Source organism: Manihot esculenta, chromosome 16, assembly GCF_001659605.2.
Source record: "Manihot esculenta cultivar AM560-2 chromosome 16, M.esculenta_v8, whole genome shotgun sequence".
NCBI classification, from domain to species: Eukaryota; Viridiplantae; Streptophyta; class Magnoliopsida; order Malpighiales; family Euphorbiaceae; genus Manihot; species Manihot esculenta.
In genome coordinates, this window is record NC_035176.2 from 30,995,150 (window position 1) to 31,122,256 (window position 127,107).

A 127,107-nucleotide genomic window follows, 5' to 3' on the forward strand; every position below is an offset into this window, starting at 1 on the left:
TTCGGCCGCCGAAAGGAGTTTCGGCCGCCGAACCTGCATGGGAGGCAGTCTTTAGGCTGCCGAATGTGCCCCCGAAGGAGGGACTTTCGTTTCTGTCCTAGGGTTTCGGCCGCCGAACCTGCCGCCGAACCTACCCGAGTTTCGTCTCTGGAAGGGACTTTCGGCCGCCGAAGGTGCCGCCGAAAGTGCCCTGTCCAGCCGTTTCTTGGGCGTTTTCCATGCATGTTTAAGTGATGTTTAGAGGGGTTTTTGGGGAGTTGTTTATGAGTTGTTAGAATGTGTTTGGCACCTCATTCGAGTCCACCTGTGTAGGATCGGACCCGAGAGACCGAGGAGGCCATCAGTGTTAGCAGTTGCAGAGTCAGTCAGCGTCTGCTAGGAGGTGAGTAGAACTAAACTTAATCTTTTATGCACAAAATCTAATGCCTAAAGCATGTTCATGCATCATGATTATATGTAGTAGGTTGATTGCACTAGTTTCACGAATATGACGCATTGCATTAGTTGATGTTGATGGAGGAAGGGTGGACCGAGGCGACTTCAATAGCCCATATCTGTCACGAGTCTTGTCTTAGTCCTTTGAGAGCCGGACAAGTACATGTAGGAAAGTCCATGTGAGCTCTCTGTGGACCAGACACCATGTCATGTATGTTACAGGCCTTGTGAGCTCCTATGGGGGAGCCGGGCACCGACAGAGGGATTTTTGATGTCATGTCCATCCTCTGAGAGAAAAGATGCATGCAAAAAGGACAGACTCTCAGAAACCAGGGTCCGTGGGGAATAAATATTGCATAAGCCCCGAGGCGGACAAGATTATGTGATTTCTCTGTGTTATGATGCATTTCATGAAAGCATGTAATTAATGAACTGTTTTCTATGTTTCTACTCACTGGGCTTTTTAGCTCACCCCTCTCCCCTAACCCCAGTGTTGCAGGTTTAAGTCAGAGCTCAGAAGTCAGCAGGGTAAAGATAAAGTGACGTGTGTTTGTAATGTGGTAGTTTATGTTTATGTTTCAGTTTAGTAGTTTTAGAAGTGGACATGTAATATAAGTTGATGTAATGTAAATTGAGATAATGTATGTAACAGCCAGTAGAGTTATGTTTATTGGATTAGTACTGTGCTTGGCCCTGAGACTTGGTTAGTCCCTGTTTAATACATGATGTATGTTATGCTAAATGTTGAGTTATGTTTGAACTAATCTTGTGGCATGTGTTGTTTACCACGTTATGTAATGGATGAGGACCCTAGAGGAGGTCTGATGTTTGTGGTTTGAGGCATGCACAGGTTAGGTTCTAGTTCTTTGGATGTAATCCCAGCTTGATGTATGTTATGTTGACCCAGCTAGAGTTTTGATGAGGGCTCTAGTAGGGGGGTCCTTTTATGTTTCAGTTATGTTGCATACAGGTCGAGCTCGGTAATTACATCAGATGTTTCAGTTTTTATGTTTAAGTTGCGATCATGTATGGGATTTGACCAGGTGATAGGAGGTATGTTTGGCTTGCTACGGGTCCCGGCGGCCTTAAACCGATCTGGATCCTAGCGCCGGTGGCGGTTCGGGCCGTTACAGAGGGGTATCGATTTTCGGGCTGTTACAGAATGGTATCAGAGCTTTGGGCCTCAAGAGTACGGTGTGTTGCACATCGGAAAGAGGTTGGTTTAGAGGTCATAAAAGGGCAAGCACAATAGGAAGAATCATGTCCACTAGGATAGGATGTTGAGTCCTGTCTTGTATGATGATGTGAAATGCCATGATTTTATGCATGTGCATTAATGTTATGTATGTATGATATGTATGCAGGTTCATGTGTTTCCATATGAACCGTATGATGCTAATGATTGATTGTATGCTTGTGTGTTGTTCTTCAGAGGAGCCAGAATGCGAGGTGCTCGTCGATCTGTGGAATCGACTGGAGTTCCATCTGAGAGGGAAGGTTTGGACACCTTTCCCCTTACTCTGCCAAGAGCGCAGTCGTGGGGAGTCAGCAGATGGGGAACATCAAGGGACCCTGGAAGGTCTTTTGATGCAAGCAGATAAGGAATGGCTCCAAGAAGGATGTCAGCTAGTATGAGAGAAGTAGAGTCGGATGTTCAGAGAAGAGACTTCAGTATGGGAGTCAGAGTACCTAAAGAAGGTATGGGAGATTCTCAGGAGGATGCTCAGACTCAGGATTCCAGGATCTCAGGTTCAGGAGGGATTGATCCCTCCACTCTGAGTACAGCCTCCACGAAAAGTAAGAAGTGGGGCAGAGGCCTCAGAAGGTCGAAGAAGAAGTTTTGGCAGAATCTGAAGGCTAGTTTGGGTTTTGGTGGTTCGAGCTCTGGCTCAGGCAGTTCAAGATGCTTGAGGTGCGGAAGGCCGCACAAGGGAGTCTGTCTCGCGGGGACGACAGCATGTTTCAGGTGCAGACAGGAGGGGCACATAGCACGTGAGTGTCCTACTGCGCCCTGGTTGGCTCAGCCCAGCGGACCGATGCAGGTAGAGCGTCTCAGCCAGCAGCTTCAGCCATGTTTCTGATTAGTGGTCGAGGCAGAGGAAGAGGTTCAGTCCCTCATTCTTCAGGTTCCCGTGGAGAAGGTCCGTCAACTTCAGCTCGGATCTTCACCCAAGCTCAGCAAGAGGCAGACACATCGAACATGGTGGTGCCAGGTACGCTCACCTTTGAATGTTCTGATGAGTATGTTTTGTGAACCCTAGTGTTTTTCTCTTTCTTTAGTTGCTCTAGGAGCCGTCGAGAGGTTGAGTTGATAGCTTCTGGGCTAGAGTATTCTCTTTGGTCAGTGGACTCATGTGTGATCCATCTGTGGCAGAGTCAGTCTGCCGGTCCAGTTCTGTGTCAGCTGAGGGTAGATGCCTTCCACCCGACATTGAGGTCCTAGACTTGACTGTCTGGACGTCAGTTTAGGGTTGGACTGGTTTTTCTACTCGTGGTGCTATCTTGGTCTGCAAAGACAAGGTAGTCAGGTTCAGAGGACAGGATGGGTCAAAGATTTTCTTCGGAGGGGACACAGTAGGGATGCCTAGAGGTTTGATGTCAGCCTGTAAGGTTCGTAGGGTACGTAGGAGGAATTGTCAGAGGGTTCTAGCTCTTGTTTGAGAGTTCAGCAGTCAGGTCGGGGAACCAGCCTCAGAGCCAGTTGTTAGAGAGAATTCTTAGATGTCTTCCCAGGCGAGTTGTCAGGTTTACCATCTGTCAGGGAGTTAGAGTTTGGTATAGGAGTGGTGTCTGGACGCAGAACCATTTCTACCCTTCCCTATAGGATGGCGCCTGCATAGAGAGAGGTAGCAGTAGAGTAGAGGCGAGACTTGGTAGACAAGGGGTTTTGTCCGACCTAGTACCTCACTCTGGATTGCTCCAGTATGGTTGTGGGAAACGAAGGATGAATCCTTGAGACTTTGTAACGACTGTAAGCGGTTAAACAAGGTCACTACCAAGGGCAGGTATTCCCATGTAGGATGGATGATCTATTGGGACAGCTAGTAGGAGCTGTTTGTTTTCCCAGAAAGAACGGAAATTCGGGTACTACCTGTGAGAGTTAGAGTTAGTTTTGGGTTAGTAGTGAGAAGAAGCCAGTTAGTAAAGATGAGAAGAGAAGAGTAAGAGCAGAGAAGGAGGAAGATAGAGAAGGATCAGAGTAGCGCAGCAGAAGCTCGTGGAGTTTAGGAACCTGGGAGTTCTTACTCCAGCGTTTGGTGTCTCTCTTTGGAGAGAAGCTTTAGGATTTGCTTGCTTGCTTGCATGCTTGTGTTTGTTGTTTTAACATTCGGGGACGAATGTTTTTGTAAGGGGGGTAGAATGTAATACCCGGCTAGAATCCGGCATCGGGATTCCTGCCTTCCGGCGGAATCTAGGGTGTTGGATCTCTCTAGAAGGGGTAAAATGTGTTTTCTAAAATGTTTTTCACATGATTTCATGGTTTTAAAGGGAAATGAATTGAGTTTTGAAAAGGAAAAGACCAAGGAGGCGTTTGCCAGGTTCGGCCGCCGAAAGTGAAGTTCGGCCGCCGAACATGGGAAGGCTTCGGGAGCGCCTTTGGCCTCCGAAATTCTTGTTTAAACGAGCCAAGGTTCGGCCGCCGAAAGTCAAGTTCGGCCGCCGAACATGCATGAGTTTAGGGGGCACGTTAGGCTGCCGAAGGTCTTTGACCAGGCCACCTATAAAGGGCCCTCAGATCGGAAATGGGTGAGTTTTCTCCCCATTCTCAAGCTCAGGAGAGTTTATGCCTTCCTTTGGTCGTTTTCGTGTTTTCTCTACCCATCTCTCAAGTTTTTCATGATTTCTACCCTTGTGTTTGAAGATTTAAAGCTTAAAAGGAGTTTTGGGAGCTTGGAGCTTTTGGAGCTTGGATTCTCCACACCTCCGAGTTAGGGGTCACACCACCCTCGATCTTCAAGAGGTAAGTGTAGATCCTTGTTTCCCTAGTGTTTTCATGAAGTTTTATGAAGTTTTTGATGGTTGAGTATGGGTAGATATGCATGTTTAGGTTTATGTGGGTTTTATACCCAATGTAGGTTATGTGATGTTTGTGTTGAGGAGTTTATGTTAGTTTATGCTCCTTTATGCTTGTGGGAGTGAGTATGCATGATTGGGAGAGAGTATGTGAGGATTTGGGTATATTTGAGTTTGGTTTTTGGCTTGGCAGAATCGGACCTGTCGTCCAGAGGGGACCAGGTTCGGCCGCCGAAAGGAGTTTCGGCCGCCGAACCTGCATGGGAGGCAGTCTTTAGGCTGCCGAATGTGCCCCCGAAGGAGGGACTTTCGTTTCTGTCCTAGGGTTTCGGCCGCCGAACCTGCCGCCGAACCTACCCGAGTTTCGTCTCTGGAAGGGACTTTCGGCCGCCGAAGGTGCCGCCGAAAGTGCCCTGTCCAGCCGTTTCTTGGGCGTTTTCCATGCATGTTTAAGTGATGTTTAGAGGGGTTTTTGGGGAGTTGTTTATGAGTTGTTAGAATGTGTTTGGCACCTCATTCGAGTCCACCTGTGTAGGATCGGACCCGAGAGACCGAGGAGGCCATCAGTGTTAGCAGTTGCAGAGTCAGTCAGCGTCTGCTAGGAGGTGAGTAGAACTAAACTTAATCTTTTATGCACAAAATCTAATGCCTAAAGCATGTTCATGCATCATGATTATATGTAGTAGGTTGATTGCACTAGTTTCACGAATATGACGCATTGCATTAGTTGATGTTGATGGAGGAAGGGTGGACCGAGGCGACTTCAATAGCCCATATCTGTCACGAGTCTTGTCTTAGTCCTTTGAGAGCCGGACAAGTACATGTAGGAAAGTCCATGTGAGCTCTCTGTGGACCAGACACCATGTCATGTATGTTACAGGCCTTGTGAGCTCCTATGGGGGAGCCGGGCACCGACAGAGGGATTTTTGATGTCATGTCCATCCTCTGAGAGGAAAGATGCATGCAAAAAGGACAGACTCTCAGAAACCAGGGTCCGTGGGGAATAAATATTGCATAAGCCCCGAGGCGGACAAGATTATGTGATTTCTCTGTGTTATGATGCATTTCATGAAAGCATGTAATTAATGAACTGTTTTCTATGTTTCTACTCACTGGGCTTTTTAGCTCACCCCTCTCCCCTAACCCCAGTGTTGCAGGTTTAAGTCAGAGCTCAGAAGTCAGCAGGGTAAAGATAAAGTGACGTGTGTTTGTAATGTGGTAGTTTATGTTTATGTTTCAGTTTAGTAGTTTTAGAAGTGGACATGTAATATAAGTTGATGTAATGTAAATTGAGATAATGTATGTAACAGCTAGTAGAGTTATGTTTATTGGATTAGTACTGTGCTTGGCCCTGAGACTTGGTTAGTCCCTGTTTAATACATGATGTATGTTATGCTAAATGTTGAGTTATGTTTGAACTAATCTTGTGGCATGTGTTGTTTACCACGTTATGTAATGGATGAGGACCCTAGAGGAGGTCTGATGTTTGTGGTTTGAGGCATGCACAGGTTAGGTTCTAGTTCTTTGGATGTAATCCCAGCTTGATGTATGTTATGTTGACCCAGCTAGAGTTTTGATGAGGGCTCTAGTAGGGGGGTCCTTTTATGTTTCAGTTATGTTGCATACAGGTCGAGCTCGGTAATTACATCAGATGTTTCAGTTTTTATGTTTAAGTTGCGATCATGTATGGGATTTGACCAGGTGATAGGAGGTATGTTTGGCTTGCTACGGGTCCCGGCGGCCTTAAGCCGATCTGGATCCTAGCGCCGGTGGCGGTTCGGGCCGTTACAGAGGGGTATCGGTTTCCGGGCTGTTACAATATTCAATTTTAAAGATTTTAGAAAAATCATGTAACTTTAAAACAGGAGCAGTAGTAAGTTTTTCTTTTAATGTGTTAAATGCAAGTTCCTGTTCTTTACCCTATTTAAACTCAACAACCTTTTTAATGATTTCATTTAGAGGTGCAGCAATAGTGCTGAAATCTCTAACAAATCTTCTATAGAAGCTTGCCAATCCATGAAAGGATCTCACCTCATTAACATTCTTAGGAGTAGGCCATTCTTGGATAACCTTAACCTTTTCAGTATCTACCTCAACTCCATCTGAACTAACAACAAATCCTAGAAATATGATACTACTAGTATAAAATGTGCATTTCTTAAGATTAACATAGAATTCATGTTCATGCAACTTCTATAGAATAACTTCAATATGCCTTATATGATCATCCAAGTTTTGGCTATAAATCAATATATCATCAAAATACATAACCATAAACTTACCTAGGTAATCGCACAAAACATGGTTCATTAATCTCATAAATATGATAGGTGCATTAGTTAAGCCAAAATACATTACTAACCATTCATATAACCATATTTAGTTTTAAAGGCAATTTTCCACTCATCATCTAACTTCATCCTAATTTGATGATAACAACTTTTCAAATCAATTTTGGTAAAGAAAATAACACCATATAATTATTCAAGCATATCATTTAATCTAGGAATAGGATGACGATACTTTACAGTGATTTTATTGATCGCACGATAACAAACATACATACACATTGTTCCATCTTTCTTTGAAACCAACAAAACAAGTACTGTGTATGGATTGAGGCTCTCATTGATATGTCTCTTAGCTAGCAACTCATCAAATTGCCTTTTGGGATTCCTTTGTCTCCTCAAGATTACTCCAGTAAGCTGGACGGTTTGGAATATGAGCTCCAGAAATAAAATCAATCTAATGTTCTATTTCCCTATTGGGCGGCAACCAAGATGGCACCTCCTCAGGAAATAAATCCACAAAATCTTGCAACAACTTAGAAAAAGAACTAGCAATTCATCAGTAAGGTTAGTCTCAATTACAAAATTGAAACTAAAACGCAACATAATCAAAACTCTCTTCCCTAAATATACTTTCTTCAACTATCTTATTTACGATAAAAGGAAGATTTGCTGAATTTTTCATTCTTCTCACTCAGCTTTCCTTTTACCTCCACACTCACTAACGTTTTCTCTCATGCATATATCTCATTTTTACCCTTACTCGTGCTGTAATACCCGGCTAGACTCCGGTATCGGAATTCCTACCGTCCGATGGAATCTCGGATGTCGAAAACCTTTAGAAGGGTAAAATGATGTATTTATGAAATGTTTTGATGTATTTTATGATTTTAAGTAAAAAGGAAGTTAAGTTTTGAATGAAAATAGTATTGAGAGGAAGACTCAGGTTCGGCCGCCGAATCCCAAGTTCGGCCGCCGAACGTGCATGCGTTTCGGGAGTGCTTTGGGCCACCGAAAGCATAAGTGAGGGAAGTCCAGGTTCGGCCGCCGAACCTTAAGTTCGGCCGCGGAACATGGCATGCATGCGGAGGCACGTTAGGCCCCCGAAAGTGGCCTGGCCAACCACCTATAAAGGGGTCCCCATGTCCGAACGGGAGAGCTTTTCTCCCCGTTTTCGGCCAAGGTGAGCTCTCCGCCGTCCCTCATCGATTTTGAGCTTCTTCCTTCGAATCTTCATGTTTTTCTTATGAGTTTTCACTTGGTTTGAAGATTTTTGAGCAAAAGAGCAAGTTTGGAAGCTTGGAGAACAAAGAGTGGATTTCTCCCTACCTCCAAGCTAGGATCGTGTTTCCTCTCGATCTTCAAGAGGTAAGTTTAGATCCAACCTTTCTTGCATGTTTTAAACAAGTTTTATGAAGATCTATGGGGTAGAAATGCATGTTAGGTTTTTATTATGTTTATGGGTTTATGTATGTTTTTGAGCAATGTGGGTTGTTTGATGTGTTGTAGTTGGGGTTTTGTTGGTTTAAAGCCCCTAGGAGCTTGTATGCTTGAGTATGCATGTTGTAGGATAGGAAAATGCATGTTTGTATGAGTTGGGAGGCGTTTGTGCATGTTGGAACCAAGTTTCTGCCCTTTGGGAGAAACCAGGTTCGGTAGCCGAAGGCTCTTTCGGCCGCCGAACCTGTCTGTGGTAGCATGTATCGGCTGCCGAACCCTGCCCCCGAAAGTGGACTTTCGACTCTGGAAGGGAGTTTTGGCCGCCGAAGGTGCCGCCGAACATGCATGAGTTTCGTCTCTGGAGGGAACCTTCGGCCGCCGAAAGTGCCGCTGAAGGTGCATGACTTTCTGCTCTTGAGGGACTTTCGGCCGCCGAACCTGCCGCCGAAAGTGCCCTGTTCAGCCCTCCTTTGCATGAATTCTTTGATTTTTTTTAGGTGTTTTAGGGGGTTTTTTTGGGGGATGTTTTAGAGTCATGTTTTTGTATGTTAGGTCCCTCATTGTGTCCACCTGTGTAGGTTCGGACCAGAGGAACCAGAGAGTTCAACAGTGAGCACTGCTTCAGAGTTTGCAGAGTCAGCCAGAGGTGAGTGGAACTAAACTTAATCTTCTAAAATGAGAAATTAAATGTTTTATCATGTTTCATGCATCATGATTATGCAATAGGATGATTGCATTAGATTTCACGAATATGTTGCATCGCATTCTTTGTTGTTGATGTGGGTGAATGTTGGATGACCCAATTAGTCCCTGAGGAAAGACCAGGACCCCATTCTACGGCCTGGCACGGAAATGAAAGACCAGGACCCCATTCTACGGCCTGGCACGGATATGGGACTCGAAGACCAGGTACCCAGAGGAGACCCTGGGGAAATGGTAAGTAATGTATGATATGACAGGAAGACCAGGACCCCATGCTACGGCCTGGCACAAAATGATGCTGGGACTATTTGGTGACAAGTTCACCCAACCCTTGATGTGAATTGTCTGAGTTATGATGCATTTCATATGAGCATGTTTGTTAATATGTTTTTATGGTTCTACTCACTGGGCTTGTTAGCTCACCCCTCTCCCTTAACCCCCAGGTTTGCAGGTACAGAATAGAGCAGGAGATCAGATAGAGTAAAGTCTTGGTCATGTAATAGCTAGTAGTGGACTGATGGATATTGTAATGTAATGTTGAGTTATGTAATGTAATGATGATATTGAGGTTTAGAAGTGTGCTTGACCATAGTATGTTGTAAATCCCTTTTTAGATACATGATCTTAAATGTTTATGGATGATTATGTTTAACCAAACTTAATGCATGATTATGCCACCCCATTGGAGCATTGATGAGGACTCCAAGGTGGGGTTAATGTTAATGTCTATGTTAATGCATGCACAGGTTGAGTTTGGTTCATGAATGAAAAAGAAAAGTTCAAATTCTTATGTATGATGTTGATCATGTATGGGATTAAACAGGTTCACAGGATGTATGTTAGGCTTGCTACGGGTCCCGGCGGCCTTAAACCGATCTGGATTCTAGCGTCGGTAGCGGTCCGGATTTTCGGGTCGTTACAGTGCAGTCACTCTTCTTTAGGCTATTCAAAACCTTCTTTTTACTACTGACCTCTTTTTCCTCATTTTTTTACACCTGTCTCACCTCACTTACCCAATTTAGCAAATTGTTGTAATTTTGCTTGATCTGCATATACATCTTTAGGAGATAATGGTACAAGCATACGTTTTACACTAAGGAAAGTAAAACAAAACCTATTGCTATAGCAATCATGAATGACACACCTATTAAATTATCATGGTCTACCTAATAAAATATGTCCAGCTTGCATGGGTACAATACCACAAATAACCTTATCTATACATTTACTAATAGAAAATGACACTTTACATTACTTGGTTACTTTTGCCTCACCACTATCATTCAACCACTGAAGTCTGTAAGAATTAGGGTGTTTAATAGTTTCTTGTCCTAATTTATCAACTAAAATAATACTAACACAATTAACTTGACTACCCGAATCTATTATCATGCAACAGACTTTATCATTTATTAAACAATGAGTGAAAAAGTGTTTTCATGTTGTTCAAGCCCTTTTTCTTTAATAGAAACATTTAAAGTATGCAATATCACTAAGGACTCTCCTTGAACAAGATACTCTTCTATCTCTATACCAGAATAATCTTCTAAAGATAGCATTTCATCAGAATCAAAATCAGTTTTGGAGACTATCTCATCTCCCCTCATTATTATGGCACATTTATTAACACACTCATTGGCATAATACCCATACTCTTTACATTTAAAACACTGAATATCTCTAACCCTATTAGATTTAGGGGTTGATTCATTTTTACCATGAGAGTTGAATGTTTCTTTGGAAGGTAATGTGTCTTTTTGAATTGAAGACTGATCAAACTATTATTGTATTTACCCTAGACCATTATCTTGGATCTTTTGTATGTCATTTTATTTATTAATAAAAGAGATTTTATTATCATTATTATTTGTTTGCATATTACATAATAATGATTAACATCACTGATTACTTATTATTATAATTTATAATGATAATAATAAAATATGACTAGTATGATTATTGATTGATAATCATGAGATGATTACGTGTATGTTGATATAAATCAATAATCATAGATACTTGTTAGATAACAAAATTGGATGGACCCATACTGAGACCGCTACATGGATTTTTGTCATAAGTGAATCTCAAGATAGTTATGTTTTAATCCTTTGACTTGAGATTGTCATAGTTTTCAATATAATATGTTTTGACATAACCAAACATTATCTTTAATCGGATAATCATAAAGGTTATGATTGAGCATAATAGAAATTATGTAGAGGATATTAAACAATCATGATGGAAATTGTCCCTCTCTTTGAGAGAGATATCTTCTTCTAGGCCCCTCGATAAGTCAGACTGAGAAATGTATAGCTGTGCTCAAATGAATGATAATGTGATCAATATCATTTGGTTTTATCAATCTGCTTAGAGATCGAGAAATCATAAGTTTGAATATTATAAGTTTGAATATTATAAGTTTGACATTGACCATGACTTATATTCAAACTAGATATCGTGTGACGGATGGATTAATACATGTTCTGTTTATTAGGTTTTATCAGACTATCGATCCTCACATGAATTAGGTAGTCATAACGTATTGCTAGAGGCCGCTTATGATTTGTGGGCCTTGTTGGACTGGGCATATTGCCAATTAATGTGAGCCTATTGGGTCACATATAATAGAAAGGCATTGATGTGCTATGTCATATTAATGGGCTAAGAGCCCGTTAATATAATTAATAATAATAATAATAATAAAGATGTCATTATTATTAGTATTAATTATTTGTAATTATTATAAGATAATAATATCTGCAGCCTATCTGCAACGGTTACAGATAAAAGGTTTTTTCATTTTCTTTTGAAAAGGATTTATCGCATAGATATATTGATATCTGCGATTGTGTACCTGTTACAATTACCACAACTATTTTATGAAAAGAAAAATATGAAAACGAAAAGTTTTTGAGAGAAAACACCTTCTTTGAGATTTTTACAAAAAGCGTGAGGAGAGTTTTTGTGATCATTTTCTGTGTTGTAGATTTGGAGCACATAGCTAATCCATCCGTTCAGAGAGCTAGCACTCCAGACGAAAACGTTCGTATGGATACTATTGAGAGTGTTCATTTTAGAAGCAGCACCATCAGTCCTGATAGGATTTTCAAAATCTAAAAGGTTAGTTTCTTTATCCTTCCTTTTGAATTAAACGAAGCACTCGGATCCTGAAAGGGGAAACGGATATCTTTTATTTTGGGGTTATGCCTTGGAGACAACTGCATTCATTTTAAACCGAGTACCATCGAAAGCAGTTAAAAAGACAACATATGAGTTATGAACTAGCAAAACGCCTAGTTTGTCTTTTCTTAAGATTTGGGGTTGTGAGACTTATATGAACGCCCAATTTTAGATAAATTAGCTCCAAAATCTATCGAGTGCAATTTTGTGGGGTATCCTAAGGAAACTAAAGAATACTATTTCTATACTCCCTAAGTGTTTATTACTCGAAATGGTACCTGTTTAGAAAAGAAATTTATATTTCAGAGAATCAGTGGGAGTACAGTGCAACTTAAGGAATTTCAAGCACCACAAGAGAGTATTGAACTGCTAGTAGAGCCACTTCTAAAACCACAAACAGCTGTAGAAGCTAAAAGGATGACACAAGTCCCACGCAGATCTAATAGGACGCGCCATCAGTCTGAGAGGTATGGATTTCTCATGACTGATAGTCGTGAAGTTTTTCTCATTGATCAAGATGAGCCTACTACCTATCAAGAAATTATGTCAAGTCCAGATTCAGAGAAATGGCTTTGTGCCATGAAATCTGAAATGCAATCAATATATAACAATCAAATTTGGTCATTAATTGATCCCCCTGAGGGTGTTAAGACCATTGGTTGCAAATGGATTTTCAAGAAGAAAACTGATAGGGATGGAAATGTGCATACCTACAAATCAAGGCTTATTGCAAAAGATTTCAAACAAACTCATAGTATAGACTATGATGAGACCTTTCCACTAGTTGCAATGCTTAGATTGGTTAGAATTCTCATTACCATTGCTGCATGCTATGATTACGAGATATGACAAATGGATGTCAAAACAGCTTTCTTTATTGGAAACTTGCTCGAGGATGTGTACATGCCACAACCTGAGAGTTTTGTAATCCCTGAGAATTCAGAAAAGATTTGAAAGCTTCAATGATCCATTTATGGATTGAAGTAAGCATCTCGGAGCTGGAATCTTCATTTTGATGAGACAGTTAGAGACTTTGGATTCATAAAAAATGAAGATGAACCTTGTGTTTACAAGATGGTTAGTGGGAGTGCAGTTGTGTTTCCAGTCATATATGTGGACGACATATTACTCATTGAAAATGATATCCCTACCTTGCAAAAGGTTACTTAGTTAAGGAATTCTTTTTTCAATGAAGGACTTAGGTGAGGCTGCATATATCCTTGGTATTAAGATCTATAGGGATAGATCTAAGAGGATAATCGGAGTCAAAGTACTTATATTGACAAATTGCTGAAAAGGTTCATCATGCAAGATTTCAAAAGAGGATTCTTGTCCATGTCTCATGGTATTCTTCTCAGCAAGAATCAATGTCCTATGACATCTGATGAGCGAGAACGGATGAATAAGATTCCTTATGCTTCTGCTATTGTATCTATCATGTATGCCATGTTATGTACTAGATCAGATGTCTCATATGCATTAAGCACAACAAGCAGTGAAAGTCGCTGGACAACTGTTAAAAATATCCTAAATTACCTTAGAAGGACTAAGGATGCATTATTAGTTTATGGAGGTTTGGAAGACGAGCTAGTTGTAAAATGTTACACATATACTAGTTTCCAAATCAACATAGATGACTTCAGATCTCTGTTAGGATTTGTATTCACTTTAAATGGTGGAGCTGGTAGTTGAAAAAGTTCCAAGCAGAGCATTGTAGCAAATTCTATAATAAAAGCTAAGTATATAGCAGCATTAGATGCAACTACGGAGGCAGTCTGGTTGAAGAAATTCATCACAGAGTTGAGAGTGGTTCCTAGCATTGCAAATCCTATTGACCTTTATTGTGATAACAATGGTGCCATAGCACAGGCAAAGGAGCCTAAATATCATCAGAGATCTAAGCACATACTCAGGCGATTTCACCATATTCGAGAGATCATTGATAGAGGAGATATCAAAATATGCAAGGTAGACACAAATGACAACATTGCAAATCCACTGACCAAGTCTCTCTCACGGGTCAAGCATGATCAACACACTAGGTCTATGGGTATTAGATATTTGTATGATTAGGCATTGTGCAAGTGGGAGATTGTTAGTGTATTTGCCTTAGGCCATTATCTTGGACCTTTTGTATGTCATTTTAGTTATTAATAATAGAGGTTTTATTATTATTATTATTTGTTTTCATATTATATAATAATTATTAATATCCCTGATTACTTATTATTATAATTTATAATGATAATAATAAAATATGACTAGTATGATTATTGATTAATAATCATGAGATGATTATGTGTATGTTGATATAAATTAATAATCATAGATACTTATTAGAGAACAAAGTATTGGATGGACTTACACTAAGATCACTACATTGATTTTTGTCATAAGTGAATATTAAGATAGTTATGTTTTAATCCTTTGACTTGAGATTGTCATAGTATCCAACATAAGGACTGTTATGTTTTGACATAACCAAATATTGTCTTTAATCGGATAATCATAAAGGTTATGATTGAGCACAATAGAAATTGTAGACATTCATGACTTTGCTATCAGCAAGAAGTATGCTATATTTGTAGACATTCGGATTAGGATGAACCCCATGGAAATGATCTTCGGGGGAGGCTCTCCGGTGGGTTCAAACCCAACAAATTTTGTCAATCCAAGCCAAGAAATGAAATTCATAGAGCCCCCAAGCGTTTTTGTCGTGGATCGCCGAGCGTTTTTGCCATGGATCGCCAGCTCCATGCCAACATGCTACTGCCATTTAGGTAACGCGGGGGGACGGGTATGAGTTTGTCATCCGAGCAACTAACCTGGTAGGTTGGCCGGGTTGATTCTCTCTATCTATGAAATCGCATTTGACTTGGTTTCAGTGCGGAAAATCCCGCAGCAATTTCACTAATTGATTTGATTGACCACCCAGTAGAGGTAGTAGCAAAGTCAGTGGTTTCCTCCGATTCGGAATTTGATTCGGGACCAACATTCTCACCTATTGGAGAAATCAATTTGTAATCCGCAGGATTACCTCTGGGGGTAAGAATTGGAGTCATCTCTCGATATGCAATTGACGAAACAGAAATGAGATGGTTCGATGTGCATGGATTCAACGTAATACACGCCATCAATGCATGGGATGAAGAAGACGCCTTAGTGATTTTGGCACACAACATTTTATCAGTTGAACATACTCTTGAGAGAATGGAACTTGTCCATGCGTAGGTGAAAAATGTAAGAATAGACTTAAAAACAAGCATAGTTATAAGAGAAGAAAGATGAAAAAAAAAAAAAAAAAAGAGAATTAAAGGGTTTTAACAAGTTCATTAAGGACATTTTTGAAAAAAATTATAGTTTCTCACCTTTGATTGTTTGACCAAACGGTTATTTTGAACAGAAAGACTATGAAGTTGAATGGAAAAGAAAATGAAGGACTTAAATATTGGATCGCCAAAATAGAGGGACTGAAGTATTAATTACGTTAAACCTCATAAACTAAAAAATAATTTTATCTAAAAAATAATTATTCTACCAATCACAACATATTAATGTTTTAATTCAATAAAAATACTAAATATTATTTTTAAAATTATTCCGAGCACAGCTGATATTTCATCCGTTTAAGGCTTCCTACAAATAGAAAACTTGATCTGCATTTTTTTTTTCTTTCAAATGATTCCCATACAATATAAATCACATCAATATGGATTCTGTAATATAAATTTTGCACAAATATGGATCCAGTACTAATTCTGAGAATATGAGATATCGCAGAAGCTACATATTCCTGAGCAACACACAAAGTCCAACTAATAATTAAACCTTGAAGCTGATCTCTGCTGTCCTGCTTCTCCAATCAGGATGTTCCGAGATCTATGAGAAAGCAAGTTGATGCAATAACAAAGCAGAGATGAAGATCCTAAAGGGATCAGTTTCCTGCTGCGCGGGGTTCCAGAGTTGCAGGACATGTGTTTGATCAATTTACGAGGTGGAGTCATTTAAACATGCAATCAAATTTCAAATAGGCATATATAAAAATGGAGTGTTTTCAAGAGTTCCAACGTAGACTAATGCATATGGACGATCCTGCCATGCGTGTGCTTAGCCTGGTTGGCAAGCAGCTGGGATCGACCTATGTGACCTATCCCATATTCAAAGTTACGAAAAAAAATATATATAAAAAAAAAAAAGTTGAGAGTTTTTTTATTTTAGAATTCAAATATAAGCTTTATAGATTACATTTTTAGTACAACCAACCTACCACTATATTATAATATAAATTATTTATTATTATTATTAAAAGTTAATTAGAGATCATTTCAATCATACTGTGTTATTGATTTGTCAAGGAAAATATAGATAAAGGAAAGATGAGAGATGAGAAATTTTCCACGAAAATGCTGTTCTTGGCACAGGTATGGAATCTTTTTATCTTTATTTATTTTCTTATTATTCATTCTTGTATAATTAAAATAATCTGTTTTATTGAATCCCTTCACACCTAATAGGCCTATTGCAATTAATATATAAATAAATATATATTTACATGTTTTTAGTGATTTAATTTTTTTAAAATCTTGATAAATAATTCAAATTTTCAAAATTCATTGAAACTTTATTTAAAAATATTATATTATATCTCTAAAAATATATAATTTAATCAGTATATTATGAGTGTTTAAATTTTTTAAAAGTTCACTTTTTTTAAGGATATTTCTTTTGTTATATTTTATCCCATCAAACTGAATAATCTTCCATCTAATTATCCATTAATGATATGAGAAATTACTAAAATAATATTGAAAATATATTATTTTTAATTCTTGAAATATATCAAAATTGAATTTTTCAAAATAAATAATTGACTCATGTATTTAACTTTATACAATAAATAAATTTATTTTTATTTTTTTAAGATTTGTTTTCACTACGTAGTAAGAAAAAAAAAAAATCAGTTTTGTATCTTGAATTTGGATTGCATGTCTAGTCAAGTTGCATCATTATCCTTTTCATGTCATTTCAATTTCATTTAGTTGATCAATCAATTTACCAATTGATGCTTTGTTATGACAGATTTCTATGCTTTTAGCTCAATCTTATCAATTCAATGCAATTTAGGTCTTCAATTTGGAATTTCTTTTGTGTCAGTATTAATTGACGATAATTAAGTACAATTATCTTTCACAAAATAGATGGCCTCATTAATCATAGTTCCGTTTCAACTTCAAATCTCCTAACCGATTAAAATTGAAATTAAATTCAATTAATAATTTCTATTATTAAATTAGATCGAAATTATTATAATATAAGTCGATTTTAGCTAACGAAGTATTTTAATTTTTAAATAAAATTAAATTCACCTATTTAATTCAACGCTCTGATTTAATTTTAATTTAAAAAAATTACTCATAAAAATCGAGCAAAATATTAATAAACTATAATATAATATAATTTAATCTAATTTAACAATTGATGATCTGAGATTCAGAAAGATAGAATTTTACAAGGGTTTGATGAATTTTAGAACAACTTAGCCCTAGAGGAGGGCATCTCCGCCCTTTTATACTCTTTCCTCTCCTCACGCGAGATGACCATCCCGCTATAAGACCACTTACCCCTTGTTGTAGGTTTGTACGTATAGATGACCTCAGGACCATCCCTTTGTCAGGCTAGCATTTAATTCCCTTCGGCGCGTGAGTGGACAGAGCTGCGAAATGACTGGACCGGCAATCATTTTTTTCCGTGTCCAGGTTTGAGAAAAAAGGACCGGAACCCAGAATTGTCTGGCTTTAAAGCTGAACTGGACTGGACCGGTCTGATCAAATGACTTAAATAGATATTCAGTCTGCAGGGTGAACGGATTGGGCCCAACTTATTCGAAGGCTTAAGAGCCTTCGGGATGTGAGCTGCTACTATCAGTCCGGCCTCATGATAGAATGGAGAAACTCAGCAGTCATCAGCAATAATAATAATAATATAATACATAGTTAGAAAGAAGAGGTGAGTTTTAACATTACAGTTAAACAATTTTTTTAAAAATATTTTAAAAGCTAAGTTAGAGGGAAAATTGTTGAAATTTTTATATTTAATAATAAATCAATAATTCAAAAGAATAGAATTTATAAAATTTAATTTAAAAAGGGAACCGAAATCTGCCTGGGGCTATGTCTAGTATTAATCCAGGACGCGTTATATCATAAATTTAGAAAATGACAAATATGGTTGGATTTAAAGAGGAAAAATGAGAAAAGGGGAAAAGGTGGCGGTGGAGAATCAGGGATGGAGAAATTCAAGTACAAAAAATATATATGAAAGCGATAATTCATTAATATTTGATGAATTATTATTTTTGGATTTATTATTTGTGGTCAAAACAAATGGCCAACTCTTTATGATGTTTTACCAACTTAAGCAACATAATTAACAATAAAACCACATCATAATTATTTTTAAAAATTTTATTAAATAATTTATAGAGAAAGTGAAATAAATCCAAGTGGGAGATGAGATTAAGATAGATGATTATAAGAGAAAATAGATAGATAGAAATGTTGATTCAATGATTAAGTTGTTAGTAATAATAATAATCAATGATTAGATTTCTCATGTCTAAGCTCCACTAGAATGATTAGAAATAAATATGGACCCATTTTCAATCATAGTAAAGACCACACATTTATTCACTTTAATTATGAAATAAATCAATTAAGGAGAAAGGCATGGATGACGGGACTCTTTTTTTTTTTTTTTTTTTTTTTTTTAAAAGGCAGTTTTTGGCACATATGTAATCTCACTTATTAGTGAATTTTAACATATACTTAAAACAATTTTTTTTATTAATTTGCTTCTTCAACAAATAATCTATAAAATTACGGTTTTTTCATGCGAGTAATATTATATTCATATAAAAATTTATTTCTTTATTTTATATAATAATATTAAAAATCACATATTTTTATGTATTTTTTATCAACATATAATAAATTGCATTTTCACAAATCTCATAAAACTAAGAGGTTATAAATGAACTAAAGGTCCAAACTTATAGCGGACAAAGACAAGCCAAAAATAAATTGACTGAGTATTAAAGGTTTCAGTTAATAAATCAATTCAAAAATAAAAAATCAAACTAAAATAACCACATAAACTAAATCCAAATAAAATAAAAGAATTGCACAAAAGAAAAACAGAACAGACGGACAACAAGCGCATGTACCAATCCAATTGCAACGGTTTTAATCTCACTAATAAAACACCACAGAAGACAAGCACAAAATACTAAGCACAGTAAAAAAGAGACACAATAGCAATAAGAACAAAAAAGAAAAAAATAGAAAAAAACCACACCAACATGCAATATCAACAAAACACACCGCAAGCCTTAAGTCCAACATCGAGCATCTAAACAGTACTGGAGGAGAGAACATAACAGAGTTCAGCCGATCTATGGCATGCAGAAGTGGTTATTGTCAGATGTAGCGGCATAGTCCCAAAATGCTAAAGTTGCTGAAATCAAAACCCTTCACAAACGTCAATCGACGCACTCCAATACTTACAGGTTCAACAGAACATATCCCTCAACAGAACCTGTATTATATTAAAAGAAAAGTAAAACCAAATAAAAGAAATTCAAACCCAAATTCAGCCACTCTCTCTGCAAAGAAACAGACGATCAAAAGTTTTTTTCTTATCCAAAAATCGAAGAAAAAAAAATCAAGAAAAGACTATCAAAACAAGACGTCAATATGATAACAAGACGTAGAATTCAAACTCACACACTCATCGCACGTTTTCTGTTGAGCATTGTACTCTCTCCTTATCCCTTTTTTTAAAATTCTCGTCGTATTGCTCTCACGTTTTCTCTCTTTTACGACGCACAGAAATTAAAAATATCAATTTATCATATTTTTACATGATGTTAGACTCTTTTTTATATATTTTTATATAATTTTTCTTAAATATAAGATTAAAGACAAATATATATTAAATGTGATATTAAAAAAATATTATTTTCACATATCTTTTAAAAAAATTAAATTGCCACATCTCGTGGAATAATTATTCAATTTTTTTATCATTGTACGTGTCGTGAGATAATGTTTATATATATATATTATTAAAAAATAAAAAAACTTAATAAATTAAATCCAAACGGATTCGATACCAATAAATCTTTTCATATGTATAATTTAAAATCTAAAATATTAAGCGAAGAAAACATAAATCAACTTCAACGGACATATACTGAATGTATTTGATAATTGTGTATAAATGTGGAATGGGATGAATTAATTAATTAAAATTGAAATTAATCAAAACTTAAATTTGAAATCAACTTTAAATTAGAATAAATCCATTTGATTAACCTAAGAAATTATTATTAAATTTAATTAAAATCAAAATCAAAGTGAATGATGAAATTATAATTAAAATTACGCTAGATAAAATTCTAAAGAATAAATTTCAATCTTCCTAAACCTTAATTAAATCCAATAATATAAACTCAAAAATCTATCGAATATTTATTTTATAATATGTATAAAATAAAAAGTTTAAAATTTCAGATAATTTAATAATTTTAGCATAATAAAAAAAATAAAATTGGGCGGTGAGATAAAGAAAAAAAAAAGAACAATATTGAAAGATATTTGATTTAGCATTGATAGTCAAAGCAAATGTGGGGAATGTTTCATGCTTTACAACTATAAGGTTAAGAATCAAAAACAAAAAAACAAATTCTATATTTATTGCTCAACCTTCACGAAATTTCCAATTTTTGATAAAATTTTGCCATATTTTTTTATTTTAAAATAAATAAATAAATATTAATAGACCATATCCAAAGTGTACTATATTACATACGTCATAGATTCATATGGGGTTCACAAAACGTGTTGTTTAGGAATCATAATTATATATTTATGAATTTAAAAAGAGAAAAATAGAAAATAAAAGAAGGAAAATAATATAAAAGGAAGAGAAGGTATAGGAGAAAAAAAATAATTAAGGTCAATTAAGAATAATTAGAGTCCTTAATACCAAAGTTAGTATTAAAATCTGACCTACTAAATATTCTATTATTTTCTGTGTTTTGACATAATCTCTTTTATGATTGGTTCATGCCAACGTGGCAGTTTGCTATTGGAATTATATCTTCTAAGAAGATTCATGCCCAAACATGCTAAAATCTAAATACATACCTTTTTTTTCCTTATATGATCCTATTCTCAAAATCTCTTATCCTTTTATTTTTTTTTATTAATAAAAACCTCATTATTGATTTTATCTCACTTGCAAATTCTAGTAAAATACTTTTTTTATTAACTATTTTTTATTAATTTTTCTGTCTAAATCGAATTAATTATAAACAATAATTACAAAAAATAATTCAGAAATCGAATTAATATATGATAAATTACTGTGATTACGTGAATGGTGTGTCGGTTATTACCATTAAAAAAAAAAAAACTAAGAATCTTAATTCTGAGCAAAGAATCCTCTCCTCTGAGTCAAAGAAGGCAATGGCAAGAACAGACACGTCCTGTAGCTTTCACATGTTGTCCAAATCCACAGCATAAATGTGACAAACACTGCTTCTATGACGCATTAAGCTCTCCATAATCATTAAAAAAAACACCATCTTACAAATATAATCCAAAACTAATCACTTTTAAATTAATTAATTAAGAAACTTTGTTCAAGCACTGTCCACTTGTAAGCTCATTAGCTCTAGTCTTCTGCATATAAATCCCTTTGACCTGTCCTTTTCCTGTGGTAATTGAAGTCCTAGCTTCTATGGTGCTTCCCCGTGATGTGCTGCTGCTCAGTTGGAATCCACTTTCGAAACTTGCTTGATTACGACATTTGTTATGGTTTATGTATTAAAGTAAATTAAATTAACTAGCAGTGAGTGCATAAAAAAATAATAATAATAATAATCCACAATATCTGTGGAAGAGAATTGGTTGTGGTTGGTATTTGTCTGTCTGTTACAGACCAAAGCTGTCACGTTCTCAATTTTGCTTTAAAATGCAATCTAATCTATCTAACGTTCTATTAATATTACAAAATCTGAGGTTCTGTTGAGTTTTGATGACGAGTTTCTTGCACATGGATTTTTTATCGAGCCCCACGTCGACGATTTATACTTATAAACAAGCATATATTCTCCTAATTAATAAACTCTTTTTATAATTTCTTATTGATTATTTTCTTCGGTTCTGTTTTCTCTTGGATGTTTTTTATTCTATAGGTTTGTTAGTTGAAATCCCTAGACAAAACAACATAATCTCGACAGTATCTTAATTCTTACATGTAGGCATGCTCATTGTCAACCAAAACTACCAATTTTAGATATGCATATTTGTTTATGCATGCATTTCTTAATATATAATCCCTCAAGTGTTTAAGCCACTAATCCTGCGATTAAGGATTCTTGCTCCAATTTCAAATCGCACTGCGTTACGTGCGATTACATATTAAAAGTTTAAAATTTAGAGTTTAGAGACGTTCAAAGTTTAAAATAACTACGTATAAACTAATATTTGGGATATTAACTAGGATGTTTAAGGATTAATACAATAATAGCTGTTAGGTTTTTTTCCAGCCATTTAGATTTGCTTTGAGACCATTTAGGAACTAATTATGTTATAAATTCTGTTGCTTGGAGTTAATGTATGAAGTGGGGCCATAAGATCTTCTGAAAGCTTCTATTTTGTCTTAATTCTGTTCCCAAATCAGAATCTTAATCTTGTGTAAATTGGTATCTTTGTCAGATCATCAAAGCTTAACAACTCCTAGATCTCTTGAAATATTTTGCATGCTAGAGACTCATGCATGATTTTGGTTTCAGTAAGGAAAATTTACAGCTTAAATTAAGAAGAGTTTTGTTTCAGGAAAAGGATTTGATTAGTCATAGGTTTTTGGGAAGTGGGGACTTGAAGAGACAACACACCCACCAATTGATTAATTGAAACAAGAATTAATTAAAAAAAATTAAATTAAGCAAAAGTTAAGAGAGTTATTATGAAAGGATCAGAATTGAGGAAGAAGAAAATTAAGTAATAAAAAATAAAATAAAATACCCACCTTGGCCCCTATCAACCACCATATTCTTTTGTAGATTTTATGAAGATTGAGATAAAGAAAGATGACAGAAAGATTGAGATAAAGAAAGCTTTGAGACAGAAAACAACAGTTGGCAAGTGGAGAGATTAAAATTTCTTCTGTAAAAGGTGAGATTTTTGATACTGCTTACATTACAGAGAATCAATTATTGATATTTTCTATTAATTTTTCATACTTCCCAATACCAGGCAACTTTTGGGTCCCCCTTTTTTAATGTCAAAGCTCTCAGTCTTGGTGCTGTATATAAAGGGGTTCTCCGCATAGGTTTCATTCATCAGTTTCTCAAACTCAAACAGCTTATCCTCTCTCTGTCTCTCTGTCTCTCTCTCTCTCGCCTTCCATACACCAGAGCTTGAGCTCGCTTTCCGTTATAACAAAGGCCTTCTTAATATTTGCGAGAAAAGCTTAACGCTAAAATGGCCATTGAGATTATTGAGCAACCCACTGTTGAGCTATCAAAAGTTGCAGTTTCTAAAACTCATGGAGAGGATTCTCCATACTTTGCTGGCTGGAAAGCATACGATGAAAATCCTTATGATGAAATTGAAAACCCCACAGGAGTCATACAGATGGGACTTGCTGAAAATCAAGTAAGTCTCACAAGCTTAAATCTTCATTTACACCTTCTGCGGCCGTTTGATCATATGGAACTATATAATAATCTTTCTTCTCTTGTTACTTTTATTATCAGGTTTCATTTGATTTGCTAGAAGATTACTTGGAGAAGCATTCCGAAGCATCTACCTGGGAAAAAGGAGCACCTGGCTTCAGAGAGAACGCTTTGTTTCAAGATTACCATGGACTGAAATCTTTCAGACAGGTACTTAATTAATCTTCTACCCACCTATATATATAAGTTGCTATATAAGAATTACGTGAAGCAACATTCTGACAGATTATTTGCATTGATTTGTGCACAGGCAATGGCGAGTTTCATGGGACAAATTAGAGGGGGAAGAGCAAAATTTGACCCCGATAGAGTCGTCCTAACTGCTGGCGCAACTGCAGCTAACGAGTTGTTGACCTTCATTCTAGCTGATCCCGGTGACGCTTTGCTAGTTCCAACTCCATATTATCCTGGGTAAGTAAAGCTCGGCCGGGCTTCATCAATAGAAGCTTGATTCTTTTATTTTAAGTGCAGTATTATTTTCATACCCACAATACTAGCTGAACTCCAAACTTTCTGGTTTTACAGATTTGACAGAGATTTAAGGTGGAGGACTGGTGTAAACATATTACCAATTCATTGCGACAGCTCAAACAATTTCCAGGTCACTCCTCAGGCCTTGGAAGCTGCTTATAAAAATGCAGAAGCCATGAAAATCAAAGTGAGAGGTGTACTCATAACCAATCCTTCGAACCCATTAGGTGCTACAATTCAACGCAAAGTCCTGGAAGAGATTCTTGATTTTGCCACGCGAAAAAACATCCATCTAGTGTCTGATGAAATCTATTCAGGATCCGCCTTCTCATCATCTGAATTCGTGAGCATTGCAGAAATTCTTGAAGCTCGTGGATACAAAGATTCAGAAAGAGTTCACATTGTTTACAGTCTCTCAAAAGACCTTGGTCTCCCAGGTTTTCGAGTTGGAACCATATATTCCTACAACGACAAGGTTGTTACAACAGCAAGAAGGATGTCTAGCTTCACCTTAATTTCCTCGCAAACACAACATCTGTTGGCTTCCATGTTGTCCGACAAGAAATTCACCAAGAACTACATCAAAATAAACAGAGAGAGACTGAGGAGAAGGTACGAAATGATCATTGAAGGGCTGAGAAATTCTGGGATTGAGTGTTTGAAAGGCAATGCTGGGTTATTTTGCTGGATGAATTTAAGTCCATTGTTGAAGACACCCACGAGAGAAGGTGAACTGAGTCTCTGGAAATCAATCATTCGTGATCTGAAGCTGAATATATCACCTGGATCTTCTTGCCATTGCTCTGAACCAGGCTGGTTTAGGGTGTGTTTCGCCAACATGAGCGAGCAGACGCTAGAAGTTGCACTGAAGAGGATACATAACTTCATGGATCAGAGGAAAAAAGAAACAAACTAAATCTCTGTTTTTACAATAAGGTGCAATCTTTTTTTTTAATGGCTTTTTTGCCATTTTGATTCTTTAATTAGATGACAAAAACCCAAACTTCATGGCTTTCTCTGGTATTATTATTATCTATATACTGTATACGAAGATTGAAATATCTATTATACATTTTTGTTTTCTTGCTTTTGCTAAGCAAGTTTCCTAGAAATTCCAATTCGTCTCATTAAATTGTAATACGCTTGACTTTCTCACCATTTAATTCATTAAAATAATCAAGGAATCTCATTCTGGGTTCTTCTTCTTAGCGCACTAACCTTTAAAAAATTATTTAATACGACATAATCCACTGCTACTTGAAGAAATTGGTCTACGCCCAAGGAAATGTAGTTGATTCGCCTAATTAAACTAAAATATTATATGAATTTTATAATTCATGAAAATTAATTTTAGTTATAATTAACTTTTATGAAATTTAATTCCTTTATTTAGATTTTTTTTTCTAAATTAATTTAATCATTTTACTTTTTCAATTTTACAGTCATCTTATTTTCCTTTCAGTATCAAAAACAACTAAAAGTTTGTATTAAAAAAAATAAAAAAGAAAGAGAGAGAATTTCAATTAACAATAAACTAATCCTTAAGTAATGCAGATGCTGCATGCAGCACATGCTACTCTATTAGAGTTAGTCTCCATAATGAATGATTAGATACAAATTACGATGATTAGACTCTAATTAACATTCTTTTGACTCTATTAATTACTAATTAACAAATGTGGGTTTCAAAGATTACCATCCTTAAGCAGCAGCTGCGCACCAACCCCCATGCCTGGGTTGGAAAGTTTAACGCTTTGACCTTTTTTATTTTATATAAATTTCTCCATGCCATATATTGTACAGCCTTCATTTAATTATGATATCAAAATTAAATATTAGATATGAAATATTTTTAAAATTTAAAAGGTAAAATTTTACTTTTTTAATAAATTTTATTTTTTTAATAAATTTGATCGGACGGAAATCTGATAATTTATAAAAAGAAAAATTATGTAATCATTTAGAAAACTAAATAAGGATGGTGTGATCATTGCTCATTATCAAATTTATTGATGCATTAAATTTGATATGAAGAAGCAGCGGCTGATTATTAGAATCTCAATCACGTACTAACTGCGGAAATTAATTAAATAATTATATATTTTTTTTCATTTTCTTTCTGTATTCATATATTTAATTTAATGATGAGTACAGTTTAATAAATTTAAAAAATTTAAAATTTTACTGTTTTGATTCACAATTTTTATTAAAAAAATAAATTTTATTTTTAAATTAAAATAAAATAATAAAAAATAATTATCTTATTAAAAAATATTTTTTAAAAAATACTTTTTCATATTAATTATTTTTTATAAATAAATGAAATTTTTAAAAATAAATATTTATTTCTGAACTAAATAAAATTTAAATTTGAAAACGGATACATTTAAATTTTTTATTGACAATGGTTGGGGCGGTGTTGCTGGTGCCAATAGCGGTAGTAGAGGAGACTGATGTTGCTAATGCTCGTTGTACTGGCGGCGGATGTACTGGCGGCGGATTATTCTGAAGTATGGATTTTGGTTGTTAAATAAGTGAAAATACCATTTTAGCATCATACTTTACGGCGACAATGGATCTTGCTGATTAAATATCTTTTGTTAATTAGACTCTAAAATTTAATTATATATGCATCTTCGTGATTATAATCAAAGGTTTCAATATTGAACTTCTGTTTTATATCATTTATTTAATGAAAAAATAATTTAAGTAAATTTTTATAAAATCATTCATAATTTTTTTAAAATAAAATTTTTATAAATTAAAAAAAATGAATTTTTTAAATTTAAATAAAAATAATTATAAAAAAATTAAATTAAATTCTTATGAAATTTTTTATTTCAAATAAAATGTAAATGATAAGATTCAAACATTTGAAATTAAATGTGAAAATAAATTTTAAAAAAGTAACAATATATTATAGCTTAGTATTTAAACTTTAATAAAACTTGCAACTTAATTTTTATATTTTTAAAATTAAATAATTTATTCCTTTATTCTTATTAAATATACAGATTAGTTCCTTTATCTAATTTTCTTACTATTACTTTTAGTAAAATAGATAGAATATAATTTAATATATTTTCTGTATAAAGCAATTAAATCTCTAAAGTTTTGTTTTATCAACAAAATAATTCCTTTATTTAATTTTATTTTAAAAATGAAATATATTTTATATTTATTATATATAAAAGCTTCAATTATAAATTTGAAATTTTTAAGTTGCGAATTTCTTTTTAAATTTCATCATGAATGTCTAGTCATACAATAAAAATCCGAGATAAATTTTTTGTCTTTTGCTCAGATTGTGGAATCAAAAGGTAGCGTGTAAATATCATGAGCAGTCAAAAATTAGTAAACTTAGTAATTTTTCAAGAAAAGTTAAAAAATGATCATCCATTCAACATGATAATTTAATGAATTTTTTTAATAAAATTTCATCAAATAAAAAATAATATCATTTTAAATAAATTATCTAGTCAAAATATGAGCAACTAAAATAGCATTACGACGAATCTATCAAACAGAAATATTAATTTTAGAGTCTAATAAAAATTTATAATTATTTAAAATCAAACTCCGTATAAGATAGTTGGACAAACATGTTTCTTAAATGTGTGTTTAAACCCTGTATAAAATAATTTGACAAATATACTCCTCGTTCTTTCTCATCTCTCAAGTATAAATCATTAAAATCTCTTGAATAAAACCATGGAAGAGAGCTTCTACGAGATAAAATTCGAATAAGATTTTAAGAATAATATTATCGTTGCGATTCCATAAACCCATAATAACTAGTAAATCTCTATTAACTATTATTTTTTAAAATAACTAAATTAATAAAATTTAAAGAAAAATTAATTATAGAAACAGACACATGACTTTTTCATATAAACGAAATGTCTCCTTTCAATCCTTATTTATTGATCGAGAAGTAACCATTAAAATGTAAAAAATATAATAATTTAATAATTTAAAACTCAAAAAAATTTATATATATTAATAAAGTTCAGAATTATATTATAATTTTTAAAATTCAATTTTCCAATTAACTATAATTGCACATAATTTCAAACATTTTTATTTTATTTTATTTTCTAAGATTAAAATGTTCGCCTATAAACGCGTAAACATTCAAACTTTGCTGTCGGTCGGCCTCCTTGACAGCCGCAATGGAACTTTCCATGGGCTCAAATTACACGCTTTCGAATTGATTCTCGCCATTTCCTGCATTTTCCGGGATTCTTCTCTTACATTCTATCCTGTTCCCGTTTTTTTTTTCCTCTGTGTAAGCTCTCGCTTGTGTTACACTTCCTTCATGATGCTCCTGAAGAAGTCCTTCCATTCCCTTTTCTTCCTTTCCTTGCCATGGAGTTCAACGTCTGAGGAAGTGGATGTAGCTGCGGGGTAGGGACTGTAGATGGAAGCAGAGGGAAGATTTTTTTTTTTTTTTTTTGAAAAAAAATGAAGATGAAAGAATATACTAATTAATATGTTTAGGTAAAATTATATCCAAAACTTCCAATTAATTTAATGAAATGTTCAATTTCGTTTTTTCCATTAATCAAAATATTTTATTTTATTTTATTCAGATTAATTCAAAACTTATTAAATTAAACTTAATTTAGTTTGAAAACCAAAACGTCAAAATATAAATTTCTTGATTTAAATATAAAATTAATATGATTAATTTCTTGATTTTTAAATTAATTTTTTTCTTTTTTTTATTGTTATTTGTTCTAAAAATTAAGAAGTTAATACCTGGTTTTCTTAACTTTCGGGCTAATTGAGTTTAATTTAAAGAATCCAAATTAATTTAGATAAAAGTTAATTACTTAAATTAAATATTCACAATGTTATGGTAAAATTGAACTTTAAGCCTTATTTTAATTTTATTTTCCACTTAAATAAAAAAATGTATTACTTTCTCTGCAAACTTTTATGTCATTTTTACTCTTTTTTTTTTAAAACATTATCTAAGTGAGCGGAAGGAATATTCAAACTTTTTTTTTTTAAGGAACAAAAAGCAAAATGAGTTTGCTGGTACGTGCGAAACCATTTAATGTTTCCTTATTTGGTTCAGACATTAAAATAAAATAGTTGTAATGATGACACACCAACCAAATCCCTGTAGGCCTATGCTTTTCTAGTCAAATGGGGCCCGAACAGACAGATCACAGCCGTCCACGTAACCCCTATGGCACACGAGGGGCCACATAATTCTATCCATCATATCATATGATCAACACATGCAACTAAGCCAAGCAGCCAACTACTTGGTTGAAAGTTGGTGAATACATTCAAAAAATTCTTAAAAGATTAATCAATCGAGTGATTGTACACTGCTAATGCAGCAAATTAACAGGGGCCCACATTTTGATCACAATCTGATCACATCAAGGGCTGAAAAATTGGTCCCTCTTGGATCACAAATCCAGAGATGAGACTATATGTCACTTTCACATTTTCAGTTTGTTTTGTGCATGATCTTCTCAGGGAAGATGTGAAATCGCCTTCTTATTCTTCCTGTATGAAAATTATTAGAGCTTCCACTCAATGTCAGCTTCAAATGATTGAAACATGAAGATTAAAAGATTCAATAATCATTTGTCTTCTCACTGAACATCATATGGAATGACATTAATGGTCTATTACTACTCAATGCAGGTGATAGGAGATTCAAAGAATCCTTGATTATAATAGAATCGATGTGAAAGCCTTCGGACAAAAAGATCAGAAGACTTAGATAAATGATATCGATGGTGGTCAATGGAGGTTAATAATAATGGGGATGTTAGTCTTGGAAAGATATCAAAGAAAGAAACTAATAATATGGGATGTTAGGTCTTGGAAAGATAATTAAGAAAGTGACAAGTCGTTTAATTTACGCCATGAAAACTTGCAGATAAAATTGTATGCTGATTTATTCCTTGGACACTGAAGTTTGATAGACACTCAAACAAGCTCAAGGTAATTATACAGTTCAGGATATACATGAACACATTGCATAGTAGGCAACTAAAGTGTGAACAATTATTTACCATGAACCTCAGAATGCATTAGACAATTGTGTTTGAAACAATACCTGCCGCTTATCAATGTTAAGGACTTCAGCAGGTCTTCTCAACATGCCTCTGGATCTTGTTCAAGAAAAGAATGCTACAGGCTCCCAAAATCCTGCCACAAACCCCACAGCCATGCCCATATGAAATGATCAACTTATTTTAGTCATCATCATTTTCACCCAGTATGGTCACTCACTGAGACTTCCCTTTTTCTGCAGTCCTATAGCAACAGGAAGTTTAGGTTCATGAGCTGTGTGATAATCAGGATAGTAGTTGTGAGTTAAAACTCTAAATTCAGGTGCTTAATGGAATTTTCCTATGAAATTGCTGACTGAAATGTTTAAGGAAGAAAGAAAAGTGACACATGCTTTGCAAAATCACCCTGAAAATATAGTTAAGAGAGAGACTAGGGATTCTGGTGCTCAAAATGAAATATTTCAACCATAAACTAAATTGTTTATCTGCATACAATATAACCAGGATTGCGAAGTTCACTTAACTTTCTCTATATAACCAGGATTGCGAAGTTCACTTAACTTTCTCTTGATAACCCAACTCAAAAGCTGTCCAGAAAATTTAGATAAATTTACCCAAATGAAAGACGGTTATTAACCAATTTTATTTCCACCAAGTGAACTGTCCATCAATTATCCACTCAGAAATAAGAATGTGCTTCCTTTAGGATAGGAACCCTAACTTCCAGTATTTCAGTAGCAAAAGTAGAAAATTAGAAGGAAAAAAAGGAAGCAGATAGAGAAAGAATGAGTAGAAAGGAAGAGAAAATAGCAAAGAAAAAATATTTTATTGAGATATTTATGAAATAACCTACATTAGAGCTGGAAAGCTCCATTTATACAGCTTACTGTGCTCTATCTCAGCAGTTACAACTGTCATAGCTCTAATGACGGCTGGTAACTACTTTTCCATCCTTCAATCAACTGCCTAATAACTTTTCCCTCCTCATTCACTTATTCCTAAACCACCTTCTCCTATACATAACAATACCCTCTCCTTGACCACATTCTTGTTCCCATGAATGTGAAAGCTCAGGAAATTGAGCTTGAATAAGAGCTTCTTTACTCCCATTTAGCTTTATCTGTTGGTACGTTGAACCATCTGAGAATTGTTCTTGACTGCAGCCTGAATATAATTCGTCTTCCAATGTTTTAAGTGTTCTAATGTTTCCACTGCTTCTACTGAAAGTATGACTCTTAATTGACAAAGAGTAAACTTTCTTCCTTTTCTTCTCCAAATTTCCATACTCATTCCTTCAAGATTACCATTTGTGTTTTAACTTTCTTCCTTTTCCTTCTCTCGATATTTCCTATTCATCTTCCATGAAGGTTATAGGATTTTAACAGCTGAATTCACTATCTAGTCTCCCAAATATAACCACTTACTTTTTCCAACTCCTCCCAGCTGGCTGAGAGATGTATAGCTGATTGTTGGAGGTGAACTAAAGGTTGTTGTGGTAGGCTTTTGAATAAAATAGTTTTCAGTGATAGAAGATTTTGGGAAATAAGGAAAGTTCTGATGTAACTGAGAGGTCTTGCAAGTCAGGTTAGGGTTGGTTGTTGCAGGAAAAGGTTGAGTTGCTTAAAAAAGACCTGCATATGATATTGGATTTTCTATGGTGATTAATCAGCTATTCTTGTTCTTGTTCTGATTCCCAAATCTTGCATTCAAAGCCCTTTCAACCAAAGGATGACTACTTTCATCCCATTCCATATATGAAACCAAGAATCCGGCAATCCGCCTTTCTTACAAAGAATAAGCTAGCAATGCCTGCTCTTTGCTTTCTTGGCACCCCATCCCATACTCCTCAAAGTACTTGCACATTTCCTAATCCACACCCTTGCCTCATTCCCTTTAAAAGCTACTAGCTCCATCTAGGTAAAACCCTCTCTTAACCCTCAGATTCTGCTCTATAACTAGTGCTTGCCTGATCTTTATTTCTTGAGATCAAGAAAGCTTTTCGAGTTGGTACATTACCCTTACCATTAACTCCATTAGGCTCTCTGCTCTAATTTCCAGCAGCTCCAATATTTCCTTCAGAACTCTCTTCTTTGCCGTCATCTCCATTAATCCCAGTAATTAAGGTTCTTAATTCTTCAGTAACTGATTTCTTGAACTCCAAACACCATGTTTCATATCCTCCCACAATTCCTTGAGTTATGTCAACCGTTCAAGGTTCTTGCAGGTGTCCCAAGACTCATCTTGCACGAACAATTCCTACTCTAACTTGGCCAGCCTAACTGCCTCCTAAGTAACTAAACTGATCTAGCCATTGCTTACAACTCCGAAGAATCGGTTTGCTGCCAACAACAGCTCCAAAGAGTCTAGGTTAATTTATTAAATCTAGAATTTTGGAACAGAAAGAAAGAGAAAAAAAAGAGAGGAAAAGAGAGAAAATGGGATAGAAATAGAGGGAAATTTGAGAAAAAAGAATAAAGAGTTTCTTGGTATCTCAAAAATTTCAAGGAAAAGGATTCTTGAAATGCTGGAAGTGAGAAATTAAAGTAGAGAAATAGAAGAAAGAGCCAGAAAACAACATAAGAAGAAAGAAATTTGATTCAACAATTTCAAAAAGAAGGAAGAACAGAAAAAAATATTGAGAATAACAGAAAAACCTGATTAAAGCAAAGATCTCTCTAAAGCCAGCTTTGATTCCAAATGTTAGGATAGAAACCCTAGCTTCCAGTATTTAGGTAGCAGAAGTAGAGAATTAGAAGAAAGGAAGGGGAAGAAGCAGACAGAGAGAGTAAGAATGAGTAGAAAGGAAAAGAAATTAGACAAAATAGAAGATATTATTGGGATACTTCTGGAAGCTCTATTTATACAACTAACAGCTCTCTCACTCTCTCTCAGCAGTCACAACTGTCATAACTCTAATAACTGCTTCTAACTTCTTTTCCCTTCTCCACTCAAATGTAAGTATTTAGGTAGCAGAAGTAGAGAATTAGAAGAAAGGAAGGGGAAGAAGCAGACAGAGAGAGTAAGAATGAGTAGAAAGGAAAAGAAATTAGACAAAATAGAAGATATTATTGGGATACTTCTGGAAGCTCTATTTATACAACTAACAACTCTCTCACTCTCTCTCAGCAGTCACAACTGTCATAACTCTAATAACTGCTTCTAACTTCTTTTCCCTTCTCCACTCAAATGTAACAACTTTTCCCTCCCTTCTCATTCACTTATTTCTAAACTTGCGTCTTTATTCAACAATATACAAGACAAGCTAAGCAAAAGCTCACTAACACTTAAACGTATATACAAGTAAAAAAAATATAGCTGATTTACAGTGGTGCGCACATTAATTATTACTGTTGAAATAAAAGAATGGCACATCATTGCAACATGTTCTTTAAAGAGCCATTGTTTCCTCACTTAGACAACGGTTTTTAAGAATTGCCATGGTTTCTTCCTTTGAGCTGAAGATACAAACCAAAACATCATTCTATGATTGGAGGATTAAGAAAAAGCTAAGGAAATAAAAAGTAAAACACAAGAACATGCACACACAGAGGTCTCCAGAGCAAAAAGATGCAAGTAGAGGAATTAGAAAGACCATTAGCTGATAATTCGAATCAAATAAATCTATTTCTGCTTTAGTATCGAATACCACTAATTTAGAAACCCAAAAGATGTGAAACAATTAACAAATATTTTATGAGCAACATTTCATTATGAATAATAGCAATATTCTTCACAAACACAAATCTCAAATGCAGAATAGAAGAAGTCTACAATCAAGTATAGCTTACCATATAATAGCAAAAACAGATAAATGAATTTTTTCCCCTTCTTATTTCCATGTGGTAGAGAAAGAAATAAATGCCGAGTTTATGAATATTATAAACAGAAGCAATACTCATAGTTGATCCATATACTCCCCTAAACCACCATCTCCATCCAACAGCAAATTAAATAAAACAAGATTACTGTTCATATAAATTCTAGAGTTTGTAACTTTTTTACTTTTTGAACTTAAGAAAGGTCATAAATAATATTTAATAGTTTAAATAACAACTAAGTGACTGTTTCTCAACCTTCAAATGATAAACTGCAACTACCAAAAAAATTAATGTTCTTTTACTGAGAGATTTACATATTAGTTAGTTTCCCAATTGGAAGTTTACCCTTTATGATGCTTTCCTTGCTTGGTAAGGATCACATCTGTTGATCTTGCACATCCAGATGAAACTTGAAAGGCACCACCTCCATAACATATGCAAAATGTTAAATCTCAAAATCCTTGACACCAACACCAAACTGCCTGCTAAAATTCATACTCATTAGGGCCACTCTGACTCTCCACATTGTCCAACCGTGGATTCATGGACTTCTCAAGTTCACTCGACTCCCTAAAAATCCCAAAATGACATAGTCTACCATTAAATTCAAGAAATTGAAGTACCAACAAATACATTACATATTATACAATAAAGTGGCAATTTATGGTGAGACAGTCATCAGCTTCAACGTTCAACCCCATTCAGTTGGTCTATTAAACAAAGCTATGCACAAAAAATTTCTTTTATTTTCTACCAGAACAAAGGAAAAAGATAAAAATTCACCTTACTACAAGATCAAAAGATTTCGGAGTAGAGAATCATATATGCCATGCAGCAGATGATCAGTAAATGGAAAATGCTTTACTTCTGATGCATCTCCAACATAAATTGCAAAGAAGTTTTTGTAATTGTTTCCTGTAATCCCATAAATCAATCAAATGCTTCCAAAAAGCTCAAATAAGGGGAAACTGCAAAAAAATAATATCTAAATGTGAAGACTTCACAGAAAAATTGAGGCCTGCAAATTCCAGAATTATGCAATGCAAACAAGCATATCATTCTCTATCAAACAATGAAAAAGAAGAGAAAATGCATTTGATTAAAGCATGTCAATAAACAAGAAGAGTCCAGCCAAGGGCTTGGTTTTATGCAAGCAACTCCAACAGTAGTAAAAAGTTGATTCTCCCTGTAATGGAAGAGGCATTTACATTGGAATGTCCAAATAACACACATTCGAGTGGAGCACGCCTAAACAAGTTGAATAATAAAAATTGTTGTTAACAATTGACTACATTCTTATCAACCAATCCATGATTGTGTGTTATTAACACATATTCCTTTTTGCTTTATCCAAACCCCACTTCATTTTTCACGAGAGCTTCACCAGATCCAATTACTTCCTCTCCTCCAAAGAAAACAATATCAAATATTAGCAATCAAGCTGAAAACAAATATATGACATCTCCACCAGCATCTAAGGAACAACAGAACAGAAATTATTGAAATTATATGCGTTCAATGGCATATCAAGCATCACAAGGAAATCATAATGCATCTGCTTGTACTATAATAATCTACTCACCTCTGAGAGCTTCAACAACATCTTCAGATAAAACTTCTGCCGCAGAAACCCTCTAGTTCTTAGCGTCTGCATCACGTCTTTTCGACTCCAGGCCATTTTCCTTTGGAACTCAACTTCCAATCCAATCTCTTCTTCTGGCTCAACAGCGGCACGAACCCAATTTTGGGAACGCCTGAAATTATCAAAGTAAAACTGGAGTTACTAATTCCACGATGATAAACTACAATTGATTTAGAAACAGAAGAAAGGGAACATATCAAAGACGATCAAATGATTTTGAAACAATAATTGATTAAAGAGCACCTCAGAGAGAAAAGAAAGAGCAGGGAGAAGCGGCAAATTTTGGGTAATTCTTGGGGGCAATTGGTGCTACTCTGCTGCCCCTCACAACTGCAGAGGAGCTCGGGAGCAGCGGCTTGTGTAACCTTCCCAGGCTTCATGAAGCTACTGTCGTATTGGATTCCCAATCCCGTGTTCAGTTTGGAGTAATGGATAACAAAGCTTGGCGAAATTAGAAAACTTATTATTTGATGACCGACCTCTTCAAATTTAGGCGTGAGATTAAGCTTGTAATAAAATTGTAACTTATTAGGCAGGGTTTCCAGACTCTGTTTCTGTTGATGGTTTCGTTGCTTCTCGTGTCTTCTTTTCTCCTGCCCGAAGTAAATTTCAGCTAACTATTAATTAAAAAAAAAAACAAAAAAAGCTACCAAACAAGTCTTTAACAATGCGAGAGTAATAATGACAAGTAAAGAAAAAAAAAATCAAGCATTACTAACAAGGATTAACAAATTATATTGGCCTCATGTTTGCTTGAGGGAGTTTGAGTTTCTGTATCACTTGACTACGTACATTTTCTCCTTTTATTTTTCTATGGGCTAAAAATTGGTAATGTTAATATCCAGAGATAGTGCGATATTGTTATTCCCTTGATAGCATAACCATAATGCTTTTGAAATGCCCATTTACCATTAGACTTGAGGTCATAGTGCATCTCTTGTTATTTTCATTCAGTATTGATTACTAGGTGAGTTAGTGGCAATTGATTCTACTTTGGTTTGGTGTTTATGGCTTTCGAAGTTGTGCAAGAAGAAGAGAAGATATGGAGAGAGACAAAGAGTGTGGTTGTGTTTAAGAAATTAAATATTTATTTTTATTTTGTTTTAAAAATGGAAAACTTGCTTCTCTCTCTTCGCTTAGAGAGACGCATTTCCTTTTGATTTGTCTCTTTATGCTGCTTCATCCCTTTCATTTGCTATCTTTGTGAAGCCTTCTCTTGCCGCTTCCCCTGCCCGAACAGGAAGAGGCATTTTTCTTTTTAACCCAATAAGTGGATTTTGTCATTCTCACAGCTGGGTTAGGTGTGAATATCATTTTTGTTTCGTATGTTTCCTCTGGTTTTAGATTTGAGTTTTCATAGAAAGGATGTTGTTTCAAGAGATTTGAATTTGTTACTTAATCATCTTCTGGTGCTTATTATGTCTTTTATTTTATATCTTTGTAATGGAGAGATTCAAATCTAAACTAAAAACTAAGCTATCTTGGGAGTTCTTCAGCCTATTGTATGTTTAATGGCCGACTTTAAAAACGCTAGAGAAAGCGATCACAAGCTCTACTTGATTCTCCTTCCCTTTGCAGTAACGATGACAAGTTTGAATGCTTTAATCCGTTTCATTTTACACCTCTTTTTGAAATGCCATGGATGGTGGGTCTTATTGCTCCTCGGTACATTCTTTAGCCTTTTATGAGTATTGTTGTTGAGATATCAACCCTCTTTCAAACAATGTTGTGGTTGCATCTGGTTCTTGAGTGAGTCAGTGTGCTTGTGAACTTGCATGTGCCTTTCTCAACCCTCTTTCAAACAATGTTATTGTTGCATCTGGTTCTTGAGTGAGTCAGTGTGCTTGTAAACTTGCATATGCCTTTCTTCTGACCGTTTTAGAGCATACTTACTCCTTGTTAGGCTTCTAAAAGTCCTGCAGTTGAAGACTAAAAGATATTAACATTAAAAACTTAAATTTTTACGGGTTTTTGTGTTTTAATCCACATCTTTAATTTTTAATACAATATGTCAGAATTTAAAAATTTTTTAGTCATTTTATCTTAATTGAAATTTTAAATGGAGAAGTATATGACAATAGCTAATATAGTATGGCATGTGTATTTGTTTAGATTTTTTTGTACTTTACCAAACCGCTTTGATTTTTAAGATAAAAAAAATCAAAAAAATCAAATCAAATCGATTATTTTTCTATACACATCCTTTTATCCCTCTCAAATCCTATCAATTAAAACTTTTTTTATCATCTTTCATTTTATTCTCAGTTACTAGCCACCCTATCTCTGTTCTTCTTCTTCCTTCTTTCATCTTTTTATTTGTATCTTTCTCTTGTAGTTTTCATAGAAGAAGACATTAACATTTATTTATCCTAGAAAAGACGACGTTTCTCGTTTATTTCAAAGAAAATGATGTTCTTAATTTTTTTTCTCGACGATGTCTTCATCTTTATAGTCTCATTGGTGATTTAGTTGTCCTTCCAATAGCTGCTGGTGTACAATAATGCCTTGATTCTATTTTATCTCTGGTGGTTGTGAGTGTGCCAAAGTCGACACCTCCCTTGATATTGAGTTTGTTCTTCGATGATTGTTGGTGTACTATGTTCATCAATATGTTCATCCACAAAATTATAAAATCTGAGTTTTATGAATTATTTTATCGATAACAGATTTCATTATACTTTTAAAGTATAATTAAGAAACTAATTTATAGTATTTGATAGTTTGAAATGGTTTTTTTAATTGAATCTCATAAGTTTTATAATTATTTTTTGGGTATTCGATTCTTGCTATTACTCATCTTTTAATGAGGACTTTTTTTGAAAGATATGTGGTTTTATTGTTGCTAATAATGAATTAATATTGCCATATTCTTATTTTTGTATTATTTTTCAGATTTGATTAGTGTTTTGATTGTGAATGGAATTTATTATAATGTGATAAAAAAAAATAGTATTTCAATTTTAGTTTTTCGATTCAATTCAATTCGAAATCGAACTAACCGATAACATACTTTATTTTAATTTATTTTTATTATATAGTAGTATGTATTTTTTCTTATTTAATACATAATATGTATCCCATCAAAAAGTAATAAAAAATACACATAACATATTACGCTCCCATTTAGAATTTAAATTTGGATAAAATCATCAAAAACTTTTAAATTCTGATTTATTGCATTAAAAAATAAAATTTTAATTAAAATGTAAAAACTGTAAATATTTAAATTTTTAATACTAATATTAAAAAAAAACATATGATTCATTTTGTATTGATGCTTATTCCTAAAATAAATATATTGATTGCTTAAACTATTAATGTGCATAATTTGGTTTGGACTAAATGGAAAGTTCATCAAATTGTAGAAGGGTAAAGTTCATCAAAGTGTTATAGATTAATGTATTAAATTAAAAATCGAATAAAACATAAATTTAATTATTTGATTTTATTATATTATATTAATCCTAATTATTAATACTCCTTATGCAAAAAACCAAAAAAATCTTACTTTTATTTGTAAATAGAACTTTTGAACTGTAGACTGTAGTAGTTCATGGTGTATATTGGCTGAAGAACAACTCTTCATTATCTTATCAAATGAGTATGGACTTTAAGAAAGTGTTGGGTATAAAATTTTATCTGTAAGTTATTTCAAATCTCCATTCTAAAGGCCGTCTGTAAAAGCATACAAGAGGAAGAAAAACATCATGAAAATATATAAAAAAAATACAATCTATAAGGTCCAAAATATGATTTTTTAAAATAAAAAAGGCCAAAAGGCAAAGTTTTAAAAAGGTCCCTATTCTTCTAACTTCTTAACAAAATCACCCTAGGAGTGAGCCAAATAAAACCCGAGAATTGTAAAACCACTGTTACCAATCAAGTCAATCTCTCTCCATCTCTCTCTCTCTCTCTCTCTCTCCTTGCCTCGAGCACTATTCGGGAAAGGTAAGCGGCGAGGGAAGCAAGGCTACCATTCTGCCTATTGCCGCCTTTAACACACTTTCTCCAATCTTTTTTCCCAGGTAAAACGTCTTCTTATTCACTTTATCTGATTCGATTCTCAGGTTACTCGTTTTTTTACGCACAATTAGCCTTTTCCTCCCAATCAGATCTTGTTTAGTTGCTCTATTTAGTCTATCTTGTTAGATGTTTGTCATTATGGTCCTGTATATTGCAGCTAGAGTTTTGATTTGTTGATGTTTGTGCTTTTAGACCATGCTTGTTGCTTATTCTTGATTTTGATAGCAATTTAGGTTTAAGCTTGATTTGGAGCTTATTTTGATGCATATATTTTGCGAAATTATATGCATGTGTCATTTTGTCGTGATTAGTTAACTGGGTAGGACTAATCGATTGTTTTCTGATGGAAGAATTCCATTGCATTCTTCTGTTGCATTATTATGTGCTTAGTTGAATCATTTTATGGGTTTGAGGAGATTTTTCTTAATCTGTATGTGAGATTGCTGTTGGCATTTTGTTTTGTAGGGTTTTAAGCTTAGGTTGTGGAATTGATGGCGACCAAGTTGCAGCAGTTGCAGTCTAAGGCATGTCAAGCTTCAAAGTTTGTGTCCAAGCATGGAACTGAATACTACAAGCAGTTGTTGGAGCAGAATAAGCAATATATTCAGGAACCTCCCACTGTTGAGACGTGCAGCTTGTTGTCAAAGCAGTTGTTCTACACACGTCTTGCTAGGTCTTACTCCTTGTACCCTTGTTATCTTGTAATTTGATTTTTGCTTGTGAATTATTTTCATTCTTTCCTTCTAAGAAAGCTGTGATGTGAATTAGGTTATTTGATTGGAGGATTTGATGTATGGGTTTTGTGTTTTTCCCCACCGTAGAGTTGAGATCTGTAATAATTATTCCCCAGATGTATTCGCCAAGTTTGAAACTCCTAGCTGAAGGATAGGCGCATTATTTGCTTGTTAGATTAATTCATGCATTTCTCTATTCTCTAGCCAGAAGCTCATCATTAACAAAGAAAAAAGAAATGGTTTGTGATTTAAGCTGTTTGGTTCAAAATGAAATTCATTAGAATATGGAATTCTTTCTTTCTTTCTCATGGATTTAGGTTGGGGTTGGTTCAAATTACACTGGCCATTCTTACTATTCAAGTTGTAGAAAACTAGCAATAGAGATGTTTGGTTGAAAGGTTTTACAGCATAAAGGCAAACTGCCTTTTTTGGTAAGTGGTAGCCATCTTTTTAGATGAAGAGTGCAACTTTCCGCCGAATTCTCAATCCCCTTAACATTGTCCGGAGTCTCTATGAGCTGCTTTAAAATCGATTAAATAAGTTGATTTATATCTAGTTTGTTAAGAGAGAAAATGTTTGGCATTACACTGGTTCTTTTTATTTATATTTCATGCATCAAAGTATGTGTAGGTTTCAAAATTGACATATAAATTTATCTATAACATTGTTTCTTTTCTGTCCATCTTTACCTGCAAATAACTGAAGTGTTGCTACAGATAAGAAACCACCTGTGTTGCCAACTCAATTATGAAGCATATACCAAATTCTCATAATTGAAATTTTTGTAAGTGCTTAACCGAAGTGAAACTTTGTACATTTTTTTCCCGAGTTGGGAACAGGTGCAAAGCCATTAGAAACTTGACCTCCACAATTTCAGTAGCACTTAAACAATGTCTGAGACTTAGAATTAACCTCCTAGTTTATTTATGTTATGCAATTTAACCTCAGACTGATAATTTCATCATTAATTTTCATCAGTTGTAAAATAGATTAATTGTGGATTGTATTTTTCATGATTTTTGAAGTTCATTATTATATGCATGTTGTTGAGTGTAACTTTAGATAAGCATCTAATCATTTCAGTTGCTTGATCTGGTGGAGTTTCATTTTGCTATTTTTCAGAAGAGGAGAAAGAAGTTTGAGTTTTTAATGACATTATATACTTTGATCTAAGACCTTACAGCTGCCGTGACTCATTTTTTATGATGTGGATGTCTTGTAGAAGGCTGGAGTTTGATTTAGACTGGGAAAAAGAAAAATGGGGAATAGAGTCAAACTCTTTTGCCTCCTGGTGATCAACTTTTTAAAATTTGTTAGGAGCAAATATTAAGACTTTTTTTTTTTGGCATTTCTTGAATTATCCCAAAGAGTAATGTGATTTGGTTATTCAAACTTTGAGCATTTCTGTTGATATTGATGTGTGTTTGTCCGTGCGTGTATGTATCTTTTAAAATTGATAATTATACATTACCTTTTATAACTCATCAGTCGTCTTTTATTGAAACTCATAGATGCCTAACACGAGTATCTTGTGCCTTTATTTACTAAGGTTCTAGCGGAAAGTATCAATAAGTTTTTATATGTACTTGTTTCTTGAGATCTCTTCTATTTTTGTTTTGCACAGTATTCCCAATCGTTGTGAATCATTCTGGAAGGAACTTGATTATATGAAGAATTTATGGAAAAATAGGCAGGAATTGAAGGTTGAAGATGCCGGCATTGCTGCTTTGTTTGGGCTGGAGTGCTTTGCTTGGTATTGTGCTGGTGAGATCGTGGGAAGGGGATTTACTTTCACTGGTTACTATCCTTGAGAAGATGCATCATCGAATGTGCTTTGGGGGATTGAATATGTAAGTTTCTGTTGTCATTTGCGTGATTTATCCCAAGCATTTTACTTGCAAATTTTTATTTTCCTGCAAAATTTTTGAAGCTGAGAAATCAGTGGGTTACTGTGATTTCCATAATAATCTTACACATCTGAAGCAGCTTAGGATGTTAATGACATTCGATAAACTTTGTTGAAAGTCACCGCTTCTCATGAATGATGATAATGCTGAGTTTTTTAATTGCTTGCCTTTTAGTTGATCAAAGCCTTGTGTTTAAATATTTGCATTGATGGTCCTGTCAAAAAGAGAAGGGCAAATTGATTACTCCCTTTTGGTCAAAACCACTTTGATAGGAACAATGGGGATGGTAACCATTACATCATGTAAATGCAGATGGAAGTTTGCTGCAATGATGTCGTTGCATTGAAGTTTCACATTTACTATAGTCAAACTTCCATCTTCACCAAGTATAGCTTCCTTTCCATCATCGAAATGGCTTTAAGCAAATGTTCTTGCAGCATGGGTTATTTCCTTTGCGGTCAATCATGTCGAAATTATCATACTGACTGAAATGAATATTGAACTGTTTATAAGGTGAACTTGCTCAACTGGGAAAGCCTTGTCAAAGTTCAAGTATTTGGTAAAGCAGGGTTAACGTTCATGGTCATGCATATTTTTTTTTAAATTATATTTTATATATTGGATTGTAGGTATGTATATATGACAAATAACTTTAAAGAAATTAAATTTAAAATTCCACTAAGAATAGAGGAAAATGTTTAAAATTGATAGGTAAAAACATACCTATTTGACATTCTCTGATTTATTGGGTAGACATATAATAACTAAATCTTGTGAAGGAGAAATTATAAGAAAAAACCACAGAATCCTGTGATTTAATTTATAACAATAAGCTTCTTATGATTTCATCTGCTTAGCAAAATAAGGATTATCTTCTAATTTTGCTACTAAATTATAACTCAATTCTCGATACTTAGTGAAATCTATAGGTCAAATTTCTGTATTTTTAAATTTAATTTTTAAAATTTTGTTTAACTAATAAAATAATCTCTTATCTAATTTTATATTCTTAATTAAAATTAATCTTTATATTTTTACAAATTAGTCTTTAAATATTTGTTATTACTAATAAATTTTTATATTTATAAATTAATAATATCTTAGATGTGAAAGCCAATAAACTAAATCTGAAATGAAAATTTTATTATTTCCTCTTTATCTTAATTAATAAAAAAATAAAAAAAATTAGTGAGAAGAAAAAGTTAGAAAACAAAGTAAAGGGTTTATTGGGCCTGAAGTTAAAAGCATACTATGTTAAGATTTTTTATTTACTTATTATTTTATTATTAAATATAAGATAATAAATATGATTATTAATTTATAAAAATAGAAGGATTTATGTGGAAGTAATTATTTTGTTATAATTTAGGTAATTTAATTATTTTTTCAATTAACATAAATAAACTCAAATGACAAATAAAAGTGCTGCACTATAATAATAAGCTAGAATATATAATTCTACAAGAAGTTTTTCTTGTATCACATTAGAAATAGCATCTATTAGTACTTGTGGACAAGTAATTACACTTGTCTGTCAGGTATTCTTGTTGAACAATCAAATGGAATCTTCATTTTGAAGGAAATAAATACAATTCAAGAAATGATTGTATACGTGTTGGCTTTTCCAAATATTTTTTGAAGAAAGTTTGGTGGGCAGAATTTGAATTAAATGTAAACACACATTTCTAATTTGGTAACTGTATACTGTAGACATGTTCTAGATTGTTCAATGTGAATTGCAGTCAAATTTTGTGAGTTATTTCTTTTTTGCAATAAAATATCATGAACTAATGATTTTTTCATTGTAAATACTAACAAATAATTGTCATGTTAGCATTTCAATCTCACATTAACATTTAAATAAATATAATGAATTTAGATGGAGGATGTAAATAGAGATTAATTGTGATGGAGTGATATGGTTGATATCAATGGGTTTTCTAAGCTATCACAAAAATTAGCATAACAGTTAAACAACATAACTTTTCAATTACTCAAATTACAATAAACAGATAATACCAAAGCATTAACCTTCATGAGCAGCAGTTTGGCATTTTCGACGACTATATAACCAAGTAGAAGAAGAAAGGAATCCTTAAGCACCTTGTTCAACAAGTGCTTATGTTCAGTCATTGCTACGCTTCTAGGAGCCAAAGAGCAAGAAGCCTGAAAAGCAAAGCAAATAACAAGTAAATATTGTATAAATTAGTCACTTTCTCTTAACCTTAATTATTCTGAATAAATAGTATAAATAATTTAAATTATTTGATAGTCAATATGATATTAAAAAAATTAAAGAAATAATTTGATTAAAAAAAAAACATGACAATGTCAATTGCATGAACGTGGTTTGTGCTCTGTTCCTATAGGAGCAGAAAGGGGTTGGCCAATGATAAGAATGCTAGATGGTAGTTGAAATATTGTATTATTTTCACTTTTTATTTTATTATTATTATTATATTTTCAAATATTGTAGTAATTTAATGGTATTAGTAAGCCAAAAAAAATATTTTAATGGTATTAATTTTATTAGTGTAAGAGTTCAATCGGAAAAAAGGAGATTGAAACAAGGCAAAGCCATCAACTTTTCGCTTTCTATGATAGGCACAAGACTGGACCCGCGGCCGGGTGGATTGACGATTGGCCATAAAATTTTATTTTAAATGAAACAGATAAACGCGTATAACCCGTGATAAATGCAGCGTCCAATATGATTTGGTTTCAGACGACGACGTTTTTTTTTTTTTTCTCTTTTTCCTTTTTCCTCCGAATTCCTTTTTCCGTTTTTTTTTTTTTAATAAAACGGTTTTGGAGAATTCTTTGTGGATAAAATAATCTTTTAATAAAAATTGAAATAAAGATAAATCAAACCATATCATAATCGGGAATTAGAATTGCTTCCTTCTTGTTGGATTCTAATTCATCCCCTAATCATACTCTAAACTACCAATTTCAGCATGAGACAATCGAACGATGGCTAGAGCTGCCGTTTTGGGAAAGTGGAGCATGAGTTTATTAGGTGAGACTGAGGCTTAATTTACATTAACGCCGTTCAAATGTCACCGTGATTAAGCGTTAAATTACAGTTTGATAGAAACAGAGAAAAAAGGACAGAAAATAACGATTAAACAAATCGCTTTAGTGTTAATCCTGCCTAGAGATGTGAGATGTCCCCTTTTAATTTTCATAAGAAAGTTCGAAGTAAAGTCGATTCTATACAAGGCTCTACTCTCGTACATTGCCAACACGCAGAAGTAGTATACTTGTCTTATGATTAATTTACAGCCGCAGGATGAATAGACTTCAGCAAGTGGAGCCCACTGCCCATTGGAAAGACCGCTTAGAGCAAAAAAGATAATATCACAGATGGAAAGGGCATTGTGGTCAACGTAAAAAGTAAGACTTATGATTGATTTCCCTGGTCCTTCCCACACCAAATTTTGACCGACTCGATTTTTTAAATAACGGAAATAAGACGACTTTCCATGCTGGAAAAATTGGAAATATAATTGCAAGGAGCGAAGAGATTCGACGAAATTTCAATTCCTTGCGCTTCCAAATTCTTTTTATTCTAACTTCAGATTTCCGATAATCATTTCACGCAGATCGGAATATTTTCTTTATCGTATTCGAATCAAAATCCCTTCTTCTCTAATCTATATTCACCCAGAAAGAAAACAGTCTGTTGAAGAGCTATGCTACACAAGAGCTTCAAGCCAGCGAAATGGTAAAATTTTTCTTCACTAGAGGGGAGAGAGTTTTTTTTTTTTTTTTCTTCCAGATTTCCTGCTTTATTCTGTGATTTTTCGTGGATTTTTCTATAGTTTTTTTGAATTGGTTGGTTTCTCGCAGCAAAACGTCTTTGAAGCTAGCGGCTTCGCGCATAAAATTATTAAAGAATAAGAGAGATGCGCAGGTGAAGCAGCTGAAGAGGGAATTGGCTCAATTGCTGGAGTCTGGCCAAGACCAGACTGCCAGAATTCGGGTACGCAGAAAGAATTTAATGCTTTTTCCTCCGCCTTCTTTTGTTGATATTGTTCACAATTGCTATTTATTCTGATCTTCCGCGGCTTGTGATGAGGAATTGCGTTGACCTTTATGCTGTTCTACATGTTATGTTAATTATGTCCTTTCGAGGTCTGGCTAGGTATGTTGGCTACTTTCAAGATTTGGTGCTTCAAGCTAGAGTGAAATTAGACTAAAAAAAATTGCTAGGATGAAATTGTATCGGTGGTTAGCTGAAAATTTTTAAAGTAACTTTTGTATTGAGGATGGAGGTAATTACTGGAAGAACTGGATGATCAGTCCAAAGAATTGCCAAAATATTGTGTTATTTTATTCTATGCAAGCGTTATAGCATTTTAACTAGTATTTTAATTAGGATGTTGTATTAGTAGCTCATTAGGTAAGAGGCAAATGTTATTGCGGGAAATGGCAATTTACATGGTTTTTCTGGTGAAACTTCCTCATTATTTGTTTCTTAGTCTTGGTGATCAAATGCTTGCTTACTAGAGTAGTCTATATGGTGTTTATTGTAAAGTATACCTGGATTTCTCTTTGCTTTACAGGTTGAGCATGTAGTTCGGGAAGAGAAGACAATGGCTGCATATGATCTTATTGAGATATACTGTGAACTTATTGTAGCACGTTTGCCAATCATCGAGTCACAGAAGTATGTAAATTGTTTCTGTTCTTGAACAAATTTAGTATTCTCTTATTTTTCATCCGAGGCGTGCCCGTTTTAGAAAAATTAGTAATTCAATGCATACGTGCACATGTATGTTTTATGTGTCAAGCAGCGAGTATTTTCTTTTGTGTTGGAGATATGTAATCCACTGGTATGGGTGTCAGTGAAGAATTCTGTGTGATCACTTGATGTAACAATTTGATCCGTTGGCACTGATTTGCCCTTGTGCTGACTGAGGCATGAAATATAGTCTAGTATGTGACTGATTCCATTTCAGTACCAAATTCTAGCTTGGGATGTAGATATCTCATAAAGCTGTTCTAAGAAATGAAAGTTGACTCTCAGGAGTCAGGAAAATATTTGTGAGCGAGGAGAAAGATTTGAGCCAATATTATCTGCATGATATGTCCAGCCTTGGGCTATCTTATTAAGAGAATATGTTATGAATGCCCCGTAAATTAAGAGCTTGTTTTTTTTAAAGAAAAAAAATCTTTACTTGCACCTGATAAAAATTTTTCACTTTAAATATTGTTGGTTTATGATAAATGCTTCTGCATACTGATCTGTTATGTAAGATTCCAGAAATTGTCCCATTGACTTGAAGGAAGCAATCGCAAGCCTAATTTTTGCATCTCCAAGATGTGCGGATGTACCCGAATTGATGGATGTCCGTAAGCATTTTACAGCAAAATATGGGAAGGAATTTGTCACTGCGGCAGTTGAACTACGTCCAGACTGTGGTGTTAGCCGCCTGGTAAGTTTGTTCTGTAGCAGTTAGTGGGACTCTATAATTTATTGTTGTTGGTAATCATTTATGTTGTCATCTCCTAGTTGGTGGAAAAACTTTCAGCCAAAGCACCTGATGGTCCCACCAAAATAAAAATTTTGAGTGCCATTGCTGAGGAACATAATGTTACATGGGATCCTAAATCATTTGGAGAGAAAGATATGAAGCCTCCTGAGGACTTGCTGGTAAGATCAAATCATTAAAAGTTAAATTCTTTTTTTCACTTGATATTGCTTTTTGTGGTTCTGGCCTACTGGCACAGAATAGTTATATGCAATTTGAAAGGAGCTATTTTCGCTTAATGGTTGCATTTTTTTTAGCAGAATGGACCAACTACATTTGAGCACAGTAAAGTACATGGTGAGTCTCCTAATATCCAAGAGCCATCTAATAGTGTTGACAGGGGGCATCCTAATTTCAGAGCTCCTTCCAATTACAATGATAAACATGAACAACATGTTGACTCATATGGATACAATTCAAGATCATCACAACATTTCCAGAATGTCTCTTCTCCTGCTGTTAATACTGGTCAGGCAATGCCATCTGGCACATCTCACCTTGATCCAAGAACTGTAGGTATGTGTAACCATTATTTTATAGTGACCAATTTTTTTCAACACTCATGTAAATTTGTCCTTTATCATGTTCTTCATCAGTTAACTTTTATATTTATGGTTCTAACAGGGACTGGATCTAATGAGAGAGAATTTAGGGATTCGCATGCTGCAGAACAGAGTGGTTTTTCTTTGGGTAGGAACAGTTGGAATATGGAATTCAAGGATGCCACAGCTGCTGCTCAGGCAGCTGCAGAATCTGCAGAACGAGCAAGCATGGCTGCCAGGGCTGCTGCACAACTTTCAAGCCAAGGAAGGATAACCAGGCAACATTCAACAGAAACTAAGAAGGCACCTGTTTTCAGATCAAGAGATGAGGGGCTTCAAACGTATGCTGGCCCCAGAGTGGAAGGTGAACATAATGACAGAGATCCAGTAAATAACACGCCTCCTAGAAGGATAATCAGGCAGCATTCAACTGAAGCAAAGAAGACCTATGTTTCTAAATCAAGAGATCAAGGGCTTCAAACAGGTGCTAGCTCCATAGTGCAAGGTGAACATCTTACCAAAGATCCAGTAAATAACACCCCTTGCAGAAGTAGTAATTCTGGCATGAATCATGAACAAAGTTTTGAAAATGAACAAGATGACCTGGCAGGATTGGCTGAAAGGTTTAACAATCTCAAGAGCACTGATAAAAATTCTCAGTTGGCTTCCTCAAAATCCAGCAGTACTTCTGTGGATGATTACCCACAGATGAGTGATTTTCAAATGACTGATAGTCATTCTAGAAAGAACTCTGATGAAATGAGATCAGAAGGTTATTTTGCAGTCACAGGCTTTAGAAAACAGTCTAGCAGCATTTCCTCTCATTCTCAAATTCCTAGAGACGATCACAACGTTTTTTCCAGTTTCAGCCACCAGAAGTTTAGTGAGGAAGCTGCTAAGGAACCTTTTGATCAGGGGAACTTCCAAGGAAATACCAAAGAAACAAGTCCATTTGATAATGCTTCTGTGGTTTTTGATGATTCTGGTTCAGATGATGATGGATTTAAGCTTGATGAGAAGGGTGAATATAATGGCCCAGATTCGGGTTCATATAATCTGTCAGACTCAGAAGATAGAAAATCTTCTCATATTTTAGCAAATACAAGTGCTAACAGCCTCAGGCTAAACGTGGAGAAGTCACTAGGAAAGTCCAGTTTGCAATCTCCTTTTGCCTCAGACTTGCCCACTACAAGTGTATTTTCTGAAGGTTTGACAAGTGATACAGTTTCTTCTCCTGCTGATGAATTGTTACCTGTCACTTTTGATGATTCAGATTGCCCAAGTTCAGAAAGTGAAGGGGAGCCCAACAATTCTAAGCTTATTGGGAGTACACGTACTGGCACTTTTCCTCATAAAGATATTGCTTCCTCTGGTCACCCTGAGACAACCCAGAATGAGAGACACCACTTCCTTGGGTCTTCACTAGCAGAGAAGGAAAATATGGGATTAAACAGAAAAAACCAGGGAAATGAAGTTGATCCTCAAAATGATAGTAAGTTCAGTTACAATTACTTGCAGAGTAATCTAACTTCTAGCAGGCTTGCAAAACCCCAATCTAAATCCAATGACAATTCAAAACCTGCAGGGTTTTCATCAGTCAAGGATGATGTTCAAAGATATCAATCACTGGATAACTTGGAGGATACTATATCTATTAAAGGATCGAGTTCAGAAAGTGGTAAAGAGTTGAATTTTGGAATCTTGACCGGTGGCCTTCGAAATAAGGGTTATAAGCATCCACCTTACCGTAGGAATCCATCAAATAATTCTTCACTGTCCAAGCAAGCAGCAGAGGATAATTCTGCCAGAGTTAAGCAGTCCTCTTCTTTCCTCAGGGTTGATAGTGGTTCTGGATCTAGAGATGAAGAGCCATACACTGAGGTGGTGCACACAAAAATAAATAAAAATGCAAGCTTAGGTACCCCGCTTTCACATTCTGATGCCCGTGATGATGAGCCAGGTGAGGCACTTCCACAGCAGACTCGAGAGCCATACATTCAAGAGGCAGCACCTGAAGTGAATAAAAGATCAGGCTTAAGGAGCTATTTTGCTTTTAATAGTAGTGATTCTGAAGAGGATCTTCCTAAACAGACTGGAAACAGATCTCGACCAGGTCCTGGATTTTCTAGACGAACGAAACAGATTTTAACTAGTAATACGCTTGCAGATTCTGAGAGAAATTCTTACGAGTCCAGGTTACCTTTTGACTCTTCAATTACTCCAGATTATGCTATGGAACGCCAGTCATCTTCATCGAGTTCCTATACTAAAGAAGCTCAAGTGATGCCTACCTCACAGGAAAAGGGTTCTCATTATCGGGGTAGTTCTAAGCAGGGTAGATCAACAGGACAAACTTTCTCCAAGCCAATTTCAGAATCGAAGCAGTCCGTGCTTGAGGAATCATCCTCAAGGAGTTCTTACACTACTGATACTCAACATTATCCTCCTCAGTCCAAAAATTCAGATAACTGGAGAAGTTCTGAGCAGCATAGATCAGCAGAACCATCCAAGCCAATTCAGGAACCTAAGAGGTCCTCACAAGAAGAAAATCGCAAGTCATCAGCCAGGGAGCAACCATCTAATCCTCCACCCAGAACAGCATCATCAGGTGCTGGTGAAAGCACAAAAGCATCTTATTCAAAGGATGCTACTCCTCCATCCAGGGAGAACTCCATTAATAAGGCCAGTCATGTTCACCCAAAACTCCCTGATTATGATGCTTTAACTGCACACCTACTGTCTCTTCGACAAAATCGCCAATGAAATAAAGTTGTTTCAGAAGATAAGTAGATTTGTTCTGGTTCATTATTCTTTTTGTTGCTATTATAGGGTTACTCATAAATAAAGTTCACAAGTTGAAGGGATTATTATTATAGTTTTGCAAATTACATATTTTCTCCTTCCTGTATTGTGTTGCTGCTACTATTTTTAAGTAGTAATGTAAATTATCTTTCCCACGCTGTGGTGGATGGCTATATGTGCACTGAGATTGTAGATTAAGTTGTTCTAGTATCTATTGGTTCTTGATGTTGCTTTTATTTTAGTTCTGATAAGCACAGGTAGCTGATGATGCAAAAGGAATCTGTTGCGATGGTAGTGTGTGGTAATAAACAAAAAATCCATGAAATCCCTGAATGAACGAGTTAGACTCGCTTTCGATGTCCGCGCTACCTGACTTCTTGTCAAAGCTTTATTGAATATATAATCATAGGATATTTATGAAAAATATTTTTCTAAAAAAATGTTTGATTATTTGAAATTCACTCTTTTTCTTTTTCTTTTTCTTTTTTTTTTTTCGCCCACACTTGGGAGTCCCAGTTGTAGCACTGAATCAGCAACGTCTAATTAACTAATACAAGGAAGCAAAGCGGTAACCGTGTGATAATCTTTGCAAGATCCTGTCGGTTATTGGCTGAAAAAACAAATATATTGATAACATAATTTTAAAAAATAAGTGGCATATCCAATCAATAATAATAAAATACGTAAATACTTCTATTTTATTTTCTTTAGATAAAGACGTAAATAATTTTATTAAGAGAAGAGTTTAATAAATTTAAATTTATCTTACTCTCGCAGGATCACTAAATAATTTTCATAACTATTGTCATAAATTTAATATATTTTAAGAAATACTTTATTTGTTTCATGTAAAATATTTTTAAATTATTTTTTATATTTAAAATATTTAGTAAAATTTAATCAATAAAAAATATTTTTTAATTTAAGAAAAATTAAATTATTTTTAAAAAATTGTATATTTTTTTAAAGAGAAAATTATTTTTTATACTTTAAAAATTTTATTAAAATTTATATATATAATTTATTAATATATTATTTTTAAAATTAAAATTAAATAATAAAATATAAATTATTTTATTAAAAAATATTTTTTAAATATAAATTATTTTTTATAAATAAATGGAGGTTAAATAAATAATTTTTTGTTGTTGTGTAGAGCTTTAAAAAATTATTATTTATATTAAAACTATGTAAATTATTTTATATGCATAACCAATTCAAAATATAAAATATCATAATTATTTAACCAATTCAAAATCAAAATCAACTGCTTAAACTAAATAAATAAAATTGTTTAAAATATAAAATGAAATTGAAATTGATTTAATAAACAATTTGGTAATTCGATTTTGAGAAAAAAAAAAAATGCCAGCTACGCAAGTGCTACATTCGGGAAAAATCATCTCTCGCTCAAATTTCATTATCAAAACTCAAGAATCCAATAATTACTCTAAAAAGCACTCAGGGCTTTTTACAAAATTAGGGGTGGGGGAAAACTTATTTCCCATTTTGGAGTTGGGGAAAACTTATTTCCCATTTTGGTGTTCGCCTGCCAGGTGGCGGGCAAAAAGTGAGTCTGGCGCTTCTTTGAGAAGCGCCAGACGCTGAGTCTTGGCGCCTCTTTGAGAGGCGCCAGTGTCAAGTTCGGCCCCTGGCGCCTCTTTGAGAGGCGCCAGGCATGCTTGGCGCCTCTCAAAGAGGCGGCAAGCGTGGCTTTTTTTTTTAAATATATTATAATAATAAATTAAAAAAATATATATATATTATTTTTTGAATATATTATAATTACAAAATTAATATTATGGTATTTATATATACTTAAACTAATAATATACTTAAAGAAATAGAAAATATTAAAACTAATAATATAATACTTAAAGAAATAAGAAGTATTAATTAACAATTAAAATTTAATTATACATAAATTAATTCACAATATTCGCAAATATTTCTAATGATAACCATGTAAATGACCGCCGGTGCCACAATGTTGTGGTCTCCTCTCATTTGATCGTCTTGTGTTGTATCGACGCCCGTCAACAAAAATTACTGGTCGACAATGCTTGAATCCTTCAATAGATTGACGATAAGCCCAAAACATACGATCAAATACACGAGAAGTACGATCCAAACGATCATTTATGTAATGGGGATCATCTTCAATTATGAAGATCGAACCAGGATTGAAGTGGCACACTGCATTCATGTACTTACGAAGCCTTCCATACGATTCATCCCATCCACCAAAAATTTTCCTAATTGCAAATTGTTTTGCCTTCCACGTTTTTGAATATGAAGGTTCATATCCAATTTTATCTCTAACTTCAGCCTGAAGTGTTTTGATTTTAATTTGTGGTTGTTCTTCTATCATAGGCAAAATAAATTTACATAAAAATTTATTATCCAATTGAGGATGGTCTTTTTCAACAATTGCATTTGAACAAGTGTGCGGCCCATTATACGATACAATTTTCCAAACCTCAGATCCCTCCTTCATTGAAGCACGCATATGCCATTTACAGTTATGTTTTTTATTCTTGCATATAATACTATATGTTTTTCTCTTTGTCTCATAACAACAAAACTGATGATGTCTATGCAAATGATATTCCTTAGCTGCTGCCATGACAGCATCTCTGTTTGGAAAAATCATTCCAACAGAAAACTCCATATTCGGACTCCAAAACATATCAGTCGGTGGCTTTGCATAAGGGTCCACACGCATTAATTCAAAATCTATTTCTGAAAATGGCGGTGGATGAACTAGTGGCAAAATAGGATTAGTATACTGAGCAATAACATTATCATCACCTGATAATAATTCGTCGTCCTCAATCCAACCACTTTCGTACTCGTTAATGTCAGAATCAGATAATCTCTCTGAGTCAACATATTCATCAACTTCATCCACAACTTCATTAACAACACTATCAACAGCATTAAAGTTTAAGTCTTCAGTACAAAACAGACTAATTGGACTGACTATAATTTTGTCTTGCTCATCAATATTCGAATGCAAAATACAGTGTGACCTCGTCTTCGGATCAGTATAAGAGGGACCAGCACAATCATCGTTCTCATTTCTATGAATATCTCTAACGACATCGACATAAAAGACTATGCTCTCAGACCCTAGACTACTGACGTAATCGAACATCATCTCTACATCGGCATCGTTCAGCAGCTTAACTAGTTCAAATTTGTAATCGTTATCATTAATAATTGGTTTTCTATATTCAATCTTGCATATAAATTCGTTGTGGTCTAACAAATTTGTAGAACGAACTATTTTCATAAAAAGATCCTCATAATTCAACCTTCGATTAATACGGAAAAAAAGGTGCTGGCCACCAACATAGTCGTAACCTAATTCGGTTCTAATAACATTACCATCCCAGTGTACAATTCCATATGTCGGAAAACTCATTTTTGTCAAATCTATCATAGGCATTTCAAACAAAACAAAGATTAAGTAAGTATTTAATTAACATTGAAAAATAAGTACAATATATTTAAGTGCAATATAATTACTCATACCTGTTTGTTTTGAATAATTCGATCTTATAGTCTTACAATGAAAATTGTACCCCAAACTGCAATATCAACAGTTAAATAAAGATTAATTTAAAAATTTTGAAATAATAATTAAATTTTTTTTAACTTACAATTCTAATAATTTTACTGCCATTAAAAATAATATATATATTATTCATAGTTGTTAAGGTCAATTTTCTGAAAAAATAAGGATAATTTTATCCTAAATTTTCTAAAAATTTTAATATACGCATCATTTTAGACATTATTTTTGAAATAATATTAAATATTTTTTACCACAGCAGATTTCTAAATAAACACAAATTAAAAAAAACTATTTTTTTTATTATTTATTTTACATTTTATTCTAAGACATATTTTATCTTTCATGTTTCTCTTTCCCACATAGAGATCTAAAATCTTATTTTATAATATACAAAAAAAATTAAATAACCTAAAATTATTGCAGCAACCATAAAAAAAAAATTAAATATGAAGATAAGTCTAATTTTTCCTAATCAATGGTTCTTATGTATTAATTAAACAAAATTAAAAGTAACATCAATTGAAATAAATATATTATGTAATAAAAATTAGTGCATACTAATAATTTTATTATACTATACAAAGTATTAAATAAATATAACTAACCTTTATAAATTCTTTAAAATTGAAACGAGGGTTTTTGAGTAATGGAGGAGAGTAAATGTGAGGAGAGTTTGTGAGGAGAGTTTCTGATCTTTACGTGAGATGAAGGGGGCATATAAATGGAAACCTGGCGCCAGTTAAAGCGGCGCCAGGTTTCTCAGCACCATCCTGGCGCCAGTTAAAGTGGCGCCAGAAGAATGCTGTGTATCAGTCCCGAGGCGTCAGCACGCCTCGGGACAGCATTCTGGCGCCACTTTAAGTGGCGCCAGCATGCTTGCTATCAGTCCCGAGGCGTCTTGACGCCTCGGGACAGCATTCTGGCGCCACTCTAAGTGGCGCCAGAATGCTTTATATCGGCCCCCCTCTTCATGGCAGAGAATCTCTGCCATGAAAAGAGAGAAGAGAAGTTGGGCGCCATTTTAAGTGGCGCCAAAACTCTTCAATCTCTTCATGGCAGAGAATCTCTGCCATGAAGAGAAGTCTCTTCATGGCAGAGGCGTGATGCCATGAACAATTCTTGGCGGCACTTTAAGTGCCGCCGAGAACTGTTCTAGGCATTACGGCAGGACGTTGGCCATGCAATATGCATGGCCAACTTTTTTTTTTTTTTTTACTTTTTTACTTCTAAATTAATTAATAAACGACATGTTTACAAATTATAATTTTTGTTATTTATTGGCCTTATATTTTTTGTGATTATAATACTTCATATAAAAATTTTAAAATGAATAAAAAAATTAATTATCATTAATTAATTATCGTCGTTTAATTTTTTTTTCTCATTAATTATATAATAATGTGCAATATACTATAATTTTTCAATGCATTTATAATTAATTACAATTAAATTAAATATATATTATTTGATTTTAAACCTTATTATTTAAGATTAATTACTTCCATATTATATTTTATACTTTTCATTATAAAGCCAGTTTTTAAGTTAGTATTAAACCAAATTGTAACAACAAAATTTAGAATAAAAATATTAATATTAAATATATATAACACAACAAAATATACATTTTAAAATAAAAAAGATAATACAAATTTAAAATACTAACTCATTACATATATTTTTATTTTTCTATTTATTTTTACATTTTCCAAATTTGCGACCTTCGCTTCAACGTTTAGCGGATTTAAATATTCTTCCCTTTCTTTGTTCCAAGTAATCATACATATTCGCTTTATAACTGGTACGTTCACCTCCTCCTGAAATTAATAAGTCAGTCAATATAAAGTTAAAAATATACATTACATTAAATATTAAATTTAAATAAATACGTACCTCTTAATCTCTTATTCTCTCTTTTACAGAATTCTTTTTGCGAAATAGGAAGACTATGTTGCAGACGCATCCAAGGTACATAATCTAATTTTTCATAAATACGAAAATAATAATTAACAATATCAGAATAATTTTTAATTTCAGATTTTGACCAAATAAAATTTAAAATTTTAAAATAACATAACGGAACTGTTTCGATCAAAACATTAATCATTTCTATATTCTGGATATTATAACCAGAGCAAATTATTTCTTGCAAATGATAATTAAGCCATAAAACATGTTGAAAAAAATTATTTTCAGAATCCATTCTTAATTTATATATTTCTTTCCACATTTTTTTCACTCTATTTTTAGCTAATTTACCTCGTAAAACTTTTGGAACAACATAAATATAAGCCATAAATTAATTAAAACAGAAAAAAAAGATAATAAAAAAGTGTGAAAATAAATTATCAGAAAATAAATAAGTAAAAGCAGAGGAAAAATATGAAAAAGGGGAGAAGGAAATTAGAGTCAAAGGGAGATAAATACGAAGGAGATTAAGGAAGCTGGAAATCAAAACGGTGATGGAGGGGGTGGTGGAGGGGGTATTTATGGGGTTGGGGAAGGGGGGGTTGGCGCCTCTTAAAGAGGCGCCAGGTATATGTCCCGAGGCGCCTCGGGAAGCGTCAGGCGAAACTTCCCGAGGCGCCAGCGTGACCTGAAGCGGCAGGCTTCGCTTCCCGAAGCGTCCAGCCACGCTGGCGCCTCTTTGAGAGGCGCCAAGACTCAGTCTGGCGCCTCTTTGAGAGGCGCCAGCGTCTGGCGCCTCTTTGAGAGGCGCCAGCGTCTGGCGCTTCTCAAAGAAGCGCCAGACTCACTTTTTGCCCGCCACCTGGCGGGCGAACACCAAAATGGGAAATAAGTTTTTCCCAACCCCTAATTTTGTAAAAAGCCCAAGCACTCAGGAGAAAGCTCAAATTATTGGAAGTTTTGTTGAACGCAAATTATATCAGCAATTGCTAGAAAAGTTTCTGCTAAACCATATCTTGATGGATTGAGATATGCTCTGATTAAGGGTTTGCCACCGGTGAGAAAAGTAAAAGAAAATGAATGGATTTGCCTCTTGAATAGAACTGTTGCATAAATCCTACCTACCCCGCGATTTTTTTTTAATTTTTATTTATTTATTTTGTCCTACCTAACAATCTATTTAAAATGGTATTAGCCTGCTGTCTATTTTCCCGTGACGAAAAGGCCGGCCAGGTACCCTTTCTCTGTCTTTCATACTGCAAATCCACTGTCTACTTGCTTAATTAGTTTTAAATTTTAATTTTAATTGTTAATCAATAAGATTTTCTCTTCTTGTCATTTGGTTAAAGATGTTGAAGATGGTCAATAACCTCTTAATTTTTCTGGAAATCATTCAGTATCCATAAGAGTTCTCTGTTTCCTGGTGCTTGTAAATGTATTGCATTTTCCAGTTCATCAGAAAATTTGATTGCTTTTAGCGAATGCTATGGCCGATACTAGTTGATTTGTGATTAAACTGAGATCGATTTGATGGTTTGAACAGACTAAAATAGCGTGAAGCAGTTTGAGTGCCATGGAATCGAAGGGTTTGTTAAAGAATGAAGAGTTGTATCGGGTATTGTGTAGCAAATCCTTCTTCCTGTTTTTCATTTTGCATGCTTGATTGTTATCTCACGGTCCAGCTTGGTGCCAGTATGTCCTGGAGACTAGTGTGTACCCACGAGAACCACAGCATCTCACGGATCTAAGGAATGTCACCGCGAACCACCCAAGGTAATCTCTCTCTCTCTCTCTCTCTCTCTCTCTCTCTCTTATACTTTGAATCTTTGTAGTCAAATCTTACTATTCAAATCAACTTCCCAATAAATTTGTTTGGATCTATGGGTTTATCTTAAATATACCTGAAATTTAGGACTTTTGATTTGCATCTTTTGATTATCTATTTGGTTGCACATCCTAACGATTCAAATATAAGGTAAATTGCAAATATACTTGAATTGTGACTAAATTAAAGATTTAATTGTGAAAGTAAAAGTATGGTCAAACTTCTCAATGAAAAATTAGTTGGCCTTTTATATTAGTGGCGTTTTTAGGTGGTCATTGCATTTTCATTGTATGGTTCACTTTTTGAAGGTTAATGAGCTTGTGATTCTTCAGGGCTGCAATGGCTACTTCTCCAGATGCTGGTCAGTTGATAGCCATGCTCTTGCAACTCGTAAATGCAAAAAAGACTATAGAAGTGGGAGTCTTCACTGGATACTCCCTTCTCCTCACTGCTCTTTCTATCCCCGAGGACGGAAAGGTAAGAGATACATCATCTGGAGCAGTCTTCTACCAGACCAAATTGTTTGTATACCTGTGTAATCTAACACATTAAGATTAGCTCAACCTTGTGTGTAGAGTTGCTCTTCAGATTGTTTCTTTCAGAAGACTATCTTTCTTGTTCCTCTTCTGAAAATTTTTCAAAGTACTGCAGGTTACAGCAATAGATGTCAATCGTGAGACGTATGAGATAGGACTGCCAATTATAAGAAGAGCTGGGGTTGAACACAAAATTGACTTCATAGAATCCGAGGCCCTACCAATTCTTGATAAGTTACTGAAAGATGTAAGTACGCCACGTACCAAATTTCCATAATCTTTCTTCATACCTTGTAATAGTTTCGTTTGATATTGAATTTGGTTTCAGTTAGAACTCCAATTGATTTTGTTTTTCTTTTTTGGGTGCGTGGGTTTCTGGAATTACTACAGTATGGAAATGAAGGCAGTTTTGACTTTGCTTTTGTTGATGCTGATAAAGTCAATTACTGGAACTACCATGAGAGGCTACTTAAATTGCTAAAGGTGGGTGGGATCATAGTCTATGATAACACTCTCTGGGGAGGGACAGTTGCTATGCCTGAAGATTCAGCTCCAGAGGCTATGAAAATGGGCAGACAGCTTACAATTGACCTTAACAAATTGCTTGCAGCTGATTCTCGTGTCCAAATTTCACATGCTTCCCTGGGTGATGGAATCACCATCTGCAGGAGACTTTACTGATCTTTTTTGCTCGAACTCTAAATGTATATTAGTCGTTCTTTATTATAGAGCTTTAAGTACCAGAGTTATTTACAAAATTCAAATACACTGATATTCTAATATGCAGAAACTCCTGTTTGGCTGTAAACATTGATGTCGAGAATCCCATCATTTGTGTTGAAAAAATTTAAATAAATTAGCTAGCTTCTGCAATGATCCCTATTATTTTGAAGGTGCAATTTTATGAATCTAGATCAAGTTTAGTATGTGACATGAACAAATTTATTAATCGATTTTTTAATTTTAAAAAATTCATTATAATGTTTTTGAAGTTTTAATTTATCTTTTAATATCTCTTAATGTTATTATTGGAACTGCAATCGCTATTGATTAAAACATTTTTAAATATATTAATTAGAAAATATTGAAAATTAATTTTTAAAAATTGATATCTTTTAGCCATATAAATTCTAAAACAACAATATCTTTTTTTCTTTTTAATTAGCATTTGAAATAATGTTTTCTTGTTTGCTAATCTCAAATCCCCCACATGAAAGAATCAACACAGAATCACAAAAGTCTTCTCAACAAATAAGTAGACATAATTTAAATTCCTTGCCATGTGCTTATTTATTGTTGCTTGATTATAAAAATTGAACAAATTTCAGAAGAATTCAACAAATTTATTGATCTCAAGAATACGATAGAAAAAAATTAAAAAAAAAAAATTAAATTTAAGCTGAGCTTGCATCTTTCTTCTTCACCACTATGGGACTCCGTACGTTGTGTAACCCATCTGACCATAAGAGCCAACCGAATGAATAACCAAAATTGTTCCCTTTTTTCTCAGCTTTTAGTGTTACCTTGAAACTCTTCTCTTCAGTTGTCTTGTTGAATTTCAATCTCATTGGTTCAACCTTCACTGTAATTCCTTGAGGTGCATTGATGCGAGCCGTGTATAAGCCTGGAGTTCCCACATTCTTTAAGGTTCGAGTCACTGTGACTTTCCCTGAGAGATTAGGGACAGTGATTGATGGATAGTTTAAATCCAACAAGCTAGTGTTTTTTGATGGGCAGTTGTATGGTCCCTCAGCAAACACTGACATTTGAGTTGCATTGTAGCCAATGGAGCACAGGAAGTTCAGATAATCTTTGGTGGTCAAGTCATAAACTAAGCCAGGGTCCATTGCTCGGCTTGGCCAGATATGCCCTGAGCCATAGTCGAATGGGCTTGCCTCGTCGAGAAAAGCAGTGACAATCGGTTGTCTGGTGTTGCTTCTAGTTCTTGCTGAAACATCATTAACAGCAGACAAGATTTGTCGTTAATATATGAAATCAACAGAAAGATTACTGCTAAAATTTCAGATCCTTCCTGGAATAGGAGAGAAAGGAAAGAAAAGTTATGAGGATACTACCTGTGGTCATAATTGCTGACTTGATTGCAGCAGGACTCCAATCTGGATGCACGCTTTTGAGAAGACCAGCAATTCCAGAAACATGGGGACAGGACATTGAAGTACCAGATATAATGTTGAATGGGAGATGGCGCTGGTCAACTGTTAGAGAAGAAGGCCCTGAAGCTTCTGTATAGGCAGCTAATATATGGACTCCAGGAGCAGTGATATCAGGCTGAAATTTTCAGTACAAAATTCGTTATGGCTTAAGTGAAGATCATAACGACTAAATTACAGGCAATAAGTAATGCTGCTGTTGATATCTTGCCTTGAGAATCTCTGGGTTGATTGCATTTGGACCAGTAGATGAAAATGAAGCCATCATAGGAGCAGCCACACCTCCAACTTCTGTAGCACCGCTTATATAAGCTACTGGAGACCTGAACAAGCAGAAAAATAATGAAAATATTTTATACAATATTGAATTGCTGCATAAGGAGAGACTGACAGATTGGACTAGTTAGCACAGAAAGCTTACCTTGTGCTGTACAGATAAGCTAAAATAGAGTGGCCATCGGCTGCGGAGACGGCAGAAGTAGGAAGAAAGTGGGCTCGAGGGGAGATCGTCATTTCAGGGAACTGATTACCGAGGATCAACCCAATGCCACCAGCCTGAGCAACCACCCAGCTCCTCTCAACGTCTAAAGCAGAAAAGTCCCGAAGACAGTACACAATTTTCCCTTTTACTTTTTCTGGTTCTAGAGAATTAGGAGCGCAGACTTGTCTGGCAAGCACAGAGAAAAGGTAAGAAAAATAATGTATAGTTGAATAAACAGCGAACAATTTGATAAAAGAATACGAATCAGTCTCCTTACGCCTTTCTAGCAGAGACATTGGCAGCTTTAGCATCCACAGAATAAACCAAGGGATAATACTTCCTGGCAGGTAAACTATTGGTATTGAAACTCAGGCCCTGATAAGAGAAAAAACAAACTCTGTTCTTTAAGCTCATATATGAAACATCAATAGTTAATTAATTAAATAAGATTATCCACTAGATGCAAACCTTGAATAGTTTGTTGTTTCCAAGGACAACATTGGATGGAAAATCTCGATCAATTGTGCTTGCTGCAACTGTGAGAATCCAGGGAGCTACATTAGACGCAGTCCCAGGTGATGGCCCAGAATTCCCTGCAGAGCAAACTACAAGAATCCCATTCTTAACAGCATGAAAAGACCCAACTGAAATTCCATGACCAAAGTAATGGCGAGGACGACTTCCAAGTGAAACTGACAAGATATCAACCCCATCTTGAATTGCAGCGTCGAAGGCAGCCAATATATCAGCATCATAGCAAGTTGGCCAGCAAACCTTGTAGGAAGCAACTCGGGCATTAGGTGACCCTCCCTTTACAGTTCCATTGGCTGAGCCCAAGAAGTTGGCTCCTGAAACAAAGCGTCCACCTGCTGTAGCGAGAGTGTGAGTGCCATGACCATCAGTATCTCGTGCAGTGTTATAGGATGAATTAAGTGGCTGGCCTATAGCAGCTTGGAAGCCCTTGTTAAAGTATCTCGCACCAATCAGCTTCCTGTTGCATCTAACTCCATCATTTGAATCGCAATATCCTTTCCACTTTGATGGAATAGGCCCCATCCCTTCATCACTGAAGCTTTCTGACTCCGGCCAGACACCTGTATATGTGAAAGTCAAATTCCGTTTGATTATTGGGCAATTCTTGCCTAAACCGAATCTCCATCGCGTGTTCGCACTACTATTTCACACTAGAGAAAAGAAAAGGAAAATGAAGCAGAAGAGGAAGGATGTGAATAGTACCAGTGTCAAGATTTCCAATAATTACATCTTCACCAAATCTTGCCTTAACCCAGATAGATTCAGGTGGAATTTGTCCATTTCTCTCAAGTCCAAGAAACTCCCACGATCTTGTCGTATGCAATTGGTTCGCTTCATTAGGAAAAACTGATACCACTTCTGGCCGTTCTGATTGGACAAGGAAATAAATGAATAAAAAACAACGTGGGAAAAAACAAAATGTCCGAAAATATAATGAATCTGCCAAAGCCATTTCATTACTTGAGATTTCATCGAGTTCTCCATCTTCAAGTGTTGCAGCAAAGCCATTGATATAACTAGAATACGAATAAAATATTGCTTCCTTTGCCTTATCCTTGCTGCATGTTTCATCAAGACCATTGCATTAACATCCCAAATAGAAGACAACGAGATACAAGAGTGTGTGTGTATATATATATAGCTGCATGCGTCACCTTTTCATGCAAGAACCCAATAACTCATAGTAAGACTCGGTCTTTCCATTGATATCCAATGCAGAAGAAGGTTCAGATCCATGAGAATTCCTTCCCAAGTACACCACATAAGACTGAACAACATAATAAACATAAGAACGTGAGCATTAGTTATCACAGTGAACAAGCAAATCATGAGAAAAACAAGTAAAAAAGAATGAAAAGCATAAATTGCTTGCCTTTTTGGCAGCCTGCGTTGGGCTGATCTGCAGAGAAGAGAAAAGGAAGAAGAGAAGCAAAAGAGACATAGATGAATGACAAGAGATCCTCATAGCTTGTAGCTGATCCATTTAATCTACTAATTAATTCACAATGTGAGATTATAGTTTGTCCGGTTGTCCCTTTTATAAATTTATGACTATCATTGAAAAAGTCTTCAAGTTATGGACAGATCTAGAGGAGAAAAATTAAACTAACATTGCAGCACACCAACTCCAATAAGAAACCTATTAATATATTGGATTTCAATACTAGTCAAATTATGACCTGATCACTCTTCTTAACTGCCAAAATCGAGCGCTTACTACCCATTGGAACAATTGGTACTCACCCTCGTAACGCCGGACTCTTATGTGGAGGTCTTGGGTTCGAGTGGTGGGGGAGGCGACCTAATATTCCTATGTGGGGAATATTAGGCCAAATCCCATTGGCCTCGTGAGGTCTTGGGACAAATCCTGCCCGGCGGTTGTGAGGCCAATGGAATGGATCACGGGAGGGTCGGACTTCAGGCTCTGGGCCGTGTGGGCTCGGGAGATGGGAGAGGGACACCCGTGACATAAATATTTCTTTCATTTTCAAAAAAAAAAAAAAATGTCAAAAACTTAAATAGGTGAAAATAGATAAAGGATTAATATATGATATAAATATTTTTAGATTTATTTTATTATTTTTCTACATCTAGATTCTTTTGCTACTGAACTAGAAATTAATAATATTAAATAAAAAAATAATAAGACCCAATAAGACATCGTTTAAGTTGGAGGATTCAATAGGAAAAGTTCAAAATGTTTAGGATCTTTCTTAATCAGAATTTTTCAATATTTTGTTAGCGTCAATGTTGTAATTTTTAATCATATTCCTCATAGCGCATTCAACGCATTGTTAGAAGACCATCGATTTGAATTTTTAAAAAATAGAATTTTTTTTGGTGGCCCAGAAAATATTTATGCTCCTTTATTATTTAAAATTTATCCCTTAAATATTAATTTTATTAAATATATAAACTTAAACTTTAAAAAAAAATCATAATATCCCATAATCTTTCTCATTTTTAAATTTTTTAACTGTTCAAATATTTTATCCATTTTCTTTTTTTTTTACATTATAATTAGTATATAAATGAAATATTAGCACCGTATTTAATTTTATTTTATATTTAATACACTCCATCGTTAGTCCTTTCTTTTTTCTAAATAAGAATTTAAATTATCTTTTAATATTTAATTCAAAATATATGTTATTAATAATAATTTTTTTAAAATAAATCATGAGTAATATATATGATTAATTTTTATTTAATTATTATAATTTTAGTAAATTCAGATGGTAGATAAGTTAAGATTCTAATTCAAGTATTTAATATATTAATTTCAATTAATACACAAGTGAAAATATATATTTAACATAAAAAAAAAAACATTTCAATTAATTTTAAGTATTTTCGAGGCTTAGCCTGGTGGAAAGTGCATCCTTTTAGCCTTGTGAGGTCAAAGGTTCGACTCCCCACCTCTATTTCAAAAAAAAAAAAACCATTTTTTTTATTGAGAACATCAAATAAAAAATTCATACTTTAACATATTTATACATTGTTTATTGGATAATGAAGGAGCTAATCCTTTATAAGATATTTGAGGCTTAATTTGATAAATTTTCATTTAATTTAATTTTTTAAATAAATTAAATTTAATTCGAATAATATTTGTCTCATTAAATCTTATAATTTAATTTATTTAATAGCTTTTCAAATATTTGTTTAACTCTTTTCTAATTCGTTATACTTATTATTTTTATTTATTTATAATGTGATTGAAATAAAATTCTGCCGTGATCTCGCAACGCCGACCACGAGGTTCAACCAATAACTTACCTGTTAAGAGGATCCATCAGCCAGTCGCATATGAGAGGATCACGTATGATCTAACCAATTGGAAATTTATTTTTCGCATTACAAGAACGAAGATTGACAGACCAAACTCAAGTCTTCTCGTCTTATGCGACAAACACAACAAAGGCTAATAAAACAAAATCACCAAATAGCAACACTCATTTGTTCGTCGTCCAAGGACTTGCGTATAAGAGTCATAGATAACAAAACAAATCTAGTATAGTTAAAAATTTTGGAAGGTATGATCAGCTACAGAGTCTTTCATGGCAGCTCAGTTACTGGCGAGGTCAATTGTTTCTCCCATTCATCACACTTCGATACTAAGTTTTCGATACTAAGTTTTCGATCTTGAAGAAACAGCAGGTGATAGACTTTTTGCCCATCAACTCCCATGAATCGTTCAATGGCAGCACAGACATCTAGTGGAAGTAACCAAGAACCTGACCACCTACATTCCGGCTGATTGCTGCTTCATGGTCCAATACACCATCTGGAGTGGTTATCACGACATACCCATACTGCATGAATGAAATTAAAAGAAATATCAATTGCAAGCAATCCAATTGCAGAAATGATTGAAATCAAATGAACAAAATTGCAATACACTTGTCTATTTGATCGTACAATACTTCGAAAGATTCCAAACCAACCTGATGAGTGGGAAGCATTCGCAACCTGTATGCTTCTAGATCCTTTGCCTTGATGTCTTGCCTGTAAGTGAGTGCCCGACAATCTTTTACCCTGCCTTGTAGTTCAACTGTTATCCTCCCGACTCTCTGTGGGTCATAAACCTGAAAATTTTTTATATATCCTAGAAATATCACACAAGGTTAAAAAGGCCTTGAAATGATGGCAAACACAACAGCAATATGAAAAAACATTCAAGTAAAATGAATTAGAATAAATCAGAAGGACAGTGATATACCTGACAGTCAGCAGGTTCATTTTTTAAATAAAAATTATTGTCAAAGGAGCAAGGTGCACAAAAACAAAGGGTACATCACCACACAAAAATGCAAGTGCAGAAAATGGTGTGAGGCAAGTGTTTATTCAAAATATGGATAGAACATATTGGTGGGATTTTTAGCATGTTATTTCTAACATAGTCACTTCCAACTAGATTCGAATTAAAGCTTAGTTGTTATAGTTCTAATAATGAAATAAAAAACCAAAAAAAAAAAATCAGAAAATTAATAATACAAATAAGAAAATTAACTATGCTAGTTCAAAACAACTCAAAAGAATAAAAGAAATAGCAAAAGTCACCCTTTAGATGCATTTGCAAAAAGTAAAATTTCCTAATTTTGAAATGTTCTGGTTTCCAATGGCCAAAGCATCTAAATGAACTTATAAAAACGTAAAAAAAAACACAAAAAATGGATATTTATCTCTATAATCGCTATAGCATCAATGCTATAATATCTTTAATCACAGTTCAATAACACAAAAATGAAATCACAATAAAATATCTATTGAGAACAGTTCAAGAAAGGCAATGTGCAAGTATCAGTGCATAATCTACTGCCAACACCAGGGAAAGCACGCAAAATCAAACAAGCCCAATCTCACTTTGGCTTTGGCATGTGTTCCTGTGCTTCTGTATGATTGAACTTCGTAGTATATGACTTGGTTAATCTTGAATGTTGAATCTCAACTACCAGAGACTAAAAAACTGATTGAAATGATAACATGTCAATTTGGAACGGGCAGCCAATGAGATATAAGTTCTTATACTGCAATTAGCGAAGATTCCCCAACATTTCTAGTATTTCACACCTTCCAGCAATTTAACAAAGGTCAATCACAGCAGAAGAAATTAGACTGACCACCTCAACTGTAACATAACTGAGGAAATAATTCACTCTCATATCAAGTTGTCTAATATTGCAACAATCAAAACCAGCCCAAATGGAACAATCCAAGTTGTTACACATATGACAGATAAGAAACATAGAAAACGCGAAATTGATATGCAGAAAGTGAAAAATGTGGCAAATCCACAAGAAAACAAGTAAACTCTGTAGAAAGGAATCACGCTTATTCCAGTTGCTGGCTCCGTTGAGGTACGAAAATCAGAGAGCTCATACTATGTCAAGGAACAAAGATAATTTACAAAAGAGAGATTTTCCAATGTTCCCAACGTTAAGTGGGAGATGTTTCCGTAGAATGCACACATGATTAAAAAATCCCAAAACCAAAAGTCAGCAATTAAGGGATCTAAATGCCTAAATACGCAAGAAAAAACATCCATTTTCTTATTTGACAGACAAATTCAAGTTCGAAGATAATTGGACAGCAGAGGAATTTCTTTCCGTAAAAAATTGATTATATTTACCTCGATCTTTCATGATCTTGAGGAAAGAAGACATGACAGTAGAGATGGGTTGCAACTCCACAGAGGCTTTCCCTCTCCTCTCTGCATTCACTATTGCCCTCAACGCATCATTCAATATCCTCCTCCCCATTTCTTCTCTCTCTGTCTCACGAACTAAACCTAAAACCTGATGATCTTTGGGAAACTATGTTGAGAACAGCACAAGGGTTTATGTGGCTCTTTTGTTATTTTTATGAAAAAGAGGGTTTCTATAAAGAGTCTTACACGTGTACTGCGTAGCGTACACACGCGTCTTCAAACAAAAATCATTACTCATTAACTATTAGCAAATAGCGAACTAAATCTTTAAATTTTAGTTTTATTTGTATGAAATATTTAAAATTTATAGTAATTTAATTTAAAATTTTAAAAATTAATAAAAATTTTAAAAATTAATAAAAAATTTTAAAATTATAAATTGTATTGTAAGTATATCAAATTTAAATTAAAAATATATTTTAAATTATTTTATTTTATTTATATGTTATATAAATAAATGTTATTAATTATAAAGTTAAAAATTTTAGTTATTTTATAATTAATATAAAATTTTAAAAATTAATATAATTAAATTTAAAATTTTAAAATTTATTTATTTTTATCTCCTCGATATAAAAAATATATTTTTAATTTATTTTTATTTATCATGAGTCCTAATAAATATTTAATAAATTTTATATTTATTAGTTTTTATTTTTTAAAAATCTTATTAAATATTCATTATAATATATTATAAAATAGTAAAAAATTTTAAAATTTTCATATGTAAATAACCCTAAATTTTATTCAAAGTCAATTTTAATTTAATAACTTAAGTTTTCGGTGAATAAATATTAATTTTATATTTAAATAATTAAAATAAAAAATCAAAATAAAATAATTTATAATAAAAAATATAAATAAACCTTTTATATCTTTTAAATATAAATTCAATTAATTTTCTATATTTTTACTCAAGAATCAAATAAATTCAATTTAAAATTTTAATCCAATTAAGTTATTATATTGTTACTCAAAAGTTAAATAAACTTTCATCTCATATAATATTATTTTTAATAATATAATATTATTTTTTAATAATAAAAATATTTTTTATATAATAATTTTTTTATAATTTTAAAAATTATTTATTACATTTGATGACCGCTGGATTTCTCCATCCCGGTCAGGGACCAAGCTCTCAATCACAGCCCATCTCTCGGAGGCCCACGCGACCTCAATACAAATAGGTCCAGCCCGTTCGAACCTTGATACAGGGTCCATATGGATTTCTCAACCAGGCCGACCCAGTTCCCATTACCTCTCAGGCCGGCCCAGTCCTCACTGCTTCTCAGGCTGATCCTCTTTGGACCCAGTATTATTTCTATCTCTCGGTCCAACTTAGAATCGGGAAGAAAGCCCCACCTTCAGCGTTGTAGACCCGCCCACACACGCACGAAGTGAATCGGGGGCCGTTACGCATGAGACAGGTACCGAATATCCCCGTACGATCGTATCAATATGGCAGAGACAAGTGGTCCAATGATAGCCGGGCCGTTGCACGTCACTAGCATAGGAGAAAAAGAGATAAAAGGAGAATGATCTTCCCCTAAGCTCTAAGTTTTTTATTATTCCAAAAACCTCTGTAAAAACCCTATTTTCTCTGGATCTCAGATTATCATCTAGCGCCGTCTGTGGGAACGAAGGAGATCTTTTCATCACCGGAGTTCCACTCTTAACAAAACCCACTGAGATCCACGATGGCCAATCACAATGAAAGCAATCTTAACATCCCAAATGACCTGAGCTCTGCCCAGGAGGGGCAGCAGTTCTCCTTTTCTAGTCCTACAACACTAAATAACCAAACATCTATTCCTCTCAATCCCTCGCCAAGCTTGGCAAGGAATGCTTCCACCGCTACCTTATCTAACCAGGACCTTCAAACCATGGCCCTCCAACTACAGAACACCGCCCACTGGTTGGGACAGATAATGCAACAAAGGGGCCTCAGCACCCCGATAAATACACTCCCAGTGGTAGAAGAACCCCAAACCAATGAGCCCCAACCTGCCCTCGACTGCCTTCAAACCAGCAGCCGCGGTATCGGAGAAAAGGGGAGAAGAGCCGAGGAAGAGGAAGAACCGGAGGTCCGAGTCCATGGAAGGAGGGTGAGGGAGATGATAGAGAATGATGAGGCTGACAACTATTCCGCCAGGACAACCAGGTGGACCAGAAGTGAAGCAGAGGAGGAGGAATACCACCTGGAGAAGAAACCCAGGCTGGAAGATGAGAATGTAGACCAAAAGCTGCAAAAGTTGAAAGAGCAGCTCTTGGCTGAGCTGGGAAAAAAGGATCCGAGCCAAACCTTCCTGCCCACTTCTTCACCTTTCGCGAAGTGGGTGCAACAAGAGACTGTTCCTAAGAAGTTTATGATGCCATCAATGGCGGCTTATGACGGAGCTGGAAACCCCCGAGAGCATGTCCTCAACTACAAGACTTTCATAGAGCTGCAGACTCTATCAGATGCCTTAATGTGCAAGGCATTCCCAATGACGCTCTCGGGGCCAGCACGGGCGTGGTTCAACAGCCTCGAGGCTGGGAGTATCAGTAGTTTTGGAGATCTGGCCACTCGCTTCATCAGCCGGTTTATTGCCGGAGTGCCCGCAAATAGGAAGACGAGCTACCTGGAGACAATCAGGCAGAGAGGAGACGAATCACTCAGGGAGTATGTAGCTCATTTCAATACAGAGGCCCTGCAGATCTCCGAGCTCGACGAAGAAAGGGCTGTAGAAGCCATGCAGAAGGGGACGACCTCAGCAGAGTTCTTTGGCTCATTAAGCAGGAAGCCTCCGACCTCACTAGCCGAGTTAATGAAGAGGGCTGAGAAGTACATAAGGCAGGATGACGCCTTGGTGACAAGCCGATTCGCCAAGGAGGGCAGGTAAGGAGAAAATCCCGGAGGAAAGGAGGTCGGAGAAGCAAGAGAAGAGATATGGCAAAAGGCTTGAGCCTTACAGACAGCCTTGGGAGCGAAAGGACCAAAGGCCTCTCCCTCCTCGGGTCTCAGAACAAAGATCCCTCCCCCCGTGGGTCCCAGAAACACCGACTCCCCTCAACGTTTCTAGAGCCGAAGTGCTCATGGCCGTCCAAGACAAGGAGTTCCTCCAATGGCCTCGACCCATGAAAGCAGAAGCAAATCAGAGAGATCCTGACAAGTATTGTCAGTACCATCGCGCACACGGTCACGACACCAACAACTGCTTCCAATTGATAGCAGAAATAGAAAGGCTGATAAAGAGAGGGCACCTGAAAAACTTCATTAAAAGATTGGAGGGACAGGGACCTCAGCCTAATCCGGCAGTCCCAGTATAGAGGAGAACGGGAGCTGGACCAGTGAATGATGGATCCAGTGGGACCATCAACATGATTGTTGGGAGAACGTCATTTGCAGATTTGGCGTACTAAGGGCGCTCATCTCAGATAATGGCAGACAATTTGATTGCAGCACCTTCAGAACATTTAAGGCGAACTGGGCAGAAGAACTCAGTAGTATCCTGTGGGCACTCCGAACTACCCCTAGAGCGTCCACTAAAGAAACGCCCTTTGCACTTGCTTACGGCACAGAGGTCATAGTCCCAGTCGAGCTGCAAATCCCCACTCATCGAGTCCAATTTGTTAACGAGAACACCAACGACGACAAATTAAGGAGCAACTTGGACGCTCTCGAAGAAATTAGGGAGGAAGCTCAAGTCCGAACTGCTGCTTATCAACAACGGGCAACCCGTTACTACAACCAAAGGGTCAAGGAAAGAAGTCTAAAGGTAGGGAACCTAGCCCTAAGAAACTTGAAAGCTACGGGAAAAAGAGTGGCAGTGGGCAAGTTGGCACCGACCTGGGAGGGCCCATTCAGGATAGCAAAAGTGGTTAGGCCAGGAGTATACCGAATCGAAGATATGCAGGGAAACCCTGAGCCCCATGCCTGGAATATCCAGCACTTGAAGAGGTATTTCCCTTGAAATATTTGTAAAGAAAATTTTGTACTCTAAAAAACACAAATGAATAAAATAACGCCATTCTTTACACAATGATGTTATCTCTATTATGAATATCACTTCTCTTTTAAAAAGAAAGAACAGAATATGAAGACCCTGAGACATAGAGACCTCAGAGGTAGAAGACCGGAATCCCCAAGATCTCCCGGATACAAGTCCAGGATCCCCATGATCTCCTGGCAATGAAGACCCTGAGACATAGAGACCTCAGAGGTAGAAGACCGGGATCCCCAAGATCTCCCTGATACAAGTCCAGGATCCCCATGATCTCCTGGCAATGAAGACCCTGAGACATAGAGACCTTAGAGGTAGAAGACCGGGATCCCCAAGATCTCCCGGATACAAGTCCAGGATCCCCATGATCTCCTAGCAATAAAGACCCTGAGACATAGAGACCTCAGAGGTAGAAGACTGGGATCCCCAAGATCTCCCGGATACAAGTCCAGGATCCCCATGATCTCCTGGCAATGAAGACCCTGAGACATAGAGACCTCAGAGGTAGAAGACCGGGATCCCCAAGATCTCCCTGATACAAGTCCAGGATCCCCATGATCTCCTGGCAATGAAGACCCTGAGACATAGAGACCTCAGAGGTAGAAGACCGGGATCCCCTAGAACTCCTGGGAAAACAAAATAAAAACGGCCGGTGAGGATCTTAAAAGACCTCCCGGAGCATGAAGACCGGGATCTCCTAGAATTCTCGGGAAAACAAAGAAGACCGGGATCCCCTAGAACTCCCGGGAAAACAAAGAAGACCGGGATCCCCTAAAACTCCCGGGAAAACAAAACAAAAATGGCTGGTGAGGATCTTAAAAGACCTCCCAGAGCATGAAGACCGGGATCCCCTAGAACTCCCGGGAAAACAAAACAAAAACGGTCGGTGAAGGTCTTAAGGGCCTCCCGGAGCAAAAATTTCCAATATCATGTGCAGGGACAACTTATAAAAACACAGCTCCGATCTCACGCAAAAGATGAGTCCTAAGCTACCAATGAGAAATCAGATTCCAACCTCCCGAAGGAGCTCGGGGCACAATAGCCAAGAGCGCCACAGCCCCATGCCGACCTCACAAACGAGCTCGAGGCGCCGAAGTGAAAAAAGCAAAATTTTGAACTTCCGAGCTCACGATACAAGAAGCGTTACAGACTGTAGGCATTAAAGCCTAAGCACAGGGCAAGGAACCGAGCTCCCAAACCAAGTCCGACCTCACAAACAAGCACGGGGCAAGGAACCGAGCTCCCAAACCAAGTCCGACCTCACAAAACGAGCTCGGGGCACCAAAGCGAAATTTCGAACTCCCAAGCTCGCGATACAAGAGGCATTATAGACCGTAGGCATAAAAGCCTAAGCACAGAACAAAGAACCGAGCTCCCAGCTCGGATAGCCTCGCAACATGCAACACTCAGGTAGAATGAAGCTAAATATAGAGGAAATAACAGAGAACCGAGCTCCCTCTATGAAAAGGCTCATAAATGCAGGAACATATAAGAGGACAAACGAGGGCAAAGGACTGTGCTCACAGCACGAGTCAGTTTGCCATGAACAAACATTTAGCAAGAATAACCCAAGAAGAAGGAAAACGACAAAGGCCGACCTCCCCGTCCCAATGGAGCACGCAGATTAAGTTGCACTGCCTGACGAAGGATCACCTTGAGGAGGACCAGACATCCGAGCTCACAACCAGAAAGCAAAGTAAAATCTCCTAAAAGGAAGCCGTGCAAGTACGAATAAAGTACAGGGATTTACTCCTTCACTATTCATGTAATAAATACTGAGGCAGTAAAGGGGCAATCCGAGGAAAATCTAATGACACGAAGCAAATAAAACCTCAGCTCCAGTCCCTGTCAAGACAGAACTAAAGGTAGAAAGACGAGCCCTACTCATCATCGCAACAGGTACATGATTTGACTTATTATTACTCAGCAAAGGCTATGCGCCCGAACTCACATTAATAAAGTAACAAGGATAAAAACTTGTAAACTGAAAGCCTTGACCACTGTTAAAAACAGAGCTCACGAGTGCAGCTAGCCTAGCTCGGAAAGAGCTCACGGACAAAAATGCCTTAGTGAAACAAATAAATCTATAGGTCAAAAGTTCACAGTGGATTCCTTAGGAAAATTCTAAAACACATAGTTTAAGTGATTCATTCTTGATAAACAGAGATAAGTTCAAGTATGAAGGAAAAACAAGAAACAGTCCAAATGAGTGAAAGTAAAATGTCATTAAAAGAAAAAATATGTTACAACCTATTCTAAATCACCTACTCCGATGAAGGCAAAATTGTCCTTAAAGGACTTACATGTTTAGGCATGTCATCATCCACATTTACATCATTATCGTTCATACTATTTACATTACTATCTACGGGAGAACTGCCATCCTCCTGCTCAGAGCCCTTCGTACCGACAAAAGGTACGATCTCCTGCCCTCGAGGCCCAGCGTCTTCATCCCCTTGCTTGGGTTTTGCCTCAGAGGACCCAGCTATAGTGCGAGAGGTTCCTTTGGGTAAGGGCAGATCATCCTCACCATACAACACGTCCTCACCATCGGAGTCCACCTCAGCAGCTCGGAGCTTTGCTAGAGGGGTAGAAAGAGCAAGTCTGGAATCTCTCAAACCCCTATTGAAACCGGACACGTACATGCGAAAGCCTTTGTGCCAAATAGCGACCTTCATCTCATCAGAGGCTTTATACTCCGCAAGTCGTGACTGGCAGGCCTCAGCTATAATTGCTTTCAGTTTGGGAGAATCCTTGTAAGTTCTAAGATGAGCTTCACATGCTTGTTCAATCTTCTCCTTTAGCTCAGCTGATTCCTTATACTCCATCAAACGCCTCTCGCACTCCAACTGGATCCTGTCTTCAACATGTTTGGCCTCCTCGAGCAGGGCTAAGCATTTATGCTCCAAAGTCCTGACTTCTTGACTAAGCTGTTGATTGTGAAGTTTGGACTCCTCCGTCGATGAAGCCAGGTCTCTGATACGCTCAGAACTTTTGCTCAGCTCCTGCTCGAGAACCTCCACCCAAGCTAGGGCTCCTTCCTTTTGAACCTTCACCTTATCAAGGTGAACTTGAGCTCCTTCAAAATCAGCCTTTAGGGCCACATATTGACGCTGGACCTCATCCTTCTGATTCACAGCCTCGTCCTTCTCACGAAGAGTCTCCACCATGGAGGACAGCTGCTTCAAAACTTCTTCACATCGAACCTCAGCTGCAGCCGCCCTCTCATCAGACTCCTTGAGAACCCTGCGGGTATGAGACAACTCTGCTTCCAGGGACTCGGCGTGCTCCTGTGCCTCAGCCGCCTTCCCGTCAGCTCTTTTGAGGGCCTCCAATGCAGAATGCAGCTCTGCCTGGAGGGACTGGGTATGAACTCGAGCTACCGTGGTCGCGAGCATCCACCTCTATAAAGAGGCCCGTCACCTAATATAAAGGAAAAACTGTCAAAACAAAGAAACAAAGAAAAACAGAATGAAAACAAAGGAGGTAGCTTAGCTTACCATCAGAAGCATCTCCCTGATTGTATCTCCGAGCTCCCCACGAGGTCGAGAACGGAACGCTGCTTGCTCCCTAGTAGAGCTAGCTAAGAGACCAGTGAGAGCAAGCAAGCGTGGGTCCGAAGCCTCCATGACGCCACCAAACATCCGCTCCTTGACAATCTCAGCAACCACGCTCGCCAGAGATTGATGAATGATATCCTCCACGTTCAGAATGTCGTTGTCAGGAGCAGACAACAGTGGTATCACAGGGACATCTTTCTTCTTTTCGGGAGGAGGGAGAGCAGGAGTCGATTCTTTAGAACCTTCTTTCTCCTCTCCAATAGGAGGAAGGGCTGGAGCTGATCCCTTGGAAGCCCTGGACTTCTTCTGAGCTGGAGCTGGGGCAGGCATTTCAAGGGAGGCAGGAAGTTTGTCCCCTGCCTTCTCTGTGACACCTCCATCCTTGGCAGAGTCAGATCCCACCTCTTCAGGGGCAAGAGCATCATTGGTGGGGGCCTCCGAGACATCTTCGTCCACGAGAATGACCTCCGCTCTTTTCCCAGGAGCTCCCTCTTCTGTAATGGGGACCTCGAGCCTCCCCCCGGGGACCTCCTCTTCAACAGCAGCGGAGACCCCAGAAGCGCCCACAGTAGGAAGGACAAGGTCCGACCTCATCGATCCGACACCCTCAGCCATTTTAGAAATAATCATGGGACCCTCTTCCATCCCCTCATTAGAAGTACCTTGAGGCCGGGGGGCTTGTATAGACTGATGAGCAGAGCTCGACCCCTCTTGGCGGGAAGGCCGGGACGACCTGCTGCGTCGAGAGCTGGGCTTAGAAGCCCGAGAAGAGACCGGAGGAGGAGGTGGAGGTCGAATAGCCGACCTAGAGGAAATAGTTTCTGCCACCTTTTGAATAGCCTCTCCCACAGATCGCCCTGCCAGCAGGACGTCCAAAGCCGCGTCCATACTCTCTCAGGACAATATGAGGTTCTTGGGAGGCTTGATTTGGTCCATCTTGGAGTCAGAGGCTGCAAAAAAATATAAAATCAAAACAGGTTAACATAATCCCAATAAAAATCACAAAGACAAGGCAGAGCGGCTGGACAAGGTACAATACCCGCATCCTGGATATCCCTAAGGTTAGAGGCAAACATACACTTCTCGACGTCGTACTTCTTGTCAACAGAAGTCAATCTAAGGTACCCAACCTGCTCTGTAAGGCTCAGCTGGGGCAGATCGTTACAACCCAGAGAGACCTCCCCCCAGTCGAGCTCCACCCCCCACGATGAACCGGAGTCTTTTTTCAGCTCCGCGACTACAAAACCCTCTACCCAACCCTTTATGAAATCCTTATAGCCCGTGAGGATGGATAAACCCCCACGGGGGGAAAAGTAATAAAAATTGTTACTTGCTCTGACTAGACGAAAAAAGGTCACGAATAGATGAACCGTGGGTGTAAATCCCCAGCTCAAGCAAATGGATTCAAAGCAACACATGAACAAAATAGAATTTGGGGATAGCATTCGGGGAGTTATTCTGAAATATTGGAAAACCTCGGTAAAGAAGGAGGTAAACGGAAAAGTTAGACCAAAGTCCCGTTGTTTAACAAAAAAGACTATGCTACGATCCTTCTGGGGATCTACCAAACCGGGAGGAGAAGGATCGGGAAGAACAATCCTCTCGTTCCGGAGAGGAGCTCGTATAAGATAAAGGGGAGTGTCCAAATACCTCCGAGAAAAGAAGTTAGTTATGGTAGAGAGAGTGATACTGGACTTGGTGTTAAAAACTTCAGGAAGCTTAGAAATTTCCATGGAGACAGAAGAGGCGTACCTGAAAAGCAGGTAGAGCTGAGAAGCAGAGGAAATCGAAGAAGAGCAGAGAACAGGAGAAGGCAAGCGTTCCGAGAAGATAGAGAAAATTCAAAAAGCAAAGCAGTGATGAGACGAAGAGTGGCTCTGAACAGTTTTGTCCTGGGGCGGTGCGGTCATTATTACACTTGAAGTTTACCCCCTCATTAGTCGGGCAATAACTGACGAGAAGGTAAAGGGGCAATTGATGACCGCTGGATTTCTCCACCCCGATCAGGGACCAAGCCCTCAATCACGGCCCATCCCTCGGAGGCCCACGCGACCCCAATACAAATAGGTCCAGCCCGTTTGAACCTTGATACAGGGTCCATATGGATTTCTCAACCAGGCCGACCCAGTTCCCATTGCCTCTCAGGCCGGCCCAGTCCTCACTGCTTCTCAGGCTGATCCTCCTTGGGCTCAGTATTATTCCTATCTCCCGGTCCAGCCCATAATCGGGAAGAAAGCCCCACCTTCAGCGTTGTAGACCCGCCCACACACGCACGAAGTGAATCGGGGGCCGTTACGCATGAGACAAGTACCGAATATCCTCATACGATCGTATCAATATGGCAGAGACAGGTGGTCCAATGATAGCCGAACCGTTGCACGTCACTAGCATAGGAGAAAAAGAGATAAAAGGAGAATGATCTTCCCCTAAGCTCTAAGTTTTTTATTATTCTAAAAACCTCTGTAAAAACCCTATTTTCTCTGGATCTCATATTATCAACATTTATATATTTTTTAAATTTTTCATAATAGTTAAAATATTAAATTTTTATATTTTAAATTATAAAAATAATATTTTATTATTAAAAAATATTAAATTAAATTATGACTTATTTACTTTTTAATAAAAATACATAAATTTAATTAATCTAAAATTTTAAATTAAACTTATTTAATTTTGAGTGAAAACATAAAAAATTAATTAAATTTATTTTCATATTTTTTTCGTTAACCTCCCAAAATCTTCAACAATCTCATCACAACCATTATCGTTCACTTGCGATAAAACACATAGCTTTTTTTCATCCAGAGAAGTGAAGTATTCTCCTATTAAGAGTACAGCCAGCAACTTAAGTGGAAGTCCTGACAAAAACACTAGAAGAACCAATAATCTTTTTCAAAACATTAATAATTCGCTATTAAGGTTTAGTTTCAATACATCAATTTTTTATTTTGTTATTGATTTAATTTTTTGTTTTTTCTATTGAGGTTTGATTATTGTTTTTGCAATTGATTATTATGAGTAGTTGTTTTTGGTCTTCAATTTCATACAATGGAGTTTTTAAAATCAACAGGAATGCTTTTGATTTTCAATTTTTTAATTTAAAAAACTATATATTTTTAAAAGTTAAAGGATAGTTAGAGTGATATAATGAGCTATATGACTGAAAAGACATTTTTTATTAATTAAAATTTTTAGGTATTCAAACGGTATTTTCCAGACAAAGGAAACCTAAAATCGACTGAAAAATATTGTCATCCAATAATTACAGCCACCGACCGAGCTGTGATCACCTTAGCCACAAACTATATGTGACTGGAAGGGTGGGCCAATGCCTAGCCCAGATAGCCAGACGTGGGCGCGCTCGATCGAACTTGAGACGCGCGCGCACAGTCTCCATTGGACTGGCACTGTAGGAGTATATATAATGCTAAATATCCCCATTTGTACAGTATAATTTCCCGCCTCTTCCTTTCCCATTTCCCGCTCTGAAAACCCTAACCAACCGAAAACAATGGGGCAAAAGCAACAACCTCCCACCGATCCGACCGCCGAGCACAAGAAACGAAGGCGCGTAGGCTTCTCCAATATCGGTTAGTGAATCCAGCTCTCATTAACTATTTTCTTCGTCTCTCTACAACACTTGATACGAGGACTTCGCTCGACTTGTTTTTTTTCGCATTGTTTCATTTCCCCAATATAGTTTTCGTTTCTGCTTGATTTTCTGTTCCCGCTTTGTTTCTACCTGCTAGTCATTCAGTAAACGACTTTTCCCTGCAGATGCTGGAATCGAGGCCAAAGACTGCATTAAAATTTACCTGGGTATGGTATTTTTATGCACATTCGATATCTTGTTTGATTATTGGACTTATTTTTCTTGGTTATGAATCCTTGAATTGTTTTTTTTTTTTATGTTGTTTATTTATGTTCTGGGTTCCTCTAGTAGTATCAGTGCTTGCTATCTATAATTTTACTACCTTCCTGAAAGTAGGGTCGTTTTTACTTAACATTACAATTGACTGAGAAGGAGAGGTAAAAAGCTTACGGAAATTTTCGGTGTGGGGCATTTCTTTGGTTTTGGAGAATTTGGCTTCTCCTCAAGCATTCCTAAGCAGCTGGCGCCGTCAGCTTGCTCTATCCAGAGAAGTTCCATATAAAATAAGTGCTTAGATTAGACAGACTTTGGGATCACCTGCCTGCTAGGGTTCTATGTTAGAGACCCAGATGAACGAAAGGCGATTTCTCCATTGCATTATGCCCATTTGTCATGGATCCAACACCATATTAGGCGTGCTTGCTTGATAATTAAGAATTTTAGCTGGCTGAGGCTATTTTTTATTAGGCAGAGTGGATGACGTATGTTGTCTATCTTTGCATTTCCTTTTTGTCCCTTTCCTCATCCCCCTTCTTTGAAATTACAGATGATTACTCTAATTTTGTGTGTACTTGATTCCTGATGTCCTAGTTTCTAGCAAAGAACAAGTGGGTGCTTCTGAAAATTACTGCATTGATCCAGTTGACTTAAATGGCTTTTTTGATGAGGACGGGAAAATATATGGTTACCAAGGGTTGAAGGTAATTATTTGTTTGTATTATCATCTTATTGATGTTTGGCATAGTATTAGCATATGTTTACTATTTATCTTCTGTTTGTTTTCCCTTCTCCTCATTATGCTACAGTTTCCATGTATGACTATTTCTATAGAAAGGAGTTTTCGTAATCCTTTTTTCTTAATACATTTCATGCAGATAACTATCTGGATTAGCAGCATAACATTTCATGCTTATGCTGATATTACATATCAGAGTAAATCTGATGTGAGTAGTAAGATTGTTTGTCATTTATGTAAAAGTTCTTTTGTCAACCAGATCTAATTTGAGGGTAGTTCTGGTTTTATATCCTACTATCCTTTGTATTCTAATGGTTGCTATGTTTTTATGTTGTAGGGTGGAAAAGGGATTACGGAACTCAAATCTTCTCTTCAGGTATATTTCTGACTTCTGAGTACCTTTCTTAATCTTTGTTTTATTTTTTGTGTTATTGGATCTGCTGATTGAGTTAATAATGTACAGAGAATTTTTGCTGAGACTCTTGTGGAGAGTAAAGAAGACTTTCTAAAATCATTTTCAGTTGAGAGTAATCTGATTAGGTACTCTTTATGGATATGTTGTCCACATCTAATCATCAAGACTTTATCATGTATATTTTTAATTCTTTAAATGCTCTCAGATCTATTGTCTCGAGTGGGGAGGTATTGCAACATAAAGGCTCTAATGAACATTTTCGTGATTCTGTTACTCATTATGGGGCAGATACTTCAGATGTGAAGGTGCTTTCTGCATACATAGCCTTTATAACTTCTTGTATGATGAGAATGGTAGTTGCTTTTCTGGCTTTTTTTTTTTGCATTGGTTTAAGGAGTTCCTTAATTTATGAAGTTCAAATGATGTTTCTTTGATCCACCTTCCCAAACAGTGAAAATAGGCTACAGCAAGATCATGATAAAGGGGAAGCTTGAGCCCCTCAGCCCTGTATAAAATTGGGAACTAGGAGTTAGATTTTGATGAAGGTGATATTTGGGGATGATTAGTGATAAATCTTACCCTGCATAATTTGATTAGGCCACAAGAGCACCAGTAAAAACTACCAAAAAATTGCTGTGTTTGGTACCTGTAGGTAGAGCGTTCTTTAGGTCATTGCTCTTGTTTGTAAACACGTGTGAACTCTTCATCTTCACTTTTGTTTTGCATTTTTTCAGTCTGTTTTTTTGTGGGCAAGAAAAGGTGGTCTTGTGGCATGTTGACCTAATTTAATCAGTTTCTACTTATTTTCCCCCCAAATGGCCATCCTTTTTTCACATTCGGTCTATAAAAATTGTTCATTTGAAACAGAGCGCGATGGTTAATGTGCTCTCCTACTGGATCAGGTTGTTCGCATGGTGATAGGCAATGAAGGTACTGGACACCTTTACAGTCGTTTGATCCCTCTCGTTCTTCTTCTTGTTGATGGTAATTTCCTTGGTTTATAAAAAACAATCTTTGTTGCATTACTTTTTTGCACCCTAGTTGTGTGCTTAGTTTTTGAACTCCTTTTATTTTTTCCTTGATCAGGTAGCAACCCTATTGATGTGACTGATCCTGGGTGGGAGTTATATGTACTGGTTCAGGAGATAAATGATGAGCAGGGGGACATTCAACATAGAGTTCTGGGTTTTACAGCAGTTTATCGCTTCTATCATTACCCTGATAAAACACGACTACGGCTCAGTCAGGTTCATTTTCCTTCATGTTGTCACTTCATCTGTTGAAATGCTGAGAACTGAAATTATAATTCTTTTGTAGAAGTACTTTTGATGGTTCTTTTCTGCAGAATTCACTCATCAAAGCTATTGGATGACATGTTTCTTTTGCAACAGATATTGGTTTTGCCTCCTTACCAACACAAGGGTTATGGTCGTCGCCTTGTTGAGGTGGTCAACAATGTAGCAATATCTGAAGATGTTTATGACTTAACTGTTGAAGAACCACTAGATTACTTCCAACATGTGCGCACATGTATTGATGTACAGCGTCTGCTTGTTTTTAGTCCAATCCAAGACGCAATTAATTCAGCTGTTTCAAATCTGAAACAAGGAAAGCTATCAAAGAAAGCTCATGTCCCCCGGTTCATGCCTCCTTCAACTGCAATCGAGGATGTTAGGAAAACATTGAAAATCAACAGGAAACAGTTTCTTCAGTGTTGGGAGGTCCTAATTTATCTAGGCCTTGATCCTGCTGACAAGTGCATGGAAGATTTTGTGACAATTATTTCAAATCGTGTGAAAGCTGATATCTTAGGAAAAGATTCTGGAAATGGTGGAAAGCAGGTGATTGAAGTCCCTAGTGATTATAGTGCAGAGATGTCATTTGTCATGTTTAGGACGGGGAATGTGGAAGGTGGTAGTCTTCAGATGGACGAAAATCAAACAAATCAGAGAGAGCAGCTGCAACAATTGGTGGATGCAAGGATCAAGGAGATACAGTCGATTGCACAGAAATTGCGTCCTGTTTGAACTAGTTTGTAAGACATCCAAGTGGAAATAGCATTTTGGAATATTGAATTGTTGATTCATCTTCCAAAAGATGCTATTGAGATGCTCTAGGTTAGGTGATTGATCTGTGCCTTATTTCTGATTTAAGTTTTTGCTATAGAATAGCTGCAGATTACCTTTTCTTTTTTTTTCCCCCTACAAATCATAGTAATCATCTAACCTTTTGTCATACCATGTTGATTATGCCCTATCTTTCCTTTATGTTATTCATCCAGAAAGTCTTTGTAAATTGAGGTGCAATGTCCCAGTCTTAAAAATCTGTTCTTATATAATATCCGCCTGTGCCAGATCTGAACTGTTGCCTGACACTTGGCGAACATGCTGCATGTCGTGTTCCATTTAGCATAGCATCTTTCAAGAGTCGAAGCACATTAAAACATGTTAATATATATTTGGATTTGTTTCATAAATTTGGATTTTGAAGTTTAGATTTTAAATATTGGATTTGAAATTTAATTTTTTTTAAAAATCTTTTATTTGGATAATTAAAAATAAAAAAATCATATATTAATTTTGAAATTTATTGTTTGTATTGTTTATTAATTATATATTTAAATATATGAGTTATCTTTAATACTCAAGTTAAAATTTTAAACTGCATGAGATTTTAACTAATTAAAATTTTCACATGAATTTTTTTTCATTTCAATTAATGTTAATAATAATACCACCTATTACAAAATTTTTACATCACTCGTAAGAAATTAACTCGTTCTGAAACAGAACGATCTCTGCTAGTATTTCACAACTAATCTCTTCTCCGAAATAATTATTACCATCTGGATTTAAAATACTAGTCAAGAGTGCTTATTATAATATTTTTAAATTTTAATCCCATCATAAATACTTGGGATTTGAGTCAAATTCAAACCCATTTTCATTTAGAGCTTTCAAACAAGAGCCGAATCCATCCATCCAAAGCAAGCATTAGTTTAGTTTTAGGAGTATGGTTTCATAAATAGATGCTCATGCAAGTAATGAAAACAGATTGCGGATTTCAATAATCAGGTTTTAGGTACTAATGGACGGTTGTTAAATGCAAAGCATGTTGTAAAATATAGATGCCTTGCAAGTATGACTATTAAATTGGTAAATCTTATCCTACTTTCCACAAATACACCTCTTCGATCACACGTAAAAATCTATTGATTTCTAATCGTTTTCTTGCATCTCTTGTTACTTAATATTTACACAATAAAAGGACAAGTAAATGCACCCTCTGACTATTCTGTTTTTGCTTAACAAAATACTAAATCTTGTGGATGCTGCAACCTGCATCTTCTGATGCCCAGTTTTCCTTCCAACTCTCAAATTCAGATCCACCAAACATAATCTGCTTAATTCCTACATAGCTGTCAAACACAAGACAACAATCAAGGATCACTATTTTATATCCACCAGTGAAAGCTCAAAAGCAATAGACCAAGCAGTAGCTTACTCGGAGCTTATCTGTGTCAATGCATTAATCAAAACATCCAGAAGCAACGGCTCTGTGGTTCCAATATCCACCCTGCAAATTTTGGTCACCATCGAGTATGAATCATATATTAAGCATCCCATATACTGAGACAAATACCGTCAATTCCATTAAATACCAAAGCAATCCTCATACCATATACGCGCCAAGTTGTCCTGAATCTCCAAATCCCCTATATTGTAAAATGTGGTTGGTGTCACATTTGCTCCTTGAATAGCATCATAATTTGGCCTTTTGCTGAAAGTTGATTGTGACAACTGCAAAGAAAAAAATTGTAAGCAAACTATATTCATATATAGCTTTTCCCTAGACAGAAATAAACAAACTATGTAAGCATGACAAATGCACTTGCAAGTTTATGATCTCCTGTTGGGAAAGTTAAACCTTACATGGCTCAATCGGTATTGCCTAAAGTTCAAGCAACAAAATAATATGCCATTTCAGTTCTCAAAAATTCTACTGGGGGATTTTGATACTTCTGATTAACTAATTTAAAAATGGAAAATATTTACCTGCATATTCATGGAATTGCAACCACCAAGGCGTCCAATTATGTGCCATGACCTTATTGCCTGCATACAAGCCAGATCAACAAAACGATTTCATAGACAAATATCTCTCCTTTTTTTTTTTTTTCAATAAGAGAATTCACTTACATCACAAATTAAGGAGACATCTTTCTCCAGTGGAGCATTGTAGAACTCAAACCATATGTATGAGTTTGAGAAACCAAATCTGGTGATGCCAGCCATTGGAGAGTTTACTTAGTTGATTTCACATTTTGAAATGAGAAGTAGGGCATCATAAAATAGGAAAAGGCAAATAAACTATAACATATCTTTGTCTGGAAAGCCACAGCTAATCGATACCTAAAAATTGCTCTTCTCCAAGAATAAGAAAAAAATAATCCTGAATTGTCAGCGCCCAATGAAATTTAGAATCTATTGATAGTTGGAATAAATTTGGCGAGCCCAGAACATGTCCATGGTCCAAAATATTATGGTGTAGAATACCTAGTATTTCTGTCAATTGTTTAATTACCTATTTTGTCGTTTTATTGTTTTTATGATTAAAACTTATCAGTTTTTTTTTAGATCATATTTTAACCCTCTCTAACTAATGTATTCAACGAAGTGCTTTTATTAAGCAGTAGATCCTTACTCTCACTATAGTCTCAATACATCATTCAATGACAGAGTTTATTGAGTAGGTTTCCACCGAGCAGGATCAGCGGCAGAAAACCTAAGTTTGAACAACTGGCTTTCATACTATATATTGAAATTCTCAAATCCCTTCCTTTTTCTTAAAGAACTATTAAAACGATACAAATAAGTGAAACCAACGAAATGAGTAGCACTTCAGATAATCAGATTGAAACAAATGAAGGCTAAATGATTTTGAATAAACATAAGAACTTAGATCCAATGATGTAAACATGCATTTACGTGTTTATATAAGGGAACTTGAATATACTAGGCATTTCACTTAACATTAGACAGCATCTAAGCACACATACTTGTTGAACGTGACCTTCATGGGTATAGCTGAACCCGTCTTTGTATGCAAAACCTTGTTTCTTTTCTTCTTCAATCTCTCCTCCATCTGAATTATCCAACAACAATATCAACTAAAGCCCACAAAACAATATTGGATAAGGAACATTTAACACAAAGAGATTAACTGCATTTCCTCAATATCTCTCAGTAACTCGGCTACAGAAATATTAAACACCAAACAATTATTGAAGACAAAATGAAGATTAAACTAAAAGCCACAGACAAAACTAAAAATAATGGGCACCCGAAAAAAAAGGCTTACTTTTGTTTGAGCTTTTTGTGGGTCATCAAGACAACTCCCAAGAATTTCAGCAAATTCAGGATCTCTGTCATAATCCCTTTCTTCTTTCCTCCCAGTAAATCTACTGTGCGACGATAATTCATTTTCACCATCACCATCGTCATCATAATAATCTTCACCATTCTCTTGCTCTTCTTCGATCTCTGTATTTACACTTTGATTGCTCCTTCTCTGAGCACGATTCAGTTTAGCACCAACCAATGAAACACCAGTTCGAACATAATGGTTCTGTTTTGGAAAAGCAACTATTGAGACTGGGGGAAAAGAGAAGCGGTGGCAGGATAATTGATAGCTGAGCGTGGGCTGGGGACAAAGAGAAGACGAGCAAGGCTGCAAGATGAGCATTTGGGAGAAGAGGCGAGTTTCAGCTAGAGTTACAGAGGGTTGCGGTTTTGAAGAGTGTGGATTCTGTAGACCGTTGTCAGATTGTGCTTCTTCTTCCTCTGGATAGGGTTTTTGCCAAGCTGGGTTTGGGTTTAAACTCCTTTTCGCTCTTCCAGTTTGAGAACATATTTTTTTTCTTAAATAAAAATTTTATAAATTAAAAAGAATTAATTTTTTATTTTTAATAAAAAATTAAATTAAATTAAATTAAGCTCATATAAATTTTTATTCTATATTAAAATATTATTTTATACGAATAAAAATATAGTTTCAAAATAGCAAAAGAAAGAAAACATATGCAACTGCAAACACTAACAGCGAGGAATATACTCTATCCAAATAATTTAAATAATTATTATTTATCTAAAAATTTTTTTGGATAAAATTATTATCCACATTTATAGTATCACTTTGACTCTAAAAATTTAATAAAAATAAAAATAAAAATAAAAAGAATAAGAGAAGGATATATTTAGATGAGAATTTTGGAAAAAGAAAAGAAGTAAAATTCTTTTTTAGACATGCTGTAATTGGATAGATACTCATATGAATTAGTTAAAACAGAGCTGAATGAATTTATAAATACTATTATATTAACAATTTTTATATATATTAAAGTTCATCTAGATCACTTTATTAATATTAAAAAAGTTATAATTTTAATAATAAATAAATAATATTTTGGAAAAAAAAAAAAGAAAGTTTATTGAAAATAATCATTGGCGAATTGTCTTAAAGATTGTCCTCTCTGTAGTTAAAAAAAGGGGAAATCGATAGGTTAGGGAGAGAGTGATGGATTTGCTTCCGGCCGAGACGACCTCGCAGATCGCCAAGAAGCATGGCTTCCGGTCACTGAAACTGGTTAATGTCGACCTGGACCAAGTTCTAGAGGGCCAACCCTTCGGTGCTGAATACGGCCGCCTCGACAATGGCCTCATTTACTATGTTCGTCGGAATTCCAAGCCTCGAATGCGTGCAGCTCTCGCTCTGGCCGTCAAGGCTGGGTACTTTCACCAATTTTCAAATTTTATGATATCTGTCGGGGTTGTTGTTGTGGTTTTAGGGGCTGATTCATTGGGTTTGTGGCAGCTCAGTTTTGGAAGAGGAGGAGGAGCGAGGAGTGGCTCACATAGTTGAGCATCTCGCTTTTAGCGCCACTTCGAAATACACGAATCACGATATTGTTAAATTTCTTGAGAGTATTGGGGCGGAGTTTGGTGCTTGTCAAAATGCGGTCACTTCTGCTGATGAGACTGTGTATGAACTATTTGTGCCTGTTGATAAGCCGGAATTGCTATCTCAGGCCATTTCCGTCTTGGCTGAATTCAGTTCTGAGGTATCAAATGACCTCATTTCTTTGTCTGTTTTTGGGTAAGGCTTCTTATACTAGTGTGGTATGACTATGCAAATTGTTTAGGTTAGGGTATCAAAAGATGATTTGGAGAAAGAAAGAGGAGCTGTTATGGAAGAATATAGAGGGAATAGGAATGCTAGTGGAAGAATGCAAGATGCTCATTGGATTCTAATGATGGAAGGTTCAAAGGTATTGCTGTTAATTTTCAAGCTTTTGGTTGGTGTTTGTAGATTAATTAGCAAGCTGTTGCCTGATAAATGCATTTTTTAGGCTTCTTTGGTTCTTTAGCGTGCTGAGATCTGGTTCTTTTGCCTTGTGATTTTTCTTCCTTACTCCAGTGATGTGGTAGCTTTCTTATCATGTTATATAAAACCTTGTTTCTTTGCAGTATGCTGACCGCTTACCAATTGGACTAGAGAAGGTGATCCGGACAGTTTCTGCTGAGACTGTAAAGCAGTTTTACAGGAAATGGTACCATCTGCAGAACATGGCAGTGATAGCTGTTGGAGATTTTTCTGATACCAAGGTTTGAACAGGCTTATTTATATATGTCCTATTGCAATTTGAGTATTCTACTCCAGATTTTTGCAACAATATTTGATATTCTTCAGAGCTCCTTGAATTCTAGCATTGTGTTTTACTTGCATTTTCTCATCAACACCTGATCCTCTCTCTTTTCCTCTAGAGTGTAGTTGAGTTAATAAAGATGCATTTCGGGCAGAAATGTCCAGAACGTGACCCCCCATTGATACCTGTATTTGAAGTTCCACCCCACGAGGAACCACGTTTTTCGTGTTTTGTTGAATCTGAAGCGGCTGGGGTTAGTGCGTGAAACTCAACAATGTATGAGAAATTCAAATAAATCTACTGGAATACCGAAGTTCTATTTAACGTTGTTGTCATTATTGGCTTGTGGCAGTCTGCAGTGATGATAAGCTACAAGATGCCTGCAGAGGAACTCAAGAAGGTGAAGGACTACAAGAGTATGCTTGTAGAATCCATGTTTCTCTATGCTCTAAACCAGAGATTCTTCAAATTATCACGCAGAAAGGATCCACCCTATTTCTCTTGCTCAGCGGCAGCAGATGTTATAGTTTCTCCACTGAAGGCTTGTATAATGACTTCATCCTGTAAAGAGAAAGGCACTCTGCTGGCCCTAGAATCAATGCTCCTTGAGGTGTGTCTTCATTTTGAATTAAAATTATTTGCTTTTTCTTTTTTGTTTCCATTATTATATTCAGTATTTATAGCTATCCTATATTTTAGGTTGCCAGGGTACGGTTACATGGTTTTTCAGAACGTGAAATATCTATTGTTCGAGCTTTACTAATGGCTGAGATTGAGTCTGCCTATCTGGAGCGTGATCAAATGCAATCAACCAACTTGCGAGATGAATATTTACAAGTACATTGAGACAGTAGCTTTCTTATAACTTCCAATGATTAACTTGGAGTTCTTAATGGATGTGTCCAAATAATTTCTGTTCTTTGCATTTGCAGCATTTTCTTCGAAATGAACCTGTTGTTGGGATTGAGTATGAAGCTCAACTTCAAAAAACAATTCTACCTCGTGAGTACCTGTTACTGCATGTTTATATAAACTGGTTTCTGAAAACTATAATAGATTAGTTATGATAGTTCATGCCATGATTTATGTTTCATAGAGATATCTGCACTAGAGGTGTCCAAGTATTCGGAGAAGTTACGAACATCATGTAGCTGTGTTGTAAAGACAATTGAACCCCGAGCTTCTGCAACAGTTGATGGTCTGAAAAGAGTGCTGTTGAAAATAAGTAATCTTGAGGAGGAAGGGAGCATTAGTCCATGGGATGATGAAAAAATTCCTGAGGAAATTGTTGATACAAAGCCAAATCCAGGGTAAAGTCAACTGTCATGTTCCTTCGTATTAGGGTCTGTTTGTTGTTGATGTTTGAGTTGTTGAGAAAAACACCATCTTAACATGTTTATTGAAGACCTTTAAAATTTGATTCTAATTTAAATTTGAACTGTTTCTAGTTATAAAAACTTCAAACCAACAAAACAACTTTTTTTTTTCATTTCTTTTAGACATCTTAAATTCTGCTTTTCCAACTAAGCAGTGGAAAGCTCAATCCAGAACATGCTCTTAATATACCATTCTCTCTGTTTCTCCCTTGGTCTTCTCACTTCCTTGTCAAAGTAACATCACAAATACATATATGCAGGTTGTGTCCTTTCTTCTACTTGTGTCTTTTTGGCATGACTAAATGTTTTGTATGAAACATTGTCATTTCATATACTGAGATGGTTAGCCAAATGGCTTATTTGCAACACCTCATTCTATGTGAGTGGCTGCATTAATTGATTACAATATTACAAACCTAATAATTAAAGAATTACTACAGGAGTATCTTGCATCAGCTTGACTATTCAAATATTGGAGCTTCTGAATTAATCCTATCCAATGGCATGCGAGTTTGCTATAAATGTACAGACTTACTTGATGATCAGGTAAATTTCATGTAGGAAGTGCAATATCTAATACTAAAATTGCCCATTTTTTGAACTTCATTCAGTAGTTGACACAATATTTGTATAAGATCTCAATATTCGCAGTTTAGCATGTTCACTCCTTTTATTTATTTATTTTTGTTTATAGTGGCAGTGGCACATTGTTCATGTTTCTGTGTAGGCTTCAGGGATATGAAGCAAATTAGATTAAAACTCAGTTTTTTAGATACAAGCAAAAAAGTAATTACTTCTAAAGTTACCATATGAACAATTTTAAGGTTGAGGTGGTGCACTTTTGGATAAGGTAAGGAATGACTACATATATTACTATTAGATAATACATGTAGCACATATTAGAGAAAAAATTAAGAGAGAATCATTTAAGATGGTTTTGTCATGTCCAACATAGTGTGTCAAATGCCTTACTGAGGAAGTGTAATAAGTTAGTAGTGGGGCTATGCATGGTTCCTTGAGGTTCCAAGCCGAATTGAAGCACTTGTATGAATAATTTTAAGGATAGGTAGTGTACTTTTGGATAAGGAATGACTACATATGTTAAATAATACATGTAGCACATATTAGAGATAAAATAAGAGAGAAACAATTAAGATGGCTTTGTCATGTCCAACATAGAGTGTCAAATGCCTCACTGAGGAAGTGTAATAAGTTAGTGGTAGGCCCATGCATGGTTCCTTGAGGTTCCAAACCAAATTGAAGCACCTGTATTAAAACCAAAAAAGAATGATTACTCTAAGAAATGAACTTATATTTACTGCTTTGGTTTCCCTTCATCAAGAACCAAAAAGATGGAATTGTCTCGAACCAGGGCCGAATTGAAGAATCAACTTTATACGTATGTTTGTAGATATATTGGATAATTTTAATAAAATCATATAAGTGCATATAATTTAATATTATCTTTTATTTTTCTAGTTGAAAATAAATTTTCAATCATAAATACATTAAATTATCTTCTAATCCTTAATTATATGGCTGAGTCATATGTTAACCACTCATTAGTATACTTTTACAAGTTAATTATACATGTATCTTTTAATTAAAAATCTTATAACTAAAAAATATATAAAAGATAATATAGTACTGTTATTAAGATAATATAATATCTTTATGAAGAATTATTTATGATATTTTTTTTATTTTAATAATATTACTATTTTATTGTTAAAATTATTATTTTTTATTATTCTTTTGCTATTGGAAATTTAAAATTGTTTACTATTTAAATGAAATTAAGGTATGAAATTGAAATCAAAATTAAAGTAGAAATAGAACCAAAACTTGAATCAAACCAAACTAAGGCCAAACTAAAATTACCTAGAGTTGAACCGAACCGGAACCCTTTGGTTCCAAGTCAAAGAATCAAAGTTTTGTTTCTCGTTTCAGTTCTTCGCTTGAATTGTATGAGAACTAGGACTACACACCCTTATTTATTAGGGGAAGTAGTATGAAAGGGAAGGGGAAGGCCTAAGATGATGTGGGTCGTGAAGGGAAGTGATATCAAAGGATTTACAAGTCTTGAATGTTAATGTGGACTTAGCTTCTAACAAAGTTGACTTGTGACAAAAGATCCACATAACCGATTTCAACTAGTTTGGGAGTCAGATTGAGTTGTTATTGTTGATATGGTGTATTTTAATCATTTTAAACGGTTTACTGTGTGAACAGTGATCTAACAGGATCAATTCAAGGCTCAACAGCCCAATCTCTGATCAAAAGAAAGTGAGAAATGAATAAAGAGAGAATCATAACTCAAGTAAAGAAGTCTTAATAATGCTTATTGCATGAAGCTGACTCCATTAAGTTCTTTTCAGTGTATAGCATTGTTGAGGACAGAGTTCTCTGTCAACTCTTATCAATAATGTGTTTTTCCTATATTGATTTGTGCTTTTTGGGCAATTCTCTTGCTCCAGCAAACTGAAACATAGCATATTTCTGTGGAATGGATTTCCCGATCATTGGCGTTATCTGGGGTTACTATTTGGTTAAATCAAAGTTTCTCTTGGCACAGCTTTCTGGTTATCACAATGTTAATGATCAAGTAGACACCAGATGTGTCTGAAGTTGATGCAGTGGTACCTTACAGAATTTCAGCAGATGTATTTTCATCTAAACTAAAAGTTGGGCCCATTATGTTTTTCTTTATTTTTTCCCTTAATTTTTTCAAATTTCTGCTATGGTTCCTTTTTTGGATATTGAATTTTAGTGCCATATAAGAGCACCTATCTCTCAATGCATTGGATTTTTGTGCCACTTTTGAATTAAGAATACAATTGGTTTTGTGGAAGCCACTAATTCTGGTTAACTACTTGTTCCAACAGGTTCTTTTTACAGGGTTCTCATATGGTGGCCTGTCCGAAATCCCAGAAAGTGATTATTTTTCATGCTCACTGGGATCAACCATTGCTGGAGAAATTGGTATATTTGGTTATAGACCATCAGTTCTAACGGATATGCTTGCTGGTAAGAGAGTTGAAGTCGGTACAAAAATTGGAGCTTACATGAGAACTTTTTCTGGAGATTGTTCACCCTCAGACCTAGAAACAGCTTTGCAGGTTTGCTTTGTTATATTTGTCATATTTGTGCGTTTCTTATGCTTATGATGGTGGACTATTATATCTCTCACAGTTATACCTGCAAGTCTAAAAAGGAATGCCATTTTTGTTACAATTAATTTAAATTAGGATCTGTTCTTGAATCTATGAGTCATCAGGGGATTTTTTTTTTTTCTTTCCCTTATTTTGTGTTTGGGTGGGGTGGATAGGATCAGAACAATGAATTGCAGACTGCCAACATCACTTACATGCTGTAGTGGTCATAATCTAGCATCTCAGTTCAATCTCATATAAACCCAATTAAGTCCAGTAAGAAAATGCTACATATTATTGCCTTTTTTATCCATTTGATTCCATGTTTTCTTAACTTATATGTGTTTTCTCCCAACATAACTTGTATTTTGGTTTTCCTTGTCTCTGTTCGACCTTCATGTCTATCTCATCATTTTATGTGGGTGGAGTGGCACTTCCGCGTTTTATGTGGGGCAAAAGCAAATTGCTCCCCTCATATCCCTTGTCCAATAAAAAAAGTGATTGACGTCATAAGCATCTTATGTTTTGTAGAAAGAGAATGGGATACTTTTATCAATAGCTAAATACGTTCAGCCACTTTGTTTAATGTCTGGTGGGGCTTCAATAGCCTATGCAAAATTTAGGCTGATGAGAAGAGGACAATCATGCTGTATTGTGTTGGATGTATCACCAATAAATATCACCTTGATCATCATATTTGCATTCAATAACTCCTTCAGATTTGAGGATTCAGAGGATATGGGAAACTATTTTGTTTCTCTATCTTACACTCTCAAGCTAGAAATGCCCATTATGCTCTCCTGTCATTGACAATATCATATTCTGGTTCACTAAACCCAATGTATATAATGCTTGCCTTAAATTTTAGGCAACTATTTGCTCCTATGTTCTAACTATTATATTTTAAATAGTACAGTAAGGATGATTTAACCTATTAGCTTTTAATATACTTATTCCTACAGCTTGTCTATCAACTATTTACTACAAATGTAATACCTGGAGAAGAAGATGTCAAAATAGTGATGCAAATGGCAGAGGAAGCAGTTCGTGCTCAAGAGAGAGATCCTTATACTGCTTTTGCAGACCGAGTCAAGGAGCTCAACTATGGGAGCTCCTATTTTTTTAGGGTATGATGGATTTCCTCTGTCGGGCTCACTGTTGCTTTCCACATGGAGTTTGCCTTCTTGTAACTTCTGTTTGTTTTATGTTTTTGCAGCCTATTAGAATAAAGGATCTACGAAAAGTTGATCCACTAAAGGCTTGTGAATATTTTAACAACTGTTTTAAGGATCCTTCAACTTTTACTGTTGTAATTGTTGGAAATCTTGATCCCACTGTTGCACTTCCTCTGATATTGCAGTATTTGGTGAGTTGATAGTCCTTCTAAGGATGTGAATATGGAGAACTGGAGATGTTAAATATTGCATTTATTGATTGTGATTATCCATACAGGGTGGAATAACAAAACCTCCTGAACCTATTCTCCACTTTAACCGGGATGACCTCAAAGGATTACCATTCACATTTCCTACAAGCATGATAAGGTATATGTTTTATTATCTATGCTAGTGGTAGAAATGTACATGGCTATCATTCAACATTGAAGACAGCCAACCAGAAGGCTCTATTTAGTGATTGTCAGTTGGACCAACTGGTTAAGATTGATTGTCCTTGATTTCAAAAGATTTTATTTTTTCTATGATGAAACAGTCAATCATTCTCTTTCTCTCTCGGTCAGGCAATCAATTAGCCTTATTGTTTTGTCTAGCCTAATATCTTCATTCCTGGTCCATAATTTTCTTTTGAATTTGGGACAATAGTGAAATTTCCTAGATATTCATTACTAGCACCCATGTTTCTCAGTCTGTGAGCATGTTAATTTTCATTGGATTGAGATGTGTTCCAACACATTCAATGTTCTTGTAGAGAAGTGGTTCGAAGCCCCATGGTGGAAGCCCAATGTTCAGTTCAGCTAAGCTTTCCTGTGGTGCTGAAGAATGGAACAATGGTTGGTGGCTGTTTTGATCTATCAATCAATAGCTCATATAATTGATAGTCACTGGTTTTTTTTATGACTTTCATATTACTTATCATTGAGGTTTTTTTGTTGGAAAAAAATTAATTACCAGGTAGAAGAGATTCATCGTATTGGCTTCCTGAGCAAACTTCTTGAAACAAAAATAATGCAGGTGCTACGTTTCAAGCATGGGCAGGTGTGCATCTCTTATGCTTTACTTTGTGTGGTTACCTGTTTGCTAGATGGTTCTTTTACACCTTTCTGTCCCAGATCTATTCTGCTGGTGTCTCTGTGTTCCTTGGTGGTAATAGACCTTCTAGAACTGGCGATATACGTGGAGACATTAGCATAAATTTTTCTTGTGATCCTGAAATATCCTCAAAGCTGGTATGGTATTTTTTTATCTGTGATTGTACTTTTTTCTCTTTTCATTTAATTTTATTTATTGATTTCAACTTAAGTGTCAATCAGTTAATTTGCCCCCTGTTGTGGAATACTTCTTAATAGCTTGATCTTGCTTTGGATGAAATACTTCGGCTTCAAGAGGAAGGACCATTAGTCGAGGATGTTGCAACTGTACTAGAACTTGAGCAAAGGGCCCATGAAAATGGATTGCAGGTTAAGTTTATTAATTAACTAAAATTTGAAAAATTTAATTCCCATTTGGCAACCAAGGTGATACCATTTCAGTGCTAAGTAGTTGCATAACTCCTCATTTTCCTTTTTTTATTTGCCCCAGCCCCCAAGTGATCTCACAATATAGATAGTGTTGGCATTCCCGCCTTCCTTCTCCTTTCAGGGCCCATCTAAAGGAGAATCCAGAGAGCTCATGAATATAAGAAATTGTAAGTTATACTCTTTTAAACATAGTGCTGATTTCAGATTGATCTTTCAGGAGAATATCTATTGGCTGGAAAGGATTTTACGGAGCTACCAGTCAAGAATCTATGACGGTGATTTGGGCAATGCCTTTGAGGTTGGTGGTATTTTCAATTTGCATTTTCTCTATTTTGTGTAATTGACTGTTTTTGAATCTAAAAGTCTTCATTTCATGGGAGTGATGCTCTCTATTGAGGTAATGAGGTCTGGAGTTGCAACAACAATTATAGTTAATAATGAAGCTGAAAAATCAAGCAATTTATACTTTATTTTAACCATATAATACCAGAGTTTAGGACTATGTTTAATAAGGGTATGAACAAACCGAATTGAGCAAGTTTGAAGAGTTCAAGTTTAGTTCATTAAAAAATTTTTGAGCTTGAGCTAAACTCAATCTGAATATCAATAACTTCAAGCTTTATTTGTTTAACAAATGAGATAAGATGAGCTGAGTTTTTATAAAGTCAAGTCTTGATTAGCTCATAAGCAGCTCGATTTATTTACAATCCTAATGAATTTTGTTTAAAAATAATAAGTTCAAAATTAAATAGTTTTAATTAAACAAGCATATTTACAAGTCAACTCGTGTACCTATAAACAAACAAACTCGAGTCTTAATGAGCCCAAATATCTATAAGCTTGAGGTTAAAATTGGGCCCGAATTTGGCTTGTTTAGATAATGAATCAAGCCAAGCCAAACTTATTTCGAGCTAAGTCTCAAACAGCTTACGAGCACATTTGTTCATTTACGACTATATGTTAACCAGTAGCAAGATGGTGTGCCTGTAGCATTTTATATAGTTGGTACTGGTGAGCATCCTTGTGCACATACATATGTGAGATATGTAGATGTAATTCATTTTCCCCTGCCTAGAATTTTCTTCCTTTTTTCCTTTTGCAGAACCTATCTTTTAGTAGTGGAATGAGTGGTCATCCTGTGGCAACCGCAGCACAGTTGTTGTCGCAGGCACTAAAATAGCATACTTTTTTTGTTCTTTTAAGTTCCCTTCATTGCTGTAATTATGAGAATTTTATTTTCTGAAGCAGATTCAAGATGAAGGACGTTCTAATGTTAGACAGTCTCTTACAACAACAACAGTGCAGTCGACCCTGCAAGGGATACTGCCTTATCCTTGCAAAAAACAGTATACTGCAGTCATTTTAATGCCTCAAACATCTCGCTTCCAGTTGCTGAGGTCATTCTTCAAATCTACTCAGATCTATGCCAGAGATGCCAAGGTCTGTATGTTTAGTACATCACTACAATTTCTAGAAACCGTTGAAATCCCTATTTGTTCAGGTCAGGTGTCTGCTCTTTCCCCGTTTAACATATTTTAGCATAATGGTGGTCGCAGATCGGAGCAAGTATTGCCTGTTTTACTGTATTGGCTTTCACTTTTTGGAGATACGCAAGAAGCAATCGGAGATCATAGATTAGGATGCCTTTTCCTTTGCTGAGCTGAGTTTTATATACCTATTGAAGGACAGGGATTTTCTGCAGGAAGTTAGTATCATTTACTAAAGATTCGATTACGGGCATTTAGCTCCAGGAAAAATAAATACCACTTCTGATTTAGGGGAAACATCTAGATTGATACATGAGCATCATATGTTTTATTCATTTTATGATCTAATTAGTCTGTATCATTCATCAATTTATTAGTATTATTATTATTTTTATGGAGCAACATTGGTTGCGTAACCGATCTTTCTTAAAACATTGTGGACGCTTTTACTGTAACGCAGATGATAAGGAATATTTGAGTTCCGTATTTAGTTTTTCGCTTTGGATCATAAGGATTGAAATGCGATACCCTTGAGCATAATCTAGGGGAGAAAAAGAATGTTTTCTAGTACTTAAGAAGGCATGTGCCACAATTCTCTTAAAAAGAAAACATGAGTTGCTTTTTTTTATCTAAATTTGTGGAATAGGATTTTAGATAAAATAATCTAAATATTTTGTGAAGAATTGTATTTATATTTTTTTATTTTAGATTAGTTACAATTTTAATCAATAGATAAATGATTTTAAAACATTTAACATAAATTACAATATGATTTTTAAGTTTTATTTCAATGATAAAATAGTCTTTTAAAATAAATATTTTTATTTTCATTATTTCTTTATGTATTATTATTAAATTTAACTTTTTTCTGTTAATTATATTTTTTTTCTTTATTAATCAAAAAATTGTGAATTAATTTTTAAATTAAATTTCACGTATTTTAAAGTTTTTATTCATAGTTTGCAATATAGCATTTTCAATATAACTTTCACAATATTCAAGCTCTTGAAACGTACATGATTTTCAATAAAAAGCATACCTTAGCTTGGACACCGTGAGAAAGATGCATGGATTGATCTTCTATTTGCAAACGTCGAGAAATTTCTGACCAATTAGATTTTCATTTTTCCATTGAGATAGTTGTAATCATTGCTTGAAACTTAACCTTTTTGCCATAGCGGTATGTTGATCAGATCACGAAGGCCACTGCATAGATGGAAAACTCCCTTTTTAAGAATGAAAATTATGAATCAAATGTTGAATTTGATCAAGAAAAGCGTTCAGTGATTGTGTAAATGTTAAACGACAAAAGTTGGAGCATATGCACTTAAAAAAAGAAATGTAATTTTATTGACTTCCATTTTTGGTTTCCAACTTGATGCCAAATAAGTAGCTCGAGTCTCAGTATCTGGAAAACCACCAACACAACCATCCTCCAATTACACCACTATTGTCTATACATCTCTCACCCATCAGTGAGTTGAGCATATCGACTCACGGTGGACGGTGCAATATTTACCCATTCAGATGGGTCGTACTACATCAGAACATAAATTATTAAATAGATTCATTCAGATGGACAAATCATATCTAAACACAGATGCACCATACTACATCAGAACATAAATAGATTCATTCAGATAAACGTATCATATCTAAACACGTGGGCACGGACTAAAAAAGAGGGTTGCCCACGGGGGATGCAATTTAAAAAGCCTGCAAACTTCTATAGAAATTTACTTGTGAGAAACAAAATGCCAACTTCAAGCCATCCATCTTGTGACCACATGTGAAATCAAGGGAAAAACTCGGTGGTTTTTGTACAGAAAGGCAAGAGGAGGTTGTTTCTTTCTGAGATGTAAAAGTGATCCATGCTTGAAAAACCCACTCCATGAATTCAATCCCAATAAAAGAAAACAAATGAAAATGGAGGTTGACAGAAATTTAGCTGGCCTTGTAAGCATACATGTAGCCTCTAAGCTTTCTCACTTCTTCTGATGACTGGGTAAGTAGATGGTCAATATAGAGACAAATAACAGCTCCGCTGCAATTTAAAGAGAAAAAAAAAAATTAAGACAATGATAGTCGCTGAACTTATTCCAAAAAGCTGTCAAAGATTAAGGGAGGCAGGGACAAGTGAACACCCACCTAAGAGGACCGAATGGAAGCCAGAGGACATCCCATCGAAATCTTGACATCCTGTGGCACAAACAAATAATTCTACAATATTGAGAAAATTAGGCTTAACTTAATATCAGCTCCTACCCAGTTAGTGCAGCAAATGGGCAAAACTTGATGTACCTTAGCATGTAATATAACCAGAACACTGCAAGTATGAGTCCAGTAAAGCTCGAGTACCAAATCCATCGCCTTCGATGCATTGAATTATGAAGTAACCCCACAATGGCCATTGAGCATGCAAAAACAGCTAACCAATCTATTGTAGTTTTGAAAAATTAGCAACAGAAATACATTTACTACTGTAGAAAGAACATTGCATTGAAAGATAAAAGATACACCAATTCAATTTGAATGGTTAAATGATATCAATTAAGAATTTAACAATGTGATCTATTAGCAGCATAAATACATGCAACACAAATGAGGGCAAATTGGCATTTAGCAATAGTTTGGCACTGAAAAGGCAAAAGCATAGCAAATCAATAATCAAAGAGTATTCATTTCAACTATTTGTGTGATTGACTGATCAAGCTCCATCAAATATGCAACCAATCGAAGTGAATCTGGTTTATTAGTATCATTCAGTTCACCCTTTCAGAATAGAACCACTTTTCTATTTCAAAGAAATACATCCATCAGTTACCCTTATGAACTTCAAACGAAGTTCATATTTGAGGCATGGTCAATTCAACAAATGGCATCAGAAGCAAAATATATATTTTCCTATTTGATCTTTCTAAATGCAAGAGGGAAAAAAACAACGTTACTGCAACTATAATATTAAATTTCTTTTGACAAACAACAGAGCATGTACAGCTGCTGGCTAACAAGAGAAAATACATTTACATGTGATTCCCAGGAGAAATTTTATAATGAAGCAGTGATTTCACATAAGCATGTCACATAGAAATTCAAGCCAATAAGAAATTGAAATGTAGACGATTACAGTTATTGATTTTCTGTTTTAAAACGCTTGGGTAGCTTCAGTTTGCCAGGTTCACTTATAGATACACACTTGTTTCTTATTGGCTTGTTATTCCACGCATATTATCCTACATAGATTATAGAAAAACCACTTCATTCTACAATTTGTCAAATCCTAGACATGTAAGCCTGTGATCGTATGTGGATCCTACACATTGGAAATAGCAGAGTTCAAAGATACATAATTTGTGTTTCTAGAATAGCCATGTGGTGCAGGAATGAAGTCATGGCTCCATAATAAAGGAACAATCCCACTTGCTATCATTCAGATCAAGATACCAAAAACTAAAATTCTTTTACGAGCTTAAGAAGGAAGCTGAGGAAAAAAGCACTAATCAATTCCTTGTTAAAGCAAGATTCAGTGATTCAGTTGAGCCCGAATTTGCTCAACTTGCTAAAGATTTTTTTTAAAAAAAAATAAAGTGTCTAAAATTGCTCTTGTTAATTTACAGTAAAAAGGGAGAGTGGGAACTGCAAACAGATGCTGGATAAACACCATGCTTAATGAGATAGATAAAATAGAAAGATAGATATGACAAAAATCATGTAATGACTAGTAAAAGAGTCCGAATTAGTTCGGGGACAAGTAAAGAGGCGAACCTGCAGAGATTACCCTCCATGAATCGATATCTTCCATAAAGTAAGCATGGTATCTCTATTAATCAAAAGAGTAACCCAAAAAAAAAAATCAAATTCCAAAATGAAAATAAAAGAAAAAGCAAGCAATCTAACCACTGCAAAAATAATTAATCTCATTCTATTGGATGATTGATTTAGTTTACAAATTACAAGTTCCCATGGAGAAGTTGTCTGTTGGTAGATGGAGTACAGTTGAAACATAGCGTAGCAGAAGAGAAGTCCGGCGAACACCCGCTACCACAAAATTAACAATAATCAAAATTAAAAAAAAATTGATGAAAAAAATCCGTAACGGAATTAACAACTATAGACGATAAGCATTGCGATTACCATACCCTCCATAGAAGAGACTGCTGAGCTTGGGTCCTTTCAAGCTCTCGAACAAACGCTTCTTGTTCTGTGCATCCAAAAACAGAGATGGAAAGTAATTAATCCCCGTCTATTTGGGTGCTGAGAAAATTAATCATTTCTGGGCATCATAACAGAAAACCTTCAGTGTCCATGGGACGAGAATCATCAAGGGAAGGATCTTCCCAAGTTGGAAGAGATGACTTCGAGTCCTGAGATTTTCGCCAATTTCTCGCCAGCTTCTTCATCGCGAATCGCAAATATCGTTCTCTGGCTCGGTCGGTCAGTTTCTATGAAGTGATTCGCGCTGTCGTTAACCTCCATTTTTATATACTTTTCAAACATTACTTTTATTAATTTTGCCTATATAAATAACTATTTTTATTAATTTTATCTATATAAATAATTATTTTTAGTTATTTATTTAATTTTTAATAATTTTAATTAATTTTTATAAATTAATATTTTATAAATATTTATTTTTATTTTATATAAAAAAAATATATCAATTAAAATTTCAAGAGATAAAAAATTATATAAGCAGCCGTACAGTAATATTATAAATAATGTCAGTTAAATTGTCAAACTCATTATATATGTAATTTTTTTTATTATGTTAGGATAAATTTTTAGGGTATATAAATAATATTTTGCAACCACTTACCTCTCTCGAAGGAAAGGAGGAGCATCTGTTTTGACTTCGGCAATGGAGACTGAGCGTGAATCTTTATTATTTTAAAAATGCTCCATTTTATTTTTTTTTATTAATTTTATGTTTTTTATTTTATTTTAAGATTTTTTTATAAATATTATAATGACTGAATAGATTTTTAGATTTAAAAAATGGTATGTAATATTTTTTTTTAATATTGGATTTGAATTAATTTTTATTAATGAATTTGAGCTAATTTCTAATTTTAAGTTAGATATTTAATTTTTGGAAAAATTATTTTTTAGTTCTTGAAGTTTAGCGTAATTAACAATTCTGTCTCTCTATTTTGGCGATCCAATACTTAAATCCCTCACTTTCTATTCCGTCCAAATTCGTAGTCCTTCCGTCCAAAATAGCCGTTTGGAACACGTGAATTGACAAAATTGACTCTCACTAAAAGTTCCGTTATTTTAAAATCAGAAAACTCAAACCTAAACTCAATGTCCGTTTACTGTAGATGATTATTCTTTTTCTTTTTCATCATAACTCATACCATTTCTGCAACTCTCAAATAATGCTTTAGGGAGAAGAAAGATGGAAAAGAGAAAAAAAGAAAAAGAAAAATCAACAATGTCAAAAGAAAATAGAGAAAATATGAGGGAGAACAAAGATGAAAAAGAGAAAAAAAAAAAAGAAAAATCAACAATGTCAAAAACAAAAATAGAGAAAAAAGATGAAAAAGAAAAAAAGAAAAAAGAAAAAAGAAAAATCAACAATGTCAAAAGGAAATAGAGAAAATATAAGGGAGAATAAAGATGAAAAAAAGATAGAGGAAAAAAAAGAGAGGAAAATTAATAATGGATAAAAGGGAATGAAAAAGATATGAAAGAGAAGAAAAATAAGGATTTCACATTGAGAGAAGGGTATTTTTGGAAAAAATTATCACCTCTCATCTTTGAATTTTTGATCAAACGGCTTAAATGGATGGAAGAACTATGAATTTGAACGAAAGAGAAAGTGAGGGACTTAAGTGTTGGGTCGCTAAAATAGAAGGACAGTAGTATTAATTATGTTAAACCTTAGAGACTAAAAAGTAATTTTTCCTTAATTTTTTTATAATTTAATCTCTTTATTTTATATTTGGCCAATTAAAATATTATTTTAATCATTAATTGATGGATTGGGTCATTAAAATAGTTTAATCTCCTCTCCTCCTTTTCTTTTATTTTCTTCTCATCTTACATTCTCTTTAAATAATATAAATAAAATTAAATATGGAGCCTCATTTCAAAAAACTCCCATCTTACCTAACGCTAGAGGGTACGCGTAGTATTGTCTATAGCTTTAATAACACTAATAGTAAGCTTTAATTTTCTAAAAATATCAACGCTACTTCCACAAGCTTCAAATTCAACCACACCACCAAGGTCCACATGGTTTTACTAGGATGATGCTATGTATATATATGCAAAGTTTGAAATAAGCGACTATATCTGATTTAGTTTATATTATTGATGAAGTTTCTGTTATCTATAATGCAGGAATTTTTTTTTTTTGAATCAAAATGAGAACTCAACTTATATTATTAATATCAAAAGATAATGCGTCGTATAAGAATTATGGAGGGTATACCCCCAATCAAAATCAAACATAGAACCAGCCGCCCTTGCAACTGTATGAGCAACTTGATTTGCTGATCTTTTAACAAAAACAAACAAAACATACTGCAGCTCATGAAGAAGAGTCTTACAATTATTAATTATCAACTCAAAATATGAAGCATCAGAGCGTGGAGAATTCAAAGCGTTAACAACCAGCTCACAATATGTCTCCACACAAACTGGAAAATAATTTTTAGACTTCAACCAGCTCAATACCTCCCTAAAATATAACACTTCACCCAATAGAGGATCCATTAAACCAGGCACGACCATAAGTTGACCTTCACAACAATACCCCAATAAATTTCAGACCACCATTCCCAACCCATATGAACCATTAGCCTGTACTGAAATGTCTATATTGTATTTATATTGTCCAAGGGAAGGAGGTTGCCAAACTGCTGCAGCTAGTGGTTTAGTACTAGAATTTGTAACTCTAAAATGTAACCGAGCCAGCTGCCATTCTTCCAACACTACTCTAGCCCTATTAACCATGTAAATAGGCTGCTGAAAAATCTGATTCCATACAATATCATTATGGTGTGTCCACAAGCTCCATATCAATATAAAAACCTTTTCACGTTGAGACACAGACAGAAAAGTAAGAACATAAGACAACATAGTGTTGAGAGAAGAAAAAGATACCCAACCTAAATTTGACAGCAACCAACAAGATCTTGCAAAAGAGCAACAATAAAGAATATGAAAGTCTGTTTCCATACCAACACCACAAACGGGGCAACACTCATCAATATACATATGACGAACTCGAAGATTATGCTTACAAGGCAAAGCATTTCGTAAAATACGCCAAATGAAAAACTTTACCTTAGCTGGAACAACAACTTTCCAAATGAGATACCATGAAAAACTATGGTCAAATACATCAGCAAGATTATCCTCCATTGCCACACGATAGCCTTCCTTCACAACCTACTCACCCTTTCGATTTAAAGCCCAACACCAATCATCATCGCATTCCTTAAGAGATAAAGGAATATGCAAAATGTTGTCAGAATCATGCTGCTGAAAATGAGTCCGAATTAACTCGGCATTCCACATCCTATTCAAAATCAAATCAGAAACTCTAACAAAAGGCATGTTCTCAGCGACCTCAGTCCGAATATAAGGATCACCTGCTTCTAAAATCCAAGGATCAATCCAAATGTGAGTGGAACGCCCATCTGTAATCCGTCGCCTGCAGCCATAAGTTAAAATAGAGCGAGAAGCACAAATACTTCTCCAAATCTGACTCAGACCATTACCCACAGGAGCTTGAAAAAAATAAGAATGGGGAAAATACTTCGCCTTTAACACTTTAGAAGCCAAAGTATTAGGATACTTCAAAAGCCTCCAATCCTGCTTAGCCACTAAAGCAAGATTAAACTGTCGTAATTCCCGGTATCCTAAACCACCAACTACCTTTGGAACTGCAAGCCATTTCCATCAAAACCACCTTATACCACCACCAGTGTCTTTCCCATTGCCTCAAAAGAAACTATTCATTATAGTCTCAATATCTTTACAAGTATCCACCGGTAACAAAAACAATGACATAATATAATTGGAAACTGACTGCGTAACAGTACGCAAAAGAATATCTTTCATAGCCTTAGAAAGAAATTTTGTCTTCCATCCTTGGATACGCTTCGCCACTTTGTCAACCACATAATTAAAAATTAATTTCTTATCTCTGCCAACGACCGAAGGCATGCCAAGATATTTACCGTGATTTTCCACCTCCTGCACTCCCAAACATTGACAAATACTTGCACGAAGCTCATAATCCGTATTAGGAGTAAACATCACTGTCGACTTATCATAATTTATCCTCTGCCTATATGCTTGTTCATAAAGAGTCAAGCAATACTTCAACTGATGCGCTTCTTTATCTGAAGCTTTAATAAAGAAGAGGGAGTCATCTGCAAAAAATAAATGAGAAACCAGAATGGCTCTCTTTGTAACAGTAGCACCATGCAACCGACCCTGAGCCTGGAATTTAGACAAAACCGCCGATAATCCTTCAGCACAAATAATAAAAAGGTAAGGAGAGAGAGGATCACCTTGACGAAACCTCTTTCCGGAATTAACGGGCCATAGTCATCACTGCCTCTCACAAAAAAAATAAGAAACGGAAGTAACAATTTTCATGATGCGAGAGACCCAGGACTCATCAAAACCCAACTTTAACATAATAAGCTTCAAGTAATTCCATTCTATACGATCATAAGCCTTTCTCATGTCAGTCTTTAATGCCAACACCCTCCGCTTGCCTTGCTTCTTTTGCTTTAAAGAATAGAAAAGCTCATATGCCACAATAATATTATCAGTGATGAGACGATGCGAAATAAAAATGCTCTGGGCTTCAGAGATGACTTGTGAAAGAACAAGCTTCAATCTATTAGCCATAGCCTTGCACACAATACGATCAACCACATTACTAAGAGAAATCGGTCTCAAATCAACTACCCTTTCAGAAGCAGACTTTTTAGGGATCAAAATGATGTTAGTTCTATTACAACCAAGCATCAAACCATCCCCATTCAAACAATTAAGACAAGCAGTAGTGACATCGGACCCAACTATATCCCAATATTTTTGAAAAAATCCTAGGTTCAAACCATCAGGTCCAGGAGATTTATCTGGACACATTGAGAATAGGGCCACCCGAACCTCCTCAGCTGAAAACGGAGCAATTAACATTTGATTCTATTGATCAGTAACCTTCCACTGTACATGTGAAAGAATTCGCCCCATATCACCAGGAGTAGACGTAAACAGGTGCTTATAAAACTCAATAATTACAGACTGCAAACCAGAATCCCAATCCACCCAAACTCCCTCATTGTTTCGTAATCTAGTAATAAAATTCTTTCTGTTTCAATTAGATGCAGAAGCATGAAAGAACTTTGTATTAGCATCACCTTCCCCTAACCAATGTTGTTTCGCCCTTTGCTTTCAATATAATTCATTCTAAAGAAGCATTTTATGATATTGATTCTCTAATCGACGTAAGTGAGCAAAGTCAAAACTAACCTGCTGTCGAAACCAAGATAATCTCTTCTTAATCGATTGAAGATGTTCTCGAAACTCCTAATGACGATTACCAACCCACTGACCAAGATATTTTGCACAAGAATCAATCCTGGATGGCAAAGATGACATGTTAAAATTCCAACCCTCATACGCAATCCGACGACACTCAGATTCCAGGTACCATGAGTTTTGAAAACGAAATTGTTTATGCACAAATTTATGAAGTTGCACCCCTAGCAACAAGAACAATGGCAAGTGATCTGAGGCCGGATTATCCAACACAAAAAGCCTGGCCATATTAAAAATAGATTGCCAGTGGTAGTTGACACTGCCCGATCCAATCTCTCTTGAACAAACTCTAACTCTCTTCTGTTTTCCCAAGTAAAGCGCCTACCAAGGAAGCCAAGATCATGTAAACTGCAATCATCAAGAGCTTGATGAAACCCCTTAAGTAACCAACGTGGATGATCCCTTCTGCCTCGTTTTTCATAATGATACAAAATGTCATTGAAGTCTCCAAGCACGCACCAAGGCAAGACAGATTTGGATCGAAGAGAACGCAATAAATCCCATCCTTGACTTCGTTGAGCTCTATTTGGGAAGCCATAGAAGCCAGTTAATCTCCAAGACACCATACCCTCAATACACACTTCGACATCTATGTGATGTTGTGAATAGCTAATTAGTTTGGCCATCCCAACATCTTTCCATAACAATGCTAGACCACCTCCTATTCCAACCGGATCAACAACAAAAGATCCCTTAAAGCCCAACTGCTTTCTAACCTTTAAAACACTACTTTGTTTTATTTTTGTTTCAATAAGAAAAATAAAACTGGGTTTCTTATCGGACACGATGTCCTTTAGGGCCCGAACTGCTTTTGGGTTCCCAAGCCCGCGACAATTCCAGCTTATATTACTCATTGGGCTAGGCGGGCCTGGAAACTAGAGCCTGCTCCATCTACATTTTTAGGATCCACTTCCAGTCTCCGGAATAACCTCCTCATCCATTATATCCACATCCAACTCATTCATTCTCCTACGTTTTTGTTCTGTAACCATTAATTGATCTGGATCAAGATTTTCAAAATTGGAAAACAACTCCTTCCCATGCACGCTATTATTGGCCAAAGGATCAGACTCAACATTTTTTGAATTTTGAAAATGGCTCACATCAACAGACTTGCCTTTCAGATCCTTATCCAGATCCTGCATTCCCCTATCCTTCTCCGCCGGAAATCATTTTCAGACCTAAGCCATTTAGCACCTATCGCCGGCGGCTGCCGAACCACAGCTCGTATCCAAGGACCATAAGCAAATTTATCTCGTGGAAAATTAAGCACATCAAATAACTTAGAACATGACCGATCCGTATGCCCAAGGATTCCACAGAAATAACAAAAAATGTTGAGCTTTTCATATTTAAAATGGACCCATTGCCATGCACCCTTAGGTTTCCTCACTTGCAGCTTACGCTTCAATGGTAATCGCACATCCACATCAACCCTAATGTGCATGTACTCATGCCAGACTTGTGTAAAGTTTTTGGGATCAGCTGCAATGAAAGAACTAATAAAATTTCCAATATCCTGAGCGTATTTCTCATACCAAAAACCCAGTGGAACATCATGGACTTGTACCCACATGGCAAACTTCGTTAACTCCACCTGCCTTGGGTTCTCCTCTGGCTTTAACTCACGTAACAAAATGGGTATTTGCTGGTAATTCCATGGACTATATCTCAAAACATTGTCAATATCCCAAGGATGAAAGAACCGGAATAAGAAAACATTATTCCCCATTTCTTTAACATGCACCCCTTTGGTAGGTGTAATACCCGGCTAGACTCCGGTATCGGAATCCCTACCGTCCGGTGGGACCTCGGATGTCGGAAACCTCTAGAAGGGTAAAACCATGATTTTATGAAATGTTTTCATATTTTTTAAGTAAGAATTAAATGAGTTTTTGCATGAAAAATCTTTGGAGGAAAACCCAGGTTCGGCCGCCGAACTTTGAGGTTCGGCCGCCGAACATGCATGCTTTCGGAGGGACTTTAGGCGCCCGAAAGTTTTGAGTGAGGGAAATGCAGGTTCGGCCGCCGAACTCCAAGTTCGGCCGCCGAACCTTGCATGCATGCGGAGGCACCTTCAGCCCCCGAACGTGGCCTGGCCAGCCACTATAAAAGGGACCCTTAGCCGAAATGGGCGAGGTTTTCTCCCATTTTCGGCCACAACAAGCTTCCGATCTCCCTCTCCTCAAATCTTGTGTTCTTTCACTAGATCTCCTCCATCTTTCTTGAGTTTTAAACCCACATTGCAAGTTTTAAGCTTTAAAGGCAAGTTTTGGAGCTTTGGAAACTCAGGAGCTCTCGTGCTTGGATCTCCGAGTTGAGTCGTCTCTTCCTCGATCTTCAAGAGGTAAGAGCCGATCTTAAGCTCAATGTATGTTTCAAATGAGTTTCATGAAGTTTTAAGGGGTAGAGAAGCATGTTAGAGTTAGTTGAGCATATGTTAGGTTTATGTGATTTTTGAACAATGTGGCTTGCTTGATGTGTGTTTGAAGTGTTGTAGTTGGGGCATATGTTTGTATGAGGCCCCTAGGAACTGGTATGATGTGTATGCATGAGTAGAATCAAGTTTATGCAGGTTTTGAGGCGTTTTGGAGGCTGTGGACACAAGGGAGCCAAGTTTCTGCCCTTCGGCAGAAACTCAGGTTCGGCCGCCGAAGTGACTTTCGGCCGCCGAACCCCCTTGTGGAGGCAGTTTCGGCTGCCGAAGCCTGCCCCCGAAACTCAAGGTTCGTCTCTGTCTGGGAGGTTCGGCCGCCGAAAGTGCCGCCGAACCTGCATGACTTTCGGCTGCAGAGGGACTTTCGGCCGCCGAACCTGCCGCCGAAAGTGTCCTGTTCAGCCATTTCTTGCATGTTTTCATGTGATGTTTTCAGGATGTTTTAGGGGGTTTTTGGGGAGCTTTTCAGAGTCACGTTCATGTATGTTTGGTGCCTCATTTGAGTCCACCTGTGTAGGTTCGGACCCGAGGAACCGAGACCCCCGGTTGTGAGATAGTTGTTCAGAGTTCGTTGTCAAGCTTCAGTTACCAGGTGAGTGGAACAACCCCTTAAGTTTTAAAGTAATTGAATAAATGAATGAATCATAAAGCATTGCCCATGCATCATTATGCCATGCAATATTAGGTTGCTTGCATTAGAATGCACGAATATGTTGCATTGCATAATTTGTTGTTGATGTGGATGAACATTGAATGATCCATTAGCCCTCGTATGACATGATAGCCTATGTGAGTCCAGGTGTGCCTGCTACGGCTCTACGCCCCTGGCACTATGATTGATGATGGAAGTCCGGGTGTGCCTGCTACGGCTCTACGCCCCCGGCATGTATAAGTAAGAAGGATAGGGGCTAAATGGTGACAAGTTCATCCTTGTTGTGAAATGTTTGTGTTATGACGCATACATGAAAGCATGAATAAGAAAAAGAATGAAAATAAAAGTTATTTGATAATAAAAATAAAAATGAATAATAATGTACCTAAAAATGGAGGAATTAAAACAAATGTTTTTAGTTTCCGCTCACTGGGCTTTTAGCTCACCCCACTCCCATTATCCCCAGAGTTGCAGGTACAGGAGAGATCAAGAAGTCGGCTAGAGTGAAGTCAAGTCATATGTATGTAATAGCTAGAGTATGTGGACATGACATATGATAAGAATGTAATGTAAAGTTTGAACAGTTATGTTTATGTAACTATGTTATTGAGGATAGATTTGTGCTTGACCATAGTATATGTTAATCCCTTGGTATGTACATGATCTTATTATATGATGTGTATGTGAACCAACTCAACACAGATTTTATATTGCCATTGAGGCTTTGATGAAATCCCACAGAGGGATTAATGTTTATGTATATAATGAATACAGTGCATGCACAGGTTGAGTTTGGTGTATGAAGAAAAAGAAAAGTTTTAATTCTTAAGTATGTTTGTTGATCATGTATGGGATTAAACAGGTATACAGGATGTATGTAGGCTTGCTACGGGTCTCGGCGGCCTTAAGCCGATCTGGACCCTAGTGCCGGTAACGGGTCGGTTTTCCGGGTCGTTACAGAGTGGTATCAGAGCCCTAGGTTCATATGATCGGACCTAGAGTGTCGGGCTCATAGATGTTCTAGAAGGTCAAGCACACCAGGAAAATCATGTCCACTAGGATAGGATGTAGAGTCCTGTCAATATGATGATATGATATGCCATGATGATATGCATGTGCATAAATGCTATGATGTGATGCTATGTATGTGATGAGGGTTCATGTGTTTCCACATGAACCATATGATGCTAATGATTGTTTATGCTATGTGCTGTTTTTCAGAAGATAGAATGAGAGGAACTCGTCGATCTGCACGATTGACTGGAGTGCCACCTCAGGACGAGGGCACTGATGCCCGTCCTCCAGCATTGCCTAGGGCAATGTCCAGTAGGTCCAACAGAGACAGAGTAGCTAGAGACCCTAGAAGGTCTTTAGATCTGGGAAGAAGCAGATCAGTAAGGGGAACAGTGCAGGGAGGAATGTCTGAGGATATGGAAGTAGACCAGAGGAGGGATGGCAGTCTAGGTGTGAGCATGCCGGAAGAGGGCATGGGAGAATCAGAAGGAGGCACTCAGGCCTCGAGTTATGTCCAGCCACATCACTACCCACCCTATTCACACCATCCAGGGTATTCGATGGGAGGTACATCGGATTACCCCAGTTTTAGCCCTTATCCTCCACATATGCCATACCCACCTTACTACCCACCATACTCTCAGTACCCCATGTACCCACCTCCACCTCCCTTTACCAGTACAGCAAACCCTACCCCAGGGGATGTTGTACCTCCACCACCACCAGTATCTACTGTCCCGGAAACACAAGTACCCAAACCTACCTCATCTGGAGGGAGCAAGGTCAAGATGACCGATTATATGAAGCTGGGTGCTCCCCAGTTTGAAACCGGTGATGATCCGTTCGTGTACTTGGAGCGGGTCAAGGCAATTACAGATGAGATAGGGGCTGACGACAGTAGAGCCATTCAGATGGCCGGGTTCACGTTTAAGTGCAAGAAGGCACGGGAATGGTTCAAGAATTATGTGAACCCGAGAGTGGACAGTATGAATTGGGAAGAGTTTGCAAACGAGTTTGCAGGATGGGCTTTCCCTGATAGTTCAAGGGAATTGAAGATGATAGAATTCGAGCAGTTGAGGCAAACTGATGACATGAGCGTAGACGAGTACACAGAAAGGTTCCTGGAGTTGTTGCCATATGCTGGGCTGAATTTGGACACAGATCAAAAGAAGTCGAGGAGATATATTATGAGACTGCACTCCAGGTATTCCTCTTTGGTACAGTCAGCAGAGAGGGAGAGTTTCCATGCCATAGTGGATATGGCTAGGAGAATGGAGGCTAGTGCTATCGTTGAGGGGAAGGTAAAACAGTCAGTGGCACAGTCTTCTGGTTCCAAGACCCCAGGTGGGGAAAGGGTAGACTCTTCTTCTCTGAGTACAGCAGTTGCAGGCAATAAGAAGTGGGACAGAGGCCACAGAAAATCTAAGAAGAATAAGTTCTGGAACAAGATCAAGTCAGGTCTGGGTTTAGGCAGTGGCTCAAGCTCTGGCGCAGAGGTTACAGCATGTATGAGATGTGGGAGACCACACAAGGGAGTATGTCTGGCAGGGACAAACACATGTTTCAGATGCGGACAGGCGGGTCATTTGGCTCGAGACTGTCCTAGAGGAGCCTTTACAGCACCGTCTCAGCAGACAACCTCCGGCAGTGTGGTGCAGCCAGTAGCTCCAGCCGCAACACAGGCCAGTGGCAGAGGCAGAGAGAGAGGGTCAGCCTCTTCATCAGCAGGATACAGAGGTGAAGGTCCATCAGCTCCGGCACGGATCTTCACAATGACTCAGCAGGAGGCCAACACATCCAACACCGTGGTGGCAGGTAATCTCATCATTGGTTGTTCAGATGTGTATGCCTTAATGGACCCGGGTGCATCTCATTCTTTTATTGCTCCGAGAGTCGTGGAGAGGGTAGGATTGATGGTCTCTGGGTTAGAGTGTCCCCTATGGGTCAGTGGACCCAAGTGTGACCCGTCAGTGGCAGAGGCAGTCTGCCAATGTAGTCCAGTTTTCATAGAGGGAAGATGCCTTTCCGCCGACCTCGTGGTTCTAGATTTGACAGATTTTGACGTCATTCTAGGGATGGATTGGTTATCGACCCATGGTGCTACCTTGGACTGTAGAGACAAGGTAGTCAGATTCAGAGATCAGGATGGGTCAGAGGTCGTCTTCAGAGGAGACAAGAGGGGTACACCTAGAGGTCTGATCTCAGCTCTTCAGGCTCGTAGGTTGCTTAGGAGGGGATGTCAGGGGTTTCTAGCTCATGTGAGGGAGTTAGATAGTCATGTCAGAGAGCCCGTCTCAGTGCCTGTGGTGAGTGAGTTCTTAGATGTTTTCCCAGACGAGCTTCCAGGACTACCACCTGCAAGGGAGATAGAGTTTGAAATAGAGCTGATGCCTGGAACTAGGCCTATCTCTATCCCTCCCTACAGGATGGCGCCAGCAGAGTTGAAAGAGCTAAAGGAACAGTTGCAAGAACTGGTGGACAAGGGTTTCATCCGACCGAGTACCTCACCTTGGGGTGCTCCAGTGCTCTTTGTAAAGAAAAAGGATGGATCCCTTAGGCTTTGTATCGACTACAGACAGTTGAACAAAGCCACCATCAAGAACAAGTACCCTTTGCCGAGGATCGACGATCTATTCGACCAGCTAGCAGGAGCAGGTTGTTTCTCCAAAATAGATCTGAGATCAGGGTACCATCAGTTGAGGATAAGGAATGAAGATGTACCGAAGACAGCTTTCAGGACCAGGTATGGGCACTATGAGTTCCTTGTGATGCCGTTTGGGTTGACCAACGCCCCTGCAGCATTCATGGACCTCATGAACAGAGTATTCAGTCAGTATCTGGATCACTTCGTTATTGTCTTCATAGACGATATCTTAGTGTATTCCAGAAATGCAGAGGAGCATGCCCATCACCTGAGGATAGTTTTGCAGACCTTGAGAGAGCATGGCTTGTATGCCAAGTTCTCCAAGTGTGAGTTTTGGCTTAGGAGCATTTCATTCTTGGGGCACATTGTGTCAGAACAGGGTATTGAAGTAGACCCCAAGAAGGTAGAGGCTGTAGCTAACTGGCCTAGACCCACCACAGTGACCGAGATCAAAAGTTTTTTGGGTTTAGCAGGTTACTACAGGAGGTTCGTTCAGGACTTCTCAAAGATTGCTGCTCCTATGACCAAATTGACAAAGAAGAATCAGAAGTTCATATGGACCGATCAGTGTGAGGAAAGCTTTGAGGAGCTTAAGAGGAGGTTGACTTCAGCACCGGTGTTAGCTCTGCCAAAAGGTGATGATGACTTCTCAGTATATTGTGATGCGTCCCGTGTGGGACTGGGTTGTGTGCTAATGCAAAATGAGAGGGTGATCGCTTATGCTTCTAGACAGCTGAAGAAGCATGAGCTGAATTACCCCACACATGACCTGGAGATGGCGGCAGTGATCTTTGCACTCAAGATGTGGAGGCATTACCTTTATGGGGTAAAGTGTGAGATCTTCACAGATCATAAGAGCTTGCAGTACATCCTGAGTCAGAGAGAACTGAACTTGAGGCAGAGGAGATGGGTAGAGCTGTTGAGTGACTACGATTGCAAGATTCAGTACCATCCGGGTAAGGCGAATGTTGTGGCAGACGCCCTAAGCCGGAAATCACTCGGCAGTCTATCCCACATTTCAGCAGAGAGGAGGCCGGTGGTGAAGGAGTTCCACAGACTTATGAGTGAGGGATTACAGTTGGAGTTGTCTGGCACAGGTGCTTTGATTGCACAGATGAAGGTAACACCAGTGTTTCTGGAGCAGGTGGCTCAGAAACAGCATGAGGACCCAGAGTTAGTGAAGATTGCCAGGACGGTTCAGTCAGGCAAAGATAGTGAGTTCAGATTTGATGATAAGGGGATCCTCCGCTACGGGAACAGATTATGTGTGCCAGATGACATTGGTCTGAAGGGAGATATTATGGGGGAAGCCCATAATACCAGGTATAGTGTTCACCCTGGAGCCACCAAGATGTATCAGGATCTGAAGAGAGTGTATTGGTGGCCAGCTATGAAGAAGGACGTGGCACTGTTCGTGTCAGCCTGCGATGTGTGTCAGAGGGTGAAACTAGAGCATCAGAAGCAGGCTGGAATGCTTAACCCGCTACCTATTCCAGAATGGAAATGGGAGAACATAGCTATGGACTTCGTAGTGGGGTTACCGGCAACATCCAACAGACTAGACTCCATATGGGTGATTGTGGACAGACTCACCAAATCTGCTCACTTCATTCCAGTTAGGAGCAACTACTCTGTGGATAAGTTAGCGCAGGTTTATGTGGATGAAGTCGTCAGACTACATGGGGTCCCGGTATCTATAGTGTCAGATAGAGGGCCCCAGTTCACCTCCAGGTTTTGGCGGAGTCTGCAGAGTGCTATGGGTACCAGGTTAGATTTCAGTACTGCCTTCCACCCCCAGACCGATGGACAGTCAGAGAGGACCATCCAGACCGTAGAAGATATGCTCAGAATGTGCGTGCTAGATTTTGGTGGTTCTTGGAAGCAACATCTACCTTTGGTGGAGTTTGCCTACAATAACAGCTATCATGCTAGCATAGGGATGGCTCCATATGAAGCTTTATATGGGAGGAAGTGCAGGTCACCCGTTTGCTGGGAAGAGGTAGGAGAGAGGTCCTTAGCAGGGCCTGAGCTTGTAGAGATTACCAGCAGGGTGGTGCCCATGATCAGAGAAAGGATAAAGACTGCCACCAGCAGGCAGAAAAGTTATGCAGACATCCGCAGGAAACAGGTAGAGTTTCAGGAGGGGGATCTAGTATTGCTCAAGGTGTCTCCGATGAAAGGGGTGGTTCGGTTTGGTAAGAAGGGTAAGCTAGCTCCGCGGTACATTGGACCCTTTGAAGTCCTGCAAAGGATTGGGAATGTATCGTACAAGCTGGACTTGCCTGCTTCTATGAAGAGAATCCATCCGGTTTTCCATGTTTCCATGTTGAGGAAGTTCGTGTCAGATCCGGGCAAGGTTCTTAGTGAGCCTGATATGGAGATCCATGAGGATCTCACCTATGTAGAACAGCCAGTGCGGATCCTAGACACTCAGATCAGAAAGTTGAGGAACAAGGAAATCCCGATGGTAAAGGTCCTTTGGAACCACCACAACTTAGAGGAATGCACATGGGAGACACGGGAGTCCATGCTCCAGCAGTACCCCCATCTGTTTTGAGGTGAGTGTTAGTTGTTCTATGTGTTGCATGTATGATATGTTGTATGTTATGATTGATGCCATGCTTTATATGTTAGTTGAGGAACATTCGGGGACGAATGTTCTTAAGGGGGGGAGAATGTAATACCCGGCTAGACTCCGGTATCGGAATCCCTACCGTCCGGTGGGACCTCGGATGTCGGAAACCTCTAGAAGGGTAAAACCATGATTTTATGAAATGTTTTCATATTTTTTAAGTAAGAATTAAATGAGTTTTTGCATGAAAAATCTTTGGAGGAAAACCCAGGTTCGGCCGCCGAACATGCATGCTTTCGGAGGGACTTTAGGCGCCCGAAAGTTTTGAGTGAGGGAAATGCAGGTTCGGCCGCCGAACTCCAAGTTCGGCCGCCGAACCTTGCATGCATGCGGAGGCACCTTCGGCCCCCGAACGTGGCCTGGCCAGCCACTATAAAAGGGACCCTTAGCCGAAATGGGCGAGGTTTTCTCCCATTTTCGGCCACAACAAGCTTCCGATCTCCCTCTCCTCAAATCTTGTGTTCTTTCACTAGATCTCCTCCATCTTTCTTGAGTTTTAAACCCACATTGCAAGTTTTAAGCTTTAAAGGCAAGTTTTGGAGCTTTGGAAACTCAGGAGCTCTCGTGCTTGGATCTCCGAGTTGAGTCGTCTCTTCCTCGATCTTCAAGAGGTAAGAGCCGATCTTAAGCTCAATGTATGTTTCAAATGAGTTTCATGAAGTTTTAAGGGGTAGAGAAGCATGTTAGAGTTAGTTGAGCATATGTTAGGTTTATGTGATTTTTGAACAATGTGGCTTGCTTGATGTGTGTTTGAAGTGTTGTAGTTGGGGCATATGTTTGTATGAGGCCCCTAGGAACTGGTATGATGTGTATGCATGAGTAGAATCAAGTTTATGCAGGTTTTGAGGCGTTTTGGAGGCTGTGGACACAAGGGAGCCAAGTTTCTGCCCTTCAGCAGAAACTCAGGTTCGGCCGCCGAAGTGACTTTCGGCCGCCGAACCCCCTTGTGGAGGCAGTTTCGGCTGCCGAAGCCTGCCCCCGAAACTCAAGGTTCGTCTCTGTCTGGGAGGTTCGACCGCCGAAAGTGCCGCCGAACCTGCATGACTTTCGGCTGCAGAGGGACTTTCGGCCGCCGAACCTGCCGCCGAAAGTGCCCTGTTCAGCCATTTCTTGCATGTTTTCATGTGATGTTTTCAGGATGTTTTAGGGGGTTTTTGGGGAGCTTTTCAGAGTCACGTTCATGTATGTTTGGTGCCTCATTTGAGTCCACCTGTGTAGGTTCGGACCCGAGGAACCGAGACCCCCGGTTGTGAGATAGTTGTTCAGAGTTCGTTGTCAAGCTTCAGTTACCAGGTGAGTGGAACAACCCCTTAAGTTTTAAAGTAATTGAATAAATGAATGAATCATAAAGCATTGCCCATGCATCATTATGCCATGCAATATTAGGTTGCTTGCATTAGAATGCACGAATATGTTGCATTGCATAATTTGTTGTTGATGTGGATGAACATTGAATGATCCATTAGCCCTCGTATGACATGATAGCCTATGTGAGTCCAGGTGTGCCTGCTACGGCTCTACGCCCCTGGCACTATGATTGATGATGGAAGTCCGGGTGTGCCTGCTACGGCTCTACGCCCCCGGCATGTATAAGTAAGAAGGATAGGGGCTAAATGGTGACAAGTTCATCCTTGTTGTGAAATGTTTGTGTTATGACGCATACATGAAAGCATGAATAAGAAAAAGAATGAAAATAAAAGTTATTTGATAATAAAAATAAAAATGAATAATAATGTACCTAAAAATGGAGGAATTAAAACAAATGTTTTTAGTTTCCGCTCACTGGGCTTTTAGCTCACCCCACTCCCATTATCCCCAGAGTTGCAGGTACAGGAGAGATCAAGAAGTCGGCTAGAGTGAAGTCAAGTCATATGTATGTAATAGCTAGAGTATGTGGACATGACATATGATAAGAATGTAATGTAAAGTTTGAACAGTTATGTTTATGTAACTATGTTATTGAGGATAGATTTGTGCTTGACCATAGTATATGTTAATCCCTTGGTATGTACATGATCTTATTATATGATGTGTATGTGAACCAACTCAACACAGATTTTATATTGCCATTGAGGCTTTGATGAAATCCCACAGAGGGATTAATGTTTATGTATATAATGAATACAGTGCATGCACAGGTTGAGTTTGGTGTATGAAGAAAAAGAAAAGTTTTAATTCTTAAGTATGTTTGTTGATCATGTATGGGATTAAACAGGTATACAGGATGTATGTAGGCTTGCTACGGGTCCCGGCGGCCTTAAGCCGATCTGGACCCTAGTGCCGGTAACGGGTCGGTTTTCCGGGTCGTTACAGTAGGCTTCCAAGCAAGAGCAAGAACATGTTGAAATGAATTGAAATTTATAGGTCTTTCCGTCAAAACACGCCCCACCAAACAATACCACTGGAAATGAACAGGGATAGATTTTTTCCCTGTAGCAGACTCCTCAGCATAATCCAACCTATCCTCCTCCTCCCTAATGTGCAAACGACCGTAAATTTCTTCAACCAAGCGATCTTCCATACCTCCACACTTTAAAGAACCAGAATAAAATAGAAGAGAAAAAGAAGACGCGTGAAAGAAATGAAAGACTATATAGAAAAATAAAAAAACAGGATCAACCACACTCAAGAGAAGAGAAAAAAACTTGCTATGCAAAGCAAGAGAATCACTAGCTAGTTATAAACGTAATCACTAAAACGTTTAATTATTGGGATTAATTGAAAAAAAAAAAGAGCCTATTAACTCAAATCAATGCAGGAATTTGGTTTCAAACTAATATTAAGATATTTCTAAATTCATTTCATAATTCATATACACACTCAAAGGATTTTTTATATTTCAAACAAAACTTACTGATAAAATTAAAATTTAGGAGTTTACAAGACGGTGACATATGGACTGAAATTAGAGTTTTATCGGAAAAATAAATGAGCTTAGCTTAATAAGTGAGGATAGTAAAAATAATGGGAATGTTTTTCGAAAAGATTGAAATTGGAGTTATAGAGAGAGTAAAGAAGTTAGAGAAAGACCAAGTGAAACCCCTTTCTTCGAGGATAGAAGGAGTATATATATCCTCGGTCATACAAGGTACAACTACGATATGTTCCTTTAGAATAAACATATATACTTTTAGCATATTTTTCAGATGACTTATTAATTATATGCGGTTGACTCATTTAATGTTGAATCAATTTAAAACCATGCCATTTTTTGACACACATTACATTAGGGTGGCTAAAACACGCGCATTTAAAGCATTGTACGGTCATCCGAGTAAGTGACAATTCGAACACCTTTACTCATGCATTCAAGGTCGAATAATTTAGGATACTCTTCATGCCCTAGTCCTTAAGAGGTAGGGTAGCTGCTCATCTCGAAATGTATTTATTCACGGTGTATTCTATTATTATTAAGAAGAGGGAAATAGCACAAGTGTCATGATCTAAAAGGACACATTTTTATATATTACCACTTACATATTAAGTTTAATTCCGCAATTGAATAGCATATTCTCAAAGTTAAAACTAAGCAAAATTTTTTAGCCATAAAAAGATAAATAGGATCAAACCACATCAATGTCATATATTCCAATGATCAAAATTAATATGAATAAAATCCACAGCATTGATAATAAGTTCAGATATTTTATCGTATTAGTTCTGGGTTGAGTTGAAGATGAATATGATCCCTCAATAACTTTAATGTTAGCTTGGTTTTGGGAATTGGGTACTTAGGGGTCCACGGGTCCAACATGGAGCACTTGTTCTACTCGGGGCTCAATCTTCTGCTTGGTACCTTCAGGTGGCTCCTTGAGGACCCCCTCAATGGAGACGCACGTCGCCGTCGAAGAGAGTGAATAATGCCGAGAGTACCAAGAACAGAGGGTCTTCCAACCGTTGAGCTCTAACAACCATCTTTTAAACATGCCTCTTAGATACAAGAACCCTAGGCATCATAAAACAAGCAATAAGAACAGGCCAAAAAGAGAATCGAAAACTTTAGATCAAATGAGAAAACCAAGCTAAAAATAAATCCCTTAACTGTGCCAGAAAACTAGACTAAACAACACATTAAAGCTTACAAGATGTAGATCTAGAAATTAGGAAGAGAGAGAATGGCGTTGGAGTTTCGCGAGTCCCGATTGCGGTATTGATTCACATGAAACCTTATTGATTCTTTTCTTGTTTATTTATTTATTTTACATTTGAAACATGAGATAGTAAAACTTTTTTTTGTACCATTGAAAAAATTTCTCATTACACGTCAAGACCGTAGCATTTTCAGAGTTACTTAAAAAAAAAAAAGAATAAGATAGACACAACCCAGCATGAATAAATTTGTAAAACTAAAACGAAAAGAGAAAGATAAATAGTCAAAAGTGAAACAAGGGTACTTGGAAGGTTTTTTAGGGTCATATGTGTAACAACCCGGAAACCGAACTGCTACCGGCGCTAGGATCCAGATCGGTTTAAGGCCGCCGGGACCCGTAGCAAGCCTGCTGTGAACTCGGAGTACCTGTGAAAACCCATACATGATCATACATTTTCTGTAAACATTAAAACTTTTCTCTGTTCCAAGGCTTAACCTGTGCATACACTATCTCTGTACTGTAAAACCCCTGCTAGAGCTCTTATCTTTGCTCTAGGCGAGTCCACTCATATACTATTAAACCTGGTTTTTCATATACAATTAAATCATTTTCATAACCGACCATGTATATACAAAAGGGATTACAACTCATAAGGTCAAGCATCATCTATACAACATACACTATCTTTGACAATTACATGTCCACACTAGCTATTACATAACTCTTCTCTTTATCTGTACCCTGCTGATCTCTCTGGACTCTGAACCTGCAAGACTGGGGTTAAGGGAGAGTGTGAGCTATACTAGCCCAGTGAGTAGTACATATAAAACATGTTAGAACACATGATCTCATGGAATGCATCACAACACAAGTAAAGCACATAATCTCAGACGGACTAATTCAAAATTCCCCCACATTGCCCGACCCGCAAAGGAGCTCCTCAGGTCTTCATTCAGCACCCTATGGTACCGTGTGCCTGGTCCTTTCAGGGCTCCTCAGGTCTTCATTTAGGGGGCTAATGAATCCAAGCTATGCCCGATCTGTACATGCACTGATTAATGCAACATCTTCGTGCTCACTAATGCAATACTATAAACATGGCATAAATGATGCATGAAACATGCTAACAATGTTTGAGTTCTCATCTTAAAAGATTTAGTTCAGTTCCACTCACCTCTGGCTGACTCTGTACTGACTCTGCAGGTTCTGAAGCAGTGCTCACTGCTGAACTCCTTGGTTCCTCTGGTCCGTTCCTACACAGGTGGACTGAAATGAGGGACCAAACTAACTCAAGAACATCTCTAAGAAACTCCCCAAAAACCCTCTAAAGCATCCTAGAACAAGCACATAAAACATGCAAAAGGAAGCTGGACAGGGCACTTTCGGCGGCAGGTTCGGCGGCCGAAACTCCCCTCTAGAGACGAAACTCATGCATGTTCGGCGGCACCTTCGGCAGCCGAAAGTCTCGTCCAGAGACGAAACTCAACCTTTGGCGACACTTTCGGCGGCCGAACCTTGCCTCCAGAGACGAAAGTCCACATGTTCGGGGGCAAGCTTTGGCAGCCGAAACTGCCTCCACAAGGGGTTCGGCGGCCGAACCTTCCTTCGGCGGCCGAACCTTCCTTCGGCGGCCGAACCTGGCTTTGCCCGTTGGGCAGAAACCTGCTCTGTTTCATGCAAACTTCACCCAAAACCTATCCAACATGCATAGAAACTACTCCCAACTAGCATATACCATATAACATGCATAAAGAGGTCTAAACCTATCCTAACACCTCCAACAAACACATCAAACAACACTTAACCATGCTGATACACCAAAATCCTCAAAAACCTCCCTTAACCTAAACATGCATAACTACCCATACAACTCCCATAAAACCTTCAAAATCAAGAAAGGAAGTTCAGGATCTTCACTTACCTCTTCCAAATAAGAGATTGAACGATCCCTACGTGGAGATATGGAGAAATCCTCTCTCAAACTCTCCAAGCTTCCAAACTTGCTCTTTTGCTCAAAAACTTCAAAACCACATGAAAATCCATCAAAACCATGAAAGATTTGAGAAAACACATAAATCACTCAAGGAAGATCAAGTCTCACCTCAACTCGTGCAAATGGAAAGAAAATCTTATCCATTTGACCGACCTAGGGCCTTTTATAGTTGGATGGCCAGACCAACTACGGCAGCCGAATGAGAACCCGAATGCCATGCACGTTCGGCGGCCGAAAGTCACCTTCGGCGGCCGAACCTTGGCTTTTCTGCCTTGGTGCTTTTCTTGCAAAACCTTACTTCTTTAAACACTTTAACACATGAAAACGCTTTCAAAACATAGGAAAACATAATCCGTACCCTTTCAGAGGCTTCCGACATCAGAAATTCCACTGGACTACAGGACTTCCGACGCCGGACTCTAGCCGGGTATTACATTCTCCCCCCCTTAAGACCATTCGTCCCCGAATGTTCCTCAAACACGAAGCACATAAACACATAGAAAAGGGGAAAACTAACCTCAAAACAGATATGGGTATTGCTGGAGCATAGACTCTCGTGTCTCCCAGGTGCACTCTTCTAGGTTATGGTGGTTCCACAAGACTTTTACCATCGGAATTTCCTTGTTTCTCAACTTTCTGATCTGGGCTGCTCTACATATGTGAGATCTCCTAGGATCTCCACATCAGGCTCACTGAGAACCTGGCCCGGATCTGACACAAATTTTTATAGCATAGAAACATGAAAAACCGGATGGATTCTTTCCATAGATGCAGGTAAATCCAGCTTGTACGACACATTCCCGATCCTCTGCAGAATCTCAAAGGGACCAATGTATCGTGGAGCTAGCTTACCCTTTCTCCCAAAGCGAACCACGCCCTTCATTGGAGACACCTTCAGCAAAACCATATCCCCCTCCTGGAACTCTATCTGCTTCCTACAGACATCTGCATAGCTTTTCTGTCTGCTGACAGCTGTTCTGATCCTCTCTCTGATGATAGGCACTAATCTGCTGGTAATCTCGACTAACTCTGCCCTGCAAGAGCCTTCTCTCCGACCTCTTCCCAGCAAACAGGTGTTCTACACTTCCTCCCATACAGAGCTTCATAAGGAGCCATCCCTATGCTAGCATGATGGCTGTTATTGTAGGCAAACTCCACCAGAGGTAGATGCTGCCTCCAAGAACCGCCAAAGTCTAACACACACATTCGGAGCATATCCTTTATTGTCTGGATGGTCCTTTCTGATTGACCGTCTGTCTGTGGATGGAAAGCAGTGCTAAAATCCAACCTCGTGCCCATAGCAGCTTGTAGACTCCGCCAAAACCTGGAGGTGAACTGAGGTCCTCTATTTGATACGATTGACACAGGAACTCCATGCAGCCTTACTATCTCTTCTACATACACCTGCGTTAGCTTGTCCACAGAATAGTTACTCCTAACTGGAATGAAGTGAGCAGATTTAGTCAGTCTATCCACAATCACCCATATGGAGTCTAGCCTGTTGGACGTCGCCGGTAACCCCACTACAAAATCCATCGCTATATTCTCCCACTTCCACTCTGGAATCGATAGTGGGTTAAGCATTCCAGCCGGCTTCTGGTGCTCTAGCTTCACCCTTTGACATGTTTCACAGGCTGACACATACTGTGCCACTTCTCTCTTCATCGTTGGCCACCAATACACTCTTCTCAGCTCTTGATACATCTTGGTGGCTCCAGGGTGAACGCTATACCTTGCATTATGAGCTTCCCTCATAATGTCCTCCTTTAAACTGCTGTCATCTGGTACATATAACCTCTTCCCATGACGAAGAATCCCTTCACTGTCAAATCTGAACTCTGCACTGTTGCCTGACTGAACAGTCCTGGCAATCTTCACTAACTCAGGGTCCTCATGCTGTTTCAGAGCTACCTGCTCTAGAAACACGGGTGTAACTCTCATCTGTGCAATCAAAGCACCTGTACCAGATAACTCTAACTGTAACCATTCTTCCATGAGCTTGTAGAAATCCTTCACCACCGGCCTCCTCTCTGCTGTAATATGGGATAAACTGCCGAGTGACTTCTGGCTTAAGGCATCAGCTACAACATTAGCCTTACCCGGATGATACTGAATCTTGCAATCATAATCACTGAGCAATTCTACCCACCGCCTCTGCCTCAAGTTTAGCTCTCTTTGACTCAAGATGTGCTGCAGGCTCTTATGATCTGTGAAGATCTCACACTTTACCCCATAGAGGTAATGCCTCCACATCTTGAGTGCAAAGATAACTGCTGCCATCTCCAGATCGTGTGTAGGATAGTTCAGCTCGTGCTTCTTCAGCTGTCTAGAAGCATAAGCTATCACTCTATCTTTCTGCATCAACACACAACCTAATCCCACTCGGGATGCATTACAGAACACTGTGAAGTCTTCATCACTGATCGGCAGAGCTAACACCGGTGCTGAAGTCAACCGTCTCTTTAGCTCCTCAAAACTCTCTTCACACTCTTCTGACCATATGAACTTCTGGTTCTTTCTAGTCAATCTGGTCATCGGAGCAGCAATCTTCGAGAAGTCCTGAACGAACCTCCGATAGTAGCCTGCCAAACCCAGGAAACTCTTGATCTCTGTTACTGTCATGGGTGTAGGCCAGTTGGCTACTGCCTCTACCTTCTTGGGGTCCACTGCTATACCATCATCTGATACTACATGCCCCAAGAAAGAAATGCTCCTCAGCCAGAACTCGCACTTAGAGAACTTGGCATACAAGCCATGCTCCCTCAAAGTCTGCAAGACTATCCTCAGATGCTGGGCATGCTCCTCTGCATCCCTGGAGTACACTAAGATATCATCTATAAAGACAATCACAAAGTGATCCAGGTACTCTCTGAAAACTCTGTTCATGAGATCCATGAATGCTGCAGGGGCGTTAGTTAACCCGAACGGCATTACTAGGAACTCATAATTCCCATATCTGGTCCTGAAAGCTGTCTTAGGTACATCCTATTCCCTGATTCTCAACTGATGGTATCCGGATCTCAGATCTATCTTAGAGAAACATCCTGCTCCTGACAGCTGGTCGAAGAGATCATCGATCCTGGGTAGAGGATACTTGTTCTTGGTAGTGACCTTGTTCAACTGCCTGTAGTCGATACAAAGTCTAAGAGGTCCATCCTTCTTCCTGACAAACAGTACTGGAGCACCCCAAGGTGAGGTACTCAGGCGGATGAAACCCTTGTCTACCAACTCCTGTAACTGCTCTTTCACTTCTCTCAGCTCTGCTGGTGCCATCCTGTAGGGAGGAATAGAGATCGGTCTCGTACCAGGCATTAACTCTATCTCGAACTCTATTTTCCTATTAGGTGGTAGTCCTGGAAGCTCTTCAGAAAACACATCTGGGAACTCTCTAACAACTGGTATTGAGGATGGTTCCCTAACCTGCATGTCTAGCTCTCTCACATGAGCTAGGAACCCCTGACAACCCCTCCTCAACAACCGATGAGCCTGAAGGGCTGATATCAAACCTCTTGGTGTCCCTCTCCTGTCTCCTCTGAAGACACACTCTGACCCATCCTGGTCTCTGAAACTGACTACCTTGTCCCTGCAGTTCAAGGTAGCATTATACGTAGATAACCAATCCATCCCTAGAATGACATCAAAATCTGCCAACTCTAGAACCACAAGGTCAGCTGGAAGGTATCTACTCTCTATACACACTGGACTGACTTGACAGACTGACTCTGCCAATGATGGGTCACATCTAGGTCCACTGACCCAGAGAGGACACTCTAACTCGGAGACTATCAAACCCAACCTCTCTGCGGCTCTAGAAGCAATGAAAGAGTGAGAAGCACCGGGGTCCATCAAAGCATACACCTCTGAACACCCAATGATGAGATTACCTGACACCACTGTGTTCGATGTATCTACCTCCTGTTGAGTCATGGTGAAAATCCGTGCTGGGGCTGACGGACCTGCACCTCGGGAACCCATCCCTGATGAAGAGGCTGACCCTCTTCCTCTACCTCTGCCACTGCTCTGTGGTACGGCTGAAGCTGCTGGCTGTGCTACACTGCCTAAGGTCATCTGCTGGGATGGTGCCATAAAGGTCGCCTGGGGACATTCTCGTGCAATATGTCCCTCTTGCCCACATCTATAGCAGGTTGTAGATCCCATCAGACACACTCCTCTGTGTGGTTTCCCACATTTCTGACATACTGGACTGCCTGTGCCAGAGCTGGAGCCGCTTCCCATTCCCAGTCCTGACTTAATCCTGCTCCAGAACTTGCCTCTCTTGGACTTAAACTTCTCTCCTTTTCTGCTGCCAGAAACTGCTGCACTGAGGGTCTTAGAATCCGAAGACTGTGCCACCTGCTGCTTTCCTGTTCCCCGTATGATGGCACTCGCCTCCATTTTTCTGGTTGCATCCACAATGGAGTGGAAACTCTCTTTCTCTGCTGGAAGAATCAAGGAGAAATACCTGGGGTGAAGCCTTGTGGCATATCTCCTTGCCTTCTTCTGATCCGTATCATATGCCTGACCTACGTATGGTAACAATTCCAAGAACTTATCTGTATACTCATCAACGCTCATCTCCTGTCTGTCTCAGCTGTTCGAACTCGACAATTTTCATCTCCCTGGAACTGTCAGGAAAAGCCCATCTTGCGAACTCATTGGCGAACTCTTCCCATATCATGCTGTCTATTCTGGGGTCCACATAGTTCTTGAACCATTCTCTGGCTTTCTTGCACTTTAATGTGAACCCTGCCATCTCAATGGCCCTGCTCTCATCAGCTCCCAACTCACTGGTTATCATTCTGACTGCACTAAGATACTCAAAGGGATCATCTCCTGTATTGAATTTAGGAGCATCCAACTTTAAGTACTCTGTCATCTTCACCTTATGTCCCCCTGATGAACTAGGTTGCTGTGCTTCAACAACAGGGGCTACAGGTTCTGGTGGTGGTGGAGGTACTGTT

The 127,107-nt window shown here is 37.0% G+C and overlaps 14 protein-coding genes across 34 annotated transcripts; 6 read left to right on the forward strand and 8 right to left on the reverse strand.

Annotated features, from left to right (window-relative positions):
- The first annotated feature begins 23,488 nt into the window (after nt 1-23,488).
- LOC110604211 (1-aminocyclopropane-1-carboxylate synthase 7) lies at nt 23,489-25,350 on the forward strand. The gene is made up of 4 exons (XM_021742348.2): nt 23,489-23,785; nt 23,887-24,015; nt 24,116-24,276; nt 24,391-25,350. The coding sequence occupies exons 1-4, from the start codon at nt 23,612-23,614 to the stop codon at nt 25,250-25,252; spliced, it is 1,326 nt and encodes a 441-aa protein (XP_021598040.1). The 5' UTR covers nt 23,489-23,611; the 3' UTR covers nt 25,253-25,350.
- Nucleotides 25,351-29,623: 4,273 nt separating this feature from the next.
- On the reverse strand, nt 29,624-36,571 carry LOC110602836. 11 transcript variants are annotated; one of them, XR_006349053.1, is made up of 8 exons: nt 36,557-36,571; nt 36,317-36,430; nt 36,081-36,224; nt 35,778-35,949; nt 34,979-35,163; nt 34,541-34,765; nt 30,422-30,621; nt 29,624-29,862 (listed from the first exon to the last, which is right to left on the reverse strand). XR_006349053.1 is itself a non-coding variant. In XM_021740412.2 (4 exons), exons 1-3 carry the CDS (start codon nt 36,215-36,217, stop codon nt 35,057-35,059), a joined length of 363 nt encoding a protein of 120 aa, XP_021596104.1. In that variant the 5' UTR covers nt 36,218-36,446; the 3' UTR covers nt 34,289-34,765; nt 34,979-35,056. The 11 variants fall into 11 exon arrangements, 2 of the variants coding, with proteins under 2 accessions (XP_021596104.1, XP_021596105.1); XR_002486027.2 differs by having other exon boundaries at nt 36,081-36,430; XR_002486029.2 differs by lacking the exon at nt 36,557-36,571 and having other exon boundaries at nt 36,317-36,446.
- Nucleotides 36,572-39,700: 3,129 nt separating this feature from the next.
- On the forward strand, nt 39,701-42,660 carry LOC110602945. Its single transcript, XM_021740554.2, has 3 exons — nt 39,701-39,862; nt 40,326-40,533; nt 42,219-42,660. The coding sequence occupies exons 2-3, from the start codon at nt 40,352-40,354 to the stop codon at nt 42,403-42,405; spliced, it is 369 nt and encodes a 122-aa protein (XP_021596246.1). The 5' UTR covers nt 39,701-39,862; nt 40,326-40,351; the 3' UTR covers nt 42,406-42,660.
- A 3,320-nt stretch (nt 42,661-45,980) lies between these two features.
- On the forward strand, nt 45,981-51,587 carry LOC110603468 (filaggrin). Of its 5 annotated transcripts, XM_021741205.2 has the most exons (8): nt 45,981-46,228; nt 46,354-46,486; nt 47,070-47,173; nt 47,771-47,942; nt 48,020-48,160; nt 48,296-48,554; nt 48,663-50,072; nt 50,166-51,587. In XM_021741205.2, the coding sequence occupies exons 1-8, from the start codon at nt 46,197-46,199 to the stop codon at nt 51,341-51,343; spliced, it is 3,429 nt and encodes a 1,142-aa protein (XP_021596897.1). In that variant the 5' UTR covers nt 45,981-46,196; the 3' UTR covers nt 51,344-51,587. The 5 variants fall into 5 exon arrangements, with proteins under 5 accessions (XP_021596897.1, XP_021596895.1, XP_021596896.1 ...); XM_021741203.2 differs by having other exon boundaries at nt 48,663-51,587; XM_021741204.2 differs by having other exon boundaries at nt 45,982-46,228; nt 48,299-48,554; nt 48,663-51,587.
- Nucleotides 51,588-53,333: 1,746 nt separating this feature from the next.
- On the reverse strand, nt 53,334-54,809 carry LOC110603299. The gene has a single exon (XM_021740994.1). The coding sequence runs from the start codon at nt 54,807-54,809 to the stop codon at nt 53,334-53,336; it is 1,476 nt and encodes a 491-aa protein (XP_021596686.1).
- Nucleotides 54,810-57,842: 3,033 nt separating this feature from the next.
- Nucleotides 57,843-60,104, forward strand: LOC110603107 (probable caffeoyl-CoA O-methyltransferase At4g26220). Of its 2 annotated transcripts, XM_021740785.2 has the most exons (6): nt 57,843-58,103; nt 58,414-58,485; nt 58,564-58,643; nt 59,028-59,172; nt 59,347-59,478; nt 59,622-60,104. In XM_021740785.2, the coding sequence occupies exons 2-6, from the start codon at nt 58,444-58,446 to the stop codon at nt 59,910-59,912; spliced, it is 690 nt and encodes a 229-aa protein (XP_021596477.1). In that variant the 5' UTR covers nt 57,843-58,103; nt 58,414-58,443; the 3' UTR covers nt 59,913-60,104. The 2 variants fall into 2 exon arrangements, with proteins under 2 accessions (XP_021596477.1, XP_043807827.1); XM_043951892.1 differs by lacking the exon at nt 57,843-58,103 and having other exon boundaries at nt 58,140-58,485.
- A 506-nt stretch (nt 60,105-60,610) lies between these two features.
- Nucleotides 60,611-63,939, reverse strand: LOC110604088 (subtilisin-like protease SBT5.3). Its single transcript, XM_021742169.2, has 10 exons — nt 63,790-63,939; nt 63,572-63,684; nt 63,378-63,475; nt 63,120-63,284; nt 62,352-62,977; nt 62,161-62,258; nt 61,824-62,069; nt 61,614-61,725; nt 61,307-61,520; nt 60,611-61,179 (listed from the first exon to the last, which is right to left on the reverse strand). Exons 1-10 carry the CDS (start codon nt 63,898-63,900, stop codon nt 60,626-60,628), a joined length of 2,337 nt encoding a protein of 778 aa, XP_021597861.2. The 5' UTR covers nt 63,901-63,939; the 3' UTR covers nt 60,611-60,625.
- A 1,803-nt stretch (nt 63,940-65,742) lies between these two features.
- Nucleotides 65,743-68,256, reverse strand: LOC110604090 (40S ribosomal protein S15a-5). The gene is made up of 3 exons (XM_021742170.1): nt 68,050-68,256; nt 66,365-66,525; nt 65,743-66,232 (listed from the first exon to the last, which is right to left on the reverse strand). The coding sequence occupies exons 1-3, from the start codon at nt 68,177-68,179 to the stop codon at nt 66,134-66,136; spliced, it is 390 nt and encodes a 129-aa protein (XP_021597862.1). The 5' UTR covers nt 68,180-68,256; the 3' UTR covers nt 65,743-66,133.
- A 6,121-nt stretch (nt 68,257-74,377) lies between these two features.
- LOC110603300 lies at nt 74,378-76,561 on the reverse strand. The gene is made up of 2 exons (XM_043951758.1): nt 75,614-76,561; nt 74,378-75,517 (listed from the first exon to the last, which is right to left on the reverse strand). The coding sequence occupies exons 1-2, from the start codon at nt 76,559-76,561 to the stop codon at nt 74,378-74,380; spliced, it is 2,088 nt and encodes a 695-aa protein (XP_043807693.1).
- Nucleotides 76,562-79,105: 2,544 nt separating this feature from the next.
- Nucleotides 79,106-82,933, forward strand: LOC110602843 (histone acetyltransferase type B catalytic subunit). 4 transcript variants are annotated; one of them, XM_021740426.2, is made up of 10 exons: nt 79,106-79,266; nt 79,454-79,495; nt 80,139-80,248; nt 80,423-80,491; nt 80,621-80,659; nt 80,747-80,823; nt 80,904-81,003; nt 81,601-81,682; nt 81,785-81,945; nt 82,090-82,933. In XM_021740426.2, the coding sequence occupies exons 1-10, from the start codon at nt 79,188-79,190 to the stop codon at nt 82,723-82,725; spliced, it is 1,395 nt and encodes a 464-aa protein (XP_021596118.1). In that variant the 5' UTR covers nt 79,106-79,187; the 3' UTR covers nt 82,726-82,933. The 4 variants fall into 4 exon arrangements, with proteins under 4 accessions (XP_021596118.1, XP_043808114.1, XP_043808115.1 ...); XM_043952179.1 differs by lacking the exon at nt 80,423-80,491; XM_043952180.1 differs by lacking the exons at nt 80,747-80,823; nt 80,904-81,003.
- Nucleotides 82,934-83,793: 860 nt separating this feature from the next.
- LOC110604165 lies at nt 83,794-86,618 on the reverse strand. Its single transcript, XM_021742287.2, has 7 exons — nt 86,060-86,618; nt 85,758-85,843; nt 84,898-84,976; nt 84,754-84,813; nt 84,377-84,498; nt 84,203-84,274; nt 83,794-84,116 (listed from the first exon to the last, which is right to left on the reverse strand). The coding sequence occupies exons 1-7, from the start codon at nt 86,441-86,443 to the stop codon at nt 84,014-84,016; spliced, it is 906 nt and encodes a 301-aa protein (XP_021597979.1). The 5' UTR covers nt 86,444-86,618; the 3' UTR covers nt 83,794-84,013.
- Nucleotides 86,619-87,210: 592 nt separating this feature from the next.
- Nucleotides 87,211-97,606, forward strand: LOC110604164 (zinc protease PQQL-like). Of its 2 annotated transcripts, none has more exons than XM_021742285.2 (21): nt 87,211-87,486; nt 87,572-87,818; nt 87,900-88,025; nt 88,225-88,362; nt 88,522-88,656; nt 88,756-89,013; nt 89,103-89,240; nt 89,336-89,405; nt 89,500-89,713; nt 90,220-90,325; nt 92,665-92,898; nt 93,894-94,058; nt 94,148-94,297; nt 94,384-94,475; nt 94,858-94,939; nt 95,061-95,144; nt 95,219-95,335; nt 95,456-95,566; nt 95,844-95,924; nt 96,875-97,066; nt 97,183-97,606. In XM_021742285.2, exons 1-21 carry the CDS (start codon nt 87,275-87,277, stop codon nt 97,258-97,260), a joined length of 3,030 nt encoding a protein of 1,009 aa, XP_021597977.1. In that variant the 5' UTR covers nt 87,211-87,274; the 3' UTR covers nt 97,261-97,606. The 2 variants fall into 2 exon arrangements, with proteins under 2 accessions (XP_021597977.1, XP_021597978.1); XM_021742286.2 differs by having other exon boundaries at nt 87,247-87,486; nt 87,577-87,818.
- Nucleotides 97,607-98,440: 834 nt separating this feature from the next.
- LOC110604166 lies at nt 98,441-101,581 on the reverse strand. Of its 2 annotated transcripts, none has more exons than XM_021742288.2 (7): nt 101,408-101,581; nt 101,253-101,314; nt 101,068-101,151; nt 100,879-100,933; nt 99,415-99,550; nt 99,262-99,333; nt 98,441-99,157 (listed from the first exon to the last, which is right to left on the reverse strand). In XM_021742288.2, the coding sequence occupies exons 1-7, from the start codon at nt 101,511-101,513 to the stop codon at nt 99,058-99,060; spliced, it is 615 nt and encodes a 204-aa protein (XP_021597980.1). In that variant the 5' UTR covers nt 101,514-101,581; the 3' UTR covers nt 98,441-99,057. The 2 variants fall into 2 exon arrangements, with proteins under 2 accessions (XP_021597980.1, XP_021597981.1); XM_021742289.2 differs by having other exon boundaries at nt 99,262-99,312; nt 101,408-101,577.
- Nucleotides 101,582-103,884: 2,303 nt separating this feature from the next.
- Nucleotides 103,885-104,484, reverse strand: LOC110603301. The gene has a single exon (XM_021740996.1). It carries the CDS (start codon nt 104,482-104,484, stop codon nt 103,885-103,887), a length of 600 nt encoding a protein of 199 aa, XP_021596688.1.
- Nucleotides 104,485-127,107: the final 22,623 nt, after the last annotated feature.

Excerpts from the sequence above, each read along its gene's own strand:
- LOC110604211 (XM_021742348.2), top strand. The coding sequence starts at position 23,612 with ATGGCCATTGAGATTATTGAGCAACCCACTGTTGAGCTATCAAAAGTT. Across the intron at positions 24,016-24,115 it reads GACTGAAATCTTTCAGACAG|GCAATGGCGAGTTTCATGGG; the intron begins GTACTTAATTAA and ends ATTTGTGCACAG. Across the intron at positions 24,277-24,390 it reads CCAACTCCATATTATCCTGG|ATTTGACAGAGATTTAAGGT; the intron begins GTAAGTAAAGCT and ends CTGGTTTTACAG.
- LOC110602836 (XM_021740412.2), bottom strand. The coding sequence starts at position 36,217 with ATGAAGCCTGGGAAGGTTACACAAGCCGCTGCTCCCGAGCTCCTCTGC. Across the intron at positions 35,950-36,080 it reads CTCTTTCTTTTCTCTCTGAG|GCGTTCCCAAAATTGGGTTC; the intron begins GTGCTCTTTAAT and ends TGATAATTTCAG. Across the intron at positions 35,111-35,777 it reads TGTTGTTGAAGCTCTCAGAG|GAAACAATTACAAAAACTTC; the intron begins GTGAGTAGATTA and ends ATGGGATTACAG.
- LOC110602945 (XM_021740554.2), top strand. The coding sequence starts at position 40,352 with ATGGCGACCAAGTTGCAGCAGTTGCAGTCTAAGGCATGTCAAGCTTCA. Across the intron at positions 40,534-42,218 it reads TTCTACACACGTCTTGCTAG|TATTCCCAATCGTTGTGAAT; the intron begins GTCTTACTCCTT and ends TGTTTTGCACAG.
- LOC110603468 (XM_021741203.2), top strand. The coding sequence starts at position 46,197 with ATGCTACACAAGAGCTTCAAGCCAGCGAAATG. Across the intron at positions 47,943-48,019 it reads ACTGTGGTGTTAGCCGCCTG|TTGGTGGAAAAACTTTCAGC; the intron begins GTAAGTTTGTTC and ends GTCATCTCCTAG. Across the intron at positions 48,555-48,662 it reads CCTTGATCCAAGAACTGTAG|GGACTGGATCTAATGAGAGA; the intron begins GTATGTGTAACC and ends TGGTTCTAACAG.
- LOC110603299 (XM_021740994.1), bottom strand. The coding sequence starts at position 54,809 with ATGAGTTTTCCGACATATGGAATTGTACACTGGGATGGTAATGTTATT.
- LOC110603107 (XM_021740785.2), top strand. The coding sequence starts at position 58,444 with ATGGAATCGAAGGGTTTGTTAAAGAATGAAGAGTTGTATCGG. Across the intron at positions 58,486-58,563 it reads AGAATGAAGAGTTGTATCGG|TATGTCCTGGAGACTAGTGT; the intron begins GTATTGTGTAGC and ends GCTTGGTGCCAG. Across the intron at positions 59,173-59,346 it reads CTATCCCCGAGGACGGAAAG|GTTACAGCAATAGATGTCAA; the intron begins GTAAGAGATACA and ends AAAGTACTGCAG.
- LOC110604088 (XM_021742169.2), bottom strand. The coding sequence starts at position 63,900 with ATGGATCAGCTACAAGCTATGAGGATCTCTTGTCATTCATCTATGTCT. Across the intron at positions 63,476-63,571 it reads TTGGGTTCTTGCATGAAAAG|CAAGGATAAGGCAAAGGAAG; the intron begins GTGACGCATGCA and ends TGAAACATGCAG. Across the intron at positions 61,726-61,823 it reads GCTTATCTGTACAGCACAAG|GTCTCCAGTAGCTTATATAA; the intron begins GTAAGCTTTCTG and ends CTGCTTGTTCAG.
- LOC110604090 (XM_021742170.1), bottom strand. The coding sequence starts at position 68,179 with ATGGGGAGGAGGATATTGAATGATGCGTTGAGGGCAATAGTGAATGCA. Across the intron at positions 66,526-68,049 it reads CAAGATCATGAAAGATCGAG|GATATATAAAAAATTTTCAG; the intron begins GTAAATATAATC and ends TGATATTTCTAG. Across the intron at positions 66,233-66,364 it reads GAATGCTTCCCACTCATCAG|TATGGGTATGTCGTGATAAC; the intron begins GTTGGTTTGGAA and ends TCATTCATGCAG.
- LOC110603300 (XM_043951758.1), bottom strand. The coding sequence starts at position 76,561 with ATGGACGCGGCTTTGGACGTCCTGCTGGCAGGGCGATCTGTGGGAGAG. Across the intron at positions 75,518-75,613 it reads TCAGGGAGATGCTTCTGATG|AGGTGGATGCTCGCGACCAC; the intron begins GTAAGCTAAGCT and ends GCCTCTTTATAG.
- LOC110602843 (XM_021740426.2), top strand. The coding sequence starts at position 79,188 with ATGGGGCAAAAGCAACAACCTCCCACCGATCCGACCGCCGAGCACAAG. Across the intron at positions 79,267-79,453 it reads CGTAGGCTTCTCCAATATCG|ATGCTGGAATCGAGGCCAAA; the intron begins GTTAGTGAATCC and ends TTTTCCCTGCAG. Across the intron at positions 80,824-80,903 it reads GTTGAGAGTAATCTGATTAG|ATCTATTGTCTCGAGTGGGG; the intron begins GTACTCTTTATG and ends AAATGCTCTCAG.
- LOC110604165 (XM_021742287.2), bottom strand. The coding sequence starts at position 86,443 with ATGCTCATCTTGCAGCCTTGCTCGTCTTCTCTTTGTCCCCAGCCCACG. Across the intron at positions 84,814-84,897 it reads ATGTCTCCTTAATTTGTGAT|GCAATAAGGTCATGGCACAT; the intron begins GTAAGTGAATTC and ends GCTTGTATGCAG. Across the intron at positions 84,117-84,202 it reads TTGACACAGATAAGCTCCGA|CTATGTAGGAATTAAGCAGA; the intron begins GTAAGCTACTGC and ends TGTGTTTGACAG.
- LOC110604164 (XM_021742285.2), top strand. The coding sequence starts at position 87,275 with ATGGATTTGCTTCCGGCCGAGACGACCTCGCAGATCGCCAAGAAGCAT. Across the intron at positions 88,026-88,224 it reads TAATGATGGAAGGTTCAAAG|TATGCTGACCGCTTACCAAT; the intron begins GTATTGCTGTTA and ends GTTTCTTTGCAG. Across the intron at positions 94,476-94,857 it reads TTTCCTACAAGCATGATAAG|AGAAGTGGTTCGAAGCCCCA; the intron begins GTATATGTTTTA and ends ATGTTCTTGTAG.
- LOC110604166 (XM_021742288.2), bottom strand. The coding sequence starts at position 101,513 with ATGAAGAAGCTGGCGAGAAATTGGCGAAAATCTCAGGACTCGAAGTCA. Across the intron at positions 101,315-101,407 it reads TCGTCCCATGGACACTGAAG|AACAAGAAGCGTTTGTTCGA; the intron begins GTTTTCTGTTAT and ends TTGGATGCACAG. Across the intron at positions 101,152-101,252 it reads AGCAGTCTCTTCTATGGAGG|CGGGTGTTCGCCGGACTTCT; the intron begins GTATGGTAATCG and ends ATTTTGTGGTAG.
- LOC110603301 (XM_021740996.1), bottom strand. The coding sequence starts at position 104,484 with ATGGAGGATAATCTTGCTGATGTATTTGACCATAGTTTTTCATGGTAT.